Here is a 141,731-nt window from a genome sequence, read left to right as displayed (position 1 = left end):
GAAAAACTTTAAATCATCTCTCTTAAGTCATACGATGGATCCAGGAACCAAGTCTGTGCTGACTGCTCTTTCACACCAATCGGTGGCCTCTGGGATTCATAGAAATATGTGTCTTGGTGGAAAAATGAGTCAGTCCACCAACGCACAGCCACTCTCACACCCAGAACACAGAAAAAATGTGGAAATCTGAGTGAAGCACAAGGAATCTATATCCGAACAAGAGTTCACATTCTTCCTGTTGTGTTACATTGTGAAATGGAAACATTGTTTCCTGGGAAAAGGGCCAGATTTCACAAATTAAATGCTTTTGCTTAAATGTGCACAGCTGCTAAACACTTAAACTGTGCTTATTGAGAGTATCTTGTTTTGAAGATCTGGTCTTGATTCCAACTGGAAAGTTGAAAGGAGGCGGGGGTAGGGGGGAGGTCTTCTTGTATGCAACAGAATGGGTTTAACAGAAAGTTGTCTTGAATACTACCAGTTCTTAACTGGTTTAAGTGCATGAAAGGGAAAAATGGTTATGCACATTTCTTGCCACCAATGGTACGTATGTCGACCATTCTAACATGTCTGTTTACATATATAAACACACTTCCTCCTCCAAAGAACCTTGGTATTTTTTATAACAGGAAAGTTCAACTGTAGACAAAAATAGAATAATACAGTGAATCCCTATGTACCTATCACCTTGCTTGAGCAATGATTAACGTATGGCCAATCTCCTTCCATCTAGATCCCCAGCCACTTCCCTCAGGACTATTTTTGAATCATATCCTAGATGTGGTATCATTTCATCGGTAAATACTTCAGTATGTATCTCTTAAATATAAAGATTTATATTGTGGGGCTCAACCCACCAAATCAAGAGTCGTATGCTCCACCCACTGAGCCCCCCAGGCATCCCCAAGAATTATTTTCGAATTAACAATGCCACTATCACACTTTAGAAGTTAATAATAATTCTCTGATGTCAAAGATCTAATCAGTATTCAGATTCCCCTGATTGCCTCATAAACCATTTTTTGCTAACAATTTGTTCAAATCAGGGTTTAAATAAGGTCCACACATTGTAATTGGTTGACTGTTCTTTTTTTTTTTTTTTGCCCTTTTAAGTAAGCTCTTAAAAAAAAAGATTTTATGTATTTATTTTTGTGTGAAAGAAGGATAAATAGAGCATGAATGGGGTAAAGGGTAGACGGAGAAGCATACTCCCCACTGAGCAGGGAACCTGATGCCAGACTCAATCCAAGGACCCCAGAGATCATGACCTGAGCCTAAGGTAGACACTTAGCAGACTGAGCCACCCAGTTGCCCTTAAGTAAGCTCTTTACACAACGTGGGACTTGAACTCACAACCCTGAGATCAAGAGTCACATACTCTACCAACTAAGCCAGCCAAGCACCCCTCTTCTTTTCTTCTATTTAAAAAAAAAAATTATTTACTTGAGAGAGAGACAAGAGTACAGGCAGGGGTGTGTAGGCAGAGGGAGAGGGAGGAAGAGAATCTCAAGCAGACTCCCCACTAAACACAGAGCCCAATGCAGGGCTTGATCTCACAACCCTGAGATCCTGCCCTGGTCAAAACCAAGAGTCACACACTTAAACCAAATGAGCCACCCAGGCACCCTTTCTTTTAAATAGGCTTTTGAAGTTTCTTTTAATTTAGTGATTTCCCCCTTCATCATCATCTCTTCCTCTCCCCTCCACCTTTGCACTTTGCTTGCTGGAGAAACTGGGTTGTTTGTCCTGTAGAGCTTCCCATCTCTGAATTTCGCTGGTTGCATTATTACAGTGTCGCTTAATGTATTTCTCTGGCCCTCAGGTTTCCTGTCAACTGGTAGTTAGATCCAGATGCTTGATCAGATTCAAGCTTGATTGTTTTTTGCTTGTTTTTTTGTCAAGAGTACTTCATAGGTGTTGGTGTGTACTTCCTATCACACCCTAGACACATAATGTCAATCCTCTCTGTTTGTGATGTGAAGATTAATGAGTAGGTTTAGGTGTTAGTGTGATATAACAGTTATAGAGTTCCCCATTAGCTTCCACCTCAGAGTTTTACCAGGTATTAATGATCATTATCTTCATTGTTATTTTACTAGAGGTTACAAAATGGTGATATTATATCATTCTATCTTCATTTATGAGCTGAAATTATTCTATAAATAAGTTCTTTATTTAATAAATATAATAAGGAGTCTTGCTCCTGCCTCTCCCTCTGCCTCCCCCCTCATGCTCTCTCTCTCAAATAAATAAAGTCTTAAAAAAAAAAAAAAATACAGGGGCACCTGGGTGGCTCAGTGGGTTAAGCATCTGCCTTCAGCTCAGGTCATGATCCCAGGGTCCTGGGATGGAGCCCATATTAGGCTCTCCGCTCAGCAGGGGGCCTGCTTCCCCCCTCTATGTCTGCCTGCCTCTCTGCCTACTTGTGATCTCTGTTTATCAAATAAATAAATAATCTTTAAAAAAAATAAAAATAAAAAAAATAAAATACAATGTAAATCATCTCCTCTCCCTTGTTTGTTTTTTTTCTCCCCTCTTGCTCTTTCGGTTAAAATCCTTAAACAGTGCCTTCAAGCCTTTATTTAACCTTTAGGATAAAGGCCTGGACCTATCAGCATGACTTCCAGGATGCTCCATGATTGGGCATCTTTTTCTTGCCCAATCTCACTTCGGCCTCTTTGCCTCCAAACACCTTATACAATACCTTATTTAACAGGTGTTCATTTTGGGGATGACAAAAATGTTCTAAAATTGACTGTGGTTGCTAACTAAGTGAATGTACTAAAACCCCTAAATTGTACACTTTATTTTTTATTTTTGTAAGATATTATTTATTTGACAGAGAGAGACGGAGAAAGAAAGAGAGAGAGCACAAGCAGGGGGAGCAGCAGAGGGAGAGGGAGAGGGAGAAGCAGGCTTCCTGCAGAGCAGGGAGCCCAATGTGGGACTCGATCCCAGGACCCCAAGATCAAAACCTGAGCCAAAGCAGATGCTTAACTGACTGAGCCACCAAGGTGCCCCTGAATTGTACACTTTATTTTTTTTTTTTCTTTGAAGATTTTATTTATTTACTCAACAGAGATCACAAGTAGGCAGAGAGGCAGGCAGAGAGGGAGGGGGAAGCAGGGAGCAGAGAGCCCGATGTGGGACTTGATCCCAGGACCCCAAGATCACGACCTGACCCAAAGGCAGAGGCTTTACCCACTGAGCCGCCCAGGTGCCCCTGAATTGTACACTTTAAATAAATAGGTGAGTTGTATGTGATGTGAATTATATCTCCATAAAGCTGGGTTTTTGTTTTGTTTTGTTTTTAGTTTTTTAACAGTTTAAAGAGGTGGGTTGTTTAAAAAGAAAATGAGAGGAAGAAAAAATAAGTTACCAAATAGGACAGGAAATAAATACAACCTCACAAAGACCAAGAGGGAGAGTGTCAAGGACAAATTGGTCAGCAGTGCTAAATGCTGCAGGGTTCAAATAAAATTAGAAAAGGAGAGGTAATTGGTAGAATATGGAGTTTACTAGTGACTTTTAAGTGCTCTTTTAGTAGAGAGGAAGCCAACTTTTTGGGCAAATGGCCGAAGTTTAAGAACTGAATTGAGTGTTAGGGATCTGTGGCAGCAGTTCTAAAAAACAATGAAATTTGAATGCTAGAAAATGGACAGACCTAACCTTGAGGAGACAGGAAGGTAAAACCAATTAAGACTGCAGTTTTTGTTTGTGTGTTTTGTTTCTTATTTTTAGAATAAGAGACCAGTGCATGTTGACAGCAGAGGAGGAGGAGAGGTTTTAGGGCATTTCCATTAATTTCTTTTTTTAAAGATATTATTTATTTGACAGACAGAGATCACAAGTAGGTGGAGAGAGGAGGAAGCAGGCTCCCTGCTGAGCAGAGAGCCCAATGCGGGGCTCCATCCCAGCACTCTGGGATCATGACCTGAGCCGAAAGCAGAGGCTTTAACCCATTGAGCCACCCAGGTGCCCCGCCATTAATTTATTTTCTTGAAGTTTTGTTCATCTGGCTGCATTACTGCTTCCCTGAGACGAAAAACTCTGCCCCCAACAGCAAATTTGCTATGCCTCTGAAAGGTTTCTAGCACTAAGCTGTGCATAAATTAGCTCTTAATAAATAATTTCAACTGTTTTCTGGCTCACGAAAGCTACCTTATATATTAATATTCGAGGGAGAAGAAAGGAAGGAATTTTTGAGGAAGAGAAATATGCAAATATTATAGGCATTTTTGTTTTGTTTTGTTTGTGTCAGAGGAACAAGAATAGTGCCTATAAATCAGGGGAGAAAAACACAGCTGCTGTCTGTAGCAGCTGAAAGCCAGGTCCTGCGGACTGGTTTTCCATGCGGCATGGTTTCTCTGATGTAAAGACACATCATTTATTCAAACTGTTTATTACTAACAAAGCATACTGTCTCCCTAGGATTTCTCCCAGGACGGATCCAAAACTGAATGGAACACATTGCATGCTGTGTGCCTCACACCTTGCTGGATCTCCCTAATTATATACTCAGAGGACCTACGCAGAACCACAGTAAGAGATGAACAGTGCCTGGTTATCTCCTTCCCCAGCCCTGCACTTTCACACCTCATGTTGTTGCTGCGGGGATGGGGGTGAGGGTGTGTGTGGGGGGGCACTTTCTCCTCCTTCACACCTAGAGACTCTCCCCCATGTAAACCTTTTCCCCCTCTCCCAGGAAGTAGTGGGAGTACTCCCTGAGCTGCTGGAGGACCTTCCACTTTGTACCAGAAACTATTTGTACATCTGTCTCCCTTGCTACACTATGAGCTTCTCACCAGGAGGGACTGGGCTTTACGGATTCCTCCTTGAACGCCCCAGTCCCGCAGCTGGCTCATGTTAAGTAGTCACCCTTTTTGAGCAAACAAATGGATAGAGGAATATGAGAGAGCTCTGTGAGGTCCCAGCTGCTGACGTGGTTGTATCCCGGTGTTCATTTTTCTGGGCCAAAGGGTTGTTTGTTTCCACCTCTCCATCCCTTTTACAGACTCTGCCTCAGCAGCTTAAAGTACACAATGGAACAGTGTGCCTTTCAGCAAATGGAGTGAGCGATGGAAAATGCAAAACCTCAACCTTGAATGTAAGCAATGGCATGCTAAATGTAATTCCAAATGAAGAGAAACTGACTATTTTCACTGAAATGGAGTGAAGCCTTCTGGTAAGGCTCTTGTTGGGCTCCATGTCTCGTTATCAGGATTGATAAAGCCGACGCAACAAAGCTCAGCACGCCCCCTGTTGGATTTTGCTAGTATTCAGTAAGAAGAAGAACAAGAGAGAAACTCCTTGCAATTTCTTAGAAGTAGGTATGCAGGGGTAGGGCCCTTCTGAAAAATTCTCTATTAAGGAGGCATCAAATGAGTCAGAGATGTAGTCACTGGACTGTCCTTTGGATATAACTTGACTCATCCACAAATACTGACATTCCTTTTTGAAGAACAGAAATATTTTCCAAATGTGAAAGCCAAAATGGCATACCCTTAATTCCTTTGAGCAAGCATGCAACTACAAAAAACAAATCAACCACTAAAACTCCTCTTCAGCATCTCCCCCATCCCCAGTGAGGTTTACATTATAATTTCTGAATCTCCATTGATAAAGAACTGGCTACATAAGTATAGCATATCCATGCATTGGAAAACAAGTCAGCTCTATAATGCAGTGATACAGAACAATCTTCATGGTATATTATTAACTGAAAAAAGGCAAAGTGCTGAGCATATATGTGCATGTGTGCGCACGTGTATGTGTGTGTGTGTGTGTTTCTTTCACAAGAAAACAGTAACAATTTGTCTCTTGAGGGGAGAAATTAGTTGTGCAGAAAGTGTAGAAGGAAAAGTTTTTTTCCCTCTATTTCTCTGTGTCCTGTTCACAATCTGTATCTTGTGTGTCACCCGTGAAAACAATCTAACCCATTTTAAAAAGTAAGAACCTGGGGCCCTGGGCTGGCTCAGTCCAAAGAACATGGGACTCTTGATCTCAGGGTCATGAGTTCTAGTTCCACACAGGGTGCAGATAAATAAATAAGGACCTTATAAAAGGCTAGTAAGGTTCTCTACTGTCACTCTTCTTTTTTTCTAGAAGTCTTATCAATCCTCAGTGGAAGCAACTTAAACTGCTATAGCACGTTTTCTCTAATTTTTATTAAAAGATTTTATTTATTTTACTTGAGAGAACACAAGCAGGAGGAGGAGCAGAGGGAAGAAGAAAAGCAGGCTCCCCACTGAGCAGGAAGCCCAATGCAGGGCTCAATTCCAGGACCCCAGGATCATGACCTGAGCTGAAGGGAGATGTTTAACTGACTAAGCCATCCAGATGACCCGGTACATTTTCTCTTAATTTCTAAAAAAATTTAGTATGGTCATCTGTCAGTTCTAACAGACATATATCTGCCAGTCATTGGGGCAATCGCAGACTGTTCCAGATATTGAACTCCAGCATCTTTCTGGCTTGGTTCTCTGAATGGATTGTTGGGGCCTGGGACCCCATGGAGCAGTTTTTCACTCTTCCTAATGATAATGCATGCCAGACTAGAAGTGACCTATTGCCAAAACCATCATCCACCCAGCTGGGGAAACCCAAGCTTAGTTTCCTAAGCAGGGAAAAGGTCTGCAGCTTTTCTGGGGGAAAGAGGGCTGGTGCCACTCCAGGGAATTCATTACTCCAGTGCTGTGCTAGAGAGCAAAATAGGGGAGCGTGGACAGCCTCTTTTTCTCTAGACTTCTGAGTCAAGGGTCCTCCTTGGTTCTGGTCCTTGATACCCAACACAGTTGAAAATATATCTATAGTTAATCTTCAGGCTCACATACTGGAAACCAGTATGCATGGGCAGCCATGACTGCCTATCCCTGTCCCAGTGAAAAGTAGAATGCTAAGGTAGAGAGAGCAAGAGAGACATACAGGGGCCTGATTTGAGCACCAAGCCCAGGTTAACCTGTGGGTACTTCTGGCAAGTCACTTGTCCTCTCCAGGCCCTCCTGTTCTTGTCAAGTGAGGAGGTGGGATTTGATGATCTCTCTCATTGCCAAGGGCCAGTCTCTGGCATTAGAAAGATAGATGCATTCCTAGGTCCTGCTCTGGGAAGTCAGTGTGAGCTAGGCCTCTGGCAGGAGGAAACACAGGGAAAGGTAATTTTTAAAGAGCGGTGAGAGGTGGGTAAAAGGCTTTGCTTTTTGCTTTATTGTCCATCTTAGTCTTATTTTGTTAGTATAAATCTAAGAACCTAGAGGAGCTGTGCAGCCTTTTACCACCACTGTGATCCTAATCTAAGTTCTCCCTGCCCCCAACAACCCATCAAACATTTGTTTTAAAGATTTTATTTATAAATCATTTCTACATCTAAGGTGGGGCTTGAACTCACAACCCCAAGATCAAGAGTCACATGCTCTACTGACTCAGCCAGCCCAGCACCCCAGAACTCTTCACGCGTTTTAGAATGGTGGTGAGTAACTCGGCTGTGGGGGAGGTAGAGACCTCCCCTCCCTTCGAAAACACTGGAAGCCATGGATATTTTTCCCTCTCAAAATCTGGGCACAGGCAAATCCAGTATTTTGGATACAATTTTAGGATCTCATGTTCTACTTGACTCCCTGCTCTAGAACTTCAAAGGTGCGTGAGCAAAAATACACGGGGGGGGGGGGGAAGGAGAGCCCCACTCTTGGACCTGTTTCCCTTCCCCGGCTTACGGCTCACATTCCTCCGCCCCAGTCCCGCTGCGTGGCCTCCGCTGGCAGCCGAGGCCCTAGTCTCCCGCTCCAACTATTCCAACCATCCTGGGAAGGGTGGGGCCCTCGGCTCTTGGGTCCCCCTCGGTTGCCCCCCTTCCCCACCATCGGTCTCCCCTTCTGCCCCGGTCCCTCCCTTTCTGGGGTGGGGCCAGCCAATGGGCGATGAGACTCTGGGGTTTGGCCCGGGAGCCAGGGAGCTCACCGATTCCCCGCCCTACAGTTCTGGCCACCGTCCCGGTGCGCACGGACGTGGCTCGAGTTTCCTCGCCTCTCCGCTCTTTCTCGCTTTCCCCCCTCCTGCTCTTCCTCCTCTTCTGGGCTTCAGCTCCAGCTCCACCCGGCCGGCCCCGCACGGCTCCGGCTAGCCATGGAGGACACCCAGCTCCATATCATCGAGCAGCCGCTTCCCGGGTACCCCGATGTTGGGGACCCGGGGTCCTCCCCAATGGCGGCGCCAGCGGCGGAGGAGCCGTCAGGGGCCGGCTCTGAGGAGCTGATCAAGTCGGACCAGGTGAACGGCGTGCTGGTGCTGAGCCTTCTGGACAAAATCATCGGCGCCGTCGACCAGATCCAGCTGACCCAAGCCCAGCTGGAGGAACGGCAGGCGGAGATGGAGGGTGCCGTGCAGAGCATCCAGGGCGAGCTGAGCAAGCTGGGCAAGGCACACGCCACCACCAGCAACACCGTGAGCAAGTTGCTGGAGAAGGTGCGCAAGGTCAGCGTCAACGTGAAGACCGTGCGCGGCAGCCTGGAGCGCCAGGCCGGCCAGATCAAGAAGCTGGAGGTCAACGAGGCGGAGCTGCTGAGGCGCCGCAACTTTAAAGTCATGATCTACCAGGTGAGCTGGGGGGTGGACGCGTCTGGCCCGGAGTCTCCGGAGCTTGGGGTAGGAGGACCTGCCCGCCGTGCGGCGCTCCCGCCAGCCTGGCGTGGGTGGCTCATGGGACCCACCCTCCTTCCGGGAGCACCGTTGGAGTGGGGTGGGGCAGGGCGGGGTGGGCTCCAGATTCCTGGAGCGTGCAGAGGGGCGCGCTTTGCACCCCACGCCTTCTCACCGAGCCCCGTCCCTCTGGCGACAAACACGCAAAAAAGTTAGGGGGCAGGACTTGAGGACGTTCCCCCTCGCAGACTGTTCCCAGCTCGACTGTGTGAAGTCTTCCTACTTGGCGGAGGTTTGGGTGAAAGCCAGGGGTCCCTGGCGGCCGGTGGGCCCACTGTAAGCGGACACTGGCGGCGTGGCCCGGGTTTGGGGCCTCCGGCCCTGCCCGCCCGATATAGCGGGTGATTCAGGGCTCAGGCACGCACCGGCGGGGGCTGCGCCAGGCGAGGGCAGCGACCGCCAGCACACGCCCCCGGACCCGCATGGGCCTCGGCTGCCTCCCGGTCCTCAGGCTGCGAGCTGCCCCGAGCCTCTGGGCACTTTCAGGCCCTTGGGGACGCGGGCAGCTCTCCCGAACCCTCTCTGGTAGATGAAAGTAGGCGCGGGGGTTGTGGGGGTGATTGGGGAAGGGAGGTGGGGTGCAACGTAAGGAGTGCAAGCGGGGTTGGTGGGGCAAAGCGGACAGTCCCTGCCGGGCCCGACGATCTAGGCGCAGGAATCACCCTGCTGGCCTGGGGGACAGCGGAGCAGCGGGCAGACAGGCGGGAGGAGGCTGGCGCGCGCCAGGCTCCGCCCAGGCCGCTTGTTGCTTCCTTTGCTCCTCTACCGGTTTTGCTCGGATAAAAATGACATTTTTGTATCCTAACCGCAAATAAACCTGGAAATCTCAGTGTTGCTAGTCCTCCCCGCTCCCTCCTCCCCAATCACATTAGAAGAGGCTCTGAGGGGGCGCCTGGGTGGCTCAGTGGGTTAAAGCCTCTGCCTTCAGCTGGGCTCATGATCCCGAGATCCTGGGATCAAGCCCCGCATCTGGCTCTCTGCTTGGCAAGGAGCCTGCTTCCTCCTCTCTCTCTGCCTGCCTCTCTGCCTACTTGTGATCTCTGTCTGTCAAATAAAAAATAAATAAAATCTTTAAAAAAAAGAAGAAGAAGAAGAAGAGGCTCTGCGCTGAGGGCTTGGTGATCTTTGGACGGGTGGGAATTTGCCCAGCCTCTCCTGCTGTCTTCTTCCCACTGGCCTGGTTGACGTTCCCACCCAAGGAGGTGAGATCAGGGGTAAAGGCGTTAGTCTATGCTCCCTCAGCCCCTTCCTTTCCCTACAGAAGGGAATGGAAAGAAAAGGAAGCCTACATTTCCCACACCCTCTAGGTGAGAGAACCTGTCAGGGAGCTGTGGTTTCCCTGACTGCACCAGGCTGGATTCTGAGTGACCATCTGGGATTCAGTGAGGTCCTTAACTGGGTGTCTCTAGGAGGAACTAAGAGAGATGCAGATTAGGACAAGTGTTTGGGACAGGAGACACAGGGAGATGGGTGAACTTGTACCCATCCAAGGAGATGGTGGTGGGACAGAGACAGAACTGGTGCTGTCCCCTTCCCTCCAATGCCCAGAGACTCCTCCCAAGTGGCGCTAGAAGTTCCCCCACCAGCCCATATAGCACTACCTGGTAGAAATGTTTGTCTAGAGCTGTTTCACTTAATCTAACTGCTTGGAAGAGTGTATGTGAGAGAGATTTTAAAAGAAATCTGATTAGTCCCAGGGGAGGGGGTGTCACCAAGGGAAGAACACTCAGGGGTCTGGGACCATAGCTGCCAGCTCTTTTCTCCACAGCCTCGTGTATTAGAGGGTTGCCACGAAGGGCTTGGATAGGTTGCTGTCTTCACTCTAAATATCCCAGACCATAGAACATGGGAAAGTTCTCAGACTTGAGGTAAACCTATGTCAAAGGTAGAGATGCTGAGAGAAGGATGGGTCCTTAGGAAGCAAAACTCGTGTGCAGAGGCCAGTGGCATCTCTGTTACTCCCGCTCAGCAGCTGGCAGGGATCTGTCTGTCATGTGTCTGTGGGGGTGGGAGGTGGGGTCTAATCACAGCCTGGAGGTAGAAAGAATGGCTCAAGCTGGGGACCCTGTGCCTCTAAACCACAGGGCAAATAACTAATAAGTAACACTGTTCCAACCTGGAGAGGAGCTCAGAGGCAAGGAAAAGATTCCAGCAACAGAGGTGGGGCTCAGGGAAGCAGCACTTCCCTGAGATGCAGAGCAGATGTCCAGGTAAGGGGCGAGGGTATGAGGTACTCAGCAGCTAAAGAAAAAGCAGAGGCTACTCCTTTCTGAGGTCTGCAGGCCTGGGAAGAGAAGGAGGTAAAAATAGCTCTGCGCCTTGGCAGACCTAATAGGGAAGATTGGGGGCGGCAGCATTTATGGTAGTCAGGCTGAGGGGTAGGATGCTTGGGTGGCCAGGCAGAGAGAGAGAGAGAGATTTGGAGAAAGGCCTCCTGGGAGAATGTGAGTTTTCCAGAGTGGGAACAGGGGAGTGGATACTGTATTCCCCGCTGCAGATGTGGGAGGTGATGATGTGGCAATGGGGGCAGGGTAGAAGGGAGAATGAAAGGCCAGGAAGGCCCCAGCTGTGGGATCAGGCCATCTGCCCCCACCATACCTTTTTCCTGGGGGGATAAAGAAGAGAATCCCTTGTGTGGCCTCACCCCATATTCAAGGAACTGTTAGACATAATGATTCCACAGGTTAAGTTTGTATTTGATCCTCCTGGCTCCCCCATGAAATTTAGCACCTCCCACCCCAGGATATCAGAGCCCTCACCTTGAACCCACTTCTGAGTCATTACTGTCCTCTGGCATTTCCCTATCCCCTAACAAAAACTAGCAGTTTGGCATCCCATCCTATCAGGGTGATACCTAACTAGGCAACATCTAGTGAAGGAGAAGAACGAAATCTACTAGTAGCTAAGGGTCAGTGGACTGAGAACTGACTGCTGGGAAGATCAGGCAGATCCTGGACACTGTACAAACGGGAGGGGCAGTGATCATTAAAGATTCGGTTCTTCCAGATAACGACTTGGATATTACTAGTGTTCTTTTAGAATGCAGAAAAGGGGGCTAAAATGGAAAGAAACGCGCTTTCTGGAGCAGTTGTGATGAGACATGATCTCCACAAGGACCCTTCGGACCTGCTCCAAGCGCTTGATGATAGGACCAGGAAGCATTTAAGGGATTAAGGACTTTTAGGCTTTAAAAACAAGGGCACCAAGGCTGGAATGAGGGCTTGCTGGCTTTTCCTCCCCAAATCCTAACCTAACCCATATAGCTCTTTACTGGACTCAAGGCAAATGAGGGCTCTCTGTGCCAGAACTCTGAACTTTTGTTCCCAAATTTTCCAATGTGAGGCTCTTGCCCCTCTCAGTCCCTGAGCCTAGTGGCCATGGAAAGAGTGCTTACCACATCCTTCCTCCGAAACGCTGAGATTTTCCTGGTCATTGGATCCAAAGCAGGGAGGCTACTATTAGGGGTAATCCTAAGACTAAAGGAAATAATACTCCTCCCTCTGATTTTTTTTTTTTTAAATAAGTAAAGTCTGACTATTGTAAAGGTCAAAATCAAAAAGGGATGCAATGGCACAAAATAAGCTACTGATATAGAGAAGTGAGAGGATATTGTTGCTAGGCAACCAACCTCAGAGATGAGTAGTGGTTTGTTCCATTTCACTGAAGCATACCATTGTGCATGTTTCATTATTCTGCCATTACAGATTTTTTTTGAGCTGGAAGATGCTTCAGAGATAATCAGCTTAAGCTCCTTCATTCTATAGCTAGGGAAGTGGAGGCCCAAAGAGGGGAACTTACTTGCCTACTGTCACTCAAGTCAGTGAGGGTCAAAGCTGGGACTAGAACCCAGGTGTACCCCTTCTTCTGCTAAATTCTCTGCTCCCCACTTCCTCCCTCCATTCCCGGGCTCTGCGAAGAAACCAGGGCGGAGGTTATTCCAACAGTGGGTTTGTTCTGGCTCCTTCATTCTCTAAGGGAGATAGTTGCACCATCCTGGCACTTGGGCTGCTGTCTGAGTACATGTGTGCGTGTGCATGTGTGCGTACACGTGAGGGTGCAATCAACATTACTAAGAGTGGCTAAGGCTGGTGGCCATTAGTTGCTTAGCCTCCTAGTACTGAAGCAGAGGCAATGGCCAATGACAAAGGACCAATGACAGTGAGGGAGGAGGGAGGGGTACAGAGAGTAAGGCACAGAGCTCCCTGGCCAGTATGGGTATCCCCTGGCATAAGCTCTGCAGCTGGCTATGAGAGGACCATGCTGACTTTCTCCTTGGCCTTCCTTCTCCTTATACTCCACAGGGAAGGTTGGCACCTGCTACGTTGTGTTTTTGTGGCTGCAGGATTTTACCCACCACTGCTGTCACTGGAGTCTGGTAGTGCCCCTAACCATCTCTCTCCCTGACTTCTCATGATGGTCCAAGACAAGAGTGGCAGCTCAGCCCCTCAGGAGGGAGAATGGGAGCTGCCGCTAGGTCTTCCAGGATGCAAGCCCAGCTGTCATAAAGAGAGCTTGGCTTTTGTTCCTGATTTCTCTGTGCATCTTGGTGTCTGCTATCCCAGGCATGTGTAGGGGAGGAGTGGCAAGGAAGGCAAGAGGTGGGGACATGACCAAAGGGAAACAACCAGGATGTCCCTCTTCCTTGCCTCTACCTCTCCTTATCCAGGGTGGCACCAAGTGCCCACCCTGCCCTGGGGAAATAATGAGAACTAGGACTCTGAAGACAGTAGAGTTGTTCGCCTACTTGCCTTCTTTTTCACTTCTCAGAGCCTCTCTGGCTAGAGTCAGTAACTGACCTCTTGAAGAGCTCCTTCTACGTTGCCAGCAGCCTCTTACTCCCTCACTCCAGCCCTCAACAGCATCATCCCACGACTATGGCTGGGTAGGGACAGAAGGCAGGAGGCTAAGGATGGGAGTGGGGAAGATTCTAGAGGGAAGAACAGAGGAGCTCTGTTTAAACTGTTTATTAAACACGGGCCTGGGTTTGTCACACTTTCATCCCCGGGGCCTTCTTGATGAAGCATATAAAATATGGTTCCTTTCCAGCCTGATGCATGCCATATTCCCTTCCCCCTATCACCATCTCCAATTCTGCATGCCCACTAAGGCCTCTTTCTCTCAACAACATCCACACCCATCTCAAGCCCCATTTACACCCCTTTTCCTCATCTTAGCCCAAGAAGAAGCTGAAAGCACCCTCTGACCTGGCCACACCCAAGATCGTGCCTTTTGACCTTCTGCCTGAGACTGAGCCCATTGACCTGAAGCCTGAGACAGTGCCAGAGCTCCCACCCTTTGACCAGACGCCTAGGACACTGCCCTATTACCCAGAGCCTGTGCCTCTGCCCACCCCAGAGAAGCCGACAGCCGGTGGGGGCACTTAGGGTCTCTTGGGGGACACGGGGCAGTGGGCATGGGCCGTCACTCCAGTCCACCACCAGCTCACTGCTTAGTGGTGGTCAGTGTTGGGATGAGAGGCCTCTTTCAAGCCCTAGGTTGGTGGTGGATATGGTGAAAACACTCGCAATACGCAGAGTTCAGGCAAATGTGGTGTGTGCAATGGGGTGGGAAGCAAAGGGACGGGGCCCTCCCCCACCTCTGGGTTTCTGTCTTAATAGTAGATGCTCCAAACCCCATATTGGAGCTGCAGCCTGTGCTGCCCTGCATGAAATTGCATGAAACTGTGCCATGGCATCTGATTCTCCTTCCCGTTCCCCTTCTGCCTCCTCCTCAGGGACAGGCCAGTTTGGCTCAAAGCTTCTTTGGAGAGGGCCCTTATGAGGCCCAGGCCTGGGATCTGTTCTGTACCCTGTCCACCCTCTCCCTGGAGCTGAGGAAAACATTTACACTTATTTTTTTCCATTTTTTTTTTAGAAAATGTTTTGCAAAGGGATCCCTTATGTTTGCCAGATCCTGCCTTGGGTGGGGCACCCTAAAGCTGCCAACTCGGAGAGGCCGGAAGGGGGGACATTTTAGCTGGCTCTGGCCTGGATCCTCTGGCTTCCCTACAGCACAAAAGGGTTTCCTCCAACTTTTTTTCTTTTTCCAAAATCATCCTTCTAAGGAGTCCTTTTAGATATTTTCCCTAACTGTCCCCTCCTCCACGAAATTTTAATGCTATAGATATACTATCTATCTACATATGTATTGGGACTCTTCGGCACTACAAACTACTGGGATATCTAAATTAACCTCTCCCTTCAAGAATTAATTTCCACCCTCTTGGGGGCAACATGAATCCTGTTGAGAATCCTGCTCTAGCAGAAAGGACCCTCTGCCTTTGGTGTCTCTCACCCCTTGTCTCAGCAATCTAAAGTTAACAATCCTGAGATTTTATGACTTTCCCTCTTTTCTACCTCTCCCCAAGTCTTGCCCCTCTTCTAACTTACTCTCTGAGCAGATCCTGGGTCTCTGAATGCCCTCTCCAGAGTTTTCTCTGGCTAGTCCCAGGCAGTAGTTGGGGACAGAGCATTAAGTCCAGAGAGTCTCCTGGGGTGCCTGGCTGGCTCAGTCAGTAGAGCCTGTGACTCTTGATCTCAGGGTCATGAGGTTGAGCCCCACATTGGGTATAGAACTTACTTAAAAAAAAAAAAAAAAGATTAAAGAAAAGAAAAAAAAGGAAAGGAAGGCTCCTACTTAAAGAGTCATATGACATTGTCCCTTCTCCCTGACAAATGTGAAGTGCCTGGCCAAGGACTAGGCACATAGTAGGTGCTCGATTAAATTATAATCATATTAAAATCTTCTTCCTAGACCAGAGGATCTTCAGTTTATAAAGCAGAGTTGGGCAGTGGAGTGGATGGGGCGGGAAGTTTCCCTGGGGCTCCTGAAACCCATCTTGGACTGGTGCCTTCCTGAGTTGGAGAACTGTGTATGCTTGGTGGGGGGGAGGGGAAGCTGTGCATGCTTTTGCTCAGACCTGGTCATTAAAGGTAACTCTGGAAACCGAGCCTGTTGGGAGTGGTGGTTTTCTTTAATAAAAGCGTGAAAACAGAACAAGCAGAGCCATCCCCTGAGGCCCCTCCTTTGGTGTAGGAGCTCTGCCAGGGCAGCAGGGGTGGGACAAGGGTGCCTGGCCATTGTGCCCAGGGTAGGGGGAGGTGCTTTGGAATTGTGTTGGTTGTTGTTGTAGCAACAGGCTGATGGGGTGGACCCAAAACAGCACTCCAAGCCTATGAGTCATAGGGGAAACCTGGCTTGGAAAGGGGGAGAAAAGAGAAAATCCATTAATGGAGGAAAAAAGCTAAAATCATAGTGGTATACCCTCTGCAGAGCCAGTCTACTGGATGTTGTCCAGGGAGTTAGGTCAAGTTATTTCTTCCCCCATCCCCTGATCTTCCACCAAAGTAGCTCCTCTGGTGTAAGCTATCACTCTGGGGGGAACCTACAATGAATGGTGTTAATATATTTTCATATACCTTTCTGGACTGGGAGAGACACCTCCAAATCCAGGAATAAACCCCCTTCACTGGGATTGTTCCCTGATGTTGTATTTGAGACCTTTCAACAGGAATTAGAAAGATGGGATTGGCTACAAGAGGTCTGCGACTCTGTCCCTAGACCCATTCACTTTCAAGCTCAGCAGGCAAACACCTTTAATTTAGGAAGCCAGAGGCCAGGAAAACCAGTCAGCTTAGCCTTTAAGGGATGGGGTGGGGCAGGGGTTGGGGGGTGGTAAGGGGAGGCATCAGGGATGCTGGGGGTGGGGCAGGGAGACAATGTCGATTTGCTTTCCAGCAGCTGGGACTATTTCCTGACTATTCCCCGCCCATCACCCTAATCTTTCCCTAGCCTATCCACATTGTCTGAGTTTAGTGAAAGGAGGGGTTCTCTACTATCCTTTGGTGGAGCATGTGTGGGGTTTTAGTCAGAGAGGCTTTGAAGGAGATCAGAGCTGAAATTTTTTTGATACTGGGGTTGCAGGTAAATTCTGGATGGAGAAGGATGAAGAGGTAGCAGAGAGCTTAGATCATGGAGAGTCCTAAAATGGTGTGTAAGAGAGAGGACTTGAGTAGCAGGCAGAAAGACTGTAAAAAGGAAACCCAAAGGGTACAACTGGAAATAAGGAATGTTAAGAGAGGTTGGGATCCTCTTACACTCAAGACAAGGAAAACAATCCCTTCAACTCCTCTGTGAGTGATAAGAGGGAGAGGGATAGACCGAATGACAGTACTAAGCCAGCTATGGCAGATGGAGACTACAAGTCCCAGCATGCCCTGAGCCCAGATCACCTTGCCTGCTGGGAGGTGTAGTTGAATAATGACCGCTTGAGGTGGCTTGATGCCCAGCAGTACTGGTGTCCAGTTTGGGAGAAAGGGTGGAGCGAGCATTCTGTCTTTGTCCTTGCTAATGCTATTGACAGGGAGGGAAGGAAGTTGGGAGGGGGTGTTCCTAGTTTTCAGTGTAAACCAGGAAACTCTGGGGGGATGTGGATGGGAGGGAAGAGGAAAGAGGTTGGGGGCTGGGGGAGGAATTTCTGTAGCATGTGGTGCTGAGATACCAAGTGGAAATGTGTGTGTGTGTATGTGTGTGTGTGTGTGTGTGTGTTTATAAGAGGGGTCAATTCATGTTGCCTCATTTTTCTCAGATGGGTTTGTTTTTGTTTTGGTTTTTGGTTTTTTTACAATTCTGGGAAATTGTCTTCAGAAACCCCTTTGAAGCAGCGCCTGGGTGGCCCAGTGGGTTAAGCTTCTGCCTTCAACTCAGGTCATGATCTCAGTGTCCTGGGATCCAGCTCCACATCGGGCTCTCTCCTCAGCAGGGAGCCTGTTCCCCGCTCTCTCTCTCTCTCTGCCTGCTGCTCTGCCTACTTGTGACCTCTCTCTCTCTCTCTCTCTCTGTCAAATAAATAAACAAATAAATAAATCTTAAAAAAGAAAGAAAAAGAAAACCCCTTGAAAACCTACTGTCTCCTTCCTTCATCTTAAGTCCCTGAAGAGAGTGCAAGCCAAAGAGTTCTGGGTTTATGTTTATGTTCTTGAATATGCCCCCTTGCCCTTTCTGTGCTCGACCTCCCTTACCTTCTTGTAGAGGGTGATCCTGAGATTCTGAAATGTTGGCCCAGAGTCAGGACCTTGGAAAATCTAACCAGAATGGAAGACAGTGCTGGTGCTAGGTACTCCCAGAGGCAAAGGGAAGAACTGGCTCTGAGCTCTAGATCTCAGGGACTCTGGGACCACCACCCCATTCCTGGCCCCTTAAACTCTGGTCTGGGGAGAAAAAAATCACAATGGAAAAAGTATTCCCTCCCTTCCATTCCAAGGCTGGGAAGTCAGAACCAGAATAATTGTCCATGTTGGGAAGAAAACATGCTCTTGGCTGCCAGCCAGCTTCTTCCTCTTTCCTCTCTCAATTTCTACGTACGGGGTAATGACCGCTGCTGGAACAAATCAGTATGAGGAGGTCAAGGGTGGGGAGCATGGGCTCAGCACAGCTCTCCTTCCCTAAGACTGGTCCTGAACTTATGTGAAGTCTGGGAAACACTCCCTTTATCTTGCCTTCAAGTTACCGTACCTGGGGGTCGCCTGACTGGCTGTGAGCTCACTCCCCGACTCCCACCCCCTCCCCCTCAACGACTTCTCAAACCCCTTTGCATTTTTTGGTCTAGCTAGAGCGGTGTGCACCAGGGGGCGCTCTGCCCATTTCCAAAGTTAAACTGTGTTCCCTAGTTAGGAGTAGTTTAACTAAGATACGTGGACGCAGGTTGTAGGACAGGTTTGGGGGCTGCAGAGATATTTAGCTCAAGTGCAATGACTGCACAAGCCGGAAGCTCCGTTCCCTCCTCGCCCTGTCTGTATAGTTACCGTTCATTCAACACACAATTTACTGGGCGCCCACGCAGTGTCCAGCTCACAGACACTGGCACACCGGCGAAGGAGTCGGGCGGATGTCACAGCTACCACGCACTCCCCTGAATCACCACCCACCCTCCTGCCGCGGGTTCGCCCAGCATCCCCCAGGTCCCCGCCCAGCCCTCGGCTCTGCCCCCTCACCTCTTCGCTCTGCTCTCCCTTCAGGACGAGGTGAAACTGCCGGCCAAAGTAAGCATCGGCAAGTCGCTGAAAGAGGCGGAGGCGCTGCCCGAGAAGGAGGGCGACGAGCTGGGCGAGGGCGAGCGGCCGGAGGAGGACGCGGCCGCGCTCGAGCTGTCGTCCGACGAGGCGGTGGAGGTGGAGGAGGTCATCGAGGAGTCGCGCGCCGAACGCATCAAGCGCAGCGGCCTGCGGCGCGTGGACGACTTCAAGAAGGCCTTCTCCAAGGAGAAGATGGAGAAGACCAAGGTGCGCACCCGAGAGAACCTGGAGAAGACCCGCCTCAAGACCAAGGAGAACCTGGAGAAGACGCGGCACACGCTCGAGAAGCGCATGAACAAGCTGGGCACGCGCCTCGTTCCCGCCGAGCGGCGCGAGAAGCTCAAGACCTCGCGAGATAAGCTGCGCAAGTCCTTCACGCCTGACCACGTGGTGTACGCGCGCTCCAAGACGGCGGTCTACAAGGTGCCGCCCTTCACCTTCCACGTCAAGAAGATCCGCGAGGGCGAGGTGGAGGTGCTAAAGGCCACCGAAATGGTGGAGGTGGGCGCCGACGATGACGAGGGCGGCGCGGAGCGCGGCGAGGCGGCCGACCTGCTGCGCGGGAGCAGCCCCGACGTGCACACGCTGCTGGAGATCACCGAGGAGTCGGACGCCGTGCTGGTGGACAAGAGTGACAGCGACTGAGCGGACGCACGCGGGGCTCTGCCTGGGAGGCCGCGCCACCCTGCCCCGCCATTCCCCGCCCCCTCCCCATGCCTTTCCCTCTGGAACTTTCTCTTTCGCATTCTCTCTCGGCCCCACGCGGGCTGAGATGTTTCTAAATTGACAACACCGCCCCTCAAGGAGCACCTCTCCAAGTCTTAACCGCTGTTAAGATCGGAGGGGGAGGCAGCCTCCACCACAGATCGCCCCAGTTTGGGCACAGTCTGGGTGGGAGTGGAGAGGGGAGTGATCCGTGTCGTGGTTGTCCAAGTCAGGGATCTTAAAGGAAATGGCTGTCGTTTCCATGGTTGCCCCACCCCACTTTGGGGTAGGCTGCCTTTCCCCCCCCCACCCTCCACCTCACACTTGTACCCAGCTGCTGTCATTCCTGCTCACTGAGCTCTTCTTTCTCATCCTGATCCCTGGAGGCTTGAAAGCCAAAACTACCATAAAAGGAAAGAGTAAATCCTGAAGAGGACCCTTGCCCACACGGGAGGCCCCATACTAGAAGGACTTAAAAGCAGCTTTCAGGAGAACCTCGGGCATTTGGGGGAAGAGGGCAGAGTGAGCGTGACCCTGGAAAGAGAGGCTAGCACCGTTGTATCTGTATAGGGTTCCAACAAGTAAGGCTGTAGCCAAGCAGAGCCCTGGGGAAGGAGGAGATGATGTAGGGAACATTTACCGTGCTTCTGCATCTGCAACAGCAGCACATGGCTCTGGCATTGGGAACGAGAATGGGAAACAGTAGAAAGTGGAAATGGGTGAAGAGAGGAGAATTCTCCTCATTAGAAGCATGAGAAACACAAGACAAGAATCCCGTCGTAATGGTGTTCTCAGAGGACAGTGGGACAATTTTCAGAATAAGGAGGAAGGACAGTGAGAAAGAGATGATCCAGAGAGGAGAGAGAGGTACGCCTCACTCACCCCTGTCCCTTAACTGAGATCTGAATGGTGCCCCTTGTGGCAGCCCATTTCTCAAATCCAGAATATGAGGGTTCCAGAAGAGGGCAGCACCAGACTGCAGAGAGCTGGGAGGTAGCCGGGAGGCCGACTGGAAAGACAGCAACGTGCTAATGGCCAGGCCACCAAGCTGAGAGCTGGAGGGGACATGGAGAGAGTGTATGGAGCAACCCAGCCTTGGCTCACTCCTGGTAGTTTCTTCTCAAGATCCTTCCCTAGAGCTAGTATCAGAAAGCTGCGAAACTTGCCAAGACCTCCTTGCCTTGTGGGGTCTTCTCCTGAATCATTGGGGATGATGGGTATGCTACTTCCAGTCCTGTTGTGCACTGACAGGTTCTCTTCAGGACACTTCAGTACCCCCCCCCCATTCCTCTCCAGTAAAGGCCGCTTGTCAGAAGCAAAGACAACTCCCTTCCCCTTCAAGCACAGCCCAAAAAGGAGGATTGAAGGCTTCCTCCTCCCCCATCTCCTCTGCCTTATCTTCCCTGCTTTGCTTTTTAGAGTTGCAGCTAATAGTTTTAAGGGGTGGAGGGAGGGAGCCTGGGGACACAAACTTTTTTTTTTATAATACAAAGCTTTGCTTTCTGCTCCCAACCCCTACCCCTACCCCTACCCCCCTTCTTGGTTCCCTTCTCTCTTCTGAACAGTTGGAGACGCTTCAGCTGAGGGAGGATGGGGATTGTGGGACAGGGTCCCTTGGTGCTGATGGGCTGAAGGGGCCTGAGTTGTGGGCAGATACAGTTTCCTGTGGGCTCCTGGGAGCCTCTCATGTTGCTGTGTCCTGGTAAGCAGCCCGACCAATAAACCCGCTTTTCTAAAAGGATCTGTGCTGGATTATATTGTCTAAAGGCAGTTACATAGGCTGAGTGACAGAGGACAGGAGAGAACCAGGGTGGGGAAGAGGGAGAAGACTGTTGGTTTAAACCTGTCCCATGTGCCTGGAGTGGGTGTGGGTGGGAGTGGGGTATTACTATCATCCCCAGTTTAGAGATGAAGAAACACAGAGTGACTTGTCTAAAGTCACGTACTCAGTAAGTGGCAGAGCTGGGATTCTGAGCTGGGCAGCCTGGCTCCGTGGTCTTAACTGTCGAGAATCTGTAACCTTCTCCTGTCTGGATCCATTCCCCGCTGTCAGGGTATTAGCCCTCCAGACACAGTTAACTTTGCTCAGTTTGAGCTTCCTCCAAATCCGCACTTCCGAATCAGATCTGGCCTAGAGGAGGCAGCCTGGGGAAGGGAAAAGTCAGAGACCCTGACTCAGAGGGCTGAATGTCATAGAGAAAGGATTCCAGTGCATGTTGGATGCGCCGGTCATAGCCACACATCGTAGTTAATTCTCCCCACAATCCTGGGATGAGCACCTATTTTGTTATCTGTGCAGTCTCTCTTCCCCATGAGTAAGCAGCCTGCCCTACCTGTCCACAAGCTATGGATTTTTTTAGAACAATGGACTCAAGTCATCATGTGGGTTCCACCTGTATATCAGAATCTCCCTAATGAAAATAGTTTCATTTCTGGGGCTCCGTCCCAGCTTTTTGCCACAACTCAAACAAGCTGAGCCCTTCCTCATGAACCATGCATTTACCTTCAACTCCCCTATCCCTGCCACCAGCAACAAGCACAGCAGTCTGGAGTTCTAAATCTCCCAGAAAGGGTTGGCTTCCTGCCAAAAGAAATGAAAACTGTTGCTGAAAATTCAGAGCCTGGGAGCCAGGAAACTTCCTTCCTGCCAGGAGAGGATCCTTCTTCCTCTGGGATCCATATGTACAGCTGTGAGAAGCCTGGAATGATGTCAGGACCCCAGCCGTGGAGTAACAAGGCCAGAGGAAACCAGGAAAAGTCCTGGGATACCAGGCCTTCATTTACTTCTCTTATCCACAATCGGGCTCCTACTTCTCTTATCCACAATCGGGCACCTGACACACACACATCCCTTCTACAAGCCATGCCTCTCACTGGCCCACCACAATTTTAATACTAGGGCAATGACTTTGCTGTGCCTTCCCTACCCAGTTTATTCTGGGCACTGCTTTGTTAAGAACAGTCCTAATTCTCTGAGCAGCCACATTTCTGCTACCCCTTGCTCCACGGCAAAGTGAGGGACCACAGCCTCCCCAGAATCAGAAATTACTCCCTTCCCTCTTCCCTTGCTGCTGAAGGGAGGAGGAGGGCGGGTCTCAGGTACCGATGAGATAGTTGACAGCCGACCAATAGGATTTGAGGGCATTCCAAGGTCCCACAGCTTTGAAGCATCTTTTCCACAAAGTAATCCTGAACTGGCCCTGAACTTGCCCACCCATCATTAGCATTATTTCCATGACAATAAACTAGGGGTATTGCCTTCTCAAAGGATTACAACAAGTGCGCCTTGGGATCTAAGGAAGTTCCCCTACAGCCTCAGATTGAATTTATCAGGTCTCTAAATGGTACCTCCAAAGCCCTAAGAAGGCTGGGGTCTGTTGGGGTCAGAAGAAAACAGCTTAAGCCAGTTTCTGGTCCAGACCCTCATCTGCCCCCACCTGGATTATCTGGGTGGACTTTATTTATTTATTTTTTTAATCTTTTTTTTTTTTAAGATGTTATTTATTTATTTGACAGAGAGAGATCACAAGTAGACGGAGAGGCAGGCAGAGAGAGAGAGGGAAGCAGGCTTCCTGCCGAGCAGAGAGCCCGATGTGGGACTCGATCCCAGGACCCCGAGATCACGATCTGAGCCGAAGGCAGCAGCTTAACCCACTGAGCCACCCAGGCACCCCCTGGATGGACTTTAAATTCTCTTTCCAATCCATTCCCCAAATTACTGCCAGATAGAGATAGAAGATCTAGAGATAGATATTTTTTTAAAAGATTTTATTTATTTATTTGACAGAAAGAGAGATCACAAGTAGGCAGAGAGTCAGGCAGAGAGCGAGCGGAGGAAGCAGGCTCCCTGCAAAGCAGAGAGCCTGACATGGGGCTCGATCCCAGGACCCTGGGACCATGACCTGAGCCGAAGGCAGAGGCTTTAACCCACTGAGCCACCCAGGCGCCCCTAGATATTAAAGAAAACATACCTTACAGTTTAAACCCCTTCCTCTGACCAAAGGGTTAAACTTAGTGACATGGCTCACAAGATCCCTTAAGAGTCTAGTCCCCGCCCCAGTTCTTACTGGTCTTCAACATGGTCTTTACTGAGTTTGCTGGCCAGAAATGGACCACACATTTTCAAACCTGTGGGCCTTTGCTCAGGCTGCTCCCTCTCTATGGAATGGCCTCCCCCTCCCCACTTTCTCTCTTAAGCCAACCTCTTCCCCAGCTCCAACCTGGTCATACTATCCCTTCCCTTCTCAGGGCTCCCATAGAACTTTATGTCAATAAACACTTGTTGAATGAATGAGTGAATGAATGACAAGACTCTCTATTGTGTCATAAACTCAAACCAGCTGCAACAGAAACAAAACAAAACAACGATCAGGGTGCCTAGGCTGGTTCAGTCGGTAGAGCACATGAGTCTTGATCTCAGGATTACAAGTTCAAGCCTCATATTGGATATAGCGATTACTTAAAAATAAATACATAAATAATGGGGTACCTGGTGGCTCAGTCAGTTGAACAGCCAACTGGTGATTTCCGCTCAGGTCATCATCTCAAGAGGTGGTGGGATGGAGCGCCCCCTCCCCCTCAGCAGGGAGTCTGCTTGAGATTCTCTCCTTCTGCCCCTCCCCTCACTTGCGTGCAGGCTCTCTCTCCTAGCTCTCTCTCTCTTTAAAATAATAAATAAATCTTTTAAAAAAGAATGAAGGGGGAAAAAAGCTGAAAACAAATGCAGAAGGAATTAATGTGATCAAAAAATTCCTGATAATAGGTTCCAAGGGTGTCCAAGATGCAAATTCTGATATAATATCATTGGAAGTTTATTTCCCCTCTTATTTTCTCTTTTTTTCATTGTGTTTGTTGGTTTAATAATCAGATTTCCCCCCGTGTCTTGGCAAAGATGACCATCGGTAACTGTAGGCCTATGGCTTAACAGCTAAACAACCCAGTTAAGAGGGTTTCTTTCCAAATCCTTCCAGCCAGAATCGCAGATAGGATGTCCATTGGCCCTAAAGGTCATAAATAGGTCATAAATCTGAATCTCTGTGTCTCTGACCACATCTAGGTTATGTACCACTTCTAGAACCATAGAATAGAGAGTGAAGGAAGGCTGATTTCCCAAACGAAAATTGGACTGCTGTTATCAACAGAAAAGGGAGAGGATGATAGGCAGATGAAACAACAGATGTTCTTTCCCAGGGATCTGTTTGTGATACTGTGCTAGGAGCTGAGAGACTAAAAAGATAACATATCTAGCTCTTGATTTTAAAGCATTTGCAATTAGTAGGAAAAGAAGATATACAAAAGAGCTCAAGGTAGGAGGTAAGGGAGGTAAAGCAAAATGCAAAAGCAGTACACTGGAGAGGGATTAATCCTGCTTGGGGAAAATGGGGACATTTGAAAGATGCACTCCTAAACATGGGTAGGATTTCAAATAGATGTTGCTGGAGGGCTGAGATAGCATTTTACATGATTTCTGTGTCACCAGAGCCTAATGGTGTCTCAACTATTACAGTGGTTAATGATTATTTGGTTGGAAATATAAGAAAAAGACACTGGCCATAAAGGGAAAAAGGAACCTACATTGGAAGGCTGCCAAGATATCCCATGGACTCCAAGGAACCGCTGAACAGCTAAGGTAGGAAGAATAGGAACCAGGGGATCTCCAGGGACTTCTGAGAGGGAGTTGATGGATAGCCCTCTCTAACATGCTGACATTAATGGAACTCAGCTCTAAGGGCTCCCAGGCTCTGTGCTTCTCAGTTTCAAATTCCAGATTCCTGGCACAGAGAATCTGATTAAGGCAGTTAACATCAGTGTTCACCCTGGATTTAATAATCTATGGCCAGGAGGACAGGCTCATGCAATATAGGCGTGGCTGAAAGGACCCATTCCAGTGTATGATTGCAGAGTGGGGAGAGGAGCAATCCCCAGGAAAGAAGGATTTGTTGAGCACCAGGCAGGACCCAAGAGGTATCTATTAATATGGTAGGTATTCAGTAAAGGTAATTGAATGAAAGCAGTGATGTGGGACAGGGAATGTTCTCCAGGCAAAGGGGATAGTGAGCGGAAAGGTAGAGGCAGGAAAGCTGAAGGCATGATCGAGGAACAATTAATAGAATTATGGAATGTTGGAACTAAAAAGTGTTTTGTTTTCTAGATGAGGCAACAGAAGGAGTCATCTTACAGAGGATGTTGCTGGGTACCCGGAAGAGAAAGTAATTTATCTTTACCTAGTAAGACTCAGCACAAAAGACTGGTCAGAACAGAGGTGGTCCTGGAAGTGCTAGGAATAGATGAGTTTGCCAAGGGAGGGAATGTGGGGGAGAAGAGGATGGAATTTAGAATTAAAGGCAGGAGTGCCCAACTTTAGGAGGTTGTGGGGATTGGAAGGGGGGAGCAGCAAAGTGGACCATGGATGGTCAGAGAGGGGAAAGGACATCGTGCTATATGCAGGGCACTTTCATAAACATTATCTCAGGTAATTCTGACCAGCATTGGCTGTCCTCTGCTCAGAAAATACCCTGCCCTTTCCCTCCAGGGCTCTGCTGGTTGACCTTGACCCCTGCCCCTGTCCATAGCTGTCTTGCCAAGGATGGAGATCTGTCCTTTCTGGGCCAATGAAATCCTCTTAGCCAGCAATTTAGAATTTTGAGCTGACCGCCACAGAGACTGAACATTTTCAGCAACAGCTTCAAGTCATAACAAAGGACGGACAGGACTTGAGTGAGATGTTCTGCAAGAACTCCCTCTGGTGAGGTTCCTAAAATTGCCCTTCCCAAGGTGTGGTTGTTCAACTCTTTACTGGAATTTGGGAGAAATCTCAGTTTTCTTCCAACAAGTCTCCCTGATTTTGCGATTTAAAAAGACATTGCATAAGACAATGAGAGCTAATGTCTATTAAGGGGTTGCCATGAGCCAGATGTTGTATCGAATGCTTGGCAGGTTATCTCATCTAATCTTCACAGCAACCTATGAGGGAGGTGCTCTCATAGTTCTTATTTAATTGAGGAGGAAAATGAGGCTCAGAGATGTCTCACAACTGGCCAGGGTCACATTGCTGCATAGGTGGGGTGGCTGAGTGGTGAACCCTGCCAGGGTCTGGCTTTTTTTTTTTTATATATATATATTTTATTTATTTGACAGAGAGAAATCACAACTAGGCAGAGAGGCAGGCAGAGAGAGAGGGGGAAGCAGGCTCCCTGCCGAGCAGAGAGCCCGATGTGGGGCTCGATCCCAGGACCCTGGGATCATGACCTGAGCCGAAGGCAGAGGCCCCAATCCACTGAGCCACCGAGGCGCCCCTGGCTTTTTTTTTTTTTTTAAGATTTTATTTATTTGGGGTGCCTGTGTGGCTCAATGGGTTAAAGTCTCTGCCTTCGGGTCATGATCTCAGGGTCCTGGGATTGAGCCCCGCATCGGGCTCTCTGCTCCGTGGGGAGCCTGCTTCCTCCTCTCTCTCTGCCTGCTTCTCTGCCTACTTGTGGTCTCTGTCTGTCAAACATAAAAAAGATTTTATTTATTTATTGGACAGAGAGAGACATAGTGAGGGGGGAACACAAGCAGGGGGAGTGGGAGAGGGAGAGAGCAGGCTTCCTGCCGAGCAGGGAGCCCGATGTGGGGCTCGATCCCACGACCCTGGGATCATGACCCGAGCCGAAGGCAGAAGCTTAACAACTGAGGTACCCAGGTGCCCCCAGGGTCTGGCTTTTATCAGCCATGCTTCACAGTTAATTTGAGATTATCTTCTGATCAAAGACATTTTAATGCAAACTAATCAAAGTCAGAATTATGTTCTCCATTCGAAGATGTGGATGCTGAGGCTCAGAGAGGGTAAGGAACTTGGCCAGGGCGGTACAGTCCATTCTGTGTCAAAGCCAGGATTTAAACCGAGTGTGTCTCACTTCAGCTCCATCAGCTTTGTAGATAATGCAATGGCTTCTATTGACTGCTGCAATGGTCAAGGGAGGAGAAAATGTCTAGGAGACAGGCGGGTGATTGACAGTACCACATTCTACTGCAATGTTAAGTAAAATGACAACAAGTAGACATTACCTTTGATGAGGAGGGGATCCCTGGTGGCCTTCAAGAGCACTGTCCTATGGAGAAAAAGGACGGAAGCCACCTTGGCAGAACAAGTGGAGATGAGGACATGGGGGCCATGATGGGAAAGGGCAGGGGTAACTTGAGGGTCAAGATAGGAAAGAAGGAATATCTCCAGAGACATTGAGACAGAGACATGACCAGAGACAAGGTCAGGAAGGAGAGGAGAATTGATAAAACTCAAGAGAGGGGAAGGGTGAGACCAAGAGCACTTCCACTCATTCACAAAGCATTTATTGAGCACCTACAATATGCCTAGCACTGGGAGGAGAAGGGAGCAGCAAACAGGTAAGATTCATTTTCCTGGAACTGACAGATAAGAAAATTTATACAGATAAATAAATGAGAATGCTAAGAGTTCACAGGAAACAGCACATAAAGATAGTGATTAACACACTGGAAGCAACTGTCAGTGGGGGTAGTTACACAACACAGTTACACCTACCTCTCTGAGCAGGTGAGACCGGTAGGGTGAGAAGGAACTAGCATGTGCCAAAGCTGGCAAAGGCGGGGGGGGAGGCCTGTGCAAAGGCCCTAAGGTGGAAAAGGGACTAGCTGGAATTTAGTGGGCAGGAGAGAGGTTGGTGGAATAGGCAGGGCCTTGACAGGGATAAGAAAAAGGAGAACCATTTTATCCCAAGCCCCATGGGAAGCCACTGAAGGGACAGAATGATATGGTATGAATGATGTTTTAAGTAGCATAGGAAAAGAGCTTTGCCTTGAAAGTATTGAGGAGGGAGGACTATTCTTCAGACAGGAGAAAGGAGAGATGCTCTTCTCTATTATTTCAGTGAGGGGGAAGTTGGGCAGCCCTGATGAACCTCTCTGTTGCTGAGCCCCACAGGGGTCCCATCACACACACAAGTTGCCCCTTGCTCCCTTGCGTCACCGCAGTGATGCACCACCCATTTGTCACCCCCAAGATTCTTCTCCAAATCTTGATTTAGAGTTTAACTGCTAGTTCCTCCAGGGAAAAGACAGTAAATAAAGTTTCTAGAACCTTACAAAGTCTGATCAGTCTCCCTTCCTGACCTAGCTTATCATTCTAGAATCTCTCTGAAATGATAAATGGAAACTTATCCTACTTACTTATTGTTATGTAACAAACCACCCCAAAACTTACCGGCTTAAGACAATGTCAACACTTATTTTGCTCATGAATTTGTAATCTGTGTAAGGCTCAGCAAAAACGACCCACCTCTGCTTTACTTGGCCTCTGTTGGGGTGACTGGGGGCTGGAATCATCTGGGGGCTGGCTCCACTCACAGCTGATGCTTGCTGTCAGCTGGGCCTTAGCTGGACTGCTGGCCAGAACCCCTTCATGCGGCCTCTACATATAGCTTGGGCTTCCTCCAACAGTTCCAAGGGTGAGTGTCCCAAGGGAAAGAGTCCCATGGAAGCTGTATGGTGTTTTATGGCCTCACCTCAGAGGTCACACAGCATCATTTTCACTGTGTTCTAGTTATTAGAAGTGAGTTACCGAGGGAATGGAATCAGTCTACCTTTAAATGGGAGAAGTATCAAAGAATTTGCAGACGTGTTTATAAACCACTACAGGCTTGAATGGGATGGACGCTGGTTCATCCACTTAGATGGGTAGAGGATGCGCACCTCATTTTTCCCCTCCTTAAGACTCTTCCTTAGGAATCCAAGAGGAAGGCTCAGCCTGGGGATACAGTGAAGGAAGAGCAGCTATTCAGGCTCTCAAGTTAGACACACTTGGATTTTTTAAAAAAGATTTTATTTATTTATTTGACAGAGGTCACAAGTAGGCAGAGAGGCAGGCAGAGAGAGGGGGAAGCAGGCTCCCTGCTTGAGCAGAGAGCCCAATTCGAGGCTCAATCCCAGGACCCTGGGACCATGACCTGAGCCAAAAACAGAGGCTTTAACCCTTTAACCCTTTGAGCCACCCAGGCGTCCCATACACACACTTGTATTTGAATCCTGGCTCTGCCATTTACCAGCTCTGTGTTCTTGGGTAAGTCACTTAAACTTGGATAAGCCTCCTATTCGTCATCTGTAAAATCACAGTATCCTCTTCATGGGATCATTACAAGGATTAAGTGAGTTAATAATTGGGTTAATAATATATGCTCAGAGCAAGAGCTAGTTCATAGCAAACACTCCATGTTAGCTGTTGCTGATATGATTATTCAATATATGTTTATCAATATTTAACTCATGCTTAGTTGAGTTTGCTAGATGCTATATGCTAGAATTATTTTCATAATTCTAGCATATAGCTAGGGGTTTAAGCTTCCAGGAACCTACAGCTATATGAATAGATGTAGGTATATTCATATATATATATTTTTTTAAGTAATCTTTATACGCAACATAGGGTTTGAACGCATGACTCTGAGATCAAGAGATGTATGCTCCACGGACTGAGCCAGCCAGGCATCCTTGGGATGTGTTTTAAGCATGCAGGCAGAGTCCTGGCTTTGGAGCCAGCCATACCTGATTCTCATTCTGAGTTCGTCCATAGTTTCTAGTTGTGGGACCTTGGACCTATCTTCCACTTTCTCAGCCACAATTTTCTCAGTTGAAAATGAGAATTACGGTAGTACCTATCTCACTGGGTATTGATGAGGATCAAATGAGATAATCTAGGTAAAAAGCTTAGCACAGTTCCTGGAGCACGGTAATTACTTAATATGTGTTAATTATTTATTTCATTTATCAGGAAATAGGCTAATTAATGGAGACATTGCAGTCCCAAGATAAAGAGCGCCATACTGGATGGGGAAACAAGCTGCTAAAGGAGTCGGGCAGGAGATTAACTTTGCCAGGAAGAATCTCAGAAAGCCCTGAGGAGGTAATGTTGGACTGGGCTTTGAAGAATGAGTAAGAGTTTTCTGGCTGAGAACGAGGAAAGAGAAGGCATTCCAGGCAGAGGGAAGAAGATCCACAAAGGCATAAAGTAATAGAAGGTGCTGACATGTTTGGAGGAAGGTGATAAATTCAGTGTGGGAGTTTAAGGTGTGTGGTATGGAGGGAAGAGGGCTGGAAAGCAGAGTTCAGGTCAAAACATTGGCTTATGTGGGAGAAACTGTGAGCTGTCTGTAAGCTGGGGGGATTTGGTAGAGTATGGAGAAAGGCCAGTAGTGGGGCTGGAGAGAGGCTTTATAGGTGGAACAGACAGGCTCAGGGGAACATTTTATGTGACCTGTGGGGGAGGGCAGTGAGGGAAGCAAAGGCCATCTGCTGAAGAGTCAAGGGAAGAGGGCAGGGTTTGAGTGGATGAACAAAGCTATGGGATGGGGAGTCCAAAAATTTGACTCTAAATCTACCTGGTATACTGCTGAGTATCTCTTTGATCTTGAGAGTGTCACACTATATATTTTTTTAATTTTACGATTTTATTTATTCATTTGACAGAGAGAGAGAGAGAGCACAAGCAGGGGGAGCTGCAGGCAGAGGGAGAGGGAGAAGCAGGCTCTCCGTAGAGCAAGGGGAGCTCTATGTGGAACTCGATCCCAGGACCCCAGGATCATGATCTGAGCTGAAGGCAGTAGCTTAACCAACTGAGCTACCCGGGCACCCCAGGGAGTGTCACACTCTTTTGTCCTTAGTTTTCTATTGGTAAATAATACGGCTTCTATCTGCTACACATAATTATTGTGAAAAAGACAAGAGGTAAAGAGTAAGTGCTTTGTAAGCAGTAAATAGTTAAACAAATATCAGACCTTATGTTTTTAGGGAGGCAGTCAGTTGCCTGGAATAGCACAGCTAAAGCAGAGTTTAGGTGAGATGGAAGGTAAGGGTATCTGTTCTACTGTTCAGGGGTGAAGATAAACACAGGAACACACACACACACACACACACACCCCAGACAAGTACAGTAATTTCCACACTGGGACTGGGCTGGGTCTGCAGAAGGGCATGGGAAAATCAATTCCACCACCAGGGACTTTACCAATTGTGCTACAGACACCTTCTCCTCTTAACTTGGATTTAAGTTGGTCCAAAGATCCAAATCTGGAGTCTGGCTAGGCTTCAGGTATCTGGGGAACCATCGATGAGTAAAAGTTATGCTGCTGATTTCTTGGGGGTAGAATTCATAGTCTCCAGCCGACTCTCAGAAGCACCTGTGACACCCTTACCCCTGCCCCCCAAAAGTTAAAGCCATTGATTTTCTCACCAGAAATTGAGAATTTTCTCACCAGAAGGTGATGGATGTTCATTTTTAATTTTTGACTTTTCTGAACTACGTCAGTTTTTGAAACATGAACATGTTTCACTCAACCATGAAATGAAAAGTTTCATTGAAAAAAACTCATTGGGGCGCCTGGGTAGCTCAATTCGTTAAGTATCGGCTTTCAGCTTGGGTCATGATCCCAAGGGTCCTGGGCCCGCTTCTCTCTCTCCCTCTCCCTCTGCCTGCCGCTCCCCCTGCTTTTGCGTGCTCTCTCTCTTTCTCTCTGTGTCAAATAAATAAATAAAACCTTAAAAAAAATAAAGAAAACTCATCAGGGGTTATCTGGATGGTGTCGTAAGAGCCCTGTTTAGATCTCATCTTTATACCGTTTTGTAGTAAACACAATAAACACGAATATCAATAGTTGTTATTTAAAAAAATCCTGATAGGGCGCCTGGGTGGCTCAGTGGGTTAAGCCGCTGCCTTCGGCTCAGGTCATGATCTCAGGGTCCTGGGATCGAGTCCCGCGTCGGGCTCTCTGCTCAGCAGGGAGCCTGCTTCCCTCTCTCTCTCTCTGCCTGCCTCTCTGTCTACTTGTGATCTCTCTCTGTCAAATAAAAAAAAAAAAATCCTGATAGTGTCAGCGGGCACCCCCCCATTTCATTATGCAAGGTACATCCCCTATTTTGTAAGGTAAAATGTCTACATTTCCTATAAACTACTGGCTTCAATGCAGTAAAATTTGCAATCGAAGTAGACTAGACGAAGAGGAAAAAGGCAGGCAATTTCAAGTATTTTCGGCTCAGACTTATAAAAATAATGTGTTTGTCAATCTTCACATGCTTTATCTCTGCCTTTTTGTGAACCCGCCAATATGCGAGCCGTTGGCGTTTGATGCTTGAAGCGACGGAACGGAGAACAGGGTTAAATCCACTACCCTCTCCCCACGCACTCTAGTAATTACTCTATTTCCACGTCATGTTTCCGGGTGTGTGTGTCCCGACTCACGCAGAAACTGAAGTTCAAAGCAGGCGGGAGTCACCCATGTTCTTTTTGCTGTCCCCAGAAACCCAATTCTGGCGCTGGGCCCCTGAGGATCTGGCGATACCTGGGACTGTCTAACTGGTTGATTCCCACGTGGTAAGTGGCCTGCAACCTCGACCCCACGTGGTGCCAAAAGCTGGGAAAAGGGAGAGCAGGCTGAAGCGAGCCGCATCAGGGGCATTTAAAGTGTCCTGACGTCACGCATTGCCAGGAACTCAGCTGAGTTTTCAGCAGGACATTCCGGTCATCTTCCCTCCCTCCCCCCGGGTTTCTGTGCCCAAGGCCGCGGCTCCTCCTCTGCTGTGGCGGAGGGAGGGATACTTAGTGCTCGGAACAGCCAGCACAGGGGCGTTCCCAGCCTACTGTTGTCCCCGCCCTTTCCCCAGAGGCTCTCCTCATTGGCCAGTGGGTGGGGCTTCGGGAGTACAGTACACGCACCAGTGCCTCTGGGCGGCCGGGGAAACTGGCAGTCTCATGAATTATGCAGAAGCGGCGTGTCCCTGCCAAGTTGGGGCTGGGCGGGGATTGGCTGGAGGGGCTGTAATTCAGCGGTTTCCGGAGCTGCCGCGGCGTAGACGGGGTGGGGGGGGGGGGGTCTGGGGTTCCGACGTCGCCACGGAGCGAGCGAGCCCGAACCGGATCCTTGACGAGCACCCCTGCTCCGCGTTCTCTCTCCGCGTCTGCCAGGAGAGGCCCTGCGGCCTGAGGGAGACCCGCCGCCCGCACCCCGGCGCAAGCGCAGCCCCGGTCTATCGGGCCCGAGCCCGAGAAACAGGTGAAGGGGGTGAAGGGTGGGGCCGCCTTCCCCGACTGCCCCCAGGCCTGGGGATCCCGGGGGGGCGCGGGAGGGGCTGGGAGCCTCTGCGGTGTTTGGGGGAGTTGCGGGTGGAAACTTCAGTGGGGCGGGGGAGGGGGCGAATCCGTGGAGACGCCAGGGTTGAACTGAAGGGACAACTCCCGGGATGACAGGAGCGGGCCTCTGAAGGGACAGGGGGCGCTGGAAGGAAGTTTCGTTCTTCGGAGAAAGGGCAGACGCCGAAGAAGAGAGAAAACGGGCTCAAGGGGGAGGACAGTGGGGCGAAAGCACCCAGGGTGGGGGTGGTAGGAGTGAGGGACAGCCCCCCGACTTCCTGCTCCCAGAGGCTCTGGGGACGTTCCGGCAACAGGAGCAACTGTCACGCAGGCAGAGATCACGGGCAGGGGGGTGGGGGTGTTGGAAAGAGCTTTCTCCCCTCTCCCCCGCGGCGCCCGGCTGAGCCAATTCCTCGGCCTTGCCCTGTTCTCTCTCCTAGAGGTAGGAATAGGTGTCTCCCCCCTGCAGCCCCACGGGCTGGTTGGTTGTGGGTAGGATTATTGCATAAGAATCAAGTTTCCTGTAGGGAAATTGACAGTCTTGTACTCTTTTTTAAATTACCTCCCGTCTCCCCCCCCCATACATTAAACCTTGCTTCTCTCCTCCCCTTCTAAAAACAAAACAAAGCAAAATAAAACCTCCATCAAGCCAGTTCTAGAGAGAAATAAACCTCTTTCTTCCTTGACATTGTTCTTTTATAAACACCTGGTAAACTTGGCCAGAAGATAAATAATTGAGCCCTCGCGTTTACTGGATTGTGGTGTTGCTTAATTGCATAGGACAGAATGAACCAATCGAGAGTGGGAGTTTTCTGTCTTAGAGCCAAGATCTTGGGTAAACGCAGAGGGAAACAAAGACAGGCTGGCCTTAGGAAAGCCATGTGTGCAAACTTTACCTGTGATTGGGGGTGTGGTTGGGCTTAAGTTAGCAAAATTCACACCGTCATCCAAGTTGCTTTTTCCATGTTTAGTGCACATCTTTGTGTCTGGTATTGGCACACACTTTTTTTTTTTAAATAAAAATGTACATAATATGTATCTGCTGGTTTTTATCATGTGTGCATCTATAGGCTATATTCTGTGTATGGCTTGTAACTTTTTGGCTGGCTTTGCTGATAAAGCATTGGTTGGAATAAATCAGAACTCTAAATCATCTCAGTCTTCCATATGTGGATTTAGACTGTTACGACTCGATTCAGCCAAATTTCTGTTTTATATTAAATATGTCTGTGTTCCCTGAGTAGACACATTTATTTCCTTGTTACATGTGCCAGACTGGCATACTAGCAGAATTTTTGCTCAGACATTTGCATAGTGGGATGGAGAAAAGAAGTCTGGAATACCGGGGAAAAAAATGAGATATTAGAGGGTTGATCTTAAAGTCTATATATTCGTTAGCATATCCACCACGGAGAACCAATAGCAAATTCACGGATCTTTTCTTTCTGTATATAGTACTTTTGGCAAGAATAACTGTTTAGAAATATCCACGGCTATGACTTGCCCTCCAAAGGGTAGATAGTTCACATGACGTTATCCCCATTTTATAGATAAGAAAACTGAGGCCAAAGGAACAAGGTGCTTGCCCAAGGCAGCAGAATGTCATAGTGGTGGAACTCATACCTTTGGTATGTTTTGTGTTATTTTGTCCTGTCTATGTTAAGTATTAGTTCCTGATTTACAGTGAGTCCGGACCCTGCTAGGAAAAGTGTCTCTGAAATTCTAACATCTCTCTGGACAGTGAAATACTACCATTAGGCTGTTAAGACTCCAACGGAGATAGCCAGTACACGTACAAAAACAAGTAGAAACAGGGTATGCTTAGGTTATTTTTTCATCTGCTGTGTCTAACTTGGGAAGTCACAAACTTTTTAGTTAGTGTAACTTGTCGTCAGAATTTAGCTATTTGCTAATGGAGAGAGAGAAAAATGCAGTTTAATCCAGAGTGCCTTGTGGCTTGATCAGTGATCATTCGTGTCTCTAGAAAGTTGCTTTCTCCTCCCTGGCTCTGGTTCTCTTAACTTCCCAATGTGAGATGGGGCCGAGATAGTGAGCATTCCAGATGCTGAGTCCAGCATCTTTTTTACCTTATGGATTCCCCAGAGGTGTTGTACAGATCAACACACATTTGCCTTTTGTGACTTTGTGAAAGTTGCCATGAAGAATCAGAGGCTTTGTTCACAGGACTTGCAGTCCACTGAGGGGACTTGATAAATGCATTATCCCTGTAGAACAACATGTCCTTAAGGAGGTGCTGAGACCTTAAATCTGTGCCATTCAACGAGGTAGCTGTTACATGTTAAAAGTATCATAGCTGGGGCGCCTGGGTGGCTCAGTGGGTTAAAGGCTCTGCCTTCGGCTCAGGTCATGATCCCAGGCCCAGGGATGGAGCCCCGCATCAGGCTCTCTGCCCTGCAGGAAGCCTGCTTCACCCTCTCCCTCTGCCTGCCTCTCTGCCTACTTGTGATTTGTCTGTGAAATAAATAAATAAAATCTTTAAAAAAACATAAAAGTATCATAGCTATAGAACATTTCCATTGTCCTGGTCTAGGAAGTCTTCTTGCCAAAGGAGAGATTTGATCTGGGTCCCAAATAATAGCTGGAATTTGATAGGTGTAAAGAATCGGGGTTGAGGAGGTATGGTGGTACAGTAGGAACAAAATCCTGGTAGATTAGGAAGGTAAGTAGGGGAGGAGTGTGTACTCATAAGAGGCCTTGAGGCCAGACCATGGAATTTCAGGTTTTGTCCTTTCAAAGATGTGAGAGGCCAAGTATTGGTGTTTAATTGTGGATTGCCTCCTGTGTGTTGGGCACGTGCCTGGCATTGGTTAATTTGTACAAAGTAGATCAGTGCACATGGCATCGTCCCTAGGGGAGTTGTCCTTGGGGCTGAGCTTATAAATTGGGCCAGCACCCAGAGAACTATTCTGACTTAACAGATCTGTGTGTTTAAGTGCAGAAGTGTCTTTTAGGATTTTTGATTGGCTGTAAATGGCCACTTACATTTTATGTCTTCCATATTTAAACAATTCTACGGTAACTTTTGGGTCATTCATAAAAACCACCAAAAGAGCACTTGAAGGATGTCCCCAAATCTTGAAGTCCTGGTTCCTAGAGCAACCTTGGTGAGATCCAGCAGAATGACTTTGCCCAGCCTTTTCACACTTTGTCAGGCATGGTGAAAAGGATTAATATCCCAGTTAATGTTTGTCCCTCAGAACCTCCTTTTACTGTGGTGTACTTTAGTCCGGATGGCCAGATGGTACTTTGGTGGTCAGTTGTTTGAAATGTCTCTAGTTCTTAAAAGGAGCAGCATGTGGAATAATGAATTTCTATTCCGCTCAGTTCTCATTATGTTAGGATTGTCACAACTCTTAGATCAGGCCGGCAAACATTTTATTTAATTTTGTTTTGTTTTAATTACTTAATTGTTGGCAGACATTTTATACTGAGAGCCAATTACTGTGGTTGGTGGTATCCAAGGGTAATGAAATATGCTTCCTATTTTCACGGATCTAGAGGTGTGATGCAGACCAGGGTGTGTGTTGCTTTAGTATGGAAACAGGGCAGGGGAGATGACAGGATAAGAGGTTCACATCTGATGCTCTGGAGTCAGACAAGTCTGGGATCAGATCTTGGATCTGCTACTTCCGCCTCAGAGCCTGAGTCTCAGTTTCTTATCTGTAAAGGTAGAGGGTAGCAGGGCCTATCTCCTAGAACTGTTGAAGATGCAATGAGAAAATACAGGTAAAAAGCTTAGCATAATGCCTGGCACACAATAAGAACTCCATAAATGTAAGTTCTTATTAAATGTCCCAGAAAAGAGATTTCATTCTCTTTAGGGCTGAGAAAAAGGCTTTATGACCAAGGGTCTTTATCAGGTCAGAACACCTATGAAAAGGGTCTTTATCAGGTCGGAACACCTGTGTTTTGTAGGTCTGAATAGGAGTTCTCCTGATGACGTTGAGTGGTGAACGTTGCATTCAAGGCCAGGGAACATGAATGTGCAGAGGCTTAAAAACAGCAGAGAGTGTCCGGGGAGCTACAAGTGTAGGTTCTTAATTTAGGAGGACTGAACTGAGGGGAGAGGAAGCTGCTGAGCTGTGGCTCTTCCCCCTTCTTTTCTGTTCCTTATTGGGTTCACATGTCATCAAAACTAAGTAGTTTGGTCCTGCTTACAAAAGAAATATATGCTATTACAAAATATTTAAATTTGTAGAACTATAAGCTGTATGTATTATATATATATATGTATGTACATATATATATCCTGTTAATATTTGTATTAATGGTTAATGGTGTGTGTATTTTCAGATTTTTGCACCTTTTTCTACTTACCAGTTTAACTTGGACTTTTTTTTTTAAGATTTTATTTATTTATTTGACAGAGATCACAAGTAGGCAGAGAGGCAGGCGGTGGGGGGGGCGGGGGGGAGCGGTGAGCAGGCTCCCCGCTGAGCAGAGAGCGGGATGCGGGGCTCCATCCTAGAACCCTGGGATCATGACCCGAGCTGAAGGCAGAGGCTTAACCCACTGAGCCACCCAGGTGCCCCAACTTGGACATATTTATGGCAAATTTCTTTCTAATAGCCTAATAAAAAAACAATAAGGAAGGCAAATCTACCCCCCAAAATACGATAAGGTTTGGATTATCTGGGTTTTCTTTCTGCTACCCCCACCCATAAGAATAAATGACTCTTCTAATCACTGAACTTTTGCCTGACCTTTGGCTTGCTTTATAACTCCATTGGACAAGGAACTTATTTTGAGCATTCCTAAGGTAACACTGTACTGTCGAAATGCTTGGGCCATGTGTTTGAGGGTCTCATGAGCCAAAGCTGCTATGGGAAGTAAAAGAATGGACTGTGAGGTCAGACTCCTTGGGCTTTAATCCCGAATCCAGCGCCTCTTAGACCTTGCAAGGTCAGTGCTTTAACTTCCTGGCTTCAGTTTCTCTAGCCATAAAATACAGATACCAGGCTTTGTTGCTGGGAAGTTGTGAGGATTAAGCAAGATAATGTGTGTATATTTGTATTTGTGTATGTTTGTCTTAAAGAATTTATTTGCTTGATAGAGCACAAGCCGGGGTGGGGTGGGGGGAACAGCAGCCAGAGGGAGAGAGAAGCAGGCTCCCCACTGAGCAAGTTGCCTGATGTGGGGCTCCATCCCAGGACCCTGGGATCATGACCTGAGCTGAAGGCAGCTGCCCAACCAACTGAGCTGCCCAGGTGCCCCTGTTTGTTTGTTTATAGTAGGCTCTACGGCCAGTGTGGGGCTTCTACTTAGCACCCCTAGATCAAGGGTCTCATGCCTTATGGGCTGAGCTAGCCAAGGACCCCACAAGATAATGCATATAAAGTACTTTGTCTAGTGCCTGGCAGATAGCTAAAATTTGAATGCTAATAATTAATATCAATAAAAACTACAGTATCTATCCACCTAAAGTCAGGCAAGTTATGATTCATGGGGGCCATTAATGACCCAAAGGAAAGAAGGAGTAATTGGGAAATTCTAACCTAATAGGAAAAAACTAAATGAATAGGGATCAGGGGGATTTACATTGTGGTGGAGGAGATGGAGGCTGTCACATAAAGGAATAGGCAACCCGTAAATTCCTGTTTACACAAATGCCCTTGTGACAGGTCTCTCTACATCTTCCAAAGGCTCTGATTGTGGGACATTTATTTTAAGTAGTAGTCGACGCGTTAAAAATGTATTACCTCTTAGGAATTTGAAACCCCTTGGAGTTCCTAACGCCAGAAAGTACACAGGATGTTGAAGGTTTGAGGGGAAGAGGAGTCGGGCTCTGAAGGTGGGGCAGCATACTGTTTTGGGGGGTGTTTTGGCGCCTCCCAAGGAGAATGAATGACTTGTCTGCGGCTAGGAGGTGATTTGTCCGTGTGTGTGTGTGTGTGTGTGTGTGTGTGTGTGTGTGTGTAAATGCGTATGTTTTGGTGATTTGTCCGTGTGTGTGTGTGTGTGTTTAAGTGCGTATGTTTTCACCCGAGGAATAGAGCATTATTTTCTTGTCCTGTAACTTTCCTTTGCAAAGTGCATCTGTATTCAAAATAGTCTTGCGGTTAAGAAGAACCACTCAGCTTCTCCGTGAAACAGGTTTTCTCACACTAGCTCTCCAGTTCGGGATCCGAGAAGCCAGGAAAGAAGGGCCGCACCATTGCTTCTAGCGAGTATGTGGGGCAGGAGGAAGCCTGCGGAGCTTGAAAGAGAAAGTAAACCTTCTGGTAGATAAATGGCTTCCCTGTTGTGGAGGAGGAGTACAAATTATTAGGGGGATGTTTGGGTAGTTTTTGTAAAAGCCATTTCTGAAAACTGATTTAGATTAGCGAAGGTGAGCTCAATTTAGGAAAACCCTGCCCTGCCTGGTGTTAACCACCTGCTTTCCCGCTTTGTTGATTGATTTTATTAGTTTTCGGTATCCTGACCACTCATTCTGGTTATGAGAAATGGAGGATTTGAGTCTGAATTTGAGCACCTGCTTAGGTGAAAGCTTCCTAAAATGCATGTTTTTCGAATCTATTCTAATGTACTTTTGTTTTGCTATTTAGCCTATGCTGTTTTTATGACAGAATGAAAAACGTAAGACTTTCCTTTGTTCTCCCCTTCTCTCCCCACCAGGGTAATCCTCAAAAACCCCCAAACCCAGATGTTAGCTGTATAATTATCTCTCTTATAAACCAAACAGAGGGCAATGTTGCATTGAGTTAGCATTAAAATAGTCAGCCTTTGAATTTATTTTTTCCTACTTGTGGCTTAGATATGGTAAATATTTAATCTTAGACTCATTTTGTCTGATAAATCAGTTTGGTATTTGGGCTTCTTTTTATCAGTATGTTTAGGGAAAGCCAATTTATTGAAACATTAACTAAAATCGAACATAATTAGGATGGTAACTTTTATGCATAGGGGGAGGTGGAATAATTAAAGTGTTCTGGAGCCAAGTATCAGTATTCTTTTTAAAAAATTATTTATTTATTTAGGGGCGTCTGGGTGGCCCATTGGGTTAAGCCTCTGCCTTCAGCTCAGGTCATGATCTCAGGGTCCTGGGATCGAGCCCCTCATCTGGCTCTCTGCTCAGCAAGGAGCCTGCTTCCCCCCCTCCTTTCTCTGCCTGTTGCTCTGCCTGCTTGTGATTTCTCTCCCTCTGTCAAATAAATAAATAAAATCTTTTAAAAATTTTTTTGAAAAAATTTATTTATTTGACAGAGAGCGAGAGAGACAGTGAGGGCAGAATACAAGCAGGGGGGGTGGGGGAGGGAGAAGCAGGCTTCCCTTGGAGCAGGGGGCCCGATGTGGGACTGGATCCCAGTACGCTGGGATCATGACCTGAACCAAAGGCAGATGCTTAATGACTGAGCCACCCAGGCACCCCAAATAAAATCTTTTTAAAAAAAATTATTTATTTATTTGAGAGAGAGTGAGGAGAAGGAGCAGAGGGAGAGGGACAAGCAGACTCCAGAGCCCTAGGTGAGGCTCCATCTCAAGACCCTGAGATCATGACCTGAGCCGAAACCAAGAGTCAGACACTTAACTGACTCTTAACGGAGAGAGAGGGAACCCAGCACCCCCCTCCCCCTTTTTTTTTCTGGACAGATACTGCATTCTGTTTAGGAACTCCTGGGGTGTTTTTGTTTTTGTTTTTGTTTTTTTAAGAGAAGGAGATAGAATAGCAGAGGGAGAAGGAAAGAGAGAATCCCAAACGGACCCCTCGCCCAGCATGGAGCCCCATGCAGGGCTTGACCCCATAACTGCAAGATCATGACCCAAGCCAAAATCGGGAGTCAGAGACTCAACCGACTGAGCAACCAGGTGCCTCACAAATATCATTATTCTTTTTTTTTTTCTTTTTAAAGATTTTATTTATTTGACAGAGAGATCACAAGTAGGCAGAGAGGCAGGCGGCGGGGGTGTGTGTGTGTGGGGGAGGGTAGCAGGCTCCCTGCTGAGCAGAGAGCTGGATACGGTTTCAATCCCAGGATTCTGGGATCATGACCCTGAGCCGAAGGCAGAGGCTTAACCCACTGGGCCACCCAGGCGCCCCTCAGTATTTGTTCTTAATACTATGTGTTATTGTCCCTTTGCATTTACGCGCATAAGAGTGGACTGTAACTGGGGAGGAGTACGTGGGGCATCTTAAGGTCCTAATAACTGTTGGAGAATATTGGGTTCATGGAGCCATCTGAAATTCCTGTTTCTCGATGTACCACTGTGGTGCCAGACATTGATAATGGGCGAGGTTGTGCCTGTTGGGGTCGGGGGCGGGTGGTTTATGGGAACTCTGTACTTTCTGCTCAATTTCACTCAATTTTGCTTTGAACCTAAAAACTGCTTTAAAAAGTAAAGCTTATTTTTTAAAAAAGATTTTACTTATTTATTTGACAGAGAGAGTGAGCAAGAGCAGGAACACAAGCAGGGGGAGTGAGAGACAGAGAGAAGCAGGCTCCCCGCCAAGCAGGGAGCAAAATGTGGGACTTGATCCCAGGATCCCCGGATCATGACCTGAATGAAAGGCAGATAGATGTTTAATGACTGAACCACCCAGGCACCCCTTAAAATAAAGCTTATTCATTAAAATCTTTCTACAGAAATATCCAAGGTGTCCTGGGTCAGAAGTGCCCTGTGTGATTCTGTAGACTTCTGCCTTAGTTTACCCTAAGCTTTACAATGAGAGTACCGTTCTTATATACCTAGTGAGAATATCTTCCGAGTAAGGGAGAAGGAGGTTGGAGGTGGCGGGTAGAGAAAACCCACACACGGTACAGTCTGTGGATTAAACTACTTCCCCTTTCCCCCAGGAAAGATAAATGCTAGCTAGTCTTAACCACAGATTTGCTGCAAGAATATATCAGTTTTGTTTTTCAGTTCCAGACTCCGGCTTTCTTTATCGTAAAAGTAATATTTTAGGAAAACAAAAAAAAGAAAAAGTTTAATCAGTACAAAAAGTTAGTAGTAAGTGGAAGGCTTTCTTTTTACCTTACCTCTAAATTCTCTTTCCAGGGACAGCTAGTAGCCTAGTTTTTATTCTTCTCAGAGTGACTTCATTTGTATGCAGGCAAACATATTATTTTCTCTCTTTTTCCCTTGCCAAAGAATATAGTACATTATACACATAACTGTATCTTACTTTTTGTCACTTTGTTTATTTTAGTAAACCGTCCATGTGAATATGTTTGTTTCATGTTTTTATGTGTGTTTGTTTTTAAGATTGTATTTTTAAGTAATCTCTAAAGCCAACCTCGGGCTCAAACTTATAACCGTGAGATCAAGAGTCACATATTCTTCCAACTGAGCCAGCCAGGCACCCCTGTCTAGCGTCTTTTAAGATCTGCCCAGTATTCTAGGCTATGGATGCCATAATTTATTTAGATTTTTTTCTTTTTAAAGTACAATCTACCCCCCAAAGGTGGGGCTCAAACTCATGACCCCAAGATCAAGAGTCACATGCTCTACTGGCAAAGCTAGCCAGGCGCCCCTTTCTTTTAAGTGTTTTTTTTAAATTTTAATAATTTATTTAATCTCCTAATGATAGCCATAGACTGCAGAATCTAAAGGCAGAAAACAATGTTTTCAAGAAAAATGCAGCTAGTTTGAGATGATAACTGAAATGTTCCACAAGAGCTCTTCCCTGCTACATCACAGAAGTATGATGGTTGTCTCAGGGGAGAGCTCTTGTGGGAACATTTTCAGTTATAATCTCAAACTAGCTCCGTTTTTTCTTGAAACACTGTTTCTACTGTGAAAAAATGACAGACCAGCTGGGATGTTGGTAGACATTTCCTCAAAAATGAAAGAAGAGAAGCTGTCTCTTCCAGGAAACAACTGGCTGGCAGTATTTGTTGCCAATGATAAAATTGAAGCTTTTGAGTGAAAATTAGAATTTGAGAAAACTTGTGAAAAAAATTGTGAGTTTGAAGCTTTCCCATATTAACGAATGGAATTTGTTTTTATGGTAAAACAGATGTGATTTTTTGATAGTTCATAATGAAATGTGTCGACATGTGGAAGGTCTATGTGTCTCTGAGATAGTGTTTTCCAGATGATTAATGCACAACATGACTAGATCATGCTTGGGAAAACATTCTGTTCAAAATGCTGGATAGACTAGTGGATCTCATTGCAGCTGAGTATGAAAAGTTAATTGAGAGCCAGTGGCATGCAATCCACATTGCATCTGATCTTTAAGAAATGACCACTTGTTGGGGCGCCTGGGTGGCTCAGTGGGTTAAAGCCTCTGCCTTCGGCTCAGGTCATGATCCCAGGGTCCTGGGATCGAGCCCTGCATCCAGCCCCACATTGGGCTCTCTGCTTGGCGGGGAGCCTGCTTCCCTTCCTCTCTCTCTGCCTGCCTCTCTGCCTACTTGTGATCTCTGTCAAATAAATAAAATCTTAAAAAAAAAAAAAAGACCACTTGTGAATTTTGGTGTGGTGTTATGAAATATCCAGAATTATCTGTAAAGGAATTAAGTATTTATTTGTAAAGGTATTAAGATAGTCTCCTCCCTTTTCCAACCAGTGTGACAAGTTTTCTTCATCAAAGCAACGTACTGCAACAGATTGAATGCAAAAGCAGATACGAGACTCCAGCTGTCTTCTATTAAGCCAGACATTAGAGAAATTTCTAAAACTTTTACAGTGTCACTCTTTCCTCTGATTTTTTTGTTTTAGAAATTGTTATTTTTCATAGAAATGTTATTCATGTTAACATATAATAGGTTTATTATTTTTAAACAAATTAATATTTTTTAAAAATATTTATTTATTTATTTGACAGATCACAAGTAGGCAGAGAAGCAAGCAGAGAGAGAGGGGGAAGCAGGCTTCCCGCGGAGCAGAGATCCCGATGCGGGGCTCGATCCCAGGACCCTGGGATCATGACCTGAGCTGAAGGCAGAGGCTTCAACCCACTGAGCCACCTAGGTGCCCCAACGAATTAATATTTTTAAATTTCTGTTTTAATTTCGAATACAGTAAATAATTGGTAGATAGAACCTTCATAGACAAATGTTCTTTGAGGTTCTTATTTTTAAGGTTGTAAAGGGGTCCTGAGAGCAAAAAGTTTGAGAACTGTTGGTCTAAAGATTTTAGTACAAGAACCTCCAGGACACTTGTTTAAAAAAGAAAAAGAAGATTCTACTGTTTTGACCCAGAGAGTCTGATTTAGTAGATCTATTGTTGTTTTAACAAGCAGTCAGGTATTCTGATGTGGGTGGTCCTTGGCTTGAGACATTCTGCTCTGAAGAACTGTTAAGTCATAAAATCTTTCTTCAGATTAGCAAAGTCATGTCCACAAGATTTAGAAATCATTGTTGTTTTGGAGATAAAGGTAAATGGTGGGCATGTAGTTTACTAAGGAAAAAAGCTTTGGAGATCCTCCCTCCCTCCCTGCCTTCCTTTCTTTTTGTTTATTTATCTATTAAAAAATCCTAAGTAATCTCTATACCCAATGTGGGGCTTGAACTCATAACCCCAAGATCAAGAATTATATGGCTCAGTTAGAGGGGCACATTGCTCTTGATCTTGGGACCCCTGGGTTTTTTTTGTGTTTTTTTTTTTTGTCTGTTTACTCCTCTTAGTATTTATGGACTTTAATATTAATTAGGGGTGGATTATGACCATCAAAAAAAGTAATGACTTTACCAGATTAATGTTCAGTCTTACTATATTGATAGACCATACATAAACGTATTTAGACAGTTTCTGACTTCTTTGATTAATTTCAGACATGTCTATTTCAGACATCTTTTTAAAAAATAATTATTTCTTTTTTTTTAATTAAAGATTTTATTTATTTATTTGACAGAGACCACAAGTAGGCGGAGAGGCAGGAAGAAAGAGAAGGAAGCAGGCTCCCTGCTGAGCAGAGAGCCCGATTCGGGGCTCGATCCCAGGGGTCCTGGGGCCCTGACCTGAGCTGAAGGCAGAGGCTTTAACCCACTGACCCACCCAGGCTGTACTTTAATACTATTTCTTAAAGATTTTATTTACTTAATTGTTTTAGTGAGTCTGAGAGAGGAGAGGGGCAGAGGGGAGGGAGAGGGATAAGCAGACTCCAGAGCCCCGCATGGGGTTCAATCTCATGACCCTGAGTTTATGACCTGAGCTGAAATCAAGAGTTGGATGTTTAACCCACTGAGCCACCCAGGCACCCTTTCACACATGTCTTCATAATAAAGTTAACTTTCATTTATTACATGTAATAAATGAATGTAAAATTCTTTTTAAGTGTGCATTTTTTAAAAGGTTTTATTTATTTGTTTGACAGACAGAGACATCACAAGTAGGCAGAGAAGCAGGTAGAGGGGGAAGGGGAAACAGGTTCCCTGCTGAGCAGAGAGCCCGACCTGGGGCTCTATCCCAGGACCCTGGGATCATGACCTGAGCTGAAGGCAAAGGCTCAACCCACTAAGCCACACAGGCACCCCTAAGTGTGTATTTTTTAAAAATTTTAAATTTTTGACAGACAGTGAGAGAGGGAACAGAAGCAGGGGGAGAGAGAGAAGCAGGTTTGCCAAGGAGCAGGGAGCCAGATGCAGGGCTCGATCCCAGGACCTTAGGATCATGACCCAGCCGGAGTCAGATGCTTAATGGCTGAGCCACCCAGGTGCCCCCATATGTAAAATTACTATTTTCCTCCTTATGATTGCTTATATAACCAATTCGAAGAGGAATGTACTTGTCAGAGATCACACGCTAGAGATAAGACAGATCATTTGCCTCCACTAGCCTGGGAATTTGAAGACTCTCCATTATCTTTGCGATTGCTTGACATTTCAGTCCTTATCTGTAAAATGGGAACAACAGCCTATTTGATAGAATTGTTACTGTATCTTGGCCGTCTCAGGGTTCTTTTTGGCTGAGTGATTGACTGGGACGTCTAATGTGAATTCATGCTTCAGGCCAGGTTCTGTACGGCTGTGATTCTAAGTATTTATTCTTTCTCTCTCTAAATCATGTCTACCACCTCACATTGTTGGGTTATAATTTCATGAGTAATTGAGCCTTTTCATAAGCTCTTATGGAGACGTTAATGGATAAGATCAGTTCTTTTCTGGGTATTTACATCATGAAAACCATGATGTATATGATATGACTTATTTTTCTAAGTATATTATTCATTTTAAGAAGGCTTAAGAGAAAGGTTTGTTTTAATTGGGGAGATAGCTCATCTTTTATCTGGAGTAAAATTTAAGCTTTGTAGGTTAGATTTATCTTTAAAAATCCTTTTCATAAAGCTCAAATCATATATTTTAAAAATTAATAGATTTTATAGATATACATGCACACACATATATGTGTGTGTATATATACATATATGTGTATATATGTGTGTGTGTATATAAATATATGTGTGTACACACACACACACACACACACATATATATATATATATATATATATATATATTTTTTTTTTTTTTTTTTTTTTTTTTTTTAAGAGAGAGAGATCACTCACAGAGGTGGACTGGAGGGGCAGAGGGAGACAAGAGAATCTTAAGCAGACTCCATGCCTGCCATAGAGCCCAACACGGAGCTCAGTCTCATGACCCTGAGATCATGACCTGAGCTGAAATCAAAAGTCTGGGATGTTAACTGACTGAGCCCCCCAGGCGCCCCTATAGACTGTATATATTTTAGAGCCATTTTAGGTTCATGGGAAAATTGAGCAGTATAGAGTTTCCATACACCCTCTCCTCTCCCCCCACCCAGTTTCTCCAATTATTAACATCTTGTGTTAGTGTGGTACATTTGTTACTTTTGAAGAGCCAGTATGTATTTTTTAAATCTCTACACCAAATGTGGAGTTTTCAAACTCAGGACCCAGAGATCAGGAGTCACACCAGCCAGGTGCCCCATGAGCCAGTATTGATACATTATTATTAACTAAAGCCCACAGTTAACATTAGAGTTCACTTTGTTGTACATTCTATGGATTTTGACAAATGTGTCCACCATTATAGTATCTCATAAAATAGTATCCCTGCCCAAAAAATCCCCAGTGTTCCACCTATTGATCCCTTCCCCAAACCACCGTAACCAGCTCATTTTTACTCTCTCCATAGTTTTATCTTTCCCAGAATACCATATAGTTGGAATTATACAGTATGTGGCTGTTTCAGATTGTCCTCTTTCACTTAGCAACATTCATTCAAATCACTGCATGTCTTTTTGTTGCCTGATAGGCCCATTCCTTTGTATTGCTGATTAATACTCCATTCCTTCTATGCTCCACAATTTGTTTATCCATTCACTTAATAAAGGACTTTTTGATTGATTCCAAGTTTTGGCAGTTATGAATAGAGCTGCTATAAATATTTGTGTACAGGTTTTTGTTGTAGATACAAGTTTTCAGCTAATTTGGGTAAATACCAAGGAGCATGATGGGTAGATCATATGTTCAAGAGTATTTTTAGTTGTGGGGCACCTGGGTGGCTCATTCAGTTAAGTGTCTGACTTTGATCTCAGGGTCCTGGGATCGAGCTTGGGTTAGGCTCTGTGATCAGTGGGGAGTCTGCTTGTCCCTCTCCCTCTGCCCCTACCCTCGCTCATGCTTTCTCTCTCTCTCAAATAAATAAATAAAATCTTTTTTTTTAAACAAGAGTATGTTTAGTTTTATAAGAAACTGCTAAACTATCTTCCAAAGTGCCCGTACCATTTTGAATTTTCACTAACAAAGAATGAGAGTTTCTGTTGCCCTACACCCTCACTAGGATTTGTTGTTGTCAGCATTTTGGATTTTGACCATTCTAATAGGTGTGTAGAGGTATTGTTGTTTTAATTTGCAGTTTCCTGGTGATGTATTAAGGTGAACATCTTTTCATATGCATATTTGGCATGTGTAGTATATCTTCTTTGGTGAAGTGCCTGTTCAGATCTTTTGCCCATTTTTATTTATTTATTTATTTGTTTATTTATTTATTTTGGAAGATTTTACTTATTCATTTGACAGAGAGAGACACAGTGAGAGAGGAAACACAAGGAGGAGGAAACACAAGGAGGAGGAAACACAGTGAGAGAGGAAAGAGAGAGAGAGGGAGAAGCAGACTTCCTGCCGAGCAGGGAGCCGATTCGGGGCTTGATCCCGGGACCTTGGGATCATGACCTGAGCTGAAGGCAGATACTTAACGACTGAGCCACCCAGGCACCCCTTTTGCCCATTTTTATTTTATTTTATTTATTTATTTTTAAGATTTTATTTATTTATTTGACAGAGATCACAAGTAGGCAGAGAGGCAGACACAGAGAGAGGAAGGGAAGCAGGCTCCCTGCCAAGCAGAGAACCCGATGCGGGGCTCGATCCCAGGACCCTGGGATCATGACCTGAGCCAAAGGCAGAGGCTTAACCGCTGAGCCACCCAGGCGCCCCTTGCCCATTTTAAAATTGGGTTGTTTTCTTATTTTTTAGAGAGTTTTAAGAGTTCTTTGTATAGTTGCGATATATTTAATTTTCTTCCCTTAAAAATGTTTTTAATTGGCATAAATTTCTCTCCTAGAGTTCAAGTTTATACAGAAACAAACTTCGGGATGCTTGTGGTTAGCACACTGAGAACAAGGAAATGAAGTACTTAACCTCGCTCCCTCCCCACATTTAATTTTCAGATTCTCCTGGGTCTAGATGGAGCTGGCTGGAGGGTTGTAATCCAGAGGATAGACCTAAACACTGATCTTTATGTTTAGCGTAATCTCTCTGCCCTTCCATGGCATACATTGGATAGAGTGTTGATTCCTCATTAAGACCTGAACATTTCTGATCCCAGGTATATTGAAATAGTGGAGAAATACTGGAGATTTCCAAATCTTTTTCGGGAAAAAGAATATTATTTCTAGAGATCATCCTTCTAGGGGCCTTTTAAATTGCCTTTTTTGAGGGGGGGGTGCGGGATATGTATCAGATTAAGGGACAAAAGTGAGAAGATACTCTTCCAGGGGGTTGCTTCTTCTAGAGAGAAAAGTAGCAAGAGTGGTTTGAGTGCCCTTGTGATCTTGGTGAATTTGTCTTGGGGTTCAGAAACATTAACCTAATTGAAGGAAGGACTAGGTATGTCACCAGAGACTTCTGCATTTACCACATTGAGTGGATGCTGTCACCATTTTGCTCATCCTTTCAGTGGTTTTGGACACAGTTGAACACCTTTTTCTTAAAACACTCTCTTGGCTTCTGTGACAACATACTCCCTTGGTTTCTCTTCAGTTTTTGGTTTTTCCTAGTTGCCTTTCCTGGTTCATCCTCTACCTGAAACTAATGTTTGAAGGGTCTCAGGTCTCTGGGGCTTTCTTTTCCTTCCTTTTGTGTTTTCTGTCCTCAGGTTATTTCCTGCATTACTTCGGCTTTAAATGTCATCTCCATTCTGGTGATTACCAAGGGCCTCTCCAGGCTCCCAGTTCCTGTGTCCTGCTGCTCACTTGACATTTCCCCTTGGACAACTTGTAGTTGTCTCCTGTTTATCTTGTCTAAAACATAACTCTTACTAAACTTTCTCACTGTAAGCTTGTACCATTCTCCCTACCCCATTTTCCCCCATCTAAATAAATGGCATTATCATCTAACCCACTGCGCAAACCAAAACTCTGGAAATAATCCCTCAACCCCCTGTTTTCTCATACCTCTGCTTCTCTTCAATTATCTGCAAGTCCTTTTGGTGCTACCTCTAAAGTTTTCTTAAATTCCTATTCTTGTCTCATCTTGATTAACTTCTGTTCTAGCTCTGTGGTAGACTAGATATCCTGAAAACCCTCCTGTGCAAAACACCAAGAAACGTTGCAGAAACTGAACTTTTAAGAAAACTGGGGAAGTTGGGGCACCTGGTTGGCTCTGGGTTAAGCCTCTGCCTTCGGCTCAAGTCATGATCCTAGGGTCCTGGGATCGAGCCCCGAATCAGGCTCTCTGCTCTGCGGGGAGCCTGCTTCCTCCTCTCTCTCTCTCTGCCTGCCTCTCTGCCTACTTGTGATCTCTCTGTCAAATAAATAAATAAAATCTTAAAAAAAAAAAGAAAATTGGGTAAGTCTTGAGAAGACAAAATCAAATGGAATTTCACCAAAAAAAAGAGAATTTACCCTTTTATAATGGGGCTCGGAGTTTAGCATTTACCTTTTTACCAAGGATTTAAAAAATATATTTTATTTATTAGAGAGAGAGAGAGAGGGCGTGCGTGAGCGGAGAAAGGAACAGAGGAAGACAGAGAGGGAATCTCAAGGAGGCTCCATGCTAAGCGTGGAGCCAGGCTCAGGGCTCAGTCTCATGACCCTGAGATCATGACCTGAGTGGAAATCAAGAGTTCAATGCTAAACTGGCTGAGCGCCACCTATGTGCCTCTTTACTAAGGATTTTTAGTTTAAAGCCTGCTCTAGGCAGGAGACCAGGCCTTTGGTCTTGGTGAGGAGTTGGAGCAGCCAAGTCTCCCAAAACAATTCCTAAGCATAGGCCTGCCCATTTTAACATTTAGATCTACACTACTTTTTTGGTCCTGGAAACTCCAAGCTGAGATTTTTTTTTTTTTTAAGATTTTATTTGTCAGAACAAGGGGAGCAGCAGGCAGGGGGAGAAACAGGCTCCCCACTGAGCAAGGAGCCCAATGTGGGACTGGATCCCAGGACCTTGGGATTGTGGTCCAAGCCTAAGGCAGTCAGTTAACCTAAGGAGCCACCCAGGCATTCCTCCAAGCTGAGATTTTAACATCAAAAGGTCTGTTTGCCTTTAGAAGCCAGGACAAATAATTCCTTCCTCTAAGATGCCTTTCCTGACTATCTAAAGTTTACCAGCCTGACTCCAATCACTCATTATCCCGTCATCTTTACTGCTCTTATCGTTAAGTGGTAATTACTTCCTTATTTACTTGTCTATCTTCCTCCCTGTGTCTTGTGTCTGTGTCTTGAGGAGGGCAGGGACTTGTCCTGTTCACCATTCCATACCTTGCCCTCGGTTCCTACCGTGTGTTTCTCTTTTATGAATGAACAGATGAATGAATGAGTCAAGTAAGGAGGTCCTTCTGAGAGAAGAGAACATGATGTTACCTAAGTTTTATTTTGGTATTAAGCATTTCACTTAGAAAACATAATTATAATTTTTATCCAAGGGGCACCTGGGTGGCTCAGTGGTTAAGCGTCTGCCTTCAGCTCAGGTCATGATCCCAGAGTCCTGGGATCAGGCCCTGCATCGGGCTCCCTGCTCGTCGGGAAGCCTGCTCTTCCCTCTTTCACTCCCCTTGTTTGTGTTCCCTCTCTCACTTGCTCTGTCAAACAAGTAAAATCTTTAAAAAAAATTTTTTTAATAATAATTTTTATCCAAGTAATGCACACAAATAATTTAGAAATTGAAGAATACTGAAAAACTTATGTTGAAAATGACAATCTTTTGTTCCACCCTTCCTTACTTCCCAAGCGTTACTTCCCAGACTGCTACTTCCCAACTATCCCATGCTTCTCAGTAATATGTGTACACTGCTCTTTTTGACCTCTCAGAATTTTAGATGCCCTTTAACTTCCTGTTACCATAGGTGAGGATGTATTCTTTCGCCACCGCTGTTCCTTACCATCCCTTACAATAGAGTGGTCATAAATTTTAAGCCACTTAAGCAAAACCGCTAATCATATGTTTTATTTTGACTAAAGGTGGTTCACTGGTAAGCCAAGAAGTGTGCTACGGTTATGTTTCCTTTTATATACAAATACTTGTTGTTGTTTTCTGGAATTAATACTTTTATTTTTAAAAACTTGCTCGGTTTTCTTACACCTGTTGCTGACTTCCCCAAGTGTTCCAGCAGGTTTCTCAAGTGCCTGGCAGTTTGCTTCCAATGCTTAAAACACATTGGGAAACTAGTCTTTATGTTCTTGGCAATCACCCCTGCCCCACCCCCCATTCTGCTGCAGTCAAGGTCTCCTATGTTGGAGACCCTCATTCCCAGATCCAATGTCTTCCTCTTTCTAGCTTTACTACTTCATTTCTTGAAGCACCTATTCCAGGAACATGCTATCAAGAAAAAGTACGTGGAAACTCAGTTCTTTGAAAAGTTGAGTATCTGAAATATCTTTATTCTTTCTTCTCACTTGAATGATCATTTGAGCATCGAATTGTGTGTCCCATCATTTTGAAGGCATTTTGGCTCAGTGATTGGCTTTAGAATCCTTCACAGTTTGTGTTGAAAGTCCAGTGTTGAGGTGCTTGGGTGGCTCAGTGGGTTAAGAGTCCAACTCTTGGTTTTGGCTTTGGCTGAGGTCATGATCTCAGGATTGTGGGGTGAAGCTCCACCACGAGCTCCACGCTCCACAGTGGAATCTCCTAGGGATTCTCTCCTCCTCCCTCTGCCCTCCAGGCCCCAGTAAATAAGTAAGTAAAGTCTTAAGAAAAAAAGTCTAAGGCTTTTCTGATTCTGATCCTCTCTGAGAGACATAGCTCTTTTCTCTGGAAGCTTCTAGAACTTATTTATTCCCTCTCTCAAAATTTCACAGGATCTGCCTTAGTGTGGATCAGTTTTCATTCATTGGATTGGGTAGTAGATGGGCCCCTCTTTTTTTTTTTTAAGATTCTATTTATTTATTTGACACAGTGAGAGAGAGAGAGAGAGAGAGAGAGAGAGAACATAAGCAGGGGAAGTGGGAGAGGGAGAAGCCGACTTCCTGCCAAGCAGGAGCCTGATGCGGGGCTGGATCCCAGAACCCTGGGATCATGACCTGAGCTGAAGGCAGGCAGATGCTTAACAACTGAGCCACCCAGGTGCCCCTGATGGGCCCCTTTCAATCTGGAAAGGGAAGTTCTTATTCTTTATTTGATAATTTCCATCTTACCCTTTTCCCCTTCTCTTTTTCTGGGAATCCTCTTGGTCAGAAATTGGATCTTCTGGACAGATCATCAGAGTTTTATTTTGTTTCCCCTCTGCTTCTACTTTCCATCTTTTTTGTTCTGGAGTATATTCTGGAAGGTTTCCTTGGCTCTATCTTTCAACTCATCCACTTAATTTTAAATTCTGGCTCCCATTTTCAGTTTCAGTAGTGCTTTTTCACTTGTCATTTTCTTTATTTTAATTTTCATCCTAATCCTGTTTAATATGCATAACTTGTCTCTCTGGCAATACGGTTTATAGTTCTGTGATATTTTTGTTTTGTTTTTTAGGTAGGCTCCATGGCTACCATGGAGCCCAGCTTGGGGCTTGAACTCATGACCCTGAGATCAAGACTTAATCAAAGTCGGTCTCTTAACCCACTGAGCCACCTAGACGCCCCTAGTTTTGTGAAATTTTTATATGCTCCTGGTATTCTTTGATTCCTGGGTTCCTCTTGTTTTCATCCCTTTCTTTCTCTCTTATGTTGGAGATTTTCTTCAAAAGTGTAGTAATTCTTAAGGGCCTGGCTGGCTCAGTCAGTAGAGCATGTGACTCTTGATATTGGGGTTGTGAGTTCAAGCCCAAGCCCACGTTTGGGCTTAGAGTTTACTTTAAAAAAAAAAAAAGTGTGGTAGTTCTTACTTCTCAGTTCAAGTTGGTTTTCTTTGCTTGTTGGGCTTCACTGTGGGGTAACTGGGGAAAGCCCTCGCTCCCAGGATTCTGGGAGCTGATATTAGCTTCTTACCTAATCTCTGTTGTTTTAGTTAGTGACTCCCTTGCCCTAAGCTGTGTCTGGCATCCCCGGGTCTGTACTTGGTTTTTTCCAGACAGTGAGTACTTTGTCTCCTGCTGGGTTCAGAGAGAGGTAGTTATTTGGAAAATCTCAACTATACAGATTTTCCAACCAGTTCTCTTCTTTTCAGCCAAACCTTTCATCCCTGCCATCGAACCATACCTACTTCCTCCAACTTTGAGCTTTTGGGGGTCATACAGCATACCTCTGGCTGGAAATCCCTTTTACAGGCGCTTATTTATCAGTTCTCCCCTATGCTAGGTCAGTGACCCTGTCTCCACTTACTGGATTCCAGCATCTGTTGATGTCTTTAGTCCACTGTCATCTCATTTCCCACTTTTTGTCCTTGTGGGGTTATACTCATTGCCCCTGCTTTACTATCACTTTAATAAGCTTTTGGGTCATGGTTAACCAGGAGATCCGTGTCATGTTCTCTTGAGCTCTTCCGTGTTTGCATATGCTGTTCCCTGTGCTGGGACTGCTTACCCCTTCCTCCATAGCGTGACCACCGGTCCTTGTAAAGGATTGGTCTTCTAATGTCACACCATTCCATTTATACGTAATTGTCTTGTTACATGTCTGCTTTTCTTTTCTTTTTTTTTTTTTTTTAGATTTTATTTATTTATTTGAGAGAGAGAGAAAGCACAAAGCAAGGGGAGCAGCAGGCAGAGAGAGAGGGAGAAGCAGGTTCTCTGCTGAGCAGGGAGCCTCAGCTGGGGCTCAGTCCCAGGACCTTGGGATCATGACCTGAGCCAAAGGCAGACGCTTAACTGACTGAGCCACCCAGGCACCTCCTGCTTTTCTTTGAAAAGTGTATCTTCATGGACAGTGGGGACCAGGCTGCACCACTCCCAGGAGCACCATTTGCCTTGTTGTTTCGGAATTACATTCCAGGGGTGCCCCCTGAAATTGTGCATCCCTCTTGCTCTGTTAGGGACCATGAATTCTGCAGTTTGGTGTCCCCATAGCTTGGCAAAGCACCTGGTAAAGAGGCACTCAGGTGTTGAGTGAACCAAGGACACCTCTACATGTGGCCACCTAAATGTCACAGGTGGGCCAGAACACCTGTGGGGTGGGTATGTAATATACACCAGGGGGACTGTAGTTAATAAGACGATGTTATATATGTGAAAGTTTGTAAGAGAGTAGATCTTAAAAGTTCTCATCACAAAAAAATTTGTGGGTATGTGAGATGATGGATGTTAGCTAAACTTGTGGTGATCATTTCATAATACTACATACATCAAACCATTATGTTGTATACCTAAAAATAATGCAGTGTTATATGTCAATTTTATCTCAGTAACACTGAAAATAAAAGAAAGAAAACCTCTGAGAAATGATGCATTTGGTTTCTGTGCATTTTTATCTAGCAAGGTCACAATCATGTGATACATTGTTATATATATTTTTTAATCCCAACAATAAAGTACTTCTCTTTTTGGGAGAATAACAACTATGACCCTCTTTTTCTGCCTGGATAGATGATTTTCTCTTTGCAGTCACATGTCTTTTCCACTCTAGCCATATTTTTCCAGTTACAAAGTTTATGGCTTGATGTACTCCTTGCCTCTTAAGTCATAGTGGGGTGGAAAGAACCGTAAATCAAGTCAAGAGGCCGCCCTTTTGATTATTATTCCCGATGCTCACGTCATTGGTCTCTTTCCATGTCTGTAAAGTGAGGAGGTTGGATTTTCTATATTTTAAGGGCTGTTAAACAACAACCATCACAAACCTGTTTTTTGTTACTAAGTTTGAGTCCAAGTGTCTTTTTTTTTTTTTAAGATTTTATTTATTTATTTGACAGAGATCACAAGTAGGCAGAGAGGCAGGCAGAGAGAGAGGGAGAAGCAGGCTCCCTGCAGAGCAGAGAGTCTGATGCGGGACTTGATCCCAGGACCCTGGGATCATGACCCGAGCCAAAGGCAGAGGCTTTAACCCACTGAGCCACCCAGGCGCCCTGAGTCCAAGTGTCTTGAGGGTAAAGCATTGAAAAGCAGGTAATTGATTTACTGTGTAGAGAAGTTTGCTGTTGATTCTAGGTTGGGTCTTAGACCTTTTACTTTGGGAGTATCTCAGAATAAACTTACTCATCCCAGTGGTGTTATGTTTTATGAGATGTCTCATTTCAGTGTCTACCCATCTGTATTAACTTAGGGTATAATTTCTTAGATTTCCAAATACTGCCAACAGGCACATGTCACGAAATACCTTCTTTTAGATGATGACAGGTGCAAAAGTCTCATTATTGCAATTTAAGGAGAAACAACTCTGTATCAGTTTAGCTTTTTATTTTACTTTTTAAGTTTTTTTTTCAATTTTATTTATTTATTTAACAGACAGAGATCACAACTAGGCAGAGAGGCAGGCAGAGAGAGAGGGGGGAAGCAGACTCCCTGTTGAGCAGAGAACCAAATGCAGGGCTCGATCCCAGGACCCTAGATCATGACCTGAGTGAGCCAAAGGCAGAGGCTTAACCCACTGAGTCACCCAGGCACCCCTATTTTTTAAGCTTTTTGTTTGTTTGTTTTTTAGTTTATTTCCTTAAGTAATCTCTTAAGACCATCGTGGGGCTGGAACTCACAATCCTGAGTCACATGCTTCACCACCTGAGCCCACCAGGAGCCCTAGCTTTATATTTAAAATCATTTTTTCTTTTGAGGTTTAACATTTTAATATAAATTCTTCTATTGGGAAATGTTACATATTTGCTTGTCACTGACAGTAAATCTGCATGAATTAGTTGCACCTGTTAGCTCATGTTCAAGGAAGACCAATGGATACCCTTCCCTGAAGTTAATTACCTTCTTAAGGTGTTTCAGGCTTCTCTGTGCTAGCAGTATGTTAAGATTTTTAAAAATTATTTATTATTTTTTAATTTATTTTTTTAATTAAAAAAACTTTTTGAGAGACAGAGACAGTGCAAGCGGTGGGAGAGGGATGGAGGGAGAGGGAGAGGGAGAAGGAGAAGCTCAAGCAGACTCCTTGCTGAGCCCAGAGCCTTTGTGGGGCTCGATCCCACAACCCTAGATCATGACCTGAGCCCAAACCAAGAGTTGGGTGCTCAACCAGTGGAGCCATCCAGGTGCCCCTGTCACAGATTAAAAAAAAACAAAAACAGCTTACTAATTTTCATTCATTTGGTCGACAAATATTTAAGCATCCTCTAGGCCCTGGGGACATAGCAGTTTACAGAAAAAGGTCTTTCTTCTTATGGAGCTTACATCTGTAGCTGCTGGTAGTGGAAGGAGTTAAAAAAGAGGGGCACCTGGGTGGCTCAGTGGGTTAAAGCCTCTGCCTTCAGCTCGAGTCGTGATCCCAGGGTCCTGGGATCGAGCCCTGCATCGGGCTCTCTGCTGGGCAGGGAGCCTGCTTCCCTTCCTCTCTCTCTGCCTGCCTCTCTGCCTGCTTCTGATTCCTGTCTGTCAAATAAATAAAATCTTAAAAAAAAAAAAGAAATAACATGGTGTATTAGAGGGTGTTGAGTACCATGAAGAAATACTCAGTAGGGGTAGATGTGCTCTTCGATGGAGTGAAGTGATGTGAAGTGTTTGTGCAGAAGTCTGAGTGAAGTCAGAGAGCGAGCCAAGTGATAGTTTAGGGAAGAGCTTTCTGGGGAGGCTTGGCGTGTTCAAGAAGCAAAAAGGGGACCAGTATGAGCAAAGGGGAGAGCAGTGGGAAAGGATATCAGAGAGATCTCCAGAGGCAAATTGGGTCATCTGGTGGGCTGAGGTAGGAGCTTGAACTTTTTCCTACGTGGGTTTTGAACAGAAGAATGGCATGGTGGGATTTCTCTTTTGAAAGGATCTGTAATGTGGAGATTAGACTGTGGTGGGACTAGAGTGAACACCAAGACCAGTTAGGAATTCAGCACAGTGGTGGCAGCCAGGTAAGAGGTGGCAGTGGCTCAGATTAAGACTGTAGCAGCAGCGGAGATGGTGAGAGGTGCTCACAGTCTAGATACATTTTGAAGGTAGAACCAACAGGACTTGTTAATGGATTGGATCTTGGAGGGAAGAGAAGGAGAAGAGAGATTGGAGTCAGGGCTTATTTTATTTATCTTTTTTAAGATTTTATTTATTTATTTGAGAGGGAGAGAGGGAGCGTGCCCGCAAGCAGGGAGGAGGGTTAAAGGGAGAGGGAGAAGCAGACTCCCTACTGAGCGGGGAGCCCAATGTGGGGCTCGATCTCAGGACCCTGAGACCATGACCTGAGCTAAAGGCAGATGCTTAACTGAGCCACCAAGGCACGCTGTCAAGGCTTATTTTAAAGGTTTTTAGCCTGAGCCTATGCAAAAATGGAGTTGTCATTTGCTAAAATGGAGAAGTTGGCCAGAAGAGGTCTTTAATGAGGGATTGGTGTGGGGTACATTAAATACGAGCTCCTTGTTAGACATCCAGGTAGAGATGTTGAATAGGCAGTTAGATGTGACTCTGGAGCTCACGAGAGGGGGTTAAGGCTAGGGATGTAAATTTGGGGGTTGTCAGGGTGTAGATGTCATTTTGAAGGAGTGGGATTAGATGGATCACTTAGAAAGGGAGTGCACAGAGGAAAGAAGAGGTTTACTATGAAAACAGTTTTAAGGGGTGCCTGATGACTCAGTTGGTTTGACGTCTGCCTTTGGCTGGGGTCTCCCTGTTCAGCCGGGAGGCTGCTTCTCCCTCTTCTGCGCGCCCCCCCCCCCCACCGCTTGTGCTCACTCTCTCCCTGTCAGATAAATAAATAAAATCTTTAAAGCAAAACAAAACAATTTTAACAATAGGGGCGCCTGGCTGGCTCAGTCGGAACAGTGTGCAACTCTTGATCTCAGGGTTGTGAGTTTGAGCCCCATGTTGCACGTTGAGATTACTTAAATAAATAAAGTTTTAAAAAATAAAATAAAATGAGCACCTGGGTGCTCAGTCAGTTAAGTGTCTCCCTTCTGCTCGGGTCATGATTCCCGGGGTCCTGGGATCAAGTCTCGAATCAGGCTCCCTGCTCGGCAGGGAACCTGCTTCTGCCTCTCCCTCTGCTTCTCTCTCTCTCTCAAATAAATTTTAAAAAAACTTCAAAAAAATAAAATAGTTTTAACAGCAAAGCCTTTTCCTTTATTTTTTTTTTAAAGATTTTTTATTTATTTATTTGACAGAGAGAAATCACAAGTAGGCAGAGAGGCAGGCAGAGAGAGAGGAGGAAGCAGGCTCCCTGTTGAGCAGAAAGGCCGATGTGGGGCTTGAACCCAGGACCTGGGATCATGACCTGAGCCGAAGGCAGCGGCTTAACCCACTGAGCCACCCAGGCGCCCCTAAAGCCTTTTCCTTTAAAACTGCAAATTCTTTTCTCATGGAAGTTAGACTCTATGTAAAGATAATATTCTATCACTATTTAGTAAAAATGGTGTTCTAGTACCAAATGGGATAAACCCCTTAGATTCAGGGGCACAAGGCAATAACCATTTTGGTATGCTCAGAGATGCTAGGGGCAGAAAATGTGATCAGCACAGCAGGGGTGGCTGCCTTTGTTGCACAGCATTGGGAAGATGGGAATATCTGGGGCAATTGTCTTCTGGAGCTGCTTCACTCACATATTTGATGCCTGGGCTGGGATGAGTCAAAGGCTGATCTCAGCAGGGACTGCAGACCAAGTGCCTCCTCGTGGCCCCTCGTGCCTTTGGGCTTCACACAGGGTGTTGGCTGGGTTCTGGGGAATGAGCCTGCCAAGAGAATCAGGCGGAAGCCTTGAAGTTGCGTATCGACCCTTCTGTCTTAACCCAGTTGGTTGGAGCAGTCATGGCCTTAGCCAGATTCAAGGGGAGGAGACAAAGACCTCTTGTCTCAGCTGGAAGAGTATTAAAGAAATTGGGGCCATGCTCTATAACCACCGCCAGTGCCCTTTGAATTTAAGGTTCTGTCCCCAAACCATAGTTTCTTTGGAGGAAGGAGTTCCGACACAGGATCCATGGCCGTGTGTTCTCAGCCCCTCTTGTGCGTTGCTGCATGCTAAGTGACCAGGATTACCTTGATACCTCTTTTAGGGAAGTGACTTGAATAAAGTTGGGAAAAGGTACTTGGCTTGTCTTCCAGTAAGTGGTGAGCTATATTATGGGTCTGTGATAACAGATTTAGAAATTGAAGTTCCCTTTTGCTGGTTTATTTCCGTTTTCCTGTCTTTGAAGAATACTAATAACTTACTAGCATTCCAGATCAGTGGGTGCTTTTTTGACTTTTACTTGGGTTTTGTCCAAGGAATACAATATCTGCAGGCTTCTACCAGCAACTTGCCCTTCTCCCTTCAGTTGCCCTCAAGCCTGGAAATTTTGACATGATGTTCGCTTGCCCAGTCTACAGTTTCTCAAGGGCTATATTCCTTCTGTTTTAAAAAGTTGGCAGCCTGGGGCACCTGGGTGACTCAGTTGGTTAAGCATCTGCCTTTGGCTCAGGTCAGGGTCTTGGGGTGCAGGGATCGAGCCCTGCATCGGGCTCCCTGCTCAGCAAGGAGTCTGCTTCTCTCTCTCCCTCTGTGCACACACACTTTCTCTCAAATAAGTAAATAAAAATCTTTAAAAAAAGTTGGCAGCCTACTTCTGATTCCTGCGAGGGTGAAGCTCTCAGCATTTGTACGTTGGAAGAATGCTTTGCTTCTCTCCAGAAAAAAGTCTGGATAACCAGTCATCCAGGCTAGAGCTGATCTTGTTCCCTTGGACACAGTTAATCATATTCATGTCCTGCTTTTCAGTATTGTGGCCATCAGTAGACACTTCTGCAGTGGGAGCTGGTATTTATGTCTGTGTGCAAAGGCGAGGAAAGGAAACTAAAGGCAATGTTCATTTGGCGTCCTCTAACATCCAGTCAGAAGCTCTAACTCAGAAGGAGACAGGAGGGCTGCCAGTGGAGAACTCCTCACATGGAGAAGGAATCAGAATTGCCATGACTCATGTCTAAGTGCTGTGGAGGTTCATCATTAAAGCAGGGGCTGTACCAGAGGTGCCTTTCCAATGGGGACAGCGAAGGGACATAAGTGTTACCGAGGGGAAAAACACTTCAGGCAAGAACATCTCTGCAAGAAAGGAACAAAGGCTGGGGTTTGGGGCTGGGGGAGGAGATAAACAGACCTGAGAGTCATCTTGAGGCTGGAGAGAGGAGGGAGGTGGCAGAATTGGCCGAGGAGTCACAGAGCCTTGGCCAGGGGTAGAGATTTGGGATTGGACAGTGAGAAGTTAGTGCACGCTTTTCTGCTTGGGGAGTGCTGTCTGGGATTTTACTCTTACTGAAAGGTCCCTGAGGGACCATTCTTGAATTTTTCCGACAGCAGAACTGAAAGGTTTGGTCAGTTGGTCTGCTCCTCCGAGTAATTCTTACCAGATGCGGTGTCTTCATCTGGCTGATTCAGTTAGAGTGGTAATAGCCCAGCAGTTGATTCATTCAGTACATGTTTTTGGACTCCCTATTGTGAGCGGGGCACCGTGCTGGATGCTTGGGGCAGGGGTGCGTGAGGAGGAGAACACAGTACGGAGCAGCACTAAGCAAGGCTCTTCCTGACCTCGCGGAGCTGGCATCCGGCCAAGTGGTTGCAGGTCCCGGTTATGGAGTCCTGGTGCTCAGCACTGGGCAGGGAATGGTGATAGAAGGAGGACCCCGAGAGGGTGGCCTTGGTGCTTTTGAGCAGCTGGAAGAAGAGCAGGGTGAGTGCTGGGCGTTCGGCCAGCAGGCCAGTACCAGCTGAGGCAAGAAAGGCGGGGCTCACCAGGCCCTCGGTTGCACTAATGACACTTAGGGACACGTCCTGCCTGCCTGCTTTGGCATCTTAAGTCCTTTGTGTACATTGACTCATTCAGTTCTTAAGTGACCCTATGAGGTGAGTCCTGTTTTCTGCCCTTTTTCACAGGTGGGGAAACTGAGGCACAGAGGCTAACTGGTAGTTGGTGTGCAAGCCCCAGATCCTTGTTGTTAAATATCCGTGTACTCCCTTCTCTGCAGCATTTTTTCTTGGGTCACAGCAACCTTAATGTCTTGAGGGAATGGAGCCCGATCGCAGTTTACAGATGGAATAGTTTCTGGAGGCCATCCAGCCTAGGGTCTCCCACTGTCGGAGGTAATCCTGTGACGTTTCTCAGTGAACACTGAACCTCCATTTGAACCCCAAACACAAGAGGAGCCTGGGAGGTTGTTCCCTCCTCCTCCCTTTGTCTGAGTCCCATTTGCCCTTCATACAGTCGCCAAGCCCCATCACAGCTCCCTCTTTATTTCTGGAAGATGTCCACCTTGCAAGAACTTCCGGCCACTGCCAGATCTCACCTCTTATTGCTGCCTGAGGGATCTTAAATGTAAATCAGATTGTCCCAGCCTGCTGAACACTTTTCAGACTTACTTATAACCCCCAGTCAGGCGTTCATGTTTCTCAGTATGGCTTACATCGGGGCTTGGTTACACCTGCCCGGACCCCATCCCTGGAGATTATCATTCAGTACATCAGGAGTAAGGAGCAGCCTCCGGCTTCTGAAAGCCCCTCACGTCATCCTGACCACCCAGATCCTGATCTCCGCTCTCATTCCAGGGTCCTCAGTCTGGCCATGCAGTTAGCATCGTCCGGGGAGATTTTAAATATCGAAACATGGGTCCCTCCCTCAGCAGTTCTGATGTAATAAATCTGATTTGATTTCCCAGGCATCTCTCCCTTAAAGAAAAAAGAACTGCAGCCAGGTTGGGTACCTGTGGATGCAGAGGGAGTGCTCCAGAGGGCAGAACAGGGGTCAGTCTTGCGGGGAAGGAGGTTGATTCTGGAGTGTTTCGCCCTTGCATGTACAGATCTCCCCATCTTTGAAGAGCTGCTCCTCTGTAATTATTGTCCCCTCTCCTAACCACACTTCCTGTTCCCCAAGCCTTCTTGCTGGGCAAAATGTTCAAGTTCTCAGACTCTTCACACCCTGATTACCCTTCCCTGAATATGTTTGTTTTTTAGTCACGCCATTTAAATTATGATACATGGTAGAGATTCATGGTAGGTGTAAGCCTAGTTACAGCGGGATGGATAGCTTTAATTCAGACACTGTATGTGGCTGTTGAAAATGACGTAAGATTGGGATACCTGACTCAGTTGGTAGAGCTTGTGACTCCTGATCTTGGGGTCGTGAATTCAAGCCCCATGTTGGGCAGAGAGCTTCCTTTAAAAAAAAACAAAAACCAAAAACCAAAAACCCATATGATCACATTGGCTTGATGTCATGATTGACTCATGTGTTACTTAAAAATCAGTGAAAACTCCCCCTCTAGCCTAATGGGTAAGAGCAGGAATTCTGAAAACAGACTGTTTGGGTTAGGATTCAAGCTCCATGATGTTACTATCTGATGAGCTTGGGTGAATCACTTAAAATTCAGTATTTAGTTTCCTCCTCTGTAAAACAGGGTTAAAAATGTATTTATCTCATAGGGTTGTTGTGAAGATGAAATAAGTACCTGAAATATGTCAAGTGCTTAAAACAATGCCTAGAACATAGTGAAGTGCTATATAATATGCTATATAATAATCAGTGATAATCATTAGTTATTTGGCCTGCTCTTAAACCAAGGTTCATTCTTTCTGTCTTCTTCTTTCATTTGGTTATCATTTAGTGTTTTTTTTTTTTTAAGATTTTACTTATTTATTTGACAGATCACAAGTAGGCAGAGAGAGGAGGAAGTAGGATCCCCACTGAGCAGAGAGCCTGATGCAGAGCTCGATCCCAGGACCTTGAGATCATGACCTGAGCTGAAGGCAGAGGCCTTAACCCACTGAGCTACCCAGGTGCCCCTCATTTAGTGTTTTTACCTTTAGTCTTTCTAGCACCTGGAGCTATCCTTAGGTGAACTGTGTATGGAGGGAGATAAACTTCATCAGAGCACCCCCCAGCCCTCCTGCTCTTCTCTCTTCCCCTTAGACACGTACACTAAATCACAGCATTACAAACTCCCTCCCTCGGGAGATAATACAAAGACTCATTAAAATGCATGCATTTTGCATGGCAGAGAAAGCTGACTTCATCATTGAACATGGTTAATCTGATGAATTAATCTGTTTCCCTGGGCATTGAGGAGATAGATGTAGCTAAGAAGTACCAATGGAAGGAATGCTGTGGGAGGGAGGAACCATCCAGCTCCCCTAGGCACCCAGCACCACCTATGAGAGATGCTGTATATCCATTATTACTATTTTTTTAACTTTTATGGCAGTCTTTCAAAAGAGTGATACTTCCCCATTTTAGTGAAGTCAAGTAATACCCATAAAAGAAATAGCTGATGAATGGCAGGCAGGGTTTGGACCCAGGCCCATCCTATGGGACAGTCTGTCCCGTGTCCTTGGCCTCACATCACCCTGCTTCAGTGGAGCTTGTCTGGTCGGGGGAGTGGAAGTGTCACAAAATGGGGAGGCCATGTGATGCACCAATTTGGTCTGTTCTGTGGTTTTTATCTAGAGCTCAGACCTGTTCTCAAACAGCTTTAACCATAAACTGCACACTTAGTAATTGACAAAAGCACGTCTACTTGTGTTACTTTCAGTTTAGAAGCAATTATGTTTATATTGTTGTTCCTTTAATCTGAAATGTTTGTGATCAGATATGGTGCCTGTGCCAAATCAAGTATGGAGAATACATCGGTTTTTTACAGATTTTATTTATTTATTTTGAGAGAGAGAGCACGAGCGTGCAAGCACGAGCAGGAGGGACAGGGCACTGAGCGAGGAGCCCAGCTCAGGGCTTAGCCCCACAATCATGAGATCGTGACCTGAACTGAAATCAAGAGTGGGATGCGTAACCAACTGAGCCACACAGGTGCCCCAAGAATACATCATTTTTTAAAAAAAAAAGTCGTTAACACTATTTGATTTGACATAATTGGAGACTTTGTCAATTCATAATTCACAGAATCCTTTTGGATAGCTGGAGGAGCAGTAGATTCTGAGTTCTTGTAGTTTTGTTTTTAAGTTCTTGTAGTTTTGTTTTTAAGACTTTTTTATTGTTTTTTAAAGTAGGCTCCAGGTCTTTCGTGGATCTCAACATAGGGCTTGAATTCATGAGCCTGAGATCAAGATCTGAGCTGAGATTGAGTTGGACACTTAACTGACTGAGCCACCCAGGTGCCCCATTATTTTTAAGATCTTGATTGTTCTTCATGGATCAGAGCCCTAGATCTTTTTATCCTTTCTGCTGTTCACAATCCTGGCATAATTCATCTCTTAAAGTTAACTGTGAATCTGATACATTTTATTCTCTATGTTTCTAGATACGGATTAGAGAACTATTAGAAGATACTGCTAGTGCTAAGACCTTACACCATGTTAGCATTTAGAATGGACAAAATAAGGTGCTTGGCACAAGATTCTTTAACTCTACCAAGAGTTAAAGTGAGATGCGAGGAGTGAGGGATAATAGACTTTTGGGTTGAGAATGTTCCAGAGTGCCATTGAAAACTGCCCTTTCTCGGGGTACGTGGGCAGCTCAGTCAGTTAAGTGTCTGCCTTTGGCTCAGGTCATGATCTCAGAGTCCTGGGAATGAGCCCCATTTCAGGCTCCCTGTTCAGTGGGGAGTCTGCTTCTCCCTCTCTCCCCTGCTCCTGTTTTCTCTCCCACTCAACACTCTTTCTCTCCAAGAAAATAAATAAAATCTTGAAAAAACCATCCTTTTCTTTCCCTTGCTTCTCTGAACTCTACTCCCCAGTAGTTTAATACTCTGTCCATATATTCAATTTTTTTTTTAAAGATTTTATTTATTTATTTGACAGAGAGAGATCACAAGTAGACGGAGAGGCAGGCAGAGAGAGAGAGAGAGGGAAGCAGGCACCCTGCCGAGCAGAGAGCCCGATGCGGGACTCGATCCCAGGACCCTGAGATCATGACCTGAGCCGAAGGCAGCGGCTTAATCCACTGAGCCACCCAGGTGCCCCCATATATTCAATTTTGCCACATTAGTAGGGAACTAGAATTCATGTTCCTTTATATCTCAATATCCATTTTTACAACGAAGAGTTGGTTTCTGACTTCAAAGCAAATCCTATTATTTCTAATTAAATATATTTGAATATTACAATAACTGTAGTTGGATTGGGTGCTCAACTGTTAATATTTTCTCTTCTTAGGAAATCAAAATTAGATTTATATATAAACTTCCTATTATAAAGGCAAACACCTGGACTTAAACTAAAAGTACTATTTGGATTTGTAAGTAACAAAATTATATGTTTACTATACAAGCCTACTTTAAAAAGAGAGAGAGAGAGAGTGTGTGTGTGCTTAGGAGGGAGGGGAAGAGAGAGAATTTTAAGGAGGCTCCACACTGGGTGTGATTTCACACATGGGGCTTGGTCTCACAACCCTGAGATCATGACCTGAGCCAAAAGCAAGAGTCACAGGCTTAACATCTGAGCTGCTCAGTCCCCCCCAGGCATACTTATTTTGAATTACCTTTTTCTGATTTGAAATTACAGAGTCTTAATGTCTAAGGTAATTATGAATGGTTAAATTATCAATGGTTATGGGTGCCCGGGTGCCGGGTCGCTTAGTTGGTTAAATGTCTGACTTCAGCTTAGGTCATGATCTCTGGGTCCTGGATCTTTAAAAAAAATTATCCATGGTTAAATTGTTAAAAATACAGTATTTAAATATGGGCTCCCTGCTGTTCATTATACCTTTTGTCCCACAAGGAAAATTTCATGTAGGTTGAGTGTCTTGGTCTAGCATTAATTGCATTTTAGTTTAATAATTTTTCTTCTCCCTAATTTACTTTATGGAGTTTGAAGCTACCTCAGATTATTTCAGAAGTGGTATGGGGAGGATAAACAAATTGGAGCTTGCAAGTCTAAATAATTTTGTGGCCCTCGAGATTAGTAGGATTAGATTGAAAACACTAGTAGAAATGAGATAGTGGTTTCGAGGGCTTTGAACAAAAATATCTTTTCATAGAAAAGTGTTTGCTATATATTATGCTTTTTAAAAAATTTTTTATTTATTAGAGAGAGAGTGCATGTGCAAGCAGAGGGGAGGGGCAGAGGGCAGAGGGAGAAGCAGACTCCCCACTGAGCAGGAAGCCCAACTAGGGGCTCAATCCCAGGACCCTAAGATCATGACCTGAGCTGAAGGTAGACATTTAACTGACTGAGCCACCCAGGTGCCCCTAAAAATATCTTCTTAAAGGGGTGCCTGGGTGGTTCAGTTGGTTAAGGGTCTGACTCTTGCTTTCCACTCAGGTCATAATCTCTTGGGTCCTGGGATCAGTCCATCTTACGCTCTGAGCTCAGTGGGGAGTCTGCTTCATGAGTCTCTCCCTCTGTCCTCCCCCCGCCACACACACTCTCAAATAAATAAATCTTTATTTTTTTTAATTTTTTTTAAAGATTTTAATTATTTATTTGACAGACAGAGATCACAAGCAGGCAGAGAGAGAGAGGAGAAAGCAGGCTCCCTGCTGAGCAGAGAGCCCGATGCGGGGCTCGATCCCAGGACCCTGAGATCATGACCTGAGCCGAAGGCAGCGGCTTAACCCACTGAGCCACCCAGGCGCCCCTCAAATAAATAAATCTTTAAAAAAAAAATCTTCAGGGCGCCTGAATAGCTCAGTTGGTTAAGCATGTGCCTTTGGCTCAGGTCATGATCTGAGGGTCCTGGGATCAAGCCCTGAGTCAGGCTCCCAGCTCAGTGGGGAGGAGCCTGCTTCTCCCTCTCCCTCTGCCTTTCCCCCTTTTGTGTGTTTTCTCTCTCTCTCTGTCAAATAAATAAATAAAATCTTAAAAAAAATACCTTCTTAAAAGGACTAATTTCTATAGAAATTAGTGCAAGGGTACTTCTGTTACTTCTTTGTTTGCCTTAGTCACTGGGCCTTTCCTGAAGCAAAAGGGGCTTAGTAGAGGCAATGGATAAGATATGGCTTTGCTCTATTTATAATATAGGTATTTCTAATACAAAGTATGGCTAACACCCAAAAGAATCTTGTGACAAGGTGGAACAGAAATTATCTTTAGATCACTTTCTGTTCTGGATTGTATGTGCTGGGGTTTCGTCTCTCTCCTCACTTTGGCCCCTCACTCTACCACAAATCCATTAGTGTGTGGATGTGATTTACAAACCTTAATTTAAAACGAAGTTTTATGAAATGATGTAATGAATCCCTTTGTAAGGGGTCTGGATTTGTGTTTCTTGACACGTCTCTTGGTTTCCTTAGAATGTAATATATAAATGAAAACTGCGACTTTGGACAAACTTTACTGATCCTTACAGTAATAAGTTCCTCATCAGACAATAGCTGTTTGAGTTATGACTTGTTGGTAAGTTATCCCCAAGGGGTTGAGAAATTCCTGTTTTGAAAAGTCCGGAAAGTCTTTGGTGACTTGCTGTTTCATTTTTATTTTTCTTTTCTCTGAAGTTGTAGAAAACAGAATCAGATTTAATATTGCCTTTATATGCTCCCATCTGCTGTCTGCTAACGTAAACTTAGCACTCACCTCTGGAGAGAATTAAGCCCGGCGTCATGCTCTAAGCCAGTCTCTCTGTGGAATGAACTCATTTCTCTCTGCACCCAGAATGGCACTTGGCATTCAGATTGTGCAGATCACTTTCTGTGTCCTGCGGGTCTGTGAAAATGGTTATTAAATCACAGGCTTTGCATTATTTCGTAGATAAATACTTCAGTGAGAACTTAAGTGGAGTTCTTTAACTTGTAATTTGAAAGAACAGAATTGAGATTGTGAAATAAGGTAGGCTCTTGTAAAACCTTTTCCGGTAAAACAGTGGCCACAAGCTAGTTGGCAATGGTTTTCCTAGACAGTTTGGCTGGTGATCTCCTAAGGATATACCGTTCTTATGAAGAACATTGGGCTAATTGCCTTGTGGCTGTTGTTGGTTAAATATGGTTTGTAGCTAAGCAGCCTGTGAGAAAATGATCACTTGTAAGGCTCTTTGCTCATCTCCTTGAGAATACTGTCTGCTTTTGGCTTTAACTTGCAGTGAATTTTTTAAAAAAATATAGCTATTACAGTGTTAACCTACAGTGATTAGACTAAGAAGTGAAGCATAATGCCAGTCATTTTTGGTGCCTTACTTTTTTTTAAACTCTTTTTTTTTAAAGATTTTATTTATTTATTTGACAGAGAGAGATCAAAAGTAGGCAGAGAGGCCGGCAGAGAGAGAGGGGGAAGCAGGCTTCCTGCTGAGCAGAGAGCCTGATGTGGGGCTCGATCCTAGGACCCTGGGATCATGACCTGAGCCAAAGGCAGAGTCTTAAACCACTGAGCCACCCAGGTGCCCCTGGTGCTTTACTTTTATGGAAAAAAAAACAAACAAACAACCTAGTAACTGGTTTGTGGTCTAATAAATGACAAAATTATTGTACTACTTGTATGTGTACTACTTGTACTACCTGTACTACTTGTATTACTATCCCCTTTGTGTTGTCCCACCCAACCCCAAGCCAAAACTATAACAACAAAAAACACCTCTGAGTTACGGACCTAGAAATGAACTAGACAATTTTCAACAACTTGTACTTTTTTTTTAAGATTTTTTATTTATTTATTTGACAGACAGAGATCACAAGTAGGCAGAGAGGCAGGCAGAGAGAGAGGAGGAAGCAGGCTCCCTGCTGAGCAGAGAGCCCAATGTGGGGCTTGATCCCAGGACCCTGGGATCATGACCTGAGCCGAAGGCAGAGGCTTTAACCCACTGAGCCACCCAGGCGCCCCCAGCTTGTACTTTTTTAATGGTTTGCTGAAAATGTGTATATTTGTGTGTGACCCAGTGTTCATGTCCAGTTGAGCAGGTATAGTGGGGTGTTGCTTTATCGTTATAACATGGAACTTTAGGGAGTAGATTGTGATGGCTATACATTTGTATCCAAGTTAAGCAATTAAGTAATTAGTCTGTTTTTTAAATTAACTTATAACATTGGACTTTATTATAAAAAGTAGGTGTCTAGGGGCACCTGGCTGGCTCAGTTGGTGGAACATGTGATTCTTGATCTTGGGGTTGTGAATTCAGTCCCCACACTGCAGGTAGAGAGTGTACTTTATTTTTTTTAAAGATTTTATTTATTTATTTGACAGAGATTACAAGCAGGCAGAGAGGCAGGCAGAGAGAGAGGGGGAAGCAGGCTCCCCTCTGAGCAGAGAACCTGATGTGGGGCTTTGATCCCAGGACCCTGGGATCATGACCCAAGCTGAAGGCAGACGCCCAACCCACTGAGCCACCCCGACGTCTTGGCCTTTCATTTCTTATCGAGGGTGATACCCACCGTGGTTATAATGCCTCAGCTACCGCTTTCGTTCCAGCCAGTGCTCAGTATACGTGTACCATGGCCCAAGCAGCATCTGTCCTGTGGCAGATTGGTCTTGGGGGTAGTAAGGACAGGGGCAACAGCAAAGGTGTGGTAACTGAAAATGTTTGGGACGTGCCTAAGAGGAAGGAAGACATTGTTTAAAAAAAATTAAATCAGTGCCAAGCACCACCTCTGGTGTCGTCAGAAGGTTCAGTTTATTTATGGAAACATACTGGCCTGATGGGGGCAATTACCTCATTCGGACATTCTCATTGCTTTACTTTATTGAACTTTTTCTTCTTTTAAAAAAATTATTTATTTATTTATTTATTTATTTGAGAGAGAGGGTCCTCATGAGCAGGGGGAGGGGCAGAGGGAGAAGCAGGTTTCCTGCTGAGCAGGGAGCGTGATGCCGGGCTCCATCCCAGGACCCTGGGATCATGACCAGAGCTGAAGGCATACGCTTAACCGACTGAGCCACCCAGGCGCCCCTCAACTGAGAACTTTTTTTTAAATAATTTTTTAATTTTTTAATAAACATATAATGTAGTATTAGCGCCAGCGGTACAGGTCTGTGAATCGCCAGGTTTACACACTTCACAGCACTCACCATAGCACATACCCTCCCCAATGTCCATAACCCCACCACCCTCTCCCTACCCTCCTCCCCCCCGGCAACCCTCAGTTTGTTTTGTGAAATTAAGAGTCTCTTGGGGCGCCTGGGTGGCTCAGTGGGTTAAGCCTCTGCCTTCGGCTCAGGTCATGATCTCAGGATCCTGGGATCGAGTCCAGCATTGGACTCCCTGCTCAGCGGGGAGCCCGCTTCCCCCTCTCCCTCTGCTGCTCCCCCCACTTGTGCTCTCTCTCCTTTTCTCACTCTCTGTCAAATAAATAAATTCTTTAAAAAAAAAAAAAAAAGGTCTCTTATGGTTTGTCTCCCTCCCAATCCCATCTTGTTTCATTTATTCTTTTCCCACCCCCCAAACCCCCCACGTTGCATCTCCACTTCCTCGTATCAGGGAGATCATATGATCATTGTCTTTCTCTGATTGACTTATTTCACTAAGCATAATACCCTCTAGTTCCATCCACGTTGTTGCAAATGGCAAGATTTCATTTTTTTGATGGCTGCATAGTATTCCTGTGTGTGTGTGTGTGTGTGTGTGTGTGTGTGTGTGTGTGTGTGTGTACACATATACATATACATATACCACATCTTCTTTATCCATTCATCTGTTGATGGACATCTAGGTTCTTTCCATAGTTTGGCTATTGTAGACCTTGCTGCTGTAAACATTAGGGTGCACATGCCCCTTCGGATCACTATGTTTATATCTTTAGGGTAAATACCCAGTAGTACAATTGCTGGGTTGTAGGATAGCTCTATTTTCAGCTTTTTGAGGAAGCTCCATGCTGTTTTCCAGAGTGGTTGCACCAGCTTGCATTCCCACCAACAGTATAGGAGGGTTCCCCTTTCTCCGCATCCTTGCCAGCATCTGTCATTTCCTGAGTTGTTAATTTTAGCCATTCTGACTGGTGTGAGGTGGTATCTCATTGTGGTTTTGATTTGTATTTCCCTGATGCCGAGTGATGTGGAGCACTTTTTCATGTGTCTGTTGGCCATCTCGATGTCTTCTTTGAAGAAATGTCTGTTCATGTCCTCTGCCCATTTCTTGATTGGATTATTTGTTGTTTGGGTGTTGAGTTTGCTAAGCTCTTTATAGATTTTGGATACTAGCCCTTTATCTGATATGTCATTTGCAAATACCTTCTCCCATTCTGTCAGTTGTCTTTTGATTTTGTTAACTGTTTCCTTTGCTGTGCAAAAGCTTTTGATCTTGATGAAGTCCCAGTAGTTCATTTTTGCCCTTGCTTCCCTTGCCTTTGGCGATGTTCCTAGAAGAAGTTGCTGCAGCTAAGGTCGAAGAGGTTGCTGCCTGTGTTAACTGAGAACTCTTTTCAAAACAAAATTACTTTTCATTGACTTGGAGAATCTCCGGCAGGTCCTTGCTTATACTTTTAAGCCTGTATTCTTAGAATTAGCTTTGTTTTCCCTAAACAGCCACATTCCCCCACATTTCGGTCTGACTTTAGGCTTGTTGTCTATACCCTCCAGTGCACCCCCTTAGAAGAGGGGTAGGGTGGAAAGAAAGGAGCTGACATGCTACGTATTTTACTAACTTCTTCAGAAATATCTCGACAACCATGAGAGGTGGGAATGATATCTCTGTTTTATAGACGAGGAAGTGGAAATCTGAAAGTTATTTTTCAACTTCACATACATCTGGGAGATAACAGATTCTGGAACTTGGCTGATGCCACGCCCACATCACCATCCCAGGGCAGGAGAAGCTGTGATGTGCTTCCAGAGGCAGAGACTGGGGATGTGTCTGTATTACTGTAAACTGGGAGAAACACAGAGGATCCTGTGCAAAGCATCTTTTATCCCTAATCACAGACCCGATGCCTGTGTTGGGTAGATGGGGTGTTCCTAGGTGGTTTGCTCCTCCTAAGGCTTGCAGTGACCCTGTGGACACTTTGGTTTACAGTTGGGACCCCTGATTGCCACAGGATGGCCCAATGGAATCAGCTACAGCAGCTCGACACGCGGTACCTGGAGCAGCTTCATCAGCTGTACAGCGACAGCTTCCCGATGGAGCTGCGGCAGTTTCTGGCTGCTTGGATCGAGAGTCAGGATTGGTAAGTCCTTCCTGAGAAGCTCCCCAGAGTGTCGGGTTTGGGTTTGAGTCAAGAGACCTAACCTGTTCTAGCTTAACTCTGTGCTATTTCATCAAAAAACTTAAGGGTATAGGTGATGGGGTGAAAGAAATCAGGAAATAAAGACAGACTCTCAGTCTTGCAAAACGTGTTCTATGTTAGAAGTGTATGCAGGCAACTGTCTCTTGGCACCTGGGACAGCAGCCTGCTTGGTGGTAGATGTTTCGAAGGCTGATTTGGATCTCGTCTCCTTGGCGAGAGCCTCTGTGTGTTCTGACACTCCAGGGATGTGCTACAAATATATTTTATCTCAAGGAGAGTTCTCCCATGGGTAGAGATTTGGGTATGTAATTCTGATTCCTCTTTAATTAAAGGAAGGAGACACAGAGTTAAGAGAAACAGACTCATTCATAGAGATGATGGCCCAGAATTCCAAGGACTGTTTCTTCATTTTTTTTTCCCCCTTCTTTTTTAGAGAGAGAGTGGGGGAAAGGGCAGAGGGAGAGGGACAGAGGGAATCTTTTTTTTTTTTAAGATTTTATTTATTTATTTGTCAGAGAGAGAGCCCACAAACAGGCAGAGGCGGAGAGAAAAGGAGGCTCCCTGCCGAGCAAGGAGCCCGATGTGGGACTCGATCCCAGGACCCCAGGATCATGACCTGAGCCGAAGGCTTTGGCATCGGCTTACCCAACTGAGCCACCCAGGCGTCCTGACAGAGAGAATCTTAAGCAGGCTTCATGACGCTGGGATCATGACCCCAGCTGACCAAGAGTTGAATGCTTAACCGACTGAGCCATGCAAGCACCGTTTTTTCCTTCACGTTAATGTGTTCAGATCTACCTATTAATTTTCATTTAATTCAGGACTATGACCTAGTTTTTCTAGAATTTGAAGAGGGTCCAGGGAGGTGAGTCAGAGATGATAGAGTTGGGCCATCCTGATCTGGGTTTGCTTATTTGTTACTAATAATCTGACTGCAGAGCTGACTGAGTGAGAATTTTAAAAAGCCAAACAGCGTATATGTCCACTTCACTTGAGTATTTTTTTTTTAAGATTTTTTTTTAAAGATTTTATTTATTTATTTGAAACAGAGAGAGAGAGATCACAAGTATGCAGAGAGGCAGGCATAGAGAGAGAGGGGAGAAAGCAGGCTCCCCGCCGAGCAGAGAGCCCGATGCGGGCCTCGATCCCAGGACCCTGAGATCATGACCTGAGCCAAAGGCAGAGGCCTAACCCACTGAGCCACCCAGGCGCACTTTTTTTTTAAGATTTTTAAAAAATTTATTTATTTGTCAGAGAGCACAAGTAGGCAGAGCAGCAGGCAGAGGGAGAGAGAGAAGCAGGCTCCCCACTGAGCAAGGAGCCCGTTTCAGGGCTCAATTCCAGGACTCCAGGATCATGACCTGAGCCGAAGGCAGCTGTTCAGCCAACTAAGCCACCCAGGCGCCCCCACTTGAGTATTTTATAAGTGTAGACTATGGCAATGGCTAATAGTGTCTGGAATAATTGTTAATAATCATTGAATTCATGATATTTCTTGCTGCTGAGCAAGGTGAATCTAAAGTGAGGAGTGGGTTAAAGTATCAAGTCTGTCTTGTTTTTTTCCCACCTTGATGGTGATTTGTCCGCATGGCGCGCATGCATGCTTATGGGGTGTGTGTGTGTGTATGCGGGTGTGTGTCGGTTTCAGAATCGTACTGTATCCTTCTTCCTTTTCTTAGGGCATATGCGGCCAGCAAGGAATCACATGCAACTTTGGTGTTTCATAATCTCCTGGGTGAGATTGACCAGCAATACAGCCGTTTCCTGCAGGAGTCAAATGTTCTCTATCAGCACAATCTGCGGAGAATCAAGCAGTTCCTTCAGGTGGGATGCGAAACTGACCCTGCAGAGTAGGCTGTTAGCTTTCTGTCCAGGAAGTATTTCTTTCCTCATTTGCCTAGGTAATGAGATCCTATCTTGTACTTTAAATCAAAGGAGAAATTACTAGCCCTTCCTCAAGCCTCTGTATACCCACCCTTGGGCATCATTATCTGAGATACACTTTTTTTGTCCTCTGGAGACATAATTGTTACAGTAATCATCTTATATTAGTATATCTTAATGACATGATCAGAACTAGTAGTTTCATAGGAAAATGACTTTTTTTTTTTTGAAGAGAGGAAGGGGTGGAAGGAGCAGAAGGAGGGAGAAAGAATCTTAAGCAGGCTCCACACCCAGGGCGAGCCCCACTCCGCACTGGTATCATGACCCTGAGATCATGACCTGAGCCGAAATCAAGAGTCAGACGCCCCACTGACTGAGCCACCCAGACACCCCAGATGATTTATTTTTAAATGTTAAATGTTTGACTGTAATCAGATACTCTTGGACAAGGTCTGTCACCTCCATAGGACACCAAGATAACATATTGTCCAAAGACTCAGTATGCCCTCTGTCACAGAAGGACAGCTCACTGTGACGGTCTTTTTTCTGTTCTCCCCTTCATCTCCCACTGGTGGCAACCAGGCTCTGAGGTCCTCATTTTATTGTTTCATGTAGTAGGTGTAGTATTCTGGGTCCACAGCTCCTTGGTCTACTGCTACTTTTCATTCTTTCTCTCCCGCTTATAGAGCAGATATCTGGAGAAGCCAATGGAGATTGCCCGAATCGTGGCCCGGTGCCTGTGGGAAGAGTCCCGCCTGCTCCAGACTGCGGCCACTGCAGCCCAGGTGAGACATGGGAAGAAACAAAGCACCATTGAAGATGCGCTTCCCTTCTTGTGTGCAGAGATGGGCTCCCTCTTACACAGTCATAAAAGTGTGCAACAACCTCCGTGGGAAAAGTGGATGCGTGGGGTTTTTCTTTTCTTGCTTTCTTTTTTTTTATTAAACATTTTATTTATTTATTTGACAGACCGAGATCACAAGTAGGCAGAAAGACAGGCAGAGAGAGGGGGAAACAGGCTCCCCGCTGAGCAGAGAGCCCGATGCGGGGCTTGATCCCAGGACTCTGGGATCATGACCTGAGTTGAAGGCAGAGGCTTAACCAACTGAGCCACCCAGGGGCCCCATGTGGGGTTTTTCTTACAAACAATGAAAAGAAGTTTTTTTTTTCTTGAGTACATAATGCATGGTCTTTTTAAAAAAAAAATTAAAATTTGACACAATAGTATAAGGAAGAAAGTTGTGTTTTTTTTAAGATTTTATTTATTTATTTGAGAGAGAGAGAGATGAGTGAGAGAGCATGAGAGGGGAGCTCGGAGAGAGAAGCAGACTTCCCATGGAGCCAGGAACTGGACACGGGACTCGATCCCAGGGCTCAAGGACCTGAGCGGAAGGTAGCTGCTCAACCAACTGAGCCACCCAGGCACCCTAAGGAAGAAAGTTTTACAAAAATCTGAAATGTCCCTCCCTCTCTTTATTATCTCTTCCCAGGAGACCAGTGTGAATAGTCTCGTATATATCCTTCAGTATATCTTTCTCCAGGCTCATATAAACTACAGAAAATAAACACACACGCACACTATATTTAAATGAGTTTACTTCTCTGTATCTTGCCTTTTTCATTTAATATTACATTATGAAAAAATGTTGGAAAGCTGGAGACAAAATTGTCATTATTTATAGATAGATAGGTCTTCCTGTAAGATCCAAGAGAAATAATTAAAAAAAAAAAAGCCATTGGCATTATTAACAAGAGTTTAGAAAGATGACTGCATTCCAGGTAAGTATTTTAAGAATCCTATGTAGTTACGTAATAGCAACAATAACCTGTTAGAAAATGTCAGGAAAGAAAAGATCTGATTCATAATAGTAAAAACACTTGTATATAGTATGCATGTATTATTGGTATATATGATAAAATGACTGGAAGGTTATATATTGACTCATCACAGTGGTTGGTTACAGGAGGCTTTTTTTTACTTTCTCTGAGGGGGTTTTATTTTCTTTACTATAATCAGAGACTTTTTTTTCTTCCCTGACCCCATGTTTTACTATGTATTTACTTTTAAAGATTTTATTTATTTATTTGACAGAGAGAGAGATAGTGAGAGAGGGAACACAAGCAGGGGGAGCTGAAGAGGGAGAAGCAGGCTTCCCACTGAGCAGGGAGCTGGATGTGGGGCTCGATCCTAGGACCCTGGGTTCCACCTGGGCCAAAGTCAGACAATGACAGAGCCAGATAGGCACCCCTGGCCCCACTTCTTTAAAAAATAATTTGTGCTAAAATGCACACAACATGAAACTTACAATCTGAATCTTTTTTTTAAAGATTTTATTTATTTATTTGAGAGAGAGAATGTTGGGGGAGGGAATGGCAGAGGGAGAGAAGAAGCAGACTCCCTGCTGAGCAGGGAGCCTGATGCAGGGCTCGATCCCAGGACCCTGGGATCATGACCTGACCCAAAGGCCGATGCTAAACCAACCGAACCACCCAAGGTGGTTTTTCTGATCTGATATATTTTCAAGTGTACACTTCATAGTGTTGGAGTTCAGTTACATCGTTGTGCAGCCATCTCCAGAACTCTTTTCATCTTACAAAACTAAAACCCATGAAACAACAGTTCTTCGTTCCCATCTCACCGCAGCCCCTGGCAACCACCACTTTCCTTTCTGTCTCTGTGAATTTGGGACGTCATAGAAGTGGACTCCTACCCTGTATTTTTGTGCCTGGGTCACTTTCCTTACCATAATGCCTTACTGTTCATCCTTGTAACACACCTCAGAATTTGCTGTCTTTCAGAAGCTGAATGATGTTCTGCTGTATATAGACGACATTTTGTTGACGCATTCATCTGTTGAGGGACACTTGGATGGCGTCTGCCTTTTGGCTATTGTGAATAATGCTGATATGAACAGAAGTGTACAGTTTTTTCTCTTACAAGACAAAAATGTAGCAGGAACAGAAAAAAAAGGACATCTAAGTCAAACTGAGGGAGTTGGGGAAGGTATCACAGAGAGAGAGAGAGATTGTGTTTGAGCCAAGACTTAAGGCTGATGGCAAGTACACCAGGCTGATGAGGAGAGAGCACTCCAGGCAGAGAGAAGATGGTGTTCAGACAGGGAAACATGAACGCATGTATTGTTGGGAGGAGCTGTGAAAAATTCCGCATCTGGTTGGATAAGGAAAGGTCAAGGGCCATATTGTGAACATCTCTTCAGTCAGTCATGCCCAGCAGCTGGGCTTTGGAAGAGCAGTTTATCACAAGGGTTCAAGGGCCAGGCTGCCTGGGTTTGAGCCTCGTAGCTCTGCCCCTTGCTGGGTAACCTCAGGCTGTGGGAGTGTGCCTCCACGGGAATGGTCATCCTACTTCATTTCATAGAATTACATTAACTCGTGCCTGTAAGTGCTTAGAGCCTGACACATACATGCAAAGTAAACATGAACTGCTCTCCGCTATTGCTGTCACAAGCACGGTCATCATCGTTGCGGTCACCACTACTGTAAGAAATGAGAACCCACTGAGGAACCCAGAGCAGAGCACTGATGTGCTCAGATATGCATGAGGGGGAACTGATAACACTCATTGTTTGAGACACCAGAGACAGTCCAGTTTGCAAAGAGGCACTCCCCTTTGTATCACTGGAGTTCTCTGTTCTGGAGAACCTTTATGTGTTCATCCTGTCCCATAAGATAAAAATACTCAATTTAAGCCAATTTGGGTAGAGGCTTCCAAATTTATCACAAAAGGCAAGGGAACAGTGGGTTCCCTGCGGATGTTCCCGATCTTACAGATCCAGGGTTGGCAAACAGTGCCCGTGGCCTCAGTCCAACCTGCCATGCCTGTTTTTATAAATGAAATTTTGGGGAACACAGCCACACCCATTTATAAACGCGTTGTCTCTGGTTGCTTTCGTGCTGTGGGGACAGAGCTGAGTCTTTATAGCAGAGACTGGATGACCCAGAAAGCCAAAAATATGTACCACAGCCTTTATAAGGGAAAGTTTGCCACCCTTGACCTAGAACTACAAATTGGATACTTGATGTCTTAATGCAGGCCTTCCTGTTATTTTCTCTTTTTACATCATCTGGCATGTTCTTAAGTGTCTTTTATGGGTAGAGCACCAGGAGCTAGGAAGACGAGTAGATGTGAGCCCTTCCAAGCAGGGCTCTCAGTCTAGTTGGGATGATAGGTATACAAACACTCAAAGTGAGAGAAACATAGAGGAAGATGTGAGTAATTTTGCCTACAGAAGTTGAATAAGGTTTTAAAGAAGAGCAGACAGTTGCACTGAGTTTGAAGGTGAGGGAGTTCGGGTGTCCTTGGGTGGAAGCGCATGCCAGTCTGAGCCAGTGGTGTGTGGGGAGCATGCTGTATGTGGGGAACAGTGGGTAGTTTGGGATGACTGAAACACAGGGTCGGCTTCCCTTGTCATCAGGTTGCGTTGGTATGTGCTGCGTGGAGATGTATATCTGTACCTGGAAGCAGAGGGAGCTGGTAGGTTTTACGCTGGTCCTGGAGGTGGGCTTCTGTGCGTGGCAATGAACCATATCTGTTTCCCTTTAAGTGCAGTACCAGTTTAGAAATAGACACGGCAGTCCAAAACAGTAAACTGTCAGCTGTATTGTTGATAAAATAAGACTGGAAAATGTGGTTTGGGCAGGTAACCATTGGGGATTTCTGATGCCTGCCCCTGTGTTTGATCTGGGCTGTGGTTTGTAGGACAATATATCCCCAGCCTTATGGACCCACTGAACACAGAATGAGAGGCCCCTAGAACGGCTTCTAGAAACCAGTCCCTTGCTCCTGCCTTGTGTGTGCCCCAGGAAGGCAGAGGTGGAAGAGAGAGGCACCAGCTAAAGTGCTGGGCTCTTCGAATGTGCGTGCAGTCTTTCTCCTAATCTCCCCAATCAGATGAGTCACTCCCACTGTGAAGAGAATAAATAGGGGTGGTGGTTGCCTTCCCTGAACTCAGGGAAGTTGGTGTTTTGTGGACTTTGATGGGGACTGTTGGAAAGGGAGAGAGTGGGTCCCTGTAGGACTGGCATGTTTGGGTCTACTTTGGAGACGCCTGGTAGCAGTATAGAGGACAGATTGGAAATGAGAGACTAGAGGCAAAGAGATCAGTAGTTGGAGCTTGAGCTGGGCCAGTGGAACTAGAGATCTGTTTGTGAGATTATGGAGCCCAGAGCCAGGAGGATTTGGTGATTCAGTGTGAAATCTGTCTTTGAGATGGAGATTTTCTAATTTGGAAAACTGGGACTATGATGTCTTTCCTCAGTCCCGTACCAATATGTACTGTCTTGATCACGGCAGCTTTTTTTTTTTTCTTTTAAGATTTATTTAGGGACATTTGGGCAGCTCATTTGGTTAAGTGTTGTGTTTGGCCCTGGTCATGATCCCAGGGTCCTGGGATCGAGCCCCATGTCAGACTCCTTGTTCAGTGGGAAGTCTGCTTCTCCTTCTCTTTCTGCCCCTCCTCCCTGCTTGTGTTCTTTCTCTTGCCCTCAAATAAATAAGTAAAATCTTTAAAAAATAAAAAAGATTTATTTGAGAGCAAGAGAGAGCAAGCACTTAAGCAAGGGGAGGGACAGAGAGGGAAAGAATCTCTAGCACATTCCCCATTGAGAACAGACCCTAACATGGGGCTCAATCCCACGACCCCAAGATCATGACCTGAGCTGAAATCAAGAGATGGTTGCTTAACAGACTGAGCCACCCAGGCACCCTTATGTGGTCTTTTTTGGGGGTCAGGTATCTTACTCCTTCTTTAAAAAAGTTTTTATTGATTTACTCATTTTAAGTAATCTCTGTACCCAGCGTGGGGCTCGAAACCATGACCCTGCGGTCGAGAGTCACATGCTCCTCCACCTAAGGCAGCCACGTGCCCCAGATATCCTATTACTTTGACGAAATGTACCGTGTTCACGTTTCATGTGCTATTTGACCTTTTCAGGGTACATCCAGTGAGGTATTCTCTCTTAATAACGCATTTCTCCTCTGGGACGGTGGTTTTTTTGTTTGTTTTGTTTTGTTTTTAAGATTTTATTTATCACTTTCACAGACAGAGATCACAAGTCAGACAGAGATCACAAGTAGGCAGAGAGGCAGGCAGAGAGAGAGAGGGAAGCAGGCTTCCCGCTGAGCAGAGAGCCCTGTGCAGGGCTTGATCCCTGGAGCCTGGGATCATGACCCGAGCCGAAGGCAGAGGTTTTAACCCACTGAGCCACCCAGGTGTCCCTGGACGGTGGTTTTTTTTTACGCCACCAAAATGTGTCCGATACCACCTACACTAAATGGGCATCCGAAATCTGCTGTCATAATTGTTCTGAAATTTTTTTTTTAAGTTTTTTTTAATTCATTCGAGAGAGAGCACGTGGGAACATGAGACAGCACGTGAGAGCACGAGCCAAGGCGAGGGGCAGCAGGAGAGGGAGAAGTCGGTTTCCCACTGAGCAGGGAGCCAAACAGGGGGCTCAATCCCAGGACCCTGGGCTCATGACCTGAGCTGAAGGCAGAGACTTAACCAACTGAACCACCCAGGCACCCCGGTTCTGAATTTTTTAAAATACTTAACGTAGAATGAGGTTTTTGAAGGTAGGGACCATGTTTTAGCTCAACGTGTGGTCCCCTAGTCCAACAGAGAGTGGCTTTAGAGTTGGCCTAAGGTCAAGGCAAGGACACAGGCCAAACTTCGGGGGAGTGTACTTGCACCACGCTGACAACGCCCAGCTTGCGGCCTGTATCCCTTCCCCTCCCAGTGGCAGCAGCACCTCAGCCAAACAGGAAGGGTGGTGGGTGGGATGGCACTGGACAGATCCCCGTAGTTCCTGTGTTCATGTGTGTGTTGATCTCCTTTTCTGACAGCAAGGGGGCCAGGCCAACCACCCCACAGCCGCCGTGGTGACAGAGAAGCAGCAGATGCTAGAGCAGCACCTACAAGATGTTCGGAAGCGAGTACAGGTGAAGCAAGTCGTGGGCAGGAAGCCTTTCCTGGGGGACATTGCCTGTGGGTCCTGCGTGTGTCTTGTTTGAGGTTTTGGCTTCATTTTAATTCTCAGAAACTTTCCTTTCCCTCTTCCCAGGAAACTCTTGTTCACTTCTCCCTTTTTGTTTTGTTTTGGTGTGTTTTGTGTGTTGGTTTTAAACAGGATCTAGAACAGAAAATGAAAGTGGTCGAGAATCTCCAGGATGACTTTGATTTCAACTATAAAACCCTCAAGAGTCAAGGAGGCAAGTGACAGTTAGAGACATTAAAATCTGCTGGAGAAAGTGCGTCTGTTACCTGAGTCCTGGGACTCGTGTATCCAGCGCCTGCTCAGACTTGGTGGCCGGGGTGGAGGTGGTGCACAGAGGGCCCCTGGTGCTTCTGGGAGGGTTAAGGACACAAGTGTTCCATCGCATCAAGGGGGTTTTCCTTCATCCGCAGACATGCAGGACCTGAATGGAAACAACCAGTCAGTGACCAGGCAGAAGATGCAGCAGCTGGAGCAGATGCTCACGGCGCTGGACCAGATGCGGCGGGTAAGAGCCGGACCACCTTTCCTGCCTGCACCATCCCCCCGACCTGGGCAGTCACGGCACTTCCTGGCAGAACTTGCCTGGTTTCTGATGAGTTCCTTCTCTGGAACTGACTAAAGAGTGTGGTTAGAGACGGTCTGAGGAAATGTTTCCTGACTTTGTTTGGGTTTCCAACCAGAACATCGTGAGTGAGTTGGCGGGGCTGTTGTCCGCGATGGAGTATGTGCAGAAAACTCTCACGGACGAAGAGCTGGCTGACTGGAAGAGGCGGCAACAGATTGCGTGCATCGGAGGCCCTCCCAACATCTGCTTAGATCGCCTCGAAAACTGGTAAAAGATGACAGAGGAGTGTTTCCTTCTTTTCCAGAACACTGTTCTAAAATTATGGTCCTAACTGCAGACTCAGGAGTGGACTGCATCTCACAGGTGCAGACTTGGATGGACTCAGATTAAGCCTAGGGGCACCTGGGTGGCTCAGTCGGTTAAGCGTCTGCCTTTGGCTCAGGTCCTAATCCAGGGTCCTGGGATGAAGCCCCGCATTGGGCTCCCTGCCCCGTTGGGGGGGGTCTGCTGCTCCCTCTCCCTCTCCATCTACCCCTCGCCTGGCTTGTGTGTGCTCATACTGTATCTCAAATAAATAAATAAAATCTTTTAAAAAAATAGTTAAGTCTGAGAGTTAAAATCTAAAAACTTTTACTTTATTTGGATAATTTCTTTTTAAAGATTTTATTTATGTGACAGGGAATACAAGCAGGGGAAGCGGGAGAGGGAGAAGCAGGTTTCCTGTGGAACAGGAAACCCAGTGTGGGGCTCCATCCCAGGATGCTGGGATCGTGACCTGAGCTGAAGGCAGACACTTAATGACTGAGCCACCCAGGCGCCCCTGGACAATTTTTAAATAAAATTTTGTTTATGTTGCGATATCTTAAATATATTTTTTTTTATTTGAGAGAGAGAGAGCATGCACATGGAAGGAAAGGCAGAGGAGGAGGGAGAGGGAGAGAGAGAATCCGAAGCCAACTCTGTGCTGAGTGTAGAACCCCATGCCTGAAAGGTCACGACCTGAGCCGAAACCAAGAGCCAGACACCCAGCTGACTGAGCCACCCAGGCGCCTCTGTTTTATTTAGTAATTTAAATAAAGCTTTTGGTTTTAACTATGTAGCACAGACCAAAGTTTGAATTTTAGTTATTCTAATAATCTTAAAGTAATGCATGCTTTTTATAAGGGAAAAAAGTTGATACACAGAAAATTAATAAAGAGAAGAAAAGTCTTTTAAAAACCCATCATTCAGGGTACCTGGGTGGCTCAGTGGGTTAAAGCCTCTGCCTTCAGCTCAGGTCATGATCCCAGGGTCCTGGGATTGAGCCCCGAATCGGGCTCTCTGCTCAGCAGGGAGCCTGCTTCCTCCACTTCTGTCCATGCCTGCCTGCCTCTGGCTACTTGTGATCTCTGTCTGTCAAATAAATAAATAAATAAATAAAATCTTCCCAAAAAACCCAAACAATCATTCAGAGGTCCCTACACGTGGAATTTTGGTGGCCATCCCCCTTGCCATATGTTATTGTACCTATGGACATAAAGATAGTCATCTCTAGGGGCGCCTGGGTGGCTCAGTCAGTTAAGTATCCAACTCTTGATTTTGGCTCAGGTCCTGATCTCAGGGTCATGATATCAAGCCCCATGTCGAGCTGTGCACTTGGTGCTGAGTCTGCTTGTCCCTCTCCCTCTGCTCCCCCATCCCAGTGCATTCGTGCTCTCTCTCTCAAATAATACATTAATTAAATCTGAAAAGTTGGGGTGCCTGGGTGGCTCAGTGGGTTAAAGCCTTTGCCTTCGGCTCAGGTCATGATCTCAGGGTCCTGGGTTTGAGCCCTGCATCTGGCTCTCTGCTCAGCGGGGAGCCTGCCTCCCACCGCCTGTCTGCCTCTCCGCCTACTTGTGATCTCTGTCAAATAAATAAAACAAAATCTTTTTTAAAAAATCTGAAAAGAAAATATGGTAGTCATTTCTACATTTTCACATCAGTGGGATCATTCTTTTATCTGCTCTTTCCCTGCTGTTCATGCAGCATGTCCTTAGTGAGCATCCTTGACGTGCAAGGCCCAGCAGTGCCCATGATGCGCCAGCTTAAACCATGAGAAACTTGACCTAAAAGGACACCCAGCAGGTGTAGAGCATGAAACTGGAAATTTAGGACAGTCCTACATGAGAAAGCCTGCTTGTTCATATCCTCAGTAATCTTGAATTTTATTAATTCACTGAAAGCAGTTTTAAGTGCTTTTTAAAAAATACATTTTATTTTTTTAAGAGATTTTTATTTACTCATTTGAGAGAGAGAGGATGAGAGAGAGCACAAACTGGGGAGAGACAGAGGGAGAAGCGGATTCCCCTCTGAGCAGAGACCTTGACATGGGACTCAGTTCCAGTTCCTGGAATCATGACCCGAGCTGAAGGCAGATGTTTAACTGACAGCCATGCAAGCACACCACATTTTTTTTTTTTTAAAGATTTTATTTATTTGTGAGAGACAAAGAGGGAGACGGGGGGAAGGGCAGAGGGAGAGGGAGAAGCAGACCCCCTGCTCAGCAGGGAGTGCAGTGCAGGACTTGATCCCAGGACCCTGAGATCAGGACCGAGCCCAAGGTAGATGCTTAACCGACTGAGCCACCCAGGCCACCTTAAGTGCCTTCTGATCAGGGAACCAAAAATCTTAAGTTCTGGGAATGGGAGAATGTAAGTGCCAGAAGAGAGTCAGGGAGCCCAGAAATTCCAGCAGCTGTCCTGTTCCTACCTGCCCCCGCTACCCCCAACCCCAGCACATCTACACCTTCTCTCTGAGGTCTTCTAGTCTTTATTAATCATGTGCTTCAACTCCTTCTGTCATGCATGGGGTCATGAAGACCCGTGATGGTGAAGGGACGTGGCCAGGGTTGCACAGATAGTGGCAGAGCTAGCTCAAACCCATCTTCTTGGGCTGTCTAATTGCATTTCCCCTGTCCTACATTTGGGTACAAGGACAGGTTAGGATGAAGACAGCAATGCCACGTTTTATATTTCATGTTCTTCATAATTCAAATGCTTGTTCGAATGCTTGTCACTTCTTCATGGTTCTTGGGAGTATAAGTTTTTTTGTTGTTGTTTTTTTTTTAAGATTTTATTTATTAGAACAAGAAAGCATGAGGAGAGCATGAGCAGGGGGAGGGGCAGAGGGCGATGTTGGAGAAAGCTCCTGGCTGAGTAGGGAGCCTAATGCAGGATTTTGTCCTAGGACCCTGGGATCATGACCTGAGCCAAGGGCAGACACTTAACAACTGAGCCACCCAGGCACCCCTTCTTTGGGGGATAAATTTTAACACTTCTTCCTCTGTGCCTAGCTCTCTCTTTGAAATGTTAAATTTTAGGAAGGGACTGTTTTTATAAAAACAAAGTAGATTCCCCTTTTCTTATTTTTACTTTAATATTTTAGTAAGCTCTATGCCCAGTGTGGGGCTTGAACTCATGACTTGAGATCAGGAGTCACATGCTCTCCTAAGTCAGCCAGCCACGCCCCCGCTTTTTCTTATTTAATACCACTGAATTACACACTTAAAATGATCAATTTTATGCAATATATATTTTACCACAATAAAAAAAAAATTTCCCTTTATGATTTGAGGGGTCTGCATGGTGGTGTTTGTATCTGTGGGATTCCCTGCCTCTTCTCCAGCTCCCTGGTGTGCACTCACACGGGTAACTAATAGCTTTCTTATTTTATTGGCAGGATAACCTCATTAGCGGAATCTCAACTTCAGACCCGCCAACAAATTAAGAAACTAGAGGAGTTGCAGCAGAAAGTGTCCTACAAGGGGGATCCCATCGTACAGCACCGGCCAATGCTGGAGGAGAGGATTGTAGAGCTGTTTAGAAACTTAATGAAAAGGTAACTTAGAATTCTGGTTTCTTTCCCTTATCCTCTTGCTTTGGAGGCACAGGACGAAGACCGGTTCTCCGTGAAGCATGTGGACCGCTGTCCCTCTTTTTGCCTTTCAGTGCCTTTGTGGTCGAGCGGCAGCCCTGTATGCCCATGCACCCTGACCGGCCATTGGTCATCAAGACTGGAGTCCAGTTCACTACCAAAGTCAGGTGGGCCCCGCACTTCCTCTTTTGCTAGATATTTTTTTGAGAGACGCTCTTAGGATGAGAGCAGAGTTGGTGGCCACGGTTGTCCTTTCCAGGCGTCACAGGCGGTAGGATGGCAGGTATGGAATTTGTTGACATAATACCAGCTTGCTCCTTGATTCTCCTGTCAAAAGCCAAGGAATGGTTACCTCTTTTGGAGATTACTGGGCTTAGTCCTATAATTTCAGGCCTGTAGTCTTAGGCTGTTGTGTCTCCTTCTGTCCTGCAACAGAGGCAGAATAATGCTGGTTATTTTCTGTTTTTGGAGCCTACTTTTCCCTAAGGATTTTAAGAGAATGAGTAAGGCTTTGAGATCCAGAAGCTAAGAAGCCCCGGAGCAGATGGGTGGTGTGCCTTGTGTGTGTGTGGGGGGGGTATGTGTGTGGCTTTCACACCTAAGTAAGAACAGGTATGTTGGGGTTTGCCCTTCTGCTGTGAAATTTCCCTCTTCAGAAACTTGGTGTTAGGTTTCAGGTTTAACAGAAAGAACACCAGCTGCAGAGCTCGTATTCCTGTAATACTTCTCATGAAATGACTTTTACTATTCTTTTGTGAATCTCTCACAACTTTGTCCAAGTTCGAGGTTCTTAGGCTTTCTTTCAGTACCTCTTGGCCCAAAGAGGTGATACTCGGCATAAGGTCAAAGACGCACTACTAGCAGGAAGAGGAATTTGGGATTATGCTTTTTTCACCTTTTAGAAACAAAGGGTTGTGAATTTTTATATTCCTCTACGTAAGAGTTGCTTGGGGGGGAGCCTACTGACTTTTTTCTTTTTTAACTGATTTTTTTTTTTTCTTTACTCAAAAACTTTTTTTCCCCTTTTTTGAAACAGATTGCTGGTCAAGTTCCCTGAGTTAAATTATCAGCTTAAAATTAAAGTGTGCATTGACAAGTAAGTACTCTGTATCTTCACTCTTCTTTTTTCTTTTTTTCAAATGAGAAACAGAAATGAGAACTTAGATAATCATGTGACCTTAGAGACTTTATCTCCATTCAGGGAATCTTCATTTTTTGAACAAAAGTTTTCAAAAGTCTTGTAGTACATTGTCATTTACGTGCCTGAACAAAATCATAAAGCTGGTGATACAGATGTGAGTTGCGATTGCGGTTGTGACTCTGGGTTCCCATTTTTATTTAATTTTTTTTACCTATAAATGTAATTTATGCATATCATATAAAACCCTGACTATATGGGAAAAATTGATGCTTTTTATTGTTCACGCTTTTTATTGTTCCACCATATAATGGAATACATACTTCTCAAAATTTAACTATACTTTCCAAAAATTAAAATGCACATACACTTTGAAGAGATTTGAAAAAATAAAATGATCCTTCATTTTTGGTGATGGAAGTATCTGGAAATTACCATGAGAATGAATTGGAAAATAATTACTAATGAAATAAGGGACTTACGGAAGGCGATAGGTTTAATAAATAAACAAAAATTAATAACTTCAGCCATACATTAGCATTAACCAGTCAGAAATTATAATAGAAAAAATGATTTCACAATAAGCAAAAAAGTAAAAAAATACATTGGAATAAACTTAACAGAAATGTTTAAGGACTCTTTGAAGAAAATTGTGAAATTTTATGAGGAAGGGATATTGTAAAAAGTGACGAAAAAATCATATTTCTGGATTGCAGACTTTTATTATAAAGATGTTGGTTCTTCTCAGTTAATGTGACACCAAGCAAAATGTGAATAGAATTTCTTAAACTCTTTGACTTAACTCTTCAAGTTGTAGCTTAGATGAGAAAAATAAGCAAAGATAGTTTTTGTTTTTTAGGGATTTTTTAGATTTTATTTATTTGAGAGAGAGAGAGGAAACACGAGCAGAGAGAGAGGGAGAGGGAGAAGCAGACTCCCCACTGAGCAGAGAGCCTGACATGGGGCTCAATCTCAGGACCCTGAGATCATGACCTGAGCCGCAGGCAGGTGCTTAACTGACTGAGCCACCCAGGCACTCCACAAAGATAGTTTTTTTAAAAAATGGATGTATTTATTTATCTTTAGGGTAAAAAATCTTAACATAAAATTTACCATCTTATTCATTTTTACGTATATGGTGTTAAGTATATTCACATTGTTGTGCAACAGATCTCACAACTTCTTCATCTTGCAACATGGAAACTACATCCATTGACAACAAGCCCCCATTTCCCTATCCTCCCAGTCCCTGGTGACCACCATTTCACTTCTGAAAAAAAATTTTTAATGAATAAAAATAAGTGGGAGTGGTACGGGAAGATGCCTGGCCAGATACTAAAATGTAGTTTCAGCTACTAAATGAGTGTGTTACTAGTGCAGGAATAAACTGATTGACCATTGAAATAAAATCTTGAGTCCAGAAATAGACCTTCAAGTTTATATAAAGAATTCATATATGTTTAAAATGATACCTCAGATCGGTGAGTGAAGGATGGATTATTCGGGAAGGAGTTTTGAGAAGACTTGCTATTGGAGAGGATTTGAATGAGAAACTCAAGTTGTTTTGAGTTTCAAGTTGTTTTGTTTTCAAGATGTTTGCTAACCATCAGATGTATGTTTAAACTCATGTATCTTAAATACATGTAGGTGAATGTATATATAATATAATGATGGTAAAATCACAAAATGATAAAACCACTTTGGAAAAGAACTTGGTAGTTTCCTACCAGTTAAACAAAACATGCACCTACCCTAGGAGCCGCCTATTCCACTCCAAGGTATTAACCCAAAAGAAATGAGAGTATATATCCACACACAGGGCTATACAGAAATGTCCATTAATTGGGGAACAAATAAACAATTTGTGGCATATCTATAAGTGTGCGCTAACCAACTGCGCCACTGGAACGTCATAATTTATGGTCTATCTATGAATGGACTATTCACCAATAAAGAGGAATGAACTACTGATAACTTACAACGCATAAGAAATCTCAGAATAATTACACTCCGTGAAAGAAGCCAAACGAAGAAAAAAAGACTCGTCCTTTAGTTTCCATTTACGTAGAATTCTAGAAATGAAAATGAATCTATGGGGACTGAAAGCAGATCAGTGGTGGCCTGGGGACAGAGGTGGGGTGGGGTGGGATGTGGGAGTCGGGAATGGATTGCAAATGGGCGTGGGGAAACTTTGGGGATGATGGGTCTGTTCATTATCTAGTTTGTGCTGGTGATTTCACAGGTATGTATAGCGTATGTACATACATATGTCAGACCTTATCCACATACGTTTTCAGTAGTGCACTTTCTTGTTCATCAGTTATATATCAAAGGTATAATACACAATTTTTTTTTTTCTAAAAACAAAATCTAGAGGGGCGCCTGAGTGGCTCAGTCAGTTAAGTGCTGCCTTTGGCTCAGGTCATGATCCCAGACTCCTGGGATCGAGCCCCAAGTCAGGCTCCTTCTCTCTCCTTCTCTCTCTGCCCTTCCTCCCTGCTCATTCTCCCTCTCTCAAATAAAAATCTTAAAAAAAAAAATAAATAAAAAGGAAGTCTAGATTAAACACAAGGGAGGACTTCCTGGTAACAAGACTCTTAAATGTGATATATGGAAAGATATCTTCTGAATGGCTTAAAAATTTAATCAGTTTTAATCTATAAACCCACACAAAATGCTCTATTTAATAAATAGGAGCTATACTAGTGCATATATAGCAATGGAGAACCACTTTTAAGATAATACTTAAAATGAAAAAAAAAGAAGAAAGAATGAGAAATGCCAACTATATAAAAAAACCATATATTCAAACACAGTAGAGCAGAAGACACTGGACACACCAGGGGGAATGTTTCCAGCTAATACCAGATGGGATGGTCTGAGTTACTGGTAACCGTAAACCTTTACAGAAAGTCCAGTGTGGCTTAAATAATAAGGAAATTTGCAGCCCATCGTAACTGGAAATGCACAGTTAGGGCAAGTTCCTGACAGTGAGATTAGTGACTCACTTACGTCACCCAGGACCCAGTATCTTCCATCTGCCTCCTCGGCCATCATGAGTATCATCAGCTTTGTAACATTCCCTTCTGAGTTCCAGTATGGCTGCTTCTGGTAATTAAGGTCCTATGCTTCCTTGCTTCTGTTCAGTTGAAGCTGTGGAAAAAGTAAATCCAGCTGGGTTGTAACTCCTTCCCAGCCTGAGGGAGACAGTGGAGGTCATGTCTGCACCCCCAGGACCGCTGCGCTGTGGGCATGCTGTGCTCTGATGTACTCAACAGTCAGGATCCCCTGGAGGTGGGCACAGGAAGGACACTTGAGCAGAACCAAGGGTCTCTTGGGAAGGGAGAGGTGATGCTGGGTAGGTACGGAGAGGGTTGTCATGTTGCCCATATAAAATGTAATTGAATCGTTTCTAGAAATTCCCTGGAAAACAGTGGTTTTTCCAGCAGAGTAAATGACAGGTATTCAAAGTAGACTTTTCAAAGAAACCCGGGGCCAGTTTTATTAACACCAGTTTATATTCTTCACAGAGACTCCGGGGATGTTGCAGCTCTCAGAGGGTAAGTTCAGCCTAGAGGCTTCCTTTTGATTTGCTTAATCTGACTTTGTCTTCTGGCTGCCCAGTCACCTGTGTGCTTGGTTTCTCTGCTGTGATTCAGGTCCCGGAAGTTTAACATTCTGGGCACAAACACAAAAGTGATGAACATGGAAGAGTCCAACAATGGCAGCCTGTCTGCAGAATTCAAACACCTGGTACGAGGGGGAAGCCTGGGTCTGTGTCTCCTGGGGAGTTGGGAAGAGGGAGAGGGAGGTTGGTGGCAGGGGGAGCCTCACGTGACGCAGGTGTTCCCTGCCCCTCTTACAGACCCTGAGAGAGCAAAGATGTGGTAACGGGGGCCGAGCCAATTGTGACGTGAGTATTATTGGGGATGGGAGCCACCTGGGAGGGTCTTCTTTGATGGGGAGAGAACAAGAGCCTTCCTGTTGCCCAGAATTAGAGACACCAACCTGTGGTTAAGCTGTAGTCATACAGAAAAATCACCGCAGCTCAGAATGACATGGTCAGTCACATTTGCTCTGGAGTTCTCCAGCTTGGAGCATTTCCGTGATTGTCCTGGGAGTTGGTGGGAGTTGGCTCATCTTGAAGGAGGAGTGGAAAGTCCCTGACTGACTTACCCACACCCATTTGGTAGAAAAGAAGTTTTCCACCTTGCCTGGGGCTTTCCAGATTCCCCTTCCAACTTCTGCTGGCTGAGATGGCTTGGCTCCATTTTTGGTGACCTGTTTTTCTCACTGAGGGGCCATTGAAGGTTGTAATTAAGTTGGGGTTAAACATCTAAGAAAAAGAAAAAGAATAAAACCCCTCCCCCTATTTCCCTTATTGTCTCCCTCCCTCTGATTCAGATTATTGAATGCCTGGTGTCAATAATAAACTTAAAAAAAAAATAGATAAATGTGACCAGAAACTGGTTTTTAATCTTTTGAAAAGATTGTGACACCCTGTTCTTTTTCTGGTGTTTATGTCCTGAGCCAGTCTTCCCTCTTCTCTAAAATGCAGCAAACCTTTTTTAAAAAAATGAATTTATAGTACTTGACTATTAAGAGTGAAGTTCAACAACATAGAAAAATGTATGTGGCATGTTTGTTTTGAAAAAGCAAGATATGGGGTAGAGCATGGGTGACTCTTGATCTGGGATTATGAATTCAAGCCCCACATTGGATGTGGAACCTACTTAAAAAAAAAAAAAAAGAAAAAAAGTAAGATGCAAAATCATTTGAGTAGTAAATTAGTATATTTGTTTGCAAAGCGTGCTACACAGTTTTTTGTCCATTCGTGTATGTATTCCAGAATTCTCAAAGAATATATACCAGTGTTGATGTATTTTTGCTGCTGTCAGTGCCCGGGACTGCTCTCTCCTATCTCCATAATAATTGTATTTTAAACTGAACATATATTATTTTTATAGTTAGAAAAAAAAGTGTTTTAAAAATGAATTGGAATTGGGGCACCTGGGTGGCTCAGTGGGTTAAAGCCTTTGCCTTCGGCTCAGGTCATGATCCCAGGGTCCTGGAATCGAGTCCCACATCGGGCTCTCTGCTCAGCAGGAGCCTGCTTCCTCCTCTCTTTCTCTCTCTCTCTCTGCCTGCCTGTCTGCCTACTTGCGATCTCTGTCTGTCAAACAAATAAATTAAAGAAAAAATCTTAAAAATGAATTGGAATTGTGTTTCTGAAAATTCATTGGAAGTCTCACTGAAAATAAGATTGCAGTATTGCTGGTGGGAGTATAAACAATTCAGAGAACAGTTTGGGATTATAAAAAATGAACCAGCAGTGCTCCCAGGATTTAACAGAAGACAAATCTTTGTACATATATGTGAGAAGACATGTACAAAATGTCACAGCAGCCTGACGGTAAGTCCTAAATGCAGCCCACCGTCCCCACGGAGTGGATAAAGGATTTGGTGTAGAGTCCTATGATGGAATACGATATAGCTGTAAATATGAATAACCAGCAGAGTCATACAGCCGCGGACGCAAAAAGTGAGGCACCCCAGTACATAGGGATATGGTTCCATCTGTATTAGGTTCACAAACATCCAAAACTAAACAGTGCATACGTTATTAGAGATAGAAATATGGTAAAGCCATAAAGAAAAGCTAGGAAATGATAAACCCAAAACCCAAACCCAAAAACTAACCCAGCAGTTAGATCTGAGGGAGCAGGGACAGGGATGACAGTGGGGAAGGGCACCCTGAGAATCTCAGTGGTAACAGTCTTTTCCTTAAACTGGGTAATGGGTACAGGTGTTCTTCCCCGTTTTACAGATAAACTCTTGGGTCTGTATTAGTCTGATAAAACCAGTAAAGGATGAGTTTGAAGATCATAGCACTTAAGAGTCGTAGACCGCATGTGCTCAGAGTTGTGTCCCTGGCCGCGTGTCCATGGCCTCCTGGTGAACTGCCCTTCTTGGTGCAACATGGCTGTGGCCTATTACTCTCCTCAGCCATGGCTGTTAGTGTCCAGGGCCATTTTCTCTGAGGAAGAGAGTGTCCTCCTTGTTGTTGTAGGCCTCCCTGATTGTCACCGAGGAGCTGCACCTGATCACATTTGAGACTGAGGTGTATCACCAAGGCCTCAAGATTGACCTTGAGGTGAGTTCTGCCACAGAGTTGGGATGGGGCTGCGTGCGGGGGTGATTGAGGACAAGAACCTCTAGTTGGGACTTTTTCTAGAGACGGTAGAGAGATGACTCTCTGCTCAGCACTGTGTTTATTTTTGCTCGTTTTTCTCCCAAAACCTCAGCGTATCCCACTGAAAATAGAATCTTGCCTGAGTGCTTAGAAGATGCACTTCTTGACCATTGAACAGCATAGATTAGGGGTGCCAACCGCCTGCCCAGTTGAAAATCTGGGTGTCACTTTTTACCCCCACCCCAAACCTAACAACTTACAGCCTGCTGTTGACTGGAAGCCTTCCTGGTAGCATAGTCTATGAGCTCACATTTTGTATGTCACATGTTTTCTATGTTGTATTCTTACAATAAGTAAGCTAGAGAAAAGATAATGTTGCTAAGAAAATCATGAGAGAAAATACATTTACAGTCCTGTACTCTGTTTAAAAAAAAAAAAAAAATCATCCACGTATAAATGGACCCATGCAGTTCAAACCCATGTTGTTCAAGGGTCAACTATAAAGTCCGCTTTTAGCAGACTTGATGTGAAGAATCTATTTAGAAATTAGTTATCATTGACTTTATAAGGTTTGGGCAAAATAATCTTTAGACAGCCAGTGTTTTAGTACACAGGCATTCATGCCCTTTGCCTTCTCTTTTTACCAACTTTCTTGATCTTTAAGTTAAAAGATGGAGCTGAAGAAAGCAAAAATCCTTGTCTTTGACTCCTGGGACCTCTCTTTTAACGGGTAGATACAGCTTCAGTTCCCAGAGGCTGCCTTCCAGGTTTTATAGATGGGGAATCAGAGGGCTGTGCGTTCCAGGTTTGAGCAAGTCAGATTTTCAAGTTCTTGGTTGTGTCCTGTGGCCCATGTTTGGCATTCGCTCCACCCTGGCTGTTGAGCTGACTCAGCCACGCTCTTCCCCAAAAGTTGGCGGTAGGTGTAGTTCACGGCACGTTCTTTTATTCCAAAACCTGCAGGTATGGCTGAAGAGCTGTTTGATGCTGGGAGGGCCCTGTGCCTCCCCAGCTCATTGCCTACTTTCTCCACAGACCCATTCCTTGCCAGTTGTGGTGATCTCCAACATCTGTCAGATGCCAAACGCCTGGGCATCAATCCTGTGGTATAACATGCTGACCAACAACCCCAAGGTAGGCGCCCGTCCTCTGGAAACCGTTGTTGTCCCTCATGTGGGTCCTTGGGCACCGCTGTCTCATCTCACTGAGCAACCGTGTTATTTTCAACAGAACGTGAACTTCTTCACCAAGCCCCCGATTGGCACCTGGGATCAAGTGGCCGAGGTGCTGAGCTGGCAGTTCTCCTCCACCACAAAGCGAGGGCTGAGCATCGAGCAGTTGACGACATTGGCTGAGAAACTCTTAGGTCAGCATTTTCCCTCTTTTCCCTGCTGCCATCCTCAGAAAAGGAATCTGGCCCGTGGGGCTGTTTTCAGGAAAATGTGCTGAGTGAGGCTCCCGCTGGGGCTAGGAAGCATGTGCTTGTGCAGTTAGGGGGGTGGGGGGTGCCCGCGGAGGTGGGAGGCAGAGGAAGCTCGCCTCCCAGTGATCATTTCTGAGGTGGGTGGCAGATGTCTCTTCTCCTGGTGGCCGGACCCCTCACCCTTCCAGAGCACCACTTTGTCTAGCCGTAGGAAGAGGTTTTTTTTTTTAAGTGCGTGTTAGAAGGCAGAGGTAAAAGCTTGACATCCCTGTCTGTTTCTTCAATAAACTGGAGGCTTTTTTTTATTTTTTTCTCCTGAAAAAAAAAAAAATTTTTTTTCAGTGCTCTATTTTGCATGCTTCCTGGACTGAAAGCAGCTTTATCCTGTGCTGTCCCCAAACGTGAGCCTCTAACACTGTCAGCTTATTTGTGTATGCTACTGGTCCCCAGTCCACCACGCCAAGATGAGGAGGAGGTGGTGGGGGGTGGTGGGGGGAGAGACTTAACATGTCATCCACCACCACACCCCAGGTGCTCTGATGATGGGGTTTTGTGAGGGTGGATGTGTGTGTCCGTGTGCAAGCACAGGCATGCATACAACAGTAGGAAGCTTCAAGCACGTGGAAGCCAGTGGTGTCTCAGCCCATTGTGGGATAGATCTGTATGAATGTGTGTTCTTTTACAAGAAATAGGACCGTGTCTCTGGGTGGCTCAGTGGGTTAAGCCTCTGCCTTTGGCTCAGGTCATGATCCCAGAACCCCGAGACCATGACCCGAGCCGAAGGCAGCGGCCCAACCCGCTGAGCCACCCAGGCGCCCCTAAATAAAAATCTTCTTAAAAAAAGAAAAGAAGACCTTGATTCAAAGCTGCGAATTACACCGCTTTATTCTTTTTTTCCTTCAGGACCCGGTGTGAACTATTCAGGGTGTCAGATTACGTGGGCTAAATTTTGCAAAGTAAGCCATCTTGTTAAATCCTCGGCCGCCTCTGGGAGTGGGAGGGAGTGCTCACCTGTGAGGTTGTCCTGGATGGTACTGTGCTTGAAGGCTGAAGACTCATGGTCTTGTGGTAGATAGGCCTGGGGATTTTGGTGGCATCGTGCCCCGAGGAAGGAGGCGGCTGGGAGGGTAGACTTAGCTTTCCCATTATTCTTTTCTTCAGGAAAACATGGCTGGCAAAGGCTTCTCCTTCTGGGTTTGGCTGGACAATATCATTGACCTTGTGAAAAAGTACATCCTGGCTCTTTGGAATGAAGGGTAGGTTGAAATGTGTCTGGCGGAGTGCACGTGTGTAACAAGTCACCTGCTCTCTCGGAGGCCAGTGGTGGAGACCCTCTTTTTGCTTTTCTTTGGCTCCAGGTACATAATGGGTTTTATCAGTAAGGAGCGGGAGCGGGCCATCTTGAGCACCAAGCCCCCAGGCACCTTCCTGCTACGGTTCAGTGAAAGCAGCAAAGAAGGAGGTGTCACCTTCACTTGGGTAGAGAAGGACATCAGCGGTAAGTTGGACTCTAACCCGACCCACCTGGTGGCAGTTCCTGCGGTCCCCACGGCTGCTAGTTTCAAGCACCCACTGCCCCCTAGTGGGCAAAGATGGCTTCGCACTCCCCTACCTTGGACTTGAAGTGACGCTTTACAGTGAATTCTTCTCTCCAAATTCTTTCAGCTGGAGGGTTGTTTGCCAGATTTGTTTTGCTTACTTCGGGGGCTAATATTTGCCTAGAAATATTTGCCATTTTAACCTCATTCTTCATCTCCTTTCTTACCTGTCTTGTTAATAACACCTTATGCAAGTAGTTCTTCAGATATATTGTCTGTGAGCCACCTGGGTCATCTCTCCAGAAGGCAGCTGGGCATTTCCACAGTGCCCACTGACGAGACAGGATATTCAGGGCTCGGGAGCTAGGTTGGCATAAAACTTTCCCTTTTAAGGAAGAATAAATTGGGTCCTTTTCTCTGCGATCACCTGGGTATAGGTTCCCTTATCTTCCCTTACAATATCCCATGACAGGTAAGACCCAGATCCAGTCAGTGGAACCATATACTAAGCAGCAGCTGAACAACATGTCATTTGCTGAAATCATCATGGGCTATAAGATCATGGACGCTACCAATATCCTGGTGTCTCCGCTGGTCTATCTCTACCCCGACATTCCGAAGGAGGAGGCGTTTGGAAAGTACTGTCGACCAGAGAGCCAGGAGCATCCCGAAGCTGACCCAGGTAGTTGTTGATTTTCCGCGCCAGGCATTTAATTCTGGGGAAAGGGGAAAATTGCAGGATCCCTGGGAGATACACAGGTAAATGCCTGAAGAGCCTGGTGATGTTTTATTCCTCTTTGTGGGAAAGAACTTTGTAGTGAGTGCTTTTGGGGTGGCTGATGGGGTTGGAGAGAGGAGGGGAGTCAGAGTCACTCGTCCCTGCCCCACAGGGATCCTGCCAGGCTAAGAGCGCACACACACTCAGCGCAAACACCTAAAATGCTGCTGAGAGGGCGAGAACAGGCTTCTTTAGTAGCAGGATGTCCAGCCAGCACAGCTCTTTTTACGAAATAGCTGCTGGAAGGTTTGCAGCTCAGACTTGAGTCTAGCGTGTTTCCTTTTCCTCATCACTGAACAATGTGAGCGGTGTCGTGTGGGATGGAGAAAGGCTTTCTGGAGGAAATGAGTGTTCGCAACACTGGAACGTGGTTTACCAGCAGAGGCGGGGGAGTGGTGGTGGAGGGGGAGCGTGTAACCTGTGGGAGGGCGCGGGATAGGATTTAGAGTGTGCAGCAGTTGAGTTAAGTTGGGTCATGTGCAAGAGCACAGGCGTTTCTGTAAGTCTGTAGACATTGTTTCATAGTAAGCTTGTACCCGCCAGCGTCATCAGTGTGGAAGGGCAGCCCTCTAATCCGTCCCATCCGCATTTGCTGCTTTGGCTCTCTGGGTTCTTCTCTGTCCTGATCCTGATGAGGAGCCTGTGGTTCGCCATTCTTTTATTTTTTTAAACTTCCCCTAATTGGAGAGCCAGCAGGGGGCTCTTCAAAATGATCCTCGGAGGGTAGCTTCTCTAACCCATTTGTTTTTGGAAAAACTGTTTTTGTGCAAAGACCTCATGCATCCAGGCACACACCCCTTTCCTAGGAATCCCCTCTTTTGAGGAATTTCTTGCGATGGGGAAAGACAGACTTGGAAGAGGGAGTTTGAGTTGCTTGCTAACTGACTTCCCTCTTTCCTTTGTTCTGGTGTGGGGTTTTGTTCTGCTGTAGAAGAGCTAACTCTCACTTCCTGTCTGCTACTTATCTGGCTTTCCAGCTGTGCTTCAGTTGGAAGATGTGCTTATCAACCCCAACATGCTACTCTTTGTTCCTTTTGCAGAGGACCTTTCGGTCCAAATGCATGAAAGCAAATAAAGTTTGCTTTCATGATCCAGTTTCCCAATCTTCCTTTATCATCAGTCATCCCGTGTGACCGGGAGGCAAGGTCCTTTCCTGCCTGGAGTCCATGTTTTCAGGGCCGGGGGGAATGGCCAAGACCCCAGGCAGGAGAAAGGAGTTAATTACTTGAGTGCCGTGCCGCCTCCTGGGGGAGGTGAGTGTAAGCAGTGGGCACTGAGGGGCTTGGTGTGTTGGGAGCATGGTAATGGGGTGGGCCAAGTGCTGGGGCCGTCCCCGTATTCAAGTGGGCATCCTCCAGGAGATGGATCTGTGCCCATTTCCTCTTGTTTTCCATCATGAAGGTATTTTTGTCCCCAGAGATAGCTCGATTGTCTTTCCCAGGACTCTACCATCCTCTTAGCTTTGCCACCAGACCCCACAAAGGATTTCTCGATGACTTGAGGGCGAGACTCCTCTCTTAAAAATGACAGCCCCCTAACCATACAAATTGGATGAAGTATGTTGACAGCCTTATACACAGCCATGGCTCCTGTTTCAGACTCGGTTCTCCTTTGTTTCTGCTCTGGCTGAATCTCAGGCTGAGGCTAGCTTTCGCAGCTACCTGATCACTGGGGAACTAAATCCTTCTCTGTCCAGGATGTCGGCTCCCCTCGGATCCTTGCCACAGTGGATTTATAAGACCCCAGAACCCTGCCTGGGTAGTGTCCTTGGATTCTGCTCCACGTGAATCTATTTCTTGGCCCCAAATAACCTTGAGTGGCAGTCTGAGGACCCCCTGACAATGCCTTTTCTCAGACTGTCAGCACACTTTCAGATTCCTTGGTCTCTCTATAAACCTGAAGCTTTGTAACTGTTTCTCTCGGCCCACCCCACCCTGCCCCACACCTCCTAAGTGATTTGTGCACCAGAATCCCCCAGATTTCATGCCAGTGCCTCCAAGCCTCCTTGACCTCTTGGTGTAAACATTCAGCACCTAAAATTCAGTTACTCCAATCCCCACACTTCTAACTGTGGAACAAGAATTGTAAATGATTGAGATGGGCACCTCCCTCTCACTCTTCCCCATCCCTCTTAGGGTTGAAAGTGCTTTGCTGTGGGTGTCTTAGCTGTGGAAGACATAACGAGGCCCAGACCTCCTGTCTTCAGTCCAGAGTCGACGGTCCTCCCTTCACAGAGAGGCTGCTTTTTGTGTGATGTTGCTGTCCAGCCGGGGAATTAATAATACGGCTCGCCTAAAAAGTAGTTGAGGCAGATGAATGCCCATAGGAGCAAGAAGTATGACTCTGGCCCTGGAACAGCATGGGCCATTTCCGCATTCTCTTAGAGACTTGGTGACTTGGGCGTCTGAGCAGGACTAGGTTGTGTCGGAGCCCAGACGACATCAGCTGCATTCCTGCACGCAGAGAGGTTGTAGCTAAGACATTCGGCCAGGCCAGAGGGCAGTCCCCAGACCCCATGCGGGCAGCTCAGTGTTCCATCATCTGGGGAAAGAACCAACGAGGCTGGCGGTGGTTGAGGCTCAGGTGGGACCAGGGTGTGCTGAAAAGTCTCTGCAGGTCAGGAAGGCTTTATGGAAAGCCTTGAACTGCCAAGCTGCCAGCGCCTCACACACCCAGTAGGACACAGTGGCCAGAGGACAGCTCTGGGGGGAGATGGAGCCTCCAAACAGTCTCTGCTCCAGGATGGAGGGAGATGCTCTGCAGCACCGACGAGGCAGCCGGCTTCCTCCTGCCCCCTGCCCGCAGTGGGGTCCCAGTTAGTAAACCCCAGTTTTCTTCTTCCCAGGTGCTGCTCCATACCTGAAGACCAAGTTTATCTGTGTGACACCGTAAGTGGCTTCCCTTCTCAATTTGACCTTTATTTCTGGTGTCCTCAGTTCTCCCGGGAGTAGGACACTGGGTGACAGCCACCCGGTGAAGGGGCAGAACGCCCTGGGCTCCGTGGAGTACTCAGAGTGACCTTGTGTGTTTAAAAAGCTTGAAGCTTTTATTTTTCTGTTGGAGACCAGAGTTTGATGGCTTGTGTGTGTGTGTTTTGTTCTTTTTTTTTTTTTCCTCCATTGTGTCTTGTCAACCCGGCCCTTTCCCCTCCTGCTGCTCCCCATTTCCTACAGAACGACGTGCAGCAATACCATTGACCTGCCGATGTCCCCCCGCACTTTAGATTCATTGATGCAGTTTGGAAATAATGGTGAAGGTGCTGAGCCCTCAGCAGGAGGGCAGTTCGGTGAGTGTTTGGTGACAGAGCCTGGCCTTAGGAGGGAAGTCAGCTTCCATGATGTACCATGCACCAAGCTGAGAGCTGGCTCCCTGGGATTGGTAGAAAGTTCTAGAGCCATGTTCTACCTTAGAAACCAAATGTGCACCACGCCTGTCAGCGCGAATTTTCTTGTAGCCACGTGAAAAACAGCAGTAAGAAACAAGCAAAGTTAACGTTCATCGTATCTTTTCTGTAACCCAATAAATCCCAGTACGAGCATCTTAATACACAAGAGAAAGCTAATGAGGGTTTTTTTTTATTTTTGTGCTAAGTCTCTGAGCCCTGCCAGGTGTTGTGCGGCCGCAGCCCATCTCGAGTGGGAAGGGCCACATTTTGGTGCTGAGTTCCCCCCTCCCCGTCCCCGGGACTCCAGGCTGCCACATTCAGGGGGACAGCCTTCCATCTTCCCACATGGATGGTTGGGAACGAGTTAAGAGAGGAAGAGGGCTGAGCCCTTCCACAAGACCAGACCCTCTAGGGAGGAAAGTAGATCTGGAGCATCCAACCCTGTCTTGGCCATACGGGGCAAGGACACTGGATGGCAGTGGTGGCAGAGCCTCTGTCCCCCCCAAGGGCTACGGGAGCGTGCCCTGCGGGCTGTCGGGCTGGGGAAAGAACTGAACAAGCTTGGGCAACTGAACGAGCTCTCCCGCTCTGTCCCCCCAGAGTCCCTCACGTTCGACATGGAGTTGACCTCGGAGTGCGCTACCTCCCCGATGTGAGGCACTGCGGGCTGAGGCTGCAGAGAGCAAGGACGGAGGCACCTACCTGTGTTTCACCACCCTTACACAGCCAGCCCCAGATCGTCTGAGACTCCTCTAACTTTGTGCTTCCAGATTTTAATCTCCTACTTCTGCTATCTTTGAGCAATCTGGGCACTTTTAAAAATAGAGAAATGAGTGAACGTGGGTGATACGCTTTTACCTAAATGCAAATAAGAATGTGTTCTCTGAGACTGTGACCGGCGGGGATGTGGAAGGGGTGGCAAGAGGGAGAGAGAGTGGAGATGTTCTGGTCTTTTCTTGCTGCCCGGCCCTCCTCTCTCAGCAGCTCATGTTGTCCTTGGACAAGTGCCTCCTGGTGCCCGCAGATCCCTCTGTAAGCTCACGCCACAGGCTGCCTCTAGCTACGTTACTCCTGGCATTGCACTTTTAACCTTGCTAACAACCAAATAGAAGATAGGACTTTCACAGCCCCTAGGTTTCTTTTTAAATTAAAAAAAAAAAATTAAAGGGCAAAAAACACTGTATTGGCATAGCCTTTTCTGTATTTAAGACAACTCAGTCAATAGCCTTCTTGGTGCTTTAGGCATTCAGCTTTCTTCAGGCTGATAATTTATAGAAATCCTGAAATGGGCTTCAGATCCAGTCCTTAAAAGACATCTGAAGCTGTGGCTTGGCCTTTGGTTATGAAATAGGAAGGTTGAAGGACAACCTAAACATCCTAGACATTTTTTAATAAACAAAGTTTTTATTTTCCCCTTTAATGTGTTGGCCTATTAGTAGGTAAGGCTGGGCAGAGGAGTGCTTACCACCTGTCATTTCCCGACGCCCCAGCCCACCCACCTCCATCTCCCTGGACTTCTGCTCCTGTTCCATAGCCTGGGCTGTTCTGTGGGTGCCTTATAAGGGATGGGGTGATCCTTCCTTCCTCCCTGTCCACCTTACTTCCCTTGTGTAGGGCTCCTTCCAGTGTCTAAAGGTCCCCTGTTCTGTTTGCTTTGGGTATCCCGGAATAAGAAGGCGAGAGTTAACAGGTGGAACACAACAGACTGTGGGGCCCCAGCCAAGGGTCTAGTTGAGCTCAGGGAATATGGTTCTTATCCCGGTTTCTTGATGTTTTCTGGCGGCACCTCTAATCCCTTCTTCACTTGGTTAAGCCAGGGGCAAAGGCTTACTGATAAACTTGAGGTCTATCCCTCGTGTGAGGGAGTGTACACCCTGGCCTCCCCCCGCCGCCACCTCAGCCCCCAGTGCTGGTGACAGTCTTCTCCCCATTGGGGCCTTGCAGATGAAGCTGGTGACTGTCTTCTCCCCATTGGGGCCTCACAGATGAAGCAGAAGCACTCCCCATTTACTGTACGTTTCAGAACACTTCGTGCTCTCCAGTATTTGGGCCGCCTCTCTCCCAGAGGCCCAACTAGATCAGGCAGTCCAGGACCACCTTATCCCAGTTGGTGGGAGTGCTGTTTGTTTTACCCATACTCACCAGGTTCAGAAATAAGGGGATGGGGACCTTCTCTCCAAGACAGACAGGGGTTGTGCTTGGCCATCCCTGTCCTTTGGCCTAGACACGTTGGTAGGTAGCACAGAGCTCTCCCTTTTCCAGCAACACTCTTCACTTCATAATAAGCTTAACTCAGAAACTGAGAGATGATTTAGATCAGAGGGACCTGGGGCAAGGATCCAGGCTTCTCTGGAGCCGATATTGTAAAGTTCGTGGCTTTGAGGTAGCATGTGTATCTGGTTTTAACTCTGATTGTAGCAAAAGTTCTGAGAGGAGCCCAGGCTTGGCCCCTCCCTTCAAGAATCGAACCCTCCAGGACCTGCCTGCTTTCTCTCTGCTGTCTCCCCCTGCCCATCCCCAGCCCAGTCCCTATAGATGGCTCAAACTACCTGCTCAGTGGCTTGTGGGCTGCTATCCTGGTCACCGCATCAGATTCCACTGTATACTTCATAGTGTAAAAATTTATATTATTGTGGGGTTTTGGTTTTTTGTTTCATTTTTGTATATTGCTGTATCTACTTTAACTTCCAGAAATAAAAGTTATATAGGAACCGTCTGAGGGCGTGGCAGCTCTGTATCTGGCTGCTGGAAGTCCCCCCTTCCCCTCCCGACTTCAGTTCTGAGGGGGCCTTACCCACAGGCTGAACCTGGATGCTGACAGGAGGTGAGGTGAGGGCCCCTGCTCCCAGGCTGGTTTCCGCAGCCCACCTCTGGGGCCCCGGGCACCCAACCCCTCCCCACCATGTTAGCCGTCGGCCTCTAGGGAGGTCATACTCCTGCGTAAAGGTCTCCGTGGAACCCTGCCTCCTTTCTCCCTCTTCCTTCCCCCACTCCTCAGGCCTTAACAAGCTGCACCAACCTGTCTTGGTTCAGATAAGCGCTACCTAAGGGGGCTTGGGGTGAAGATAGTCCCACCCTGCCCCAGGGCCTCCCCTCCCACAGTTGCTCCATTATCACTTTCCCTTCAGTTCACTCCATGGGGATGAATGGAAACACTTCACTGGCTGCCCGACCAGTGGTGATAATTCACAGACAGCAACGCACCCACTCGGCTGGCTCCCCACCCCCTCCCCGGGTGCCGAGCACCATGGAGACCGCGCCACCAGCCCCTGCAGAGATGGAAGGGGAGATTAGCGTCTGCTCTCTCTGCCACTCCACCCCCACCAGCCCTGTGCAGGCCCCTGCGCTGCCTGCCTGCGGGCTGCAAACCCCTCTTCCCTTTCTTTGAGCTCTGAGGAAACATCATGGCTTCACAACCCGTACCCCTGCAAACACCCAGGGCCCCAGTGACAGCCCCTGGACTGGCAGTGGGTCGGCACCAGAGAGTCCAAATGGGGAGACCGTTGTCCTCACCCCGCTTCCCTACAGGGCCAGGTCACCAGGCTGGCTGTCCCTTTCAACAGGCTGGTGGCAGCGGGATGGTGCCACCTGCTGGTGTCCAAGGAGAGGCGGGGCAAGGAGGGACTGCGGGTGAGGTTCTCTGCTGCACCCCCTCACAGTGCCCCCCACCCCCAAGGGCTTCAAGATTGCCTAATCAGTAGCTGATTAGGAGAGGCCCAGACTCCGGATCTTAACGCTCCTGGCCCCTGCCCCAGAATTCCTGCCACCCCCCCATCCCAAAGCCTCCAGCGCTAGTCATTTTGTCTTCTGAGGAGCACAGACTGCGTTCCAGGGCTAGTGGGCACCCCTAATCCACGGAAGAGGGAGCAGAGTGGTAGCTTTGGAAACATTACAGCATCAGCCACACGGGAGGGAAACAAGACAAGCCCACCGCTGGGGGTCCCCATTACCCAGGTCTGCCCACCCAGGAGCCATGCCAGCAAATTTATGAAAAAAATACTTTATTTGAAAACACTGTTTACACAAATATGTGGCCTATGTACAAAGTACACAAGGATCCCTCTTCTGGTCCCCACCTTCCCTTGGGATGTTTAAACCTTGGACTCCGAACCTCTGCCACCAGCTGCCCCAGCTGTAGGTCACAGTGCCCCAGAGGGACAAGCACTCGAGGCTGGGAGCAAGGCCATCTCAGACCTCAGTGTTCTGCAGCTGTGATGAGGCCTGGTCCAGGTCCACCCAGCAGAGGGGAACGAGATCAGCTTTCACCCCTCACTCAGGATTCCACAGGCACGTAGCAAGCGGCTCTGCTGCAGTCTCTCACTGCAGGTTTTTTCCCCAGGAGGAGAGGGGGGTCAGCCCCGCAAGTCCCTGGCCCTCTGTTCACCCCACCGAGTCTCAGACCAGCTCCTGCCCCTCTCCCACCTCTCCTGGGAGCAAGGTTGCAGAACCTCAGGGAAAGTAAGCTGGGGCCTGATGGAGGGGAGGCGATCCCGGAAAAAGATAGCAGGACTGGGCAACAGCACCACAGACACGAAGCACAGGTCCCCTGGCTGGAGGTTGGGAGGCCCGGAGGCCAAGCAGCTCTGACTTCGGAGCAGCTCTGACAGATTCGACTCCAGTGACCTGTTTCTGCTGCGTTAGGGTCATGCTCTAGATAAGCTCTTGAGGCACAGTCTCCAGTCCATATGTCATTAGATAAAATACAAAATATTACTCAAAACTGAAGCCCAGCCTCCCTCCAGACTGAAAGAACCAACAGATCAACACACGTGCATGACACTGGACAGCACACCCTAAACGCGTGCACACACGTTTGGCAGCCAAAGCTGCTAACTCCGGAGCATGACCTAAGCTCGGAGGCATTACCCAGCAGGAAAGGCCCCCCCCGCAGGAACAGGGGACCTGCATCGCCTCGAGTACCTGCGACAGCAGCAAAAGCAGAGCCCCTCCCATAACAGTCACAGGCCCAGCGGGCTGGCGGGGACCTCGATCTGAACAGCAAGCTGGTGGTTCCTACCACCGCCGCCCAGGAGGGCGAAGGCGAGGCAGGCACACCTCGTGCGTGCGCGCGCACACACGTGCACGGGCGGAGGCATCAGTATGCACAGAGACACTAAAAGCCCCATTAACACGACCCCTTCACACAGTGTTGTTTCCAAACGCGTGGGATTCGAATGTTCATGAGAGCGAGCCTCGGGCTGAGGTGAAAAGACCAGCGGGCGGGGAGAGGCGGGGGTCCAGACCGTCCATCCGGCGGCGCAGGAGTTCCTCCACATGCCGAGCCACGTCCATGGTCTCATCCAAGTCAAATTCTCCATCCTGGTCGAGGACGGCGTCAGGGCTGGGAGAGAGGGGGAGAGGGAGGTCGGAGGGAGCTGGAATGCCTCTGGCCCCCTCCCCATTCAGACCACAGTCTCATGGGAACAGGACTGGCTCTGGTGGGATGCCCCTCCGCCCCCCACCCCCACCCCCAACCTCAAGCTGAAACCGTGTCATGGCTCATTGGCAGATAGATACTCAAGCTCTAGTCTCAACTCTCCCTGCCTCACTGAGGGGGATCAGAGTCCCTCTCCCCTGTTCCTGTCCTCCTCTGCAAAACGAGGTGGTTGGGCCAGTGAATTCTGCCCACTGAGACACTAGACCACTCAATCATGGGCTCCATTTGCCGAGCACCTGCAAGGGGTGGGGCCTTTAAACCATGTGACCCCAGTCCTTAGCCTCCGTTAAGGACCGTATTTGCTCAAACTCCACAGAGGGGGAAACTGAGACTCGGCCATGTCTGGAAACTCGCTCTGGGCCACCTGGCTGGCAAATGAATTCAGGACTGGAATTCCAGTCTTTGTGACTCTCAGGCCTACAGTCATACCAGTGCAGCCTGTGCCTCCCAAGCACCCAGACACCCAGCTGGGGCCACCCACAGCTCAGCAGAGAATGAATTCTCTGGGACCTCCAGAAAGGAGCAAGTGATACCCCGTTCCCATCCAACTCCTGACAATAATTGCCCCTTCCGTAGCTACCTTTACAACAGCCTCCCAGAGCTAAATGTGTAACCTCAGTCCTGCCCCCCCACCCCTCCCATCCCATGTGGTAGGTGTTCTTGCCTCCCTTTTACAGAGGAGGAAACTGAGCATCTGGGAGGCTCAATCATTTCCCCAAGGTCACACAGCTAGTCAGCACCAGAGCAAGGACCCTGCCACATGTAGCTTATGCTCTGCGTTTTTACTGGCTGATCTCCCCCTCTGCTCCTGCGCATGGGCCGGAGCCCTGCCTGGGTGGTCTCGAACCCACAGGAGCTCTGGGGCCCTTTGCCCACCAGCCCTCTGGGATCCCGGCCTGAGGCCAGGTGCCCAGTTCCTCCCCGCAGAGCCCCATCAGAACACAACCTACTTCTGGGGGTACATGTTATAATGAGCCGGGGGGCACACGGCTGGGGAGGGGGCCTGGTCCATGTAGGTGGCGCTGGCCCCGGCAGAGTCTGCAGACGCATTCACAAACCTGCAGGAGAAACACGGCAGAGCCTCAGCGGCCTCCGGGCAACAGCTGACCTGGGGAGGGTTTGGGCGGGGGGCCTTTTTACACCTTTTTGGGGGGCGTGGAAGGGCAAAGTGCCCACTGGGCCTGGGACTCCAGCTGCGGGAGTGGGGACCTGGGTCCTGGTCCCACTGAGGCTAAGCCCAGTTCCCTCTCCAGGGCTAAGCCAGGTTTTATGGGGGAAGGAAGGGCTGGGCCACACAGGGCTGGTGAGTGGGCGGAGCAGGGCTGAGGGGTGAGGGGGCTGGGGGAGAGAGAAAGGAGGCAGCAGGAGACCAGAGCCAGACCCTGGGTACTTACTCAGGGACCACTTGCTTGATCTGTGGCTTCACGTATCCATCCACCGCTTTAGCTGCCGAGGGGGGAGCATGATGAGAACCAGCCTCCAGGAGCTCCCAGGTAGTGGAAGCCCACAGCATGCAGTCTGCCTCTTACCCACATCACTGTGAGGCCTCAGCGGTGATGAGATTTCCCCAGACTCCTATAAACCCGTTGCCCGTCGACCCCGCCCAAGGGGCCACCCAGACCCCTCACTCCAATCTCCTCCTTCCTCCTCCTTTCTTTTCTGGCCCTTTGCTCGCTCTCTCATCACCCCACCCCTGCCAAGGAAGCAGAACCAATGCCAAGCAGCAAACCCAACAGTGGACTGGGAACAAGTTGAAGAGGAAAAACCTGTCCATTTTGCTTCCCATATTCAAGTTGGGGGCAGGTTTGAGGGTGGGAGCCATGAGAGCAGCTGATTAAGATGGGAGTAGTGCATTGTCTGTGGGTATCATTATCCTGGCCAGCTCTGCCTCTTCGTCCCCCAAGGGTGCCGAAGTGAGAATCCACCCAGCTTTCCACTTTGCAGAGAAGAAAGCTGGGTCAGAGGCTTTGTTTTCCCTCTCGGTTGTGAGCCCTGAAATCCCCTCTATGGGCTCCACACCAAGCCACCAACCAAGCCCATGGGGGACATGGCCCCGGGGCTCTTCATGGGGAGTCCCCGCTGCCTTGCCCCAAGAGCTTTGCCCACAGGCTGCGGAAGGGCCCAGGAGTATCAGGGCAGGACGCACCGAGCACAGGAGTGTAGTACTTAGAGAAGACCTCGTCCTTGGGCCGGTCGGGAAATACGTAGATGAGATAGCTCAGGTCCCCTAGTCGGTCAGCCAGCGACCGGATGGAGAAGTCCCGCGTGGTGAATGGCTTCAGGTTCCACAGGTTACGGTCAGCTGTGAAAAGGATGAGCTCATTCCCACCACCCACCACCCTCAGGAGAAGGGTCAGGGTCATGGGGTTTGAGATCTGGTATGTGGAGACATCTGAGTTTTTACTAGCCTGCTCTGCAACCCTCCACCTTGTCTGGAAACTCCTTGGCATAGGGTGAGCAAGTGACCATGGGAACATTCTACCCAGCGAACCAAGCAAGTAGACGCCAGCAACACTATGTCAGGGCAGAGAAGGGAGAACTCAGAACTGCGGAAGGAGTCCCCCAGCGGCTCTGGAGGCCACAGGGCCAGTGATCTTAAGTTCTCCATGATGGAAAATGGTAGAAAGGCAATGTATTTCTGAGCAACAGTCTTCCCCTACTTTTGAGTTCAGTTCCAGTCTTTCCCCTGGGGAAACCATCTAAGGATGCAGACCTGATGGGGAATGGGGAGCAAGGAAATGGGAGCCAGGGCACTCACGAGAGTCAAACTTCCAGGCAATGGTGATGCCCCCGATTTCGGAGTCGCTAAAGCGTAATAAAAAGGTCCCATCGGGCTTGTTGATGAGCAGGTCATGGGCCTGTTGCTTGTTCACAAAACCTAGGATGGCCCTGGGTGCATGGAGCATAGAGTGTCATTACCAGTCCAGCGTCTCCTGTCCCCTGAGCCCATGGCCTCCCAATCCCGGGGCCCCCCATTCCTCACCCGTCATTCCAATGGGGCTTGTGATGCTTCTTCAGCACCTCCATGACCCCATCAAACCACTGCCAGAAGGTGTAGTTCCAGCCCGGCAAGTTCTCCTGAGAGTCCCCAGGAAACCCCAAGTCAGGGTTTGTCGCCCCATCAACACAGGTGGCCCTGGGAATAGTCTGTGCCATCTTGTCCTCAGGGAAACCCTCTCCTAATCCCTCACCCTACTCACCCTGCACTCCAGTGGGCCATAAATGGACACAGCCCCCAACCTGCAGCCTGGGGACGAGAGACTAAACCCGCCTCTTGCCTCTCAGGCACAGGGGCAGGGGTAGGAGGTGTCCAGAATTGTGCAAGCTGAGATCTCCAAAGTCATTTCTGCCCCCAGTGGACAGAAGGGGAAACTGAGGCACAGAGAAAGGAAGGGCCTGGCCACTTAGTTAACCGACCTAGGGCAGGAACTCAAGGATCCAGACTCCCAGCCCCGGGGTTCCTTCCAGTGTCCTGCTCCGGCTCACAGAGCTCCGTGCAGTTTCCTGCTACCCCTGCCTCCGTTCCCCGGTGTATTAGCCCCCATCTCTCCTGGTTGTAGGAGAGGGCAGGTCGGGATGGAGAGGGGGGCTGCTGACCGAGGCCAGGAACGTGTCTGTGAGGTGGGGAAAGCCTGGCGGGGCACAGGTGGCCCCGGGCAGGTAGCTGGCGGCGGGTCCCTCACCCTGTTGAACTGGGACCAGGACACGGACATGCCATTATAGTCTTCAAGGTGGCTGCTGCTGCCGTTGAACAGTTTCTGGGCCAGGAACACGAGGTTCTCCTTGGTCAGGCCGCGGTTGCTCTGCACTTCGGCCTTGAATTTCATGTTGAGCGCCTCACACAGCTGCGGCCACAGCACTTTGTCGGGCACGGCGAATGGCACCCTGCCCTGAGGCGGAGGGAAGAGAAAGCAGACCGAGGGAGTAGGAAATATTTACACGCACGCGCACCCGTGCACACACCCACACACTCGGGCCCACAGACACCAAGAGACAAAGGAGACGAAGAAAGATCCAGAAAAGGAGACACAAACACAAGAAAAAGAAAGGCAGGGCGGTGGGCGCCCGGGTGGCTCAGTTAGTTGAGCCTCTGCCTTTTGCTCAGGTCGTGATCTCAGGGTCCTGGGATGGAGCCCTGCTTTGGGCTCCCTGCTCAGTGTGGGACCTGCTTATCCCCATCCCCCATTTGTGCTTTCTCTCACACGTGTGCTCTCAAATAAAAACAAAATCTTAAGAAAAGAAGTGAAAAGAAAAAAGAGAAAAGAAAGGAAAAGAAAAGGAAAGGCAGGGCAGCAGGGGTGGGCATATAGTGATAGAGACCTAGACCAGGAGCCTGGGATAGAGATCAGGGACCCAAACCATAAGCAGAAGGAAGATAAGAGACCAGAGCCCAATAGCTAAGCTCACAGACCTAGGAAATCCCCCTCCTGAGACCCGGAACCCAGACAGAGCCTAAGGACATGCCATAGGCAACACGCTCACGTGAGCTGTCCCTTACCGCACCTCAGCTCCGGTGGGACCCTAAGGTTGACAGGGGACCACCCAGCAGGGCCCCAGGGGCTTGGGGCCGATCCAGGGAGACTCCAGGACAGGGGGTGCTGAGATGGGGGTCCCATGAGGACTCACCGGCTCAGCAAAGGCGTTGTCCCACAGCACGGTGGCGGTTGCATTGTGGTCCTGGCTGCCGTGAACGATGACAACCACGGGAAGGGACAGAGTCTAACAGGAGTCAAAGGAATGAGTGTAGCAGGCACACGACCACATCGAGCCCTCATTCCTCACCCTCAATCCCACCCATGAAACCTCCCAATGAAACCAAAGCAAAACTAAACAAACAAAAAAACCCCACAACCTAGTTCATCTTGGCCCATTACTTAAGCTCTGTGGCCGGCACCAGATGAGAACACAGCAAGCACGCACAAGCAGAGGGAAACAGGTTTTCTGAGAGCCTTCTGGGCTAAATGGGCCAATGGGCCATGACCGTGTGAGCATTCAGAGCTCTCTGGCTTTCCCAAACCAGTCAGGTGGCCTCAGGGAAGTCTCCACCTTTCTGGGTGACCTGTGGGGGATGGGAGAGCGAGGCCTCACCTTCACCTGGAACACAAGCTCATTGCCGCCAACGCTGAACTGAGACTCAAACAGGACCGTGAATTTCTCCTCCGTCACAGACTCCGCGCCCCTCCGGTCAGCCCGCTTAATCCTCTTCAGTGACTACGGCGGGGGAGGCCAGAGGGAGACAAGGAGAAAGTGGCTGGTTACGGGGACTCGGCCCCGGGCGGACGGGCCCCGCCAGGGGTCAGGACCTGGACTCACCATGTTCCTGAAGTGCGCGCTGAGCGTGCCGGTGGCCTGGTGATACTCCATCACACAGCAGTTGTTCAGGATCTCGCCACTGCACTCGCTGTGAAGGAGAGGTGACCCCCACAGCCACATGGGCCCCAGGCCAGGGGGGTGGCTCTGTGCGTGCCCTGGGCCCAGTGTTCACGCCTGAAAGCCCAGCCAGGAGATGCTGCCCCTTCCCCTTCCCCTTTGAGTGTTCCCCTCTGGGCGCCTGGGTGGCTCAGTCGGGTAAGGGGACAACTCTTGATTTTGGCTCAGGTTGTGATTGCAGGGTCCTGGGATCAAGTCTTACGAGGGGCTCCCTGCTCAGTGTGGAGTCTGCTTATCCCTCTCCCCTCTGGTCCTCCCTCTGCCCTCTCCCTGCTTGTGCTCTCTCCGTGTCTCAGGCCTGAGAATAAAGCAAAGTCTTCAAGGGTGGCCTCTGGGTCTCTATCATTAGGTTAACAACTCTGTCGGCATTGAGACTGATGCGGGGGCTTTCAGCTCTGACAGCTTCTGGTGCAGCTAAAATAATAAGCATGACCAGAGGCGTCTGGGTGGCTCAGTGGGTTAAGGCCTCTGCCTTCGGCTTGGGTCATGATCTCAGGGTCCTGGGATCAGGCCCCGCATTGGGCTCTCTGCTCAGCAGGGAGCCTGCTTCCCCTCTCTCTCTGCCTGCCTCTCTGCCTACTTGTGATCTCTGTCAAATAAATAAATTTTTAAAAAATGAAAAAAATAAATAACCATGACCACAGCCCACAAGGACCCCAGGGTCAAACCCAGCCTGGCTCCCTGGCCTCTTGGGTTCCTCTCCCCTCACTCAGGACAAGCAATCCAGGCCGCCTTATCTGTTTGCCAAACATGCAAACTTGGTGCTACCTCAGGACTTGGGCACCCGCTCTTCCGGGTGCCCCGAACCCTCTTGTTTAGGTCTCAACTCAAACATCTCCTCAGAAAGGCCTTCTGTGGCCCCTCACGTGGTGAGGTAACATCTATCCGGATGCCATGATGTCACTGTTTTCATTTTCTTTCTAGAGTCTATAGCTTTTTGACACTGCAGGATTACCACAAGCATAGAACTGTCTCCTTCCCCAGCCAAAATTTAAGCTCTAAGAACATGAGAACCTCTCTGGCTTATCATCCTATTCCCAGATGCCACAGTAGGCTCTCAATACACATGACCCAGTCTCCCACTTCACTCATTCACTCCCTCATTCATTGCATCCTTTGTGTGGGCCTGCCCTGATCCCTGGATCCCACCCTGGGTTCTCCAGCCACATTCGCCTTTCCTACACTCTCCTTTCGGATAAGGCCCATATTTTCTACCTGAGAGTCTCCCCCCCAGCCCCCGCACGCTCTCCCTAGCTGCTCCCATTCATCCTAGTCCTGACACTGTCATTCTGCCCCGCCCCCAGCGCGACCCACTTCCACGGTGACTTCGGTCTCCCCTGGTGCACACTCCCCTTCTCATGACGGCTGCCAGCTCTGCTGGGCTGGGCGAAGACAGAGCCAAGTACGGTGTGGACTACAGCTCTGTCCCAGGGATTAGCACAGGTAGCTGAACAAGCCAGCAGTGCAATCCATGTTGACCTACTACGTGTCAAGAAGAACAACGTGTATCCCAGGACAGACAGAAAGAACCGGAGAGACACTGCACCACGGCTGTAGGGAGGGAAGCTGAGCTGCCTCCATCACCCAGAACCTTAGTTACAGAACAGACAGGAACTCCCAGTCCAGAACGTAGGGAGCAGAGAGAAACACGTACTTGCGGGTGTTCTCGTTCTTGAGCAGCGACTTGGCCTGCTGCTCGCTGATGATGGTGGCCTTCACCTGGGGGGGGTTCATGTGCACATTCAGCTTCCCGCCCACCAGCAGGCGCACCGTCGCTGCAAACTTGGTCTGGGTCTTCAGGACCTGAGGGGGCTGCTTCTCAATGATGAACGTGCTGCAGGGACACAAGGGACCAGATCACACATGATGCTGACTCAGGGTACAGGGCCTGCCCACCGACGTGGGGAGGCTACCGGGGCTCGGCAGGCAAAGGAAGGGCACACGGCACAGCTCCTGTTCCCGGGGAGGCCACCGAGAGTCAGAGGAGGTGGTGGGAGGGGAGGCAGTGACATGACTCAGCAGCTGGCCCAGGCTGGGGGTGGGGGGACAAGGGCAGTCCACGGAGCGTCCACAACAGAGACTGGGCAAGGTCAACACCAAGCAGCCACTGCAACTGAGGACAGAGAGGGATGGAGGCCCAAGGGAAAAGAGACAAGGACTCCAACGAGAGCCCCCCTACAGCAACCCCGGTGGGCAAAGCACCCCGGCCTGCTCCACGCCAACCACCCAGGGGCTGGGCGTACTGGAGGCAGCAATCACCTGGTCACCAGGGCTGAGATGATGTCTGTGATGGTGGCGTTGACCTCAGCCAGCATCTCCTCCACTGGGCCGGGGATGGGCAACTGCTGGCAGAGGTGCTCAGCCCTGCGGATCTGCTGCCGGTTCTGCCAGATGATCTCGGCCAACTTCTCACACCTGCACGGGAGCCCCGGCCACCGGGAGGACAATGGTATCACCCCACGCCCCAGGCTCCAGGCCGAGAGGCCCCAGTCTGGGGAGAACGCCCCAAGACCCAGCTCCTCGCTCGTGCTGGAAGGTTCTGCACCTCAGCCACCACTTCTGGCCCTGAAGCAGAGTGCCCCCCGCCTTTCAGGAACATAGAGCTGCGCGGGACTAGCGCCCCGGAACCGGTCTGCTCCGCCTGAGGCTCACTCTGCATACCCAGCCCTGTCCCCCTCCCCAGCACGGGAACTCCCTTCCTGGGCATGTGGCACATGACGGGGGCCCCAAAGCTGGCATCAGGAGCCAGAACCCTCGGTGAACTAAGCCTTGCTGCAGCACAGAGAGAGCTGGCTGCCCAAGGAGACGCCAGAAGCAGCGCCCCTGCCCCCAGCCACCCCCAAACACCATTACCAGGACTGCAGCATGTCCAGGCTGCCCTCGGGGGGCCCTCCGTTCCCTGCCAGCTGTTGCCGCCGCTTCCACTGGATCAGCTCATCGTCCAGAATGATGGTCTGCTGCTTCCGCAGCAGCTGCAGGGTCTTCTGGTGCTTCTCGGCCAGCTCCTGAAGGCAGGTGGGGACAGCAGGCCCTTCTGGGCTCCCGCAGAACAGCCCTCACTCGGGAGGCAGGGCTGGGGACCAGACCCCGGGCACAAGCCCTCCCCTCTCCCAAACCCGCTCTGCCTCACATGCTCCCCACAGGAAAGAAGGTTCTGGCCTCCAGCTCTCCAGGGTCCAGCTCTCCTCCCGGCCCTAGCCCTCTCTCGGGCTCCCCGGATGGCCCGGGATGTGGGCCTCCACGCTTGGGAGCAGAGGCCGCAGACCACACTTACCACACGGTACTGCTGCAGCGTCTGGGCCTCATGCTGCAGCCAGGCCTCCAGAGACACCTGCTTCTGCTGGAGGGCCGTCTCCCGGCTCAGACGCTCCTGCGGACTCAGCTGGGACAGCCCGGCAAACTGAGCTAGAAGAGGCGATGGGACACCCGCGACCATCATTTCCTGGCTTCCTGCAGGAAGCCCAGTAGAACACCGACACCTGTTCTGGAGGCAAGGCCCTGAGGGTCTGCCCAACACCGGACCGATGGCAACCTGGGGCTCCAGCAGCCAAGGGAGCCAGACCTGAGCGGGCTCTGGGCCCTGGCCTCTCGACTTTGATCTCCCCTTTAGGGACTGTGCAGACGGAAGCCTGCGGGCGCAGCCCCCCGAGGCCTCCCTTCCCATCTTAGTCTACACAGCTGCCTGCCCAGACCTCCTCATGCCACACGGGGGTCCAGCGTGGAGCCTTGCTGCCTGGTTCGATGTGTGCCCTCACCGTTTACTAACTGCGGAACCTCGGGCAAATCATTTCTCCTTCTGGGCCTCAGTTTACCCACGTGCAAAATGGCAGAATCTTGGCCCCTGCCTCAGTGAGTCGACAAGGAATAAGTAAGTGATGATCCACCAAAGGCTCAAGGAACCTCCCGGCTCGTGGGTCCTGAAGGTCAGAGCTGGTCCTTCCTGGGCAGTGGCTTCCAGTGCAGGTTACAGGGTGCCAGAGACAAGCGGCTGCTCAGTCCCACCCCACACAGAAGGACCGCCTAGGGAAGCCCCTGCCCCACAGGCTCTGTCCCGCCCCAGGAGCCCAGCAGCCTCTCCTCTGGAACAAGGGGTTTCTCCAGGTGCTGGCAGGGGCCTAACATGTTGGTTTGTCCAGGCTGGGTGACCGTGAGCTCAGCGGACCAACCAGAAGGAGATGGAGAGGCACAGACAGGCACACACAGGGACAGAAGGAGAAGGTGGTGAGTGGGAGGGAATGTCCAGCGCCCAGTGGCAGCAACACCTCTCAGGACAGGGAGGTAGCTTCTCTCCACGCTAGCGTGGGGCTCTCATCCATGGCACGAAGGGGGAGTCAGGGAGGCCTCCTTACCGTTTTACCAAAAATCTATTATGAAATACTTCAGACCCAGGGAAGGTAGAAAGAGTGATGCAAGGAACACCTGCGTATTGATAACCCAGCTGAAGAAACCACAGGGAAAGCCACCTGTACGTCCTTCCCTGCTTGCAAACCCATCCCGGCCTCCAAAGGTAACCACTGTCCTCCACACTGGGATTATCACGGCCTGCCCAGCGTCTTGCTGAGTATCCCAGTGTCCTCACTTGGGCTGAGACAAGGAGATGGGAGCATCAGCATATCGTGGTCGAGGGCCATGTCACACTGACCGAGGCCCTGCCTCATGGACACACAAGCTGGGACAGACAAAAGGAACTCGAGACAGCCTGGGAAAGCCCTAGCACTGGAAGAGAACTGGAAATACGGTTCTGATCCCTCGTGGACACACAAGCTGGGACAGACAAAAGGAACTCGAGACAGCCCGTGAAAGTCCCAGCACTGGAGGAGAACTGGAAATATGGTTCTGATCCCATGACTGGGGACTGAGAGAGAAGACTACCGTCCAGCCATGGCACACAGCAGAGTAGTCTGAGGCCACCTCAGAAATCCTGCCACCCACAAGGGGTGCTAGTGATCCCCATACCTGGGCCCAACCTCCCTAAGCCAGTGACCCACTTAGGTCTCCCCTGGTACTCTGTGGAAGCTTCTGGGAGGGAGGTGAGGAGATGGGAGGCAATTCTCTGCTCCACTGGAGGGAGCTGAGCCTTCTCTTGCACAAACAGAGCAATAGTCTGCGTTTCTGATGAGTCAACTTGATAAATGAGACTGAACTGACATTGCATGGTGGGTAGAAACCCAAAGCAGAATCTAACGCAAACCCGTAAATAGGAAACAGAAAACCCAAGAAGGGGACTGGAAGAACTATCAACCATCAAAGGCTGGGGTAGAACTGACAGCCTGGGGCAGAACGTGTGGCTTTTGCTCAGGTCATGATCTCAGGGTCCTGAGAAAGAGCCTTGCAACAGGCTCTGTGCTCAATGGGGAGTCTGCTTTTCCCTCTTCCTCTGTTCCTCCCCTCACATGTTCTCTCTCTCTCTCTCTCAAATAAATAAAATCTTAAAACAAACAAACAAACAAAAAACAACTGACAGCCTGAATTCTCCTGTTTCTTAATCTAGGAAGAGGGCCACCCTTTCTCTGGGGTCAGTCCAAGATGGATTCAGAGGAACATGCTAGAATCATCCCACCAACATTTACTTAACACCTACTATGATTCTGGCAACGTGTTGAGGAATTCAGAGTATGGGAAACACTGACACAGCAGGGTGAGGAGAGCTTAAATAGTTAAATTAAAACAGCATAGGGGCACCTGGGTGGTTCAGTCAACTAAGCATCGGACTCTTGATTTCTGCTCAGGTCATGATCTCAGGGTCCTGAGATAGAGCCCTGCATGCGGCTCTGCACTCAACCGGGAGTCTGCTTCTCTCCTTCTCCTTCTCCCCCTGCCCCAAACCCCGCATGCTCTCTCTCTCTTTCTCTCTCTCTCTCTCAAATAAATAACTAAATAAATCTTAAAAAGAAATAAAACATCATAACAGCATTCTAAAAAAAAAAAATTCGAACAGTTTTAAAAAGGGAGGAATAGAAGAAAATAAACATTTAGGAGAAAACAGAAAATAAACATTAAAATGTAGATCTCAGTGCAATTGTATTAAATAGTATATTAAATATTAGTGGACTAAACATCTCTATTAAAAGCAGAAATTGTCAGAATACTCATAAAAGCAAGACTCAACGATATGGTATCCACATTTTAAATTTAAAAAACATGTTATCAAGATGCCCTATGGGGGCACCTGGGTGGCTCAGTGGGTTAAAGCCTCTGCCTTCAGCTCAGGTCATGATCTCAGGGTCCTGGGATCGAGCCCCACATGGGGTTCTCTGCTCAGCAGGGAGCCTGCTTTCCTTCCTCTCTCTGCCTGCCTCTCTGTCTACTTGTGATCTCTGTCTCTGTCAAATAAATAAATAAAATCTTAAAAAAAAAACATAAAAAAAAAGATGCCCTGTGGCTATATAGAATAAGAAGGCTGAAGTAGACTTCAAAACAAAAGGTATTACCAGAGATCAAGAAGGGCATTTCATAGTTATTAAGGTATCAGTCAATCAGAAAGATATTATAATCATAAACTTAAATGCATTTAATAACAAAGCTTCAAAACACACAAAGAAAATATTTACAGAGATAACTAAAGAAGTGGACAATTCCAAATATAATAGGAGATTTTGATCCTTCTCTTTTACCACCTGATAGAACAATTAGGCAAAAAAAAAAAAGAAAGAAATCAATAAAGGCCGAGATCACAGTGGTTCTCAAAGTGTGGACCAGGGATCTCTAGAGGGTTCCCAAGAACTCTACTGGCAGCCTACAAAGCCAAAACTGTTTTTATAAGGTCAGAAGACCTTACTTGCCTTTTTCTCTTTCAATCTCTTATAGGAATACAGTGACATTTTCTAAAGGCTTTAAGATATATGATATTACAATAGATTGAAAGCAAGACCCAGGGTGCCTGGGTGGCTCAGTGGGTTGGGCCTCTGCCTTCGGCTTGGGTCATGATCCAGGGCCCTGGGATTGAGCCCCGCATCAGGCTCTCTGCTCGACGGGGAGCCTGCTTCCCCCACCCACCCCGGCCTGCCTCTCTGCCTACTTGTGATCTCTGTCAAATAAATAAATAAATAAAATCTTTAAAAAAAAGAAAGCAATGGGGTGCCTGGGTGGCTCAGTGGGTTAAGCCTCTGCCTTCGGCTCAGGTCATGATCTCGGGGTCCTGAGATCGAGCCCCATATTGGGCTCTCTGCTCAGCAGGGAGCCTGCTTCCTCCTCTCTCTGCCTGCCTCTCTGCCTACTTGTGATCTCTCTCTGCCAAATAAATAAATAACATCTTTAAAAAAAAAAAAAAAAGAAAGCAAGACCTAGGTATCTCCTATTAAGCCTCACATTAAAGAGATGTGTAAAAATCTAAAGCAATGCTTCTTGTTAAACTTTGTTTTGGAAAATACAGACGTTGGTTTGGGTGACTTTTTTAGTAAAACTTTTTTATGTTAACATTATTTAACTTAAAATTGCTACTTTTAAATGAAACAATGGTGAGACATGCACTCTTTTGAAGTCCACAAGATACATTCACCAAGATACAGCATACACTGGGCCATAAAACATGTCTCAATAAATTTAAAAGAACTGAGATCATTTAGAGTATGTTCTCTGACAATGGTGGAATTCAATAATAAAATGCAAACCAAATCAATAACGATATGACATAGAAGGGAAAAAAACCCAAATACTTGGAAATTAAACAACATACTCCTAAATAATGTGTGGACAAAATAATTATTCAGAAAAGAAATATTTCAAAACTGAATAATAATGAATATACAGCATTCATTAAAATCATGAAATGCAGCTAAAGCGTTGCTTGGAGGGAAATTTAAAGCTCTGGATATATGTATCAGAAAAGAAGAAAGGTCTAACGTCAATGACCTAAGGTTTTACCTTAAGAAGCCAGAGAAAGAACAGTAAAAGGAAAGGCAGCTTGACAATTCCCGTTCTCAAGAGGATGGGATGGAACACCTCTGGGATCAGTCTGGAGTTGGGGGACCATGGGCCAGGTCTCAAGACTCATCAAATCGTACTGGGAGTTAATATGCTCTGAGTTAAATTTTCTTTCCCCACACGCTTATCACAATAGCCACTGGCGAACTACAGACCTAGGAGACAGGAAAATGTTTCACTGTCACCTCCACTTCCCAGTTCCATCTCCTATCGGGGAGGCTCAAGAAGGGGCATTTCTGGAGTCCCACCTCTCCCCAGCCTGGTTCAACCAGAAGACTCCCCACCTAAGTCCTCCCTCTGAGTGGGGAACACTTTGTCCATGTTCATCCAGTCATTGAGATACTCACTGAATACCTACAATCAGGGGGAGAATACTGTTTAGTAAAGTACTGGAATTTTATGACATTATCTCTAGTTGAGATCTGGTTCTGCAACTTATAAGCAATCCAGGCCACATTACTAGAACCATCTACAAAATAGGAATAATACAGCTACCTACTTTTGGGGACTATTGTAAAGTCTGGATTGAAAAATGCATGCATGCAAGAGAAAAGAAAAATGCATGCAAAGGGCTGAGCTTGGGGTCTGGCCCATAGCAGGGGCTCAGTAAGAACTATTACTTCTCCAAAGCTTTGGGTAAGGCTCTGTGGAGACAGACACAGACACAGCCCCGACCCTGCAGGAGCACACAGAGTGGTCCTCACTCCTGGCCCCATGACACACACCACCCTGGTCGTGCGGGCCTCACCCTGGATCCGCAGGCTCTCCTGATACTGGATGATGAAGTACTCCTGGGTCTGCTGCAGCTTCTTCAGTTCATTCTCTGTGTCCTGTGTGACCAGCCGCAGCTCCTCAAATGTCTGGTTGATCTGGAGGTGTTTCTGGGACATGACGTCAACCAGGATCCCAGCTGGAGAATTCCCCTGGGGACACAGCAGTGGGAGAGTGCAGGCAGCACGGGTTGGAACTGGTATGGAGTTGGAAAGTAGGGGGAAACAGGGGACCTGGCAGATTATGGCAACTTCATAAAGGATGGGGGACACTTCTGTTGTAGCTCTGGCCTCCACCAGAGTCACCCAAACAGGGTCCATCTAAGCCCTCTTTGGAGAGAGTAGAACTCAGCACAGCCAGGAGTTATCTGGGTTTGCAGACTAATGATGGTGACCCCTCGTTCCACATTCGTTCACCGACCCGATGCCACGGACCATGTGAAGTGCTGGGGACACGATGGGGAACAAGGCTGTGTGAACACACAGCATCTGTGTCCTCACTCAAGACCTTCGTGTAACTGAGGAAAGTTACAGGGGAGGTATAAGTAAGGCCATTTAAGTGACCCAGTCTGATCTACTACTTCCACAACTGGCTGAGAGGAGACCAAATCATCAGGGCCTGTCCAGTAAACTGTTCTCAGAATAAAATCCAAACCCCTTCCCATAGCCTCCACTGCTCTAGTGGAGAGCTTCTACCTACCTCCACCACTCCCCAGTATGACTGCTGCTCAAGCACACCAGGTACTTTCTGTTCTTTGAATATACAAACATGTTCCTGCCTCAGGGCCTTTGCACTTGTTGTTCCTTCTCATGGAACATTCTAACACCAAATCTTCCTAAGGCTGGCATTTCAACTGGCACCTTTCCAGATTGGCTTTCTCTGATGGGCCAATTTCAAATAGCAACACCCTTATCTGAAAGTGTCTTATTCCTTTATGTTTTTATTTCTATCTTGTCTGCCTCCACGCACTAGGATATAAGCTCTCAAGTGCTAGAACCTTGTCTGTCTTGTATGCCACAAAATCCCCAAAGGGTAGCACGTCAGAGGTTTTCAAGAACAGCCTGATGGTTTGGAGAAGGAACGATTTTCCTCGTGACCATGACAACACATATGCCATAGAAATGTATTTCTTTTCTTTTCTTTTTTTTTAGACATGTATTTCTTAACTGGAGTGGAATTCATTTGTATGTTTACAGATAGTTCTGTGGTGGCAACAAGTCAAGGGCTACAACAGTTTTCCCAGAAGACTCTTTGTGACCTGGCTTCTACCCCCTCTCTGGCTTTACCTACTGGGGCTCCCCAACTGGCTCCCTTCTCCCCAATATCACTGACCCCTTGCAAGTCTTCAGATGTGTTAGATGGCTCCTGCCTTCCTGCCCACACATATAATACTCTTGTTACTTTTGTTCATCTTTCCTTCTTCTTCCCCTTTTCCCCCTGTTTGGACACTCCTGTCCTCAAGACATCCCCCTGCCAGGCTGCCCTAGTCTGAGTTGGGTACTTTTTCCATATATGCCCCCTTAGTACCCAGCTCACCCCTACTCATCCCTAGAGAATCTATCATTGCTTGAATCCCTTTTAGGTAGGGACCAGGCTTTTGTCTGTTTCTCTAGTCCTAACCCAGTGTCAGACACCACAGGACCTCCATACATGTTAACTGAATGAACTGTAAAATTCCTGAAATCAGCATCCACTGCAATAAATAAATATGCTCTGGGCACTATTCTGTGGTCTTTACCCATGTGTGGCCACTTTATGAAATTCATCTTGCGGGGTGCCTGGGTGGCTCAGTGGGTTAAGGCCTCTGCCTTTGGCTCAGGTCATGATCCCAGGGTCCTGGGATCAAGCCCCACATTGGGCTCTCTGCTCAGCAGGGAGCCTGCTTACCCCTCTCTCTGCCTGCCTCTCTGCCTACTTGTGATCTCTGTCCGTCAAATAAACAAATAAAATCTTAAAAAAAAAAAAAAAGAAATTCATCTTGCTTTACTCTAGATAAGATAATATCGGTCCCATTGTTCAATCAGATGTTCAATGCCTTCATGATTAGAGAGCTTGGGGGATGAGTCCGTTTCTGCCTCTCTGGACCTCACCTCTTGGAGCTTACCAGGGTTCTCTTCCAACCCAGACCTCAGCTCCACCTCCCCTCACAGACACCACCAGAGAACATTTCTTCTTTTAACCCTAGCACCATTTATTAAACGACAAATACTTCTTCTCCCTGGTGGCTTGTGATCCCACGTCTAACGCGGGTTGAATTTGCAGGGTGTGTGTGTGTGTGTGTGTGTGTGTGTAGGGCTTCCTTTTCTGTTTCATTAGTCTGTTTGTCTATCCATGGCCCACACAGTATCTCATTTAACCCTGACACTAACTCTATAAGGAAGATACTGTTACTAGCCCCATTTACAACTGAAAAAACAGAGGCTCAGTGAGGTTAAGTAACTTGTTCAAGTCACACAGCTAGTAAGTGATTGAGCAGGGGGCCCTGAAGCCAGGGCCTGAAGAGAAGGTACAGGGACTGTAACTACCATGTGCTGTTGCTTCTCACACTTGCCCATGTCCCTTATCTCCTTGGTGCTCTCTTGTCAGCATTTATAGAATACAGTTTTGTCTGCAGAAAAAGGCGTATAGAAGGACTTCCCAGCTCCTCTCCGAACACCCACGGGACACTCACATTGTTGGCTTCTCGCACCAGCCTCTGTTCATTGTACAGAATATGTCGGATGCAGCGGACCAGCTCCATGGGACAGCGGTCGTACGTGTTCTGAAAGAATCCAATAGCAGTTACAATTGGCCTCCTGACATTCCCATCATGGCCCCCCACGGTGCCATGTGCCCCCCCCACTTCCTCTCCTCTAGCCTCTGCCTCAGCTTTCCTCAAGAAACCTCAGGAACTGTCACCAGACACCTCTATCCCTCCTTGACTCGATTCCCCTCTACCCAGATCTTCATATCTGGTTTGCAGTGCATTAGAAACCCAGTTTCCAAAGTTTCCAAAGCTCCTCCAATCTACTTCATCTCCTTTGACTTTCAGAGCACCGATACCCTGAAGTCCACAGAAACTATTAGCCCCGTTTTGCAGGTGAGAAAACTGATGCTCAGAAAGGATAAGTATTTGTCCAGAAGCAAACAAGTGAGCAGATGACTCAAGACTTGGAGAATCCAATGCCAAGGCCAAGGTACTTTCTACTGTTGCCCTGGCCTTGGGTTCCTATTTTGCCTTCCTCTTCCTCCCAGCTTTCTCCTGTTTCCTCCCTCTTCTGTGATGGACTTTTTATCTCCCTGACACCCTGCTGCTTGTATTTAAGAAGGGTTCTGTGAGGAATACAAGTAAGTTCCAATAAATGCTTGACTGTGATTACCACCCACACCCCTTTCCTGCTTCCACAAAAACTTCCTTTCTCCCCTATACTATCCCTGTTACCTCCCCTACCCCCCACAGAGAAGGAGAAGGCACAACTGTACAACTACATCCTTCATTCAACGCTCTTCTATCCAGTTCTTGCCTCCAGAGCAATTCTTCTCCTTGTCCACCTGACTTCAGCAGTTCTCCCACCTTTAAAAGAGTCCTAGGAGGGACGTCTGCTTGCCTCATGCCTCATTTCTAGGAGCTTTCAGTCTTCCTTTGTCAAACAAATACTCTTGACTCAATCTACCTCCATCCCTTTTGCTTGATCTGTTTCGAATGCCACTTCACCCAACTCCCTTCTGTTGCGGACAAACACACCCCACCCTTCGCTTTTTAGCATGCTCAAGGAATCTGACAGGTCTGATTTAGAAAGAGGGGGTGGGGGAAATTGAAGAGCAGAAAAGTTACCGATCAGCTCAGGGTCACACGGTGAGTCAGTGACCAGGCCAGGAAAAAACCCAGGGGTTCCGTTGCTGGAAAGAAAAGGCAGACACTGCTTTCCTGCAGATGAGCCCGTGTTCACACCCACCTGGAGCTGCGTAGCATAGTGCCCCAGCTTGATCTTCAGTAAGAACCCATCCTCCCCGACTTGGTGCTCCGCCTTCTTCTGCAGCTCCTGCACCAGGCCCTCCAGGAGCTGGGTGGCCTGGCCTTGGTCCTGGGGATTCTCCGGGTCAATGGCATCCCTTGGGGCAGGGCAGGGGAGAGAAGACTACCATGGCGTCTCCTTGGGCAAGGAGGTCAGGCACCAAGAGGGAGTCGGAAATTCCAGGCTCCAGACTAAGGGCACTCCAGAGCCCACAACACTTGTTCTGGGCAACTCCACAGGCATCACCGTCTAGAAATACCCCCTCCCTTCCCAAGGTCCCATTTCCCTGTTCCCCTTTCCCAGGGACACCACCCCTTCTGCAGGAGAGGCAGAAAGGGCTAGAATCACACCAAAACACAGAGAAGCGCTAAAGGTCAAAGGGCCTGTGGTAGCCCCCCCCCCCCCCAGATGATGGCCCAGGGCAGGGGCCTTACCATGGCTGGCTCTCAATCCACTGGGCCAAGTAGTGCCGAACCTCGATGGGGAAGTGCTGCCCGTACAGCACCTGCATCTGGCGCAGCGCATCTCCCTGCAGCTGCTGGGCTTGGATCCAGCCCGCCATGTCCGTTCACCTAGGGCGAGCAGAGAGCTGCAGAGGCTTCTCCTCGACAGGAGCAAGGGCTGCCCCCGCCTCTGGCCCTACCATGCCCACCCGTCCCTGGACCGCGGTCAGGCCAGGCTCCTCCCCTCCCACAGACACGCTTTCCTGTGCGGGAAGAAAGTCCGTGAGGAGGGGAAGGCCGCCCTGCCCTCCAACAAGGAACCCGCTAAGGCTTGGGGAGGGGCTCTCGAAAGTCAGGTGCCCTCCCCCTCTTCCTCTCCCCTTGCCCCACCGGGGCTTCCCCGGAGGCGGGGGACAGCTAGAAAACTGAAAGAGAAACTGGACGCGGAGGCCCACGGGCCCTCTAGGGAGGGCTGCAAGAACCCCACCCCCACCCCGGTCCCCACCGCCCAGCCCGGAGCCCCGAGTCCCAATTTCTGGGCGGGGGGTTGGGGGGTGGAGTTTTTATTCCAGCCCAAACTTAAGGCACCGACGGCTCCCACGGAACGGCTCGGTCCCCGCCGGCACGTGGCTGGGGGGGGGGTTGAGGAGGGAGGGCTGGGAAGACAGAGGCTGCCTCTTCGGAGGCTCCCCCCGCCCCGCGCCGGACCCCCACGTTCTCCCACTGTCCGGCCCGACAGCGCCCCCTGCTCCCCGCGGGTGGGGACGGCGCCCACCCTCGGCTCCCTCCCAGTGTCCGCGTCCAGTGTCCCGCGCCCCGCGCGGAAGCCAAAGCTCCCTCTCGGTCCCGCACACCGGTCCCCGCGCCCCCGCCGGCCGTCGGGCTCCGAGTCCCGGGGCGCGCGGGCCCGAGGTGGGAGTCGAGTGCCCATCTCCGCGCGCGCCGCTCGGGACGCGCTGGCGGGCCACCCACCTGGTGGCGCCGAGCCGTCCGGCGACAGGGCCGGCTGTCCGCCCCACGGCTCTTGCTCCGGGCCTGGGCTCCGGCGGCGGCGGCGGCGGCTGTTACTACAGGAAGGAGCAGAGAGCAGCGATTTCCTTCTCGAAGGTCAGCTGCCTCCGATAGACCATACACAGCGCGCGAGCTCTCGCCAACACCCCTCCCAGCCTCTGTCGCTCCCTCCCCGCCTCCGCCCTCGGTCGCTGGCTCCCCCCGTGAGTGCGCAGCGACGGCCGCGGCCGGGCCCCTAGCGGCGAGGCTGGGCGGTGCCGCGCGTGGGGGCTGCCCCGACGGCGGGGTCCCCCGGGAGTCCCAGGCAGCCCTAGCCCGCGAGCCGCGGCGGGCAGCAGGCGCTGGAGTGGCCGGGGCGGCGGGGGGCGGAGGGGCGGCGATAATAGGGGTGGGAGAGCCGGGAAACCCCGGCCTCTGGAAATCCCAAACCAAGGCCTCAGTTTTCTCACCTGTAAAAAGGGAGGAGGGGAGTGTTGGACTAGCTGGAGATGACTTCCAGCTCTGCGTTTGTCATCCCTTGAGTGTCTAGATTAAAAAAGTAAATGTAAATGTGTGTGTGTGTGTGTTTCTGCGGGTTGGGGACACAGATTTTGTGACCTCAGAGGCAAAGCGGTAGGGAGGGGAAAGACTGGGGATTCCAGAGAAGGCAGCTCACCACCAGGGCTCCACCTTCCACCACTCCCACCACACTGCACTGGCCCCTGCAGTGGAAACAGGAAAGAACCTTGGCAGTCTGAAGTTTCAAATCCCTCCCCAAAATTTTGCAGATAAGAAATGGAAGTCCAGAGACGGTAAGGAGCTTGCCCAGGGTCACACAGGGGGCATCTATGGCCTGGTCTGCAGACTATGATCCCTAAATGATCCTGCCCACCCACTGCTCACCGGGTCCAGTCCCATCTGAGGCTGGGTCTACCTTCAGAAAGGCTGTCTTAAAACCTTACAAAATCACAGCTGCCCAAAGGCCTTGCCAGAGCCGGGCACGCCCTCCTTGAGCCTTGCCTGGGTCACTACCCCCTCCCTGAAAGCCCCCTACAGGGCCTGCTGAATTGGGCAAGGCTGGGCTGGAAGCCTTCCATCCCCTTTGCCCAGCTTCCCTCTCCTCTGGGCCTCCCCTCTGCCTGGCAGCTGGAATTGGCAGCACCAAGGGAGGGCCTCGCTGGGCTAGGACCATGTGTCCTGGAGGGAATCGTTCTCATCTACCTCCATCCCTCCCTATGCCTTCTTGGATCTACACTTTTCTCTCCATTCCCTCCCCCCTCTCATTCCTCCCCCACCTTCCTGCCCCTCAGTACCTTCCCCACTTTTGTTCTTTTTCCTTCAGAGAAAAAGCCAAGTTTCCAGCCCCAGAAGCTGGGATCTCTGGGTCTTGCACACGGCTGCAGTCTCTTAGTCTCATGGAGGGGAAGCACATGGCCTCTCCCTTGCTTCTTTCCTCACTCCCGGCAATTCATTTGGCAGAGGAGGGCCAGACACACAGAACTAGGTCACCTGGAATGAGAGTCAAGTGTCAGAGCTGGAAGGACCTGTAAGGATGATTTTACAAAAGGGGCAACAGAGACTGGAGAGAGGAAATGACTTGGCCAGGGTCACACCACCTGTCAGCGGCAGATGTAAACCCATGGAAAGACGGAGGGTTTGTGCTCTCCAGCCTCTTGCTTCCAGCAGATGGGTAAGCCAGTGGTTGGGAGGAGAGTCCTTGGATTCCAAGTCCTCTGAGCCCCATCTGGAAGGCAGGGGGCCACACTTGCCATGCCCCACTTCTGGGCATCTGAAGAAGGTGACATGGGGGTGGCAAGTCTGGAGTGGGAGCCTTGCCTGTCCGCTTCCAGGCAGCCACCTCTCCAGCCTGCTCCCCAGGGCCTGCAGGGACCTGCTGCTCCAGCTGGCAGCTGTACCCACCAAACATCTAGCTAGATTGGGCTGGGCTTGGCTAGAAGGTGGATAGCCCTGGGTCCTAAAAGAAACTAGGACTAAGGTGCCAGTGAACCACACTGGAGGGGTTGGCCCAAATGGATGTGCCCCCATAGTTTCAGGGAGTCACGTGCTGTGCCCCCCACCTTGTGTTCAGTGGCTGCAGCTTCTCCCTGGGCTAACTCTGGCTCTCTCCCCAGTGTGGCCTCTGTGTGTGAGGCCCTGAATCCCAGTGTCCTTCATTGCCTGCTGCCTCCTCTTGCTTTTTAATTTCCTCCTCCTTTTGATTCTTTCTCTCTAGGTCTCTGGTCTCTGTCTGATTCTCTGATTCTGTCTGGGTTTCTCCCATTTCCTTGTGCCTCTGTCCTCCCTTTGCGATGCAATGGGGTGAAGGAGGAGCCTTGGAGCTTTCCCAGGATGGGCAAAGGCCACCCAAGGGAGTGGAGAAGGGAAGGGTGTCAAAGCTGGGTTGGGGGCAGAGGTGACTGTGGTCGTGGCTCTGGATAACGCAATTCCCCAGAAATGTAATATGTGGGGTTTCTTTTTGCTTTCAGTCCCCAGCTTTGGTCTCTGCTATTTCCCACCACAAAGCACCCTGGTGATTTTAGGGGTCCAGACTATAGAGGAGAAAACTGAGGCCTATGGGATGGAGTTCAGGAAGGTCAGAAACTGCCTCAGGTCTGGACTGAGCTGGGGTCCCAGGCTGACCTCTGCTAATTGCTCCTCAATTCCCAATTCCAAGATACAACATTACATGGGGAGTGAGGAAGGATTATAAAAATCATATGGGAACGCATTCCCCCAAAGAAGACGGACCATAAAATATTACTAGGAATAGTAATAATCCCCAGCCTAGTTTGTAGTTAGCATACTAAAGACATAGACTGAACTGAATCATAGCACATTGGTACACAAACATCGTTGTACCCCTTAACTCAACTGATCCTTGCAACAACCTTGAAGGCAGGCAGAGGCGCACTTGATTAGCCAGGAAAGGAGAGCTGTCCACAACCATCTGGCCAGTAAGTGCCCACCTGGCACGATGATCCAAGGGGCCCAGCCCCACATACAGGTCTCAGTATAGCCTTCCAGACATCCCCCATCCCCAGCATGCACTCACAGAAGGAAGACGTCTCCTCTGGCTGGGCTAGCCAGTAACAGTTCTGAAGGACCTCCATCTGAACGCCAGTCCGTGCCCCAGTTCCTTGTGACCCGTGCATTAAATGAAGGTGGGTTTGAACTGATGGAGGAAGGGAAGAATCATCTCGAGTCCCATTTCTGGCCTGCCCTTGCCAACCAGGTTAGCCCAGAATGCTGTGCTCATGCCCCTTCCTTGGGGAGAACAGATTGAGGTCACCTTGACCTAACCGTCCCCAGGGGTGGAGGGAGGTGGTACAGAGATGTCTTTGTTTCCTCTGTTCTAAGTACCTTCTTCAAGGAGAGTTCCTGGGGTGTGGGAGCCAGAGGGCAGAGGGGAGGCAGGGTGGGGTGTAGAGCTTTCCAGAGAAAGCTGGAGGCATTCCAGGAAGTATCTCTGTGCCCACAGAGGGAGACCTGAAGCCCTTGGGCTTAACTGCCCTGCTCTCCCCTACCTCGCCTCTGTTGGGATTATCTATCTCCTCTCCAGCCTCAGCCCCCACCCCCCAAAGCTTTTAGAAGGGGAGCTGTAGGCTATACTCAGCGTATACTGCACCCCAAGACCACTATCCCTGCCTCTCCCCCGTCTCCCTATCCTGGTTCCTCCCTGTGGATAGGCTGCATCCATTCTTGTCCCTGAGGACAGAACAGGACCTAGGGAAGGGGTGTGCGTGCAGTGAGTAATTCTGTGTGAATTTGGGGGAGGGGAAGAAGCTTCTGGATCCTGGGTGAAACCTGTCTGCCCTTCCTGCCTCTGTCCCTTGTCCTCTACCACTCTTCAGGGAAGTCAGTTTACAGTGAAGTTACCAAGAGAACACAAGGCAAGCCATCCTGCCTGAGGCACAGTGACTCTCCTCGGGTTTCTGGGAATAGGGACGGGAGGGGCTTGGGCCTGACTGGGTGGGTGAGAGGGAAAGCCTGCCTTCCTTTGTCTGGCTGCCCTAGCCACCTGCCTTGGGAGAGCCACCTATGGGACAAGAAGAAGGGGTTTGCAATGTCTGCTGAGCACACATTTCCTCCCCAGTCAGGAGAATGGGGAGGACCCCATCGTTTGCTCTTCCTTCTCACAGCAGGGGGAGGCCCTGGAGCCTAGGGGTGGAGTGGGGAGAGGTGGCACAGAGCTGGGCCTCTGAGGGGGACTGCCAGCTGGGTCAAGTCTGGCTCTCATCCTCTTCCAGGAGGACTACCAGGCCCCTCTACTCACTCATTTCTCCTCCTTCCACACCAAGAAATCCTTTTGTGCCTGAGCCAGCCCAGTACCTGACCTCAGGCCTCAGAGGGGTGTGTGGGAGAAGACTGGGCATCTCCTTGCCTGCCGCCCCCACCACTCTGCCACTTTCCTTTGTTATGACTAGAGGGGGTTCCTTTCTCCTGTCCCCATTTCTCATTGTTCCTTGGTTCATTATGTCACAAACCTACCCACACCTTCACTGCCCACTCCCCTGCTCCCAGCCTCCAAAATTGGGTCCCCAGTGCCCAGAGCAAGTGGGGGATATAAAGCCAAAATGAAGACTGGGCCCCATCTATCATGGGGTCAGGGTGGTGTAGAGAAAAACGCAAAGGCTTTGGAGTCCTCAGGACCTGGTGCAAAGCTTGGATCTGCTGTGTGACTTTGGGCAGGTGAGTCTGCCTCTCTGGGCTGAACCACCTCCTGTGTAAAAAAAGGGGAACAGCAAGACCCATCGCCTAGGATTGCTGTGAAGATTCAGTCCCAGCAACTAGTACATAATAGGTGTTCAGGGACCTTGGCCAGTAGAGCTGGACATTTCCTCCAGTGCTGTCCTATAGCCCTCAATCCTAACTGCAGGCCACTCCTGTGACTTCACTAGCTGCTGAAAGGCTGTGTTCCACTGCCTGGTTGATAATAAAGGCTTAATGAAGGTCCCTAAACAGGACAGGGCTTCCCCATGCTCCCACACTTCAGGGGTTCCCTCGCACTAGTACAAGACCCCTGTTTCCCTTTCACACATCCTGACCCACAGCACCCAGAAGGCTCTCTCCTTTGCCACCCCGGCCCCTGCCTGCTCTAGTCCTACTGACCAGCTTTCCTGCTTAGGGCAGCAGCAGCAGCCTCGACTTTGCCTGCTGCTGGGTTAACTTTTGAATTCTTAATCCCACTCACCAAGCCCGAAAGACACTGCCTAGGGCGACACTCTGCTCCCTCCTCTGGGTTAGTCCTATCCCCTCTGGATAATGCAGCACACCGCCCCAGGGCTCTGGGTGGAGAGGGCACTGTGACACTGTCCCTGGAGGCGAAGGCAGAGGCAGTTGGGACCCCCTTTGGCTTTCCAAAGAGCCACCCCTTTAGTTCCGCCTGGAAGGGAGCCCAAGTAAGTGAGGCGCATGTGAGCAAGACAGAGAGTGTGTGAGAATTCCCAGGCGAGTCCTGTAAGAACCTGCACATCCATCACTCACATCCCATCTCCCCGCCTCCACCTCGCCCCCCATGCCACCCACTCCTGGCCCAGAGAGCTGACTGGGGTTGGGCTGAGGGAAAGAAAGAGTAAATGGGCATTTATCTAGTGCCTTCTGCAAGCCAGGCATGACGGTTAGCTACTTTCACAAACAGGGTCTCTCCACTTTCTCTTTTTTCTTTTTAAAGTTTATTTTCCATATGTTTTACTTCTTTATTTTTAAAGTTTTATTTGTTTAAGTAATCTCTATACCCCACATGGGGCTCGAACTCGTGACCCCAAGATCAAGGGGTCACATATTCTTGTGACTGAACCAGCCACATGCCCCTTCCAAATGTTCTAATAGGTAGTCTAGCACCTGCTATAAATCTCAGAAGATTCAAAATGGGAAAGAGTCAGTCTTTCACCTTTCCTGTCCCCCCAGATCCCCTCTGCGGGAGCAACCGCAGTTACTCGGGTCTTGGGTGCATCCCAGAAAGATTCTATGTATCTGCAAACAGATAGTATACTTTACTTCCCATGACTCACACCTGAGGGAAACTGAGGTCTTCAGAGAAGTGAAGTACTTTAACTAAGTTTCCACAACTGGTAAATTGGCAGAACCGGGATTTGTACCTGCTCCACCCTCCAGATCGAACTGAAAAACTCGGCTTTTTTCACTACCCACGCTCTGGCAGAGGTAAGCCCTAGCATCAACAGAGCCTTTCCAGAGACAAATCTCCATCCTAAGGTCCCGGAAATCTGGAGATCTGCCTTTCCATCTGTTGAGTGTCCACTGCCTGTATTGACTTAATAAGGAGGAGTCATTCCGCTAGGAAAGAAGAGAAGTTCCCACAAGCGTTCTTCCTTGGCTTCTGTGTGGCGGGTGGTTACCCAGGGACAGGCTGATTCCCAGGGCTCAGAGCATTCTGGAGAGGGAAGCTACGTGAGGATGGGTCTCTGACTAGAGGGGATTATGGTTGTGGTGTCAATGATGTTTCCAGAAAATGGCCTCACATTCTCCCTGTGGCTGGGCAAGGCTGAGGGAGGTGTGAAGTGGGGAGCTGTTGTCTCTTCTCCATGGTAGCCATAAGCTTGTTCTTGAGAGCAAGGGAAGGAGGCTAGAGTCAGTCCCCAGGTAAGAGTAGGTTAGATGTATGGACAAGGGCTGCCCACCAGACTTCCAGGCTGTCCTCAAGCCTCTTTCTTTTCTGGGTCAGGACATGGTCAGCTAGGAGATGACCAACTCTCTTTCCAGTCAGTGTCATTGCATCTGTAGGTATGGCTCTGCGAACTTTCTCTGTGGGCTCTCTGTAGGGCTTTCTGGATCCCAGCTTCCTGTTCAGTTTCTTTCTTTCTAGGATTCTTTCTTCATTATCGCCCAGTCTAGTGTCCCCTCCACCTAGGGAACCGTGTGGCTGAGGCCCAAGAGAAGAGGGTCTCATCTCGTCTGAACTGGCAAGTAGGGAAAGGTAGGTGTTAGACCTTCCTTCCTGTCTCAGGTTGACAACATTCTTGTTTTGCTGAGGTAGTCACCCAGATCATTCCGTCCTTCATGTCTGTGCGCACAGCCAGCCAGATCTAGCTTGGTGCTCAGTGGTCAGTCCAAGATGTGCTGTGAGACGCAAGAACAAAGAGGTATACCTGCTCCACCTTCCAGAGCATTCGAACTAGCCCCCTGTGGCCATCGGTCAGCAGCAGCCAAGGAGGCTGGATGGAATTCTAGACCTGACCAGTCCTAGGAAGAGGGGTGCAAACCTTTGCTGTTTGTTAACAACTCAATAGCGCTTAAGTCATTCGAAGCCCTATACCTGTATACATGGATTACATGGATTACCCCACTTAATTCCGACAACAGTGCCGCGAGGTATGTCCTCTGAGTATTGCCACATTACAGTGAGGAAATCGAGGCCAAAAACTGAAGGTCTCACATCTCAGGGAGCTGACAGCAAGTCTGGTTTTAGATTCTTTGCCCCTGATTACTACACAGTCCCCCTGGTTTCCATTTCTATTCTAGAGTGTAGGGTTTGTTCCTCAAACATTTATCTGGTGTCTGCTCTGGGCTGGGCATGGGGGTGGATTTAAAGGTAAATGGGATATTGTGTGCTGTCAGGGGTAGAGACACATGTAAACAAGAAATTGCCCTTCAACGTAAGAGGTGCCATATTAGAGCCATGAGCATCATGTGGTGGGAAACAGGGAGAGACAGGTTCTCACCTCCTGGACCAAGGGCAGCTACCTGGAGGGCAGGATGACAATCCAGGCAGAAGGAACAGCACGTGTGCAGATAGGAAAACTTACAAGAAGGAGAAATGTGGTATGCTCGGGTGCCAAAACATCTTGCACAGTGATTGTCAGGCGCCAGACAGCTCAGACCTCCTGCTTCCGTCCAGCTTCCTGCTCCAGCCTGTCCTCCTGCTCTGGCCTCCAAGTGCCCTGCACCTATTCTGGGCAAAGCACCGTGCCAGGTGTTGGCCCAAAGTGTGGGATAGAAGCAGTTGCCTGGGTGGGGGAGAAGAACTCTGTTGAGATCAGCTACAGGCACAAAGATCTTTGTTCTTGGTGTTATTCTGGAGGTGAAGGAAAGGCTGCTGGGAAGAGAGCTGCCAAAGGAGGATTATGGGAGAACTTGGGGCCTTGCAGATCTTGGTCATCTCTTGACATGAAGATTTTCAGACTGTAGGCAGGGAAGCTCTGTGTGCTGTGTGCGGGAGGGGGAGGGGGGGGTCCTTCTCCTTCTGTCCCTGCAGCTAGGTTTCTGGAGATCTGACATGCCTTGCTTTGGAGCTGGCCCTTGGAGGGTTGCTAGGGAAACGGCTGGCCAGCTCCAGAGATGTAGCCACCGGAGAGTGGGTGACTCAGGCTGCCTTCTCAGACACCACACCCTCTCTCCATTATATGGAAAAGGCTTTCAGAGACCCCTTTCCCCTGGATCTTATAAAGGTGATCGTGTTTATTCCTGCCTCTCAACAGAGCAGTCCGTTCCTCCCCGTGGCTCTAACTGGTGGGAACAAGCAAGAGTCCCCAAGGAGGGAAATGGTGTCAGACACCGCTTTCCCCCTTAAACTCCCCACCTCCCCACACCCCACTCTAGAACTGTGGAAGTCCCCGTTGGCCTGGGCAAATGTAAACTCTTGCTGTGTCCATTCAGGCTTTCCGCCCGGGGATGGGGGGTAAGCGGCAGTCCTGGCTGAAACGCCCTCCAGGGAGCAAACCCGGGATAATTATTGATGGGGCAGCTGTGGACTTCTGACCTGGGCCTGGGAGAGACAGGACCCGGAACGCGGGCCTCAGCTGGGGGTGGGTAGGGGGCGGATGGCGGGCCACGGAGGGCGGCCAATCAACGCCACCAGAACAGCCTGGCGCGAGCCCTGCTCTAGGTGGTCGAGCCGACCCAAACAAAGCAGCATGTGCTCGTGGCCCCGTGGGACCCGGCTCGGGAGCCGAGAGGGGACTCCACTCGCCCCGGCGACAAGGGGCTGCGCGCGGCGCCCGCCCCTCCCCTCCGTGCGCGCCGGGGGATTCCGGGTCCCTTCAGGGCAGCCGCGGACCGGGTGCGAGGGACCGCGGGGCTCACGAGCGCGCGCCGGGCGGAACCAGGAAGCGGCGCGCGCCGGCACGGGGCGCGCTCAGGTCTCGGTGCGCGAGCGGCGCGCGCGCCCCCGCGGGCCCCGGCGTGAGGAGACTCGGCGGCCGGAGCCGTCACCCCGGGCGGGGACCCTGCGCAGGCTACTACGCGCGGCGGCCCGGCCGAGGGAGGGAGCGAGCGGGCGGGCGGCGGCGGCGGCTGGCGCCTCAGGGGCCGAGCGAGGTAGGAGCTGCGGGGCGAGCCCTGGCCTCGGGGCCGGGGAGCGAGGCCAGGGAGCCCGCCCGGGCGGGGCCCCGCGCCCCGGCCGCCCAGACGCCGGGCAGGGCCGCGCCGCCGCCATCGCTCCCCGGGCCGGGAGGCGGCCGCGGTAGCTGCGCGCTGGGGGCGGGGGGTGCCGGGGGCGCCCGGGGCGAGGGCGCTGGGGCGAGCGAGGGGCGTCGTGCCGAGGCCGTGGCGGGCGGAGGGGGTCGAGTGTAGGTACTGTGCTGGCGCATGTGTCTGGGTGGGCGTGTGAGGGGCCCCGGCGCCGACCCCTGCCAGCGGAGGGGGGCTGCTTTCCGCCACCTCACACCTCCGGGTTGCAGTGCTGAGTAGCGCCTGGTGTCTCTTTGCTTTTCCTCCTTTTTCAAATGAGGGATCTGCGACTCCCTTGGTGGGATGAGCCCGGGGGTGCCCGGTGGGGTGGGGGGTGTAGGCAAGCCTCAAGGAACAGTGCCTTATATGGAGTCAAGACAACAAATACGAACGCTTCGATATGGCTTTGGGGTGCGAGATCCCACATCAGGACCTGCCAGGCCCCGGCTGGTGCGTGTGGCAGTGGGATGCAAACTGCTTTTTTTTTTTTTTTTTTTTTTTTTTTAAATGCTAGCCGGGGATAAAGAGTATAAAAGTGCCCCTGGGGTCGAGGGTAGATACGGAGAGTCGGAAGGCGAGTCATGGTGTCACAAAAGCAGGTCTGAGGCTAAAGGAATCTGGCAAGATGGTTAGGCTGATCAAAGAGGAAAGAACTTGTATGGAGCAAGAGGCGTCTGCAAACACTTGTAGCTAGCAGTGATGGAAAAGGCAAAGAAGAAAAACAAGCGCCAGCTTTTAGGAAGATGGGAGTAATGAAAACCGCAAGAATGTGAAAGGCAAAAGGAGATAGCGATCCTTCCCACTTCTTTTTCTTCCTGTCCCCCGTGACCCTGTCAGACCTTTGATTCAGATAAACAGTACTAAAAGTGGGTCATAGAATGTTGGAGCTGGAGAGGACCCCGGGATTATGCTACATTCTCTTATTGTACAAATGAGGAAACTGAGGCCCCAGGTAGATGGAGTAAGTGGCCTGCTCAGTTCACACAGCTGTTCAGTCGTTGTGGGACTGAAGTGTCCGTCTGAGGACTCTTAGGTCAGTGCTCTGCCCAAAGCACTGTGGAGCAGCAGTAGATCTTTGCCTAAATACAGTTCCATTAATTGTCTCTGAATGTCCTCGGGGAATGCTCCTTGAAGGGCTAGCGTGTCACCAAATTATTAAACTGAGGTTTATGTCCTTTTCTCAGTCTTCAAATGGTGTTTATCTTCCCCTGGTATCTTAGGTTTCCAAAGTGGTTGGATAGCCGCCTGGGCCATAATAAGCTTTCAGCTGTTGCGTATATATTATCTCAAATAATTTTGTTATTGTTCAGTGAAGATAATACAACTTTGCCATTTTGCTCAGCATTGTTCAGTTATTTGTTTATATGATATTTATTTTTTTGGCTAGTAGAAGAGGATGTATTTTATTTCGTGTACCTGTCATGTTTTTCTGAGTTTATTTTGTAACACCATGAACGTCGGATCGGTTCTGATAATTTCAAATGGTGGAATCCTATTGATTGACTTTCTGTCAAGGCTTTGGGTTTTTTGTTTGTTTTGGTACCAATTTCCTCCTCAAGGAAGATTGCATTTATTAGAATCAATAGTGTAAATGGGAGAAGGGGCTGCCGAGTTTAAGAAAAATTTACCATGTGACCAATTGTGATGTCTGTCATGTTTAATTAAAACAACACCACACCTTTGGTCAGGTAAGTGTCATCTAGTAGATTACTTGTTTTCCATAGTCTTCTGGAGGATGAAAATTTCAAGCACCTGGTTGAGACACAGGGAAGGAATGGAGAGGTCTTTTTTCAAAAAAACAAAACCTCAGAAAAAAAAAGTTGATTTCTATCACTAGCAGTTTGGTTATTGCATAACTTGGAGCTGAACTACATAAAATCTTTGCTGTATACCTAACTCCATAAATTCTCCTGCCTTCTCCCTTGTCCTGGCCTTTTCAGCATTCATGTGTTTGGAAACAGGGTATTAATATGGATTGTGTTAAGAAATTGAAGGTGGATACATTTCTTCCATGGGTACTTCGTGATAAATATGATGCGGGGGGATTGCTATCATTGTTTGGAGTGTTACAACATAAAAAATTTGGTCAGTACTTCCTATTGTGCCCCAACTTCTCATTTCATCTTCATTTTCTGGCTCTCAAGTGATTTTTTTTTAAGTGTTATTTACATATATAGAAACCACATCAAGACTAGTAAAGGGTGCCATTTATTGCTCTTTTGGTACTTAAGTCAAGTTTCTCAAGTTATAGTAGTAACTTAGTATTCAAATTATTTGTCATTTGTGTTAGGTTTATATTTATGAATGTGCTTGTGGTGGTTCATTTGACTTGTTTTTGTGTAGGTAGGTGATAAAGGTAGTCTTACAAAGGGAAGACGTTATAAACAGGTAAATAACACATGGAAAATTAGATTGCAGGTTGAAGGTAGAATCTAAGGAGACTTAACTGTTCTAGTGCCCTGTAAACATGTATATATCTCAAAAGTGTTCACAGATTTCTGGATGTTCTAACTACCAGTGAGATATTTTTTCCCCTTCTTTTAGAATGTAGATTACCATATTATTCCTACAAAAAGAAGCAAAAAAATTAATTTGTCTTGAGTATTTGAAACTTATTCTTCTAAAAATTTATCTGACAATTCCAGGTTACTGAGCTTTTCAGGAGAATAATATCTCTTTACCGCATAATAAAGTGTCAATACTTTGGCTCTGGAACTGAATAAAAATAATGTTGAAAGTTAGCTCTAATGTATCAGTGTCCCCAGTTTTGTATAGTGGTTAAAGGGAAAAAATTTTTCTTTAAATCTTAGCTTTGTTAATAGAAGTGTTCTAAAATCGGAAGTATTTTTTTCCCCTGCAATGTTGGAAACACAACAGTCTTATGCTTATTTCTGGGAATAAGAAAGTCAAATTTAACAATCTAGTTTCCATTGATCAGACTGTTTTTTGTACATTTAAATCATGAGCATCACAGTGATAAAAACTTTTTTTTGAAAATTGTATTCATTTTTAATTATTGTGTCCTTATTTTAAGTAGAATATTGACATTGGATCTTTTCTTGTTAATGATGATCCTTTGTTACTGAAAAACTTAAAGCCAGTTTGGAAGAGATTTTACAAATATAAACCTATGCTATTTTTACTAATCAGAGGAGTAATTTACAGGTGTTAGATTTTTAATTGGTTGAATGAGACCCTCACTTTTGGTGGTTTCAGGGTTTTAGATGACGTTTATTACTTTTGTTAGTTTTGGTCACACCCATGACTTCCTTGGAAGGTATCTTTGAGGTTTGGTTTCCTTTTTTTTTTTAATGGTAATATTGGGGTGGGGGTGCTTCCTGTTTGTATTTTCAAAATTAGGTCCACATGTTAACTTTCTTGTAGTGTCACATTTTTATTTTAAACATACAAAGACAAGTATCAGATGCCATGTGGTTTATCTTTGTCCGTTTTACTGCTTCATGACAGCTTTAGTGAGCTCAGCCTGAATCCTCAGTTGGGAAGGCACGGCATTCCTGAATCTTTTCCCAAATCTCTTGAAGGTATAGCAGCCTCAGACAGACTCTTAAAACAACAACAAAGGTGCAATTAACAGAAAAATGGGGCTGTTGCTATCTGTCTCTTTCTAGGTACCTAGATAATGTACAGCATTACGACAGAATTGAGGGGCGCCTGGGTGGCTCAGTCGTTAAGCGTCTGCCTTCTCCTGGGACCATGATCCCAGGGTCCTGGGATTGAGCCTCACACTGGGCTTCCTGCTCAGCAGAAAGGCTGCTTCTCCCTCTCCCACTCCCCAGGCTTGTGTTCCTTCTCTTGCTGTCTCTATGTCAAATAAATAAAAAAACTTAAAAACATTTTTTTTTTAATTAAAAAAAAAAAGAGTTGAAACGTGTTATATGGAGCCTTGAATGTCAAAATTTTAAGGGTTGCCTTGGACTTCTATGACCTAGAACCCCACATATTAAGTAGTGACTATAGCAGTTTTTCTGATTTCACTTAAGTCATACAGAATGTCTTGAAGGATTTAAATAAGAATCTGGACACGTTTAGGGTATGGCAGTAGAATTTAGGGTAAATCTCCCTCAGCTATAAAACTCTTCTTTGACCTTCCTGGATAATTTTTACCTGGTATGTCACCTTTAATATAAATATTGGAATATGAGTTATGTGGAGCCTTGAGAAGTATATCCTTGGAATGAGTACATATCATATTGTTTTCCTGGTTAAAGCAACTGGCCTTTTCCTGGCCCTCAACTAACTTTATTCTGAGGAGTATAAAGACCAAAAACGCTCCTGGGCACCTGGGTGGCTCAGTGGGTTAAGCCTCTGCCTTCCGCTCAAGTCATGATCTCAGTGTCCTAGGATCTAGTCCCGCGTTGGGCTCTCTGCTCAGCAGGGAGCCTGCTTCCCTCTCTCTCTCTCTCTCTCTCTCTCTCTGTCTTCTTGTGATTTCTCTTTGTCCAATAAATAGTTTAAAAAAAAAAAAGACTAAATACACTCTGAATTAAATTGGTATTCAAATATGTTTGCAGTTTAGGGGTACTTTATCTCGCCTAAATTTTCTTTTGGATCACCTTAGTAAAGGCAATACTGCATTAGCATGTTGCACAGTTATGCATAATGCACTTTGTAGTTGAGCTTAATACAGAGATTTTGACCTCCCAGTGCCCCTTCCCCAATATTCGGTAAAGGAGAAGGCATATTTGTCACGTACTGGATATTTTCTTTCTTGGACTTATTCATAATAATTACACCTGTTTCCCATGTATTATAATCCTATTAAGATGAAAATTAGGGGCGCCTGGGTGGCTCAGCGGGTTAAAGCCTCTGCCTTAGGCTCAGGTCATGATTCCAGGGTCCTGGGATTGAGCCCTGCATCAGGCTCTCTGCTCGGTGGGGAGTCTGCTTCCTCCTCTCTCTCTGCCTGTCTGTCTGCCTACTTGTGATCTCTGTCTGTCAAATAAATAAATAAAATCTTTAAAAAAACAGATAAAAAATACATGTATTGATTGATAAGAACATTTATCTTTTGGAACCTAGCTTGCAAAATCTACTCTAACACTCACTCTCCATTTATTCTTCCATTGCTTTTGGCACTTAAAAAAAAAAAAATGTTTTCCACACTTCTATTATGAAGAGAAATATCTCCACATTCAGGGTACTGCTGGTTTTTTGAGGTGTTTGTGCTGACTCATTTTTTAAATTATACTAAGATATAGAGTATGGTTTGAGAGCAGCAATGAGATTCTCAGAAAATATGAAAACTTTCCTTTCTGACTAGTTAGAGAAAGGTTGGGGAAGACAAGGGGAAATACATCAATGAACCAATGAATTATTGTTATTTGTTGGGATTAATTTGATGACTAATATTTTCAGTGCCCATCAGGCTAGTAAAGTGAATTTGGCTTTACCCTGTAATGATAATAGGCAAACCCAAGTATTTTCTAATACTGCTTGTTTTCCCCTGTAGGGGATTTTTTTTTTTTTTTTTTTTTTTTTTTTTTTTTGGCGTATGGGAAATCAAGCCAAAGTTACCAGTAACAGCCACATCCACTATTTGTGTTAAAAACAACTGTTTATCACTCTGGGCTATTGCTCTGCCTACCATGAGCTCATCTGGGAAGATGTACTAGTTACCTGTAGAAGAATTATGCCATCTTTCAAAAAGTGGTCAGAAAACTAGTTAAAAAGTACCTCAAATTATGTCCAAAGCCTAAAAGTAGAAAGATAATAAAAATAACAGCTAACACTGTCCACTTACAGTGTGCTAGGCAGATGTTGTTATAAGATCTTGCTATATTTTAACTCATGATCCTCAAAGGGGAGGGTATTATTTTCAGATGAAAGATGAAGAAATGGCCACAGAGAAGTTAAGTAACTTGTCCAAGGTCACATTGCTAGTAATAATGGCAGAACTGGATCCAGACCTAGGCCAAGTTGATTCTGGAGGCTGTGTTCCTAACCACTGCACTGCAAAAGAGAGCAGGCAACGGCAACTTTGCAATAAGACATTTGGTTTCTTTAAGGCTTACATTTCTTAATTTGTATTCCCAAGTGGACTCTTGTTTATTTTTAATGGAAAAAATGTATAAGTATTTAGAAATTTTTAGTTTATGAATGGGATGATAAGTATTTTTCCAACTAAGGGATATAATCCTGGTGGAAATATGTTAAAACAAGGAAGGTCTTAATTCTAATAAATTGCCCTTTGTTGTTTTGCCACTACCATTACCAAATACATCATAGGAGAAGAGCTTTAAGCTATCTCCTTGGCCGCTCTTTACA

At 47.5% G+C, this 141,731-nt stretch overlaps 3 protein-coding genes across 9 annotated transcripts; 2 read left to right on the top strand and 1 right to left on the bottom strand.

Moving 5' to 3' along the window:
* The first annotated feature begins 7,958 nt into the window (after positions 1-7,958).
* On the top strand, positions 7,959-20,994 carry LOC111151393 (caveolae associated protein 1). Its single transcript, XM_022509382.1, has 2 exons — positions 7,959-8,589; positions 18,708-20,994. The coding sequence occupies exons 1-2, from the start codon at positions 8,119-8,121 to the stop codon at positions 19,407-19,409; spliced, it is 1,173 nt and encodes a 390-aa protein (XP_022365090.1). The 5' UTR covers positions 7,959-8,118; the 3' UTR covers positions 19,410-20,994.
* A 12,359-nt stretch (positions 20,995-33,353) lies between these two features.
* On the top strand, positions 33,354-103,768 carry LOC111151241 (signal transducer and activator of transcription 3). Of its 7 annotated transcripts, none has more exons than XM_022509085.1 (24): positions 33,356-33,523; positions 73,027-73,177; positions 74,917-75,061; positions 75,808-75,906; positions 81,987-82,082; positions 82,271-82,352; positions 82,549-82,643; positions 82,819-82,970; positions 86,403-86,561; positions 86,672-86,764; positions 87,634-87,693; positions 91,266-91,295; positions 91,395-91,488; positions 91,601-91,648; positions 93,806-93,889; positions 94,964-95,062; positions 95,159-95,294; positions 96,255-96,307; positions 96,513-96,607; positions 96,710-96,849; positions 97,362-97,571; positions 100,513-100,555; positions 100,841-100,953; positions 101,653-103,768. In XM_022509085.1, the coding sequence occupies exons 2-24, from the start codon at positions 73,050-73,052 to the stop codon at positions 101,706-101,708; spliced, it is 2,310 nt and encodes a 769-aa protein (XP_022364793.1). In that variant the 5' UTR covers positions 33,356-33,523; positions 73,027-73,049; the 3' UTR covers positions 101,709-103,768. The 7 variants fall into 7 exon arrangements, with proteins under 7 accessions (XP_022364796.1, XP_022364791.1, XP_022364794.1 ...); XM_022509089.1 differs by having other exon boundaries at positions 97,362-97,574; positions 100,891-100,953; XM_022509084.1 differs by having other exon boundaries at positions 33,357-33,523; positions 97,362-97,574.
* A 1,268-nt stretch (positions 103,769-105,036) lies between these two features.
* Positions 105,037-126,120, bottom strand: LOC111151211 (signal transducer and activator of transcription 5A). Its single transcript, XM_022509008.1, has 19 exons — positions 126,024-126,120; positions 125,043-125,180; positions 124,549-124,705; positions 123,285-123,374; positions 120,591-120,765; positions 115,194-115,324; positions 114,773-114,924; positions 114,179-114,334; positions 113,574-113,753; positions 111,803-111,890; positions 111,578-111,700; positions 111,116-111,208; positions 110,173-110,379; positions 109,473-109,567; positions 109,248-109,378; positions 108,636-108,791; positions 107,884-107,935; positions 107,440-107,547; positions 105,037-106,393 (listed from the first exon to the last, which is right to left on the bottom strand). The coding sequence occupies exons 2-19, from the start codon at positions 125,168-125,170 to the stop codon at positions 106,231-106,233; spliced, it is 2,385 nt and encodes a 794-aa protein (XP_022364716.1). The 5' UTR covers positions 125,171-125,180; positions 126,024-126,120; the 3' UTR covers positions 105,037-106,230.
* Between the last annotated feature and the right edge of the window lie 15,611 nt (positions 126,121-141,731).

The sequence above is a fragment of the Enhydra lutris genome, unplaced genomic scaffold (assembly GCF_002288905.1).
Source record: "Enhydra lutris kenyoni isolate GAN:26980312 unplaced genomic scaffold, ASM228890v2 scaffoldscaffold26, whole genome shotgun sequence".
NCBI lineage: Eukaryota > Metazoa > Chordata > Mammalia > Carnivora > Mustelidae > Enhydra > Enhydra lutris.
This window is presented reverse-complemented; position numbering and strand designations above follow the sequence as displayed.

Coding starts and splice junctions, on each gene's coding strand:
- LOC111151393 (XM_022509382.1), top strand. CDS start 8,119: ATGGAGGACACCCAGCTCCATATCATCGAGCAGCCGCTTCCCGGGTAC. Junction 8,590..18,707: donor TTAAAGTCATGATCTACCAG/GTGAGCTGGGGG, acceptor CTCTCCCTTCAG/GACGAGGTGAAACTGCCGGC.
- LOC111151241 (XM_022509082.1), top strand. CDS start 73,050: ATGGCCCAATGGAATCAGCTACAGCAGCTCGACACGCGGTACCTGGAG. Junction 87,694..91,265: donor ATTAAAGTGTGCATTGACAA/GTAAGTACTCTG, acceptor TATTCTTCACAG/AGACTCCGGGGATGTTGCAG. Junction 91,489..91,600: donor CTGCAGAATTCAAACACCTG/GTACGAGGGGGA, acceptor CCCCTCTTACAG/ACCCTGAGAGAGCAAAGATG.
- LOC111151211 (XM_022509008.1), bottom strand. CDS start 125,170: ATGGCGGGCTGGATCCAAGCCCAGCAGCTGCAGGGAGATGCGCTGCGC. Junction 114,335..114,772: donor CTGGACATGCTGCAGTCCTG/GTAATGGTGTTT, acceptor GCTCCCGTGCAG/GTGTGAGAAGTTGGCCGAGA. Junction 109,379..109,472: donor AAGCCCCATTGGAATGACGG/GTGAGGAATGGG, acceptor CCATGCACCCAG/GGCCATCCTAGGTTTTGTGA.